The following is a 144179-nucleotide window of genomic DNA, read 5'->3' as shown; positions in this document are numbered from 1 at the left end:
AAAAAGGTCAGCATTATACCTTCGGGAGGCAGCACAGAAAGAGAAGGTAAAGCACCTGCCATCATTATTATTATTGTATTAACAAAATATTCACAAAACAAATAAATCAGTAAGTGAACGTGTGTTTGCTATTTTCTATGTTTTATTTTCTTGATTTATACGAAAAATACTGGACTTATACACTGATTTAAAGCCTAAAGATATATGCACAATTGCTTTTGCTTATTTTCAGTTAACTATTTTATTAAAACAGTATTTAAATGGTGGCATATGAAAAAAGCACATTTTATTCATTTTTCATTCATATGTGATGCAAAATATGAGATTCTGAAGTTTGCAAAATGGCACTATTATTCCCTTTGAGCCTAAAGAAAATGCCTCTAATTCAGCAAAGAACACCATGAACATGATTATTAATATGACCTTCGTTCATCTCATTATCCAGTGCACAGCAGTACTACTGACAGCTGATTGTCCAAGCAAACAGTAGGTTATAGAAAAATATACATGCCAGTTCTAGGGGTCAAAGGTAAATCCAACTATGACATACATGGGAGAGATCATACTAACTAACAACAGCCAATTGTAGACTGTTGGAGACTCCCTAATTGGTGTACTGCTCTTCCTGCAGTGCTCTCTGTTTTGTCTGTCTCACCCATCTTTTGTGGCTCCTTTCCTATTCTGTTAATGTGAATAGTAAACAACAACAGAACATTACATCAGCAAGCAACTTTTTGTTTTTGTTTGGGGGGGGGGTTGCTTGGTAGTCTGCTATTTTGTTTGAGCATACTGCAAAATTTGACTCCACTGTGTTGCTTGATAAAGAGAACTTAGGTCAGGAATATAATCACAAGTCAAGCATTACTTTTGGCATTACCAGGCAAAGTACTTTGTTCACAAAAACATCTCAATATCTCCTCTTCGAAGATATCCTAGAGACATTTACCATTGCCTACAACACAGTGCCACATTGTGTTTATGGTTTTCTAAGGGTTTCCTATCACTAAACTGTATTTTACAGATTTCAGAGGCTTTATTTCTCAAACCCTTTAGCCTAAAAAAAAAAGTAAAAAGGTCACAGACAAACCAATTAGCAAAAACTACAAGAAATACCTAGGCAAACTAGAGTTTCACTATGTGATACCTTAAACCTCCTGGAATAGAGGTCCATGGGATACATGCAAATGACACCTTAAGGACATCAAGTGTTTCAGCTATATGGCTTCTGAATGTCCATGACTTTTTACTTTGTTAAGTCTTTATGGACAGAGTCAGACTACAAAGCTAAATGCCACTAGCTGTAGACATGCACATTTCGGCCTTATGACCTCAGAACAGCATAAGCGGACTGTTTGGCTATACTCCAGAAACACAGGGTCTTTAAACCTAGCTGATGTCCATAACCATTAAGGTGTCTGCAAAATATCCCAACAAGAATTGGTTTGTCTGTGTGAACTTTTTACTTTTTGGTTTTGCTTGTTTGTTGGGATATTCCAGGAGGTTTAAAGTATCTCACAGTGAAAACGCTAACTTTCTTAAAACTTTTAGCCTGTCTACAAGACTCATTTGCTTTTTTTCTAATCCACCATTTCTCACTGGTCTGTTCATGTGGTACAAACCTGGATGTAACTTTCAAACCAACAGCAATTCCTACTCTTAATATACACTTCAGCCAGCAAATCCACTAACACAACATATTTTACTGCCTTACTTATTTTATGGAATTCTCTCTCTCTTCCTGCTCCTTCATCAGAGGCAGTGACTTGACAACAAGGTTCAAAAGGGAGTTAAAAGCATATCTACTCAGTCTGAACCACCATGGCCTAAGCCTAACCACCTTCTCTATCTCTCTCTCCCCTCATTATTCACATCTATGACTTACAAGGAACTTGTCACCATAATTATGCTAAAAAATTGTACTGTATATGGACATGAGACTGTGTCTGCTACCATCTTGCTGTGATTAACTACCTGTTGCAGACATAGTTCATGTATTTGTTACAATGGTGTTTGTAATGGTACATGCTGATTTGTTGTTGAAATTCAAAGAAACATAAATATTTGTTAACATAGCTACTGAATCTTCTAACACTGCAATAATATTACTGGTTCTTAAGACATTTGATTAAAAAGGAATCATAGCCATTTTATAATTCCTGCTGTGAAATATTTAATAAATATGAACAAAATGTCATAGTATTGTCAGTAAGAATACATGCATTAAAAGTACTGCATATCAAAAATCAGTAGATTTCTTCATTTACTTTCAGTTTGTTTACAGCTGTGCAGACATTGCATGGGACAATTAGTTGAAAAACACTAGAAATATGAACCATGAAGAATTAATGAAATAAAAAGTACTGATTGGGGTCATCTACTAGCAACTATATTGTAAAAAAATGAACAAAGGTAGCATTTCTCAGTCCACCTCCATGTCAAGGCTAGATGAAGCCCTAAATGTAACCTAGAAAGTCTGTATTCAGATAGTAGCATGGAAACTGGATGAGATGTGCTGGTGAAGATGGAAGTGAGTGGCCGTTGTTGGTTCACCCATCCTAGGGGTAGGAGTGAGGAATATGTGACTTGCTACTTGTGTGGTACCAAGCAGGGGTGTACACTGCCCTAGGTATATTGCACTAAGTCTTTGGAAAGACATACGTGTGACATGCATGCTTGTCAGCATCACTGTAATCAATGCAAGTAGCACTTGTGGAGCATATTTGAATTGCTATTGGAGTTTTGTGATGTAGAGCCATAAAGACCTTTCTATGGAGCAAGTGACTTAAGTTTGAGTAACATCTTGTAGGAGCGAGCCAAGGATGATGAGAGTCCTTGACCATTGCTGGCTTACCAATCCCGGGGGGAAGGGATCCTGGTTTAAAGGGTGACACCTAGTGGGAGCTCTAGATGTTACCCAATTGAGTTCAAGCTATTTTTCTTATGGTGCTTTTAGCACCAGTAAAGCTGAATGGAATGCAGCATAAGGAGGCATGTTTCCACTGGGGTGTGGAAATAGCAGGCTCTGCGGAGACATTGACTGGGTGGAAGTGCTCTTAATGGAGATAAAGTAGGTTGCCTCCCAAGACCAACAAGAAGGCCTGCTCTCTACCACTTGACTCTGACCATGGACTGGAAGAGCTTATCGGGATTATCTGACTTGAATAGATAGGCTGTAGAGCTGTTGTCTAGCCTTTGAATGTCTGTCTCCCATGTCCCTGCAATGTGTGGACCTAATGGGTGTTAGTAGTGAAGTCATCAAGCGAGGTCCTGGGAGGTTGCAAAAAAAAAAAAAAACTACCACAGAGTTAGGACCTTGGAAAATTAGGAGAGGAGTCTGTTAGGTCCAGTAGATTGGCCTACTCCCTTTTATCCAACTGTTGCCATTCAAGGGAACAAATGGACAAATGATACCCTCCAACCATGGAATGAAAGGTCTACAAGACTCTCAGCTAGGCTGGAGATACTTAGCTTATTCCCTGAATGAGGAACAAAGGTGTCAATGGAGAGAAGGAAGGATAGCCACTGGACGAAGCCCAAAGGATGGGGGAATAAAATGCAGTTTTAGTTATGGAAGTAGCTATGACTAGAGACTATAGTGTACTGTGTACTGAAAGGTATAGGTTCATAGGTGTTCATAGGTGTGTACTAGGCTAATGGCCCTGGGACCTTTACAAGCCTAGCCATAGGATTACCCAGGCATTGTGCCACCCATCCTTAGATCCCAGTGCCTCTATTGAGTAGAGCCACTGGAGTTATCCCTGGAGTGAATTTTCTATTTCCCATCCACTCATCAAGATTTCTCTTGAAGAGGGTTAGTGAGGTGTTCTGTTTGACATGTATGGGAAGTCTATTCCATGGCTTGCGCAGTCTCTGGGTTATGAACCTGTCCCTCCAGGATGTTCTGTTGATTGTGGTAATGAGGTTGAGGTCTCTGGAGCGTGTGGTTAAGAGGGATTGGGATTTCTTTAGATGTAGCATTTCTAACAGAGCTCGGTCAGACATGGCTTTGTAAGTCAAGCAGAGATTGCCTCTAAGTATGCGATATGAGACAGAGAATAGTTGGAGTTTTTTGAGTCTGTCCATATAGGACAAGTGTTTAAGGCCTAGGATCCTCTTTACGAGGTATTTTTGTGACCTCTCCAGTTGTTGCAGGTGTCTAGTAAGGTACATGCCAAATGGGTCATTGTACTCAATGACTGGCCTAATGAGGGAAGAGTAGAGAAAGACAATGACCTCTTTCTTCCTGGATGCAAAACCCTTAGTAATGAGATGTGCCACATAGAAGGACTTTCTGACCACAGTGGCAATGTGGTGATCAAAAGAGAGGTTGCTGTCAATCTGTGTTCCCAGATCTCTTATAATGCCTTCTGTGTTCAGTAGACTACCATCAATGTGGTAATTCATGGGAACCAGGTTTTTTCCAAAGGGGTGACTACACATTTTTTAACATTGAGCTTAAGGCCATGGTTCTGACAACAGTTGTTGGTCTCAGTGAGGCCATTCTGTAGGATGTCAACACCACTTGGGGAGTTAATAATAGCTCCCAACTTGCAATTGTTTGTGAACTTTGTTAGCCAGAGTCCCTTCATGTTGACCTGGACTTCAGAGAAATAGATACCAAACAGGAGAGGCCCCAGGATCAATCCCTGTGGGACTCCACTCATAACTAGTCGGCAGTTTGACTTGGAGTCAACTACTTTCACACTGTGGGGTCTTTCTGTGATCCAGTTTACAACCCACCTAGTGATATTGGGGTTAATGCCTAGCTTAGTGAGTTTTTCTATGATTCCTGAGTGGGGAATGGTATCAAAGGCATTAACCAAATCAAGGTAGGCTGTATGAACCACCTTGCTTTCATCCACAGCTCTGGTGACTGACTCAAAGAAGTTGGCCAAGTTGAGCAAGCATGATCTACTCTTCTCAAAACCAAACTATGTGGGATCAAGAGTTTGGTGATTCCTTATATCCTTGTTTATTAGGTCCATAATGATGCATTCCATAGCTTTACATATCAGAAATGGCATCAGCCAAACAGGATATGATCTTCACCCAAACACACACAGTTGCCTGTACTGAGATTAGAACCCCTACCTATCTAGTTATTTCTACTATAGTGTTATGCAGTTATCAGATGTGCCATGGAGCTTATAACATTATAAAATATCAACATGTAAACATAAACTACAGCAACCAGCTGAATGCATGGTTTCAAAAAAAAATAATAATCTCAGTAATTTTATTTAAAGGAACTTGTTAATTGTAGGATCTTCTTTTTTCTAACATTGTGGACTGCAGCTATTCTTATAAAGAATCACCTTCCTAGAATTTCTTATCCTATATTCCTACCTCATGGTTAATTATTTAAAAAACACATGCTTTATCTAGATTCCATCCTTAATGCAGAAACTCTCAAGTCAGTCATCAAAGTTAAAACTCTGTGTTCAGTCACAAGATCACATCAGTCTGCTAGATGTACTAAATGCAGAATCCCATAACAAGTGATTAGCGTGACTTTATTTAAAACAAACCTTTCAGCTGAAGAAATTCTCCTTCCTAACACTACCTACTGCAGTAAGCATGCAATGAGACACATGAGGCTGTGCATTAGGCATACCTAGCACATTGTCAGAGGCATAATAAGACATAATACCCATGACTGAGTGCCTTTAGCTGTTGGCCATGCATCAGATGCATGGGGCACACATTCTCCAAATGACTTACCACTTGCATAAAAAGTAACAGTTGTGTTTTTGACAGATGATCAGTTCTGTGAATAGACTGATATCAGGTGACACATGGCAATAGTCAGTGGATCAGTTGGTGCATTTTTAACTTTTGCATTGGACACACCTGATGTACAGGCCATTTCCTTTATCTATTTTGTAAGCAGGAACTAAGACATGAATTGAAAAGTTATGTATCATACACATAAGTCAGCATCAGTAGAGCAACAGGTTGCACACTTGCCTTTGAGACTGGAAGATCAGAAGGCTGTGGCTTCTATTCACACCCCAGATGCATTAATTATTTTCCAATATTGACAATGCATGCTGTGCAGCATAAGGGGAGTGCTGCACTCCTGAATGTGCCATCCTTCAGGTGAGACATTAAACTGAGGCTCTATCTGCCTGAGTTGGTGATAGCTCAGGTGGATGTAAAAGATCCCACAAGACCTATCAAAAAGAGTAGGAGAAGTTATCTGGTGAGCCGTCTAATTTTCCCCTAGTAATATAAGTACCATCTCAGGTCTCACCTGAAAAGAGATCACTAGCCTAGTCAACAAAGGATAAACTAATAAAGACATATTATGCTATACATAGTCAGCGGTGTAATAAGACACAAGGACAGCTGATAAGTGTTTCAGGCAGAAGTGTACTGTTTTGTCATAGGCACTATTATTGAATTTTGTTAGGACAGATCAGTTACATTGAAGTAAATTTTTAGTGATTATCTCTTTGTTCAGTAGTTTTACTAAAGGCATAGCATTTGATTGATCTGTTCCATCTTTTTATGGGTCAGTGTAGAAGTTTTGGTGTTTAGAGGGATTCATCTATTTGCGTCAAATGGTTTGAATGTCAAGTGCCACAGCGCTGACAGACAAGACATCAATAATGGACAAAAAAACAGCTTTTTTTTTCCAGGGGACAAGCCCCCTCTGCACCCCAATACCCTCTGCTAATTATATATTCCAACTCTTAAATCACACTATAGCAGTGTAAAGGTGAATTCTTGATCCCTACTGTACCATGGTCTCCTACAGTTGACCTCCATTCTCTAAAATACTGCAGCATTTTCAATTTTAATGTTTTGACTGTCGGTGTTGTGACACCTGACATTCAACACGTTTAATGTAAAGAGATTGCAGACCAATTTAACTTTGTTATATAGCACAGTTGAGGAACAGGAGCCATTTTCAATGTTGGTGGCCTTTTCCTCACCTGTATAGCCAGGAGATTATTATAGGAGTATGAGAGGCCTCACACCTGGAGAAGTGCAGGGTAAAAGCATTGTTTTTTTTTTTAATAAATGTATGTATGTATATATGTATGTCTGATTTTGTGATGTTTCAATGATACTGGCATTCTTCCATCCATTATCTTCTATTTATATTGATGTGATAGTTTCATTAGTTTGGGATTCAGTAGTTCATCCTTAAATGCTTTGACATGAATCTGCATTTAGCCATTGACTACATGTTAAATGTGTCTGACTAATACACATTCCTCAAGTGTCTCATTGCAAAAAAATGAAAACATATATATATATTTTTATTTTAAGTCCAGAACAAGTATCATATCTTCTTTCACTAATTTTTAGATAAAATATGCCATCCACCTAACTGAAAATAGAATAATTATACAAGACACAGTTAAATTGGACTGCAACCTCTTTACATCAAATGTGATGAATATGCTTTCAGCTACACTAGTGTATGTTGGAGTTGTATTTAATCTGCCCTCTAAACTGAAGTCTTTTTCCCCTTTCACTGTACATGTGCACACTACTGCCCTCCCCTCATTTTTCTCTTCCTCTTGTGCTCCAAGTCAATTACTTAACTACTTTCTCTTGGGAAAAGTTTACCTATGTACCTGCAGCCCATACTTCAATTGTTTTTCCCCCTGTAGAAGTGGTGGTCCTTTTCACCACACTGTACTAGATTAGTAGCATAAGATTTATAGTTATTAGGAAGATACTGCACTACACTGACCTGTAATTGACTTAGTTTGGTTTCCTGATTTCTTTATAGCAGCTGGCCTAGTCTAGTTTTTCTGACTCACAACCTTGTATTACTTTGTGTCTACCCACCTCCCCCACCTTGAACCTGCACAACTCCCTCCCACTCCTGCTTAATTACAGAGGTATCTTCCTTTCACTGTTCTGTCCTGACCAGCCCTACAGATAGGTTCTGCAGTCTCAAGGACTGGTGTAGCCCTGCTCCATTCGCCTCGCTACACTCGTCTCACTCCGGTCCCCTACCCTCCCCTCATTTCCCACACACCCCACTACCTCTACATTTATTCTAACCCCAGATCACCTGACCACACCCTCCTCCAATCAACGACCTCTCATACGCACCCCCTATCAAATGTCTACCTTAAAAGGTATATAGTATCTACTTGCCATGCATTCACACTCACACCCATACTTGAACCCCAAAACCATTAAGACCCAACCACTACTCCCTCATAAAATACCATTAATCCTAGGATTTCTCTTCCTAACCCTTACATACCTAACAAGCATCACATCATTATATACAAACACATCTCTAGAAAACACATCATTCCACATAACACTTTCTCAAACAAATATACACTCAGATATTTTCTTTCCTATCTCTTCTACATTATTTAAAGACAGCTTAATCCTACACATTCATAAGTCTCACATAATACCATCTTACAATAGAAAAACATCATTTATCCAACATAGACATAGTGCACACAAACACATACTGTTTATCACTAATAATCTACTTATATCTGGGAGACATACGCCCAAACACTGGACCACAAATCTCTCTACTCTCTTCTAGGCAAATCTCTGACCTATTGATTCTGAATGTCAACATCAGAAGTATTTCTAACAAACTTTCTGACTTACATGCATTTATAGCTCACTACTCCCCTGACATACTAAACATTACTGAGACTTGGCTAAAACCTAGTACTCAAAATGAAGAAATTCTCCCATCAGGATATAATATCCTAAGACTGGATAGAGTGGGCAAAAAGGGAGGTGGAGTTGCTATCCTCTACAAAAATACAATCAACATCAAACCTTTACAAACCCCCATACCTAAATTTCAAAATGCCAAATCATTAGGTTCAACCCTAAGCATAAATGACACAAAAACTATCATCATTCTCTGCTGTTATATTCCCCAAGGTAATTACTCTCCCATCATTGAAGAAATGTTACAATGGGCCACAGATAATCTCCCCCAAAAAAACATCTTACTAGGTGACCTGAACACTGATTGGTCAGCCTGTACCTCTAACAACCCCACTAACCATATTAATCTTTACAGTTTTACCCAACTTATTCAAGAACCCACAAGAATCAACAAAAAAAAAAAAACACAAACAGTCTATTCTAGATTGGACACTAGTTAACTGCCCCAAACAAAACTATCAGACAGGATGCCTTCCTGATGGTCTTAGTGACCATCTCCTCACCTTCCTCCTGTAGAAACGTACCAACATAGCCATTGTTTTTAGACAAGTCAGAGATGATCGTAAACTAAATATACAAGAACGAAAAAGTATTCTAAAATATAGTAACTGGAAACTACTACAAACCCTAAATCTAGACCAAGCCATTGACTATTTCAACAATATTCTCATCAATATCCTTGATAGACTCACACCAATTAGGAAATTAAGAGCCAAGTCAAACTATGCACCATGGCTAACTAAGGAAACTAGAGCCCTTCTAAAGTCAAGGGATAAGGCTTGGAGAATTTGGAAGAAATACAATACTAGCTTAGCCAAAAAAAAAGTTATCTACAATTTAGAAATCAGGCCAAGAGACAAACTAAATTCGATAGACAAAATTACTTCCTCAATATCCAAAACAAACATTCAAAAGATCCTCAAAAGTTTTGGCATGCCATTAATGCTCTCCTAAAACCAGGCAAAACTACCACTCTCACTCCTAACTCCATGAATGACAACAAGGACATTGCTTCCCAATTCAATCACCACTTCACAGAATCCATCTTAACACTGTCCTCCCAACTATCCAAAAATAGCCCTATATATAACCCAACCAAATGCCCTGACAACATCCCATCCTTTACGCTCTCACCCATTCCCAACCCAACAATTAAAAAACACTTCCTAAAACTGAAACCTACCACCCTTGCCACTGACAATCTACCAGCCAACTTCCTAAAAATAGCTGCTGAATCCTTATCCTATCCTATTTCTATTGTTATTAATCACTCCATACAAGAAGCATATGTCCCACAGCTATGGAAGGTATCATACATTATTCCAATACATAAAGGCAGAAACTCTTATGAATACTCAAATTAACCCCCCATTGCCATTCTATCACCCTTATCTAAAATATTATTGAAATGTGTACATTCTCAGGTAACACAGTTCCCAAACTCACACCATCTCCTCTCCCCCACACAGCATGGCTTCTGACAACACCATAGCACAGCCATCACTCTTCTCTCTTTCACCAATCTGATCAACCAACATAGAAATAATTATAACTTTGTGTCTGCAATATTTCTAGACCTCTCCAAAGCATTTGTCATGGTTCTGCATTCCTTACTACTAGACGCCCTAACATCCCTATACTTTGCCCCTTCTTCTATAGCCTGGTTTAAAAGTTGTCAAATAGGCAACAATCTGTCCAATGGCAAAGTGTACTATCCCCCTTACTTCCAACCACCATAGGTGTACCACAAGGTCCATATTAGGCCCACTTCTTTTCTCCATATTTACCAATAATCTCCATACCACCACACAGCATGCTTCACTTATACAATTCGCTGATGATTCAACTCTTATCTGTTCAGCTCTATCACTTCCCACCCTACAATAACGCAGCCAGGAATCCCTTTAGCTCTGTGGAAAGATGGATCACTCAGATCCAACTTATCCTAAACCCTAATAAAACCAAATTACTACTTTTCACCCCCAACAAAATGATTTATACCCCTCTATCCTTCACTATCTCCTCCATAAATGGCACTATTATCACTCCCTCTGACCATACCAAACTCCTAGGTGTTGAAATTGATAAAAAATCTACACTTCAATGCAGTGATGGCTGGTGACTTCAAATCAAAGGAGGGCTGCAGGAGACAGCTGAATGGGTGGGGTCAATGGGAAGGGGTGCGGCCAACTAGAAAGAGGAGGAGCTATGCTCAAAACCACAAAAACTGTAACTTTAATTAAATATGCTGCCCTGGGTGCCAACCCATCATTACAAGAGTCCAATCAAGACAAAATGAAGTGTAGAAGAAAAAAAATATTTCAATGCATTGGCTGCATGACAGCTTACTTAATATCAGATGGAAACAAAAAGGTTGTGAGGCATGAACAAATAAATTACTTTTAAAATACATTACTGGAATGCCATTCAAAATCAAGTATAAGAAAAACAAGCAGCACTCAACTCAAAGCACTTCTCCTTGCACTGCAGTTCTAATTATAATTTATATTCAGCTTTATTAAAGTACCAAGTAACATGCTGAAACTAGCAATCTATGTGATACCTCCACTTATAAAAATGTTTCTTATCCAAAAAAGACCTGCTGCCTGACAACTATCTTCTTGTTTCATGTGGAAAACATGATCAAAGCAAAAAATGAAAAGCAAACAAGAAACAAGCTTAAGATACATTGCTGAAAGGATTACTGCACAGGTTATGGACCACACATGATAGATTGGCATTCTGTTTAGTTTACAGGTAAAGCCTGCAAAGATGATTTCAAGTCTCCAACAAATGTAATGAGTTTCTTAAAATAATGTAATCCTGTCCTTTATTACAAATACTGTCATATGCATTTCAATACCCAAGGCTTATACGTTATCTAGTTATGTATGTATTCTCTGCATGGCAACAACAGAAAGGCTTTCAATGTTGGCAATTCCTTAACAGTATGCTTATTAAAGCTTACTCGCATCTTACAATCTCAGACAAGCTTACCTGATGGTCAATAAAGCATTGCTACTTAAACATAGAGCAACAGGCACTTTCTGAATAATAATAAGCATAAATCAACAGTATAAAAATATGACAGAAACCAGAACATTCTGCAAAATCAAGGACAGATGAAAAGCCACTGTAGTACTTGTGCCTATCTTGGATGGGGGATACTCTGCACATTTACACTGCATAACTGCTCCTTGACTTGCTTGGACACATCCAGCGTCACTACATGGGGGAGTGGGGTGCAACAAATATGTCACAATTTGAAATGTCTCTGGCTGACTGTGATGGCCCTGACACATTTGTGATACCTATCAACCTCATAGCAAGAAATCTGGACAAAGCCATACATAGAAGTGGGACAAAGGCCCAAAAATAAGGCCAATTTTTAAATATTGCTCTTATAAACTTAGAAAGATAATAAAATAGTAGCTCTTGCATTAGTATGAATTTTCTGAAGGGTATGAAATCTGAAACTCAAATGTGTCTCATTATTTTCTAACTTCAGTCTTTAATGATTTGCCACTAATTTGCCAAAAAACACAATTTTATGAAAAATGGACCAAAATTGTGATGCAAAAATATAAAATAGCCACACAATACAGCTGGGAACCTGTTAAAGAAGGGACAAAATAAAATAATCTACATGCATTTCTGAAATAAAAGTAATCTATAACTCTGATTATTACAGATATTTATTAATTGTAAACCCTCCACGTTTTCTTCCAAAATTGCCTTTTTGTGGAGGGATTATTAGAGGAAGAGGAAGATTTTGAGCCAAAATCGGAGACAGTTGAGGGGTTTGGATATGCCTAATTCTATAAAGCAATTTATTTGCACGTACCTCTCAATCTGCTAATGCAGGAAATCTGAGGGAACATATAAACAGTACTAAAAATTGCTCTTGTATAAACTGAGACAGTTTATAGAATAACAGATCTTGCTTTAGCATGCATTTTTATGAAGGTTATGAAATCTGAAACTCAGTGTCTGTCATTTAGTGACTTAATTCCTAAATGATTTGCTAGAAAATTATAAATTTTATGAGGAACAAACCAAAAATAAGAAGCAAAAATCTATCCATTCTGTGAAAATCTAGACAGTTGAGAGGTATAGTTCAGCTGGAGCTGTCTGAGTTTGCTGCCCTTCTCCCTCACAAAATCATGGTCGAATGGAGCCACCCCCTGCAGCCATTCCAATGAACCATTACGTGGCTATTTCACCCCGTTTACCATAAACCCGAATGTGCATACTGCTTTACTTCTATGATGATTTGGATTTCATTTGAAAGTTTTAAGAAACAGGCAAACAACCAGCTGGTAAACATAAACTGTTCCACCAAACAAGTAAAGGTAGCAGCAAAGAAAAAATATTTTAGCAGTTGTACAAAGTATAGCTCCAGACCGCATAAAATAAGCCAAGAAATGTAATATTCGGTAAGCGCTTTCACCACTGTCCATGTCTTCTTCAGACCATATACAAATATAAAAACATACACAAAGAGGTTTTTAAAGCTGTCCCTGTATACCTCATTAACCTGAAAGACCACTCCCAGTCAATCAAGCTACTATAGATACACCCTCTTTTAAAAGCATCAGTACCTTCATCTACATTGCATACTATTACTTTTAAAATACAATTCTTATAGCACATTAAAAGTCTATTTCAGCAGTCAAAGCATTCATAGGCATCTACAAGCATTTAATATTTGGAAACATTTCAGAACATTGCTTCTATCAGCAGCATGTCAAATGTTATATATTATGCTAATCATCATTATTTAAACAAAAATGAAACTGAAAGTCTCTGATCATTATATATTCTTTGCTAGAATTATATTGCCAAAAAAAGACCTCAGAGGACCGGAACACTGAACCCTGTTACCACTCCGAAAACCAGCTTCTGTGAGAGTGGAATACCAGTAATCCTCCGATAATTGTTAGATGAACAAGGTGTAATTACCAAAAAATACTGTGTCCAGAAGCAAAAAATCAGTCCTTAAAAATCCAAGATTGCTTTTAATAATCCACAGAAAATTGCAAACAACAACGAGCGTTTCGCCTGGCGCATCCCAGGCTTTATCAAGTTGTAGTATACTGTGTGGCCGTCCCCTATATTTATACCACAAGATAGGCCATCCAATTGATCGTTAAGAATAAAAATAAACAAATTAATCAATCAGGTAATTATTTTACAATTAAAGCTATACAATAATTTAAAAATAGTCAGATTAAAATGAACAATACACTGCTATATGTCAATTGAGTTTACAAATAATAACCTGATATGTTAAAAATATACACATGAAATTGATCCCTTACATGAATGCCTAAGAATAATTACTGTACAAACATCAAGTGGGCTAAAACTAACCATTTTTAGACAGTTATCAGCCAAACTATTACATGGAAATAATGTCAATAACTAATTTAGAGTTGAAAAAGTAGCCATGACATGACTATACCAGAAGCATATGTGTATTGGGTCACCGTAACCCCTAACCAATTGTCTGTAAATGGACCTAATCTCAAAGGGTGTACTACTTCGAATTCAGCCCATGAAAAGACCACAGTGCATAAAAGAAAAGATACCCAATATATTATAATTTATTACTTCTGATTTTGAGGACAATATTGAGAATTATATTGCGCTATGTTATCTGCTTTGTTTCAGATATATGCTGTTACTTAAAAATTATTACAATAACAAATCTAGGTCTAGCCTTCTATACATTCCTACTACTTCTAACAGTGTAAATAAAGCTGCAGCTTAAAATGTAAGCAAGTTACCCATGCCATATGTTCAAACTCCATTTTAAAACTCAAATTCTTCCCATCACATCGTCAACTGTTAAACTTGTCCAGCGAGTGTGTTCCACTTAAGATATACTTATATTAAACCCTTGTTGTGTTATATTCCATTTCCAAAAGTTAGAAATATTAGAAATGAAAAAAGTGTGTTCGTCGTCATTGCAGCGCCTCTGCGCATGCGCAATGACATCATCACACTCGACAGCTGCTCCGTTTTACTTCTTCCCACTTTCTTCATTTAATTACAATAGACTACCAAGTATTATAAAATATATATCATTGCTAAATGATTTAGAATAAGCCAAGTCACAAATTCATATATGTAAGCAGTTTTAAACAAGGAACATTTATGCTTTTCCCCATAGAAACAAATCATACTGTTGCATTTCTGTCTTTCATATGTCAGTCAAGTATATATACTATAAACACTCAACACATTATATGGATACATCAAGGCTCAACATTAAACACATATAATAGACATAACTTTAACTCTATACCTCTGGGCAACCCATTCAAACCATAAAATATATATTCTATGGATAATAATAGTTCAATACATATATATAGGCAATTTGGTGCAAACATATATGTCACCAGTTTGTATAAAAAAACAGTGTTCTTACTAAGTGGGATTATTTCCTATTGAATATAATATGTATCACTATTTTCTAGGTATCCCTCATGCGCTTAAATCACTTTTAATGGATACTTTACCATTCAGCCCCTTCTCCTTATTTGCTCTAAGTTTGAGTATCCATCTGAGCTCACTTCTTTCTGTTAGATTCTTAATATTACCCAGCCTTTGCCCAATAATAACTTCTTCTAATGCTATAAATTTAAAATCATGGTATATACCACTTCTCTCTATGTATTTAGACAGGGCACATACAGAGTCCCTATTCCTTATGCTACTAATATGTTCCTTTATACGTTCTCTGAACATCCTGTTTGTTTTGCCTACATAAAAGTGTAAGCCGCAGTCACATTGTGCTGCATAAATAATAGTCATACTGCTACAGGTGACTGTTTCATTCAACTATATTTATTACCAGTTACCGGGTGGACAAACTCATCTGTATTTTTAACAAATGGACACATGCTACAACTGGTACATGCTCTGGTACCTTTCCATGTATTTAGATTACTATCAGATAGATTCCTGGTGTAGCATAACATGTGTTTAAGATTTTTCCTGTTTTTAAACATAAAACTAGGATACTCTACAAAGACTTCCCTAATTCTTCTATCTGTCATAAGAAGCGGCCAGTGTTTATTAAAGGCATCTCTTACTTTCCTCACATCATTTGTATATGATATAGAGACATTAACCACATTGTTCCTAGATATTCTATCAGTTCTATTTAGTGCTTGATCTATCTTATTTGAAAAATATGGCTTTGCTCTTCCTCCCCTCAGTGTCTTTACTTCTCCCAACTTATCAATCACTTCCTTGTTTTTATAGCCTCTATCATATAAACTGTTCTCCAGGGTTAGCAATCCTTCTTCGAATGTGGGTTCCTGGTTGCTCAAAAGTGAAACCCTCATTCCTTGTCATTTAACTATATTTGAAAAAGTTTATCTAGGGTGCATGCTTGTCCTATACAATAATGTGTTGCAATAGCACTCTTTTCAGTAGACCTTGGTGTCAAACACACCTTAATTTACTTCCATTACAAATATGTCCAAAAATGGCAACCCTTCAAGTGAATGATTCATTGTAAACTTCAGGAAGCTAGTAGTGACTTCTGGATCACTGACAAATTTCTTCAGTGCTGGAAGAGTACTGTCCCACACAAGAAAAATATCATCCACAAATCTGTGGTAAAACTTCACATGATTCTTATACATTTCTAGGGAGAACAACTGTTCCACTTCCCATTGAGCCATGACTGCGTTGGCATAGCTGTTAGCACAGCATGTTCCCATAGCTACACCTCCGCACTGTAAGCAGTATTTACTCTCAAAAACAAATATATTATTTTCCAGCACAACTTCCATACACATACATATCTATAAGCTGTCCTCCATAGTCACTGTTATGGTGAAGAAATCTATGTAAATATTCAACACTGTCACCATTCGGTATTGATGTAAAAAGGGAGGTTACATCGAGGGTGACTAAATAATGTTCCCCAATCATAGTTGACGTTTCACTATATGTATATAAGCTCTCTAGGAAGTGCTTGGAATATTTTAACACTACTTGAGATTTATCCAAGATAGGTCTAATTTTCTTTTCTATGAAAATGGAAAATGGTTCAGTGATCCAACCTCGGCCTGCAACTATAGGTCTAAAAGGTGGAAACTGAGGGTCCTTATGTATCTTAGGTTGCTCTTGAAATGAGGGTATAACTGGGTGTTCAACTATCAGGAACTGGACCAGTTCCATTGAGATACCATAATTGATCATAAAATCATTAATAATAATCCTAATAACTCTATACCTATCTTGAATATAATCGATAGTAACAGGCTTATGCACTTTGTCATCAGCAAGTATGTTATGTAATGAACTATAATAGTATTCTCTATCCATGATAACAGTCATAACCCCTTTGTCTGCAGGTCTAACTATGATATGTGTATTTTCTATCAGTCCTGATAGAGCCTTCTTCTCCTTCCAACTCAAATTCTTATATTTGTCATTCTTGGAATGTATATTTAATGTATTATACAGCTCATCCTCACACATCCTGCCAAATGCATCTAGAATAGGATGGTTGGGTGGCATATAACTACTAGGTTTCCTAAAGGTTGTTACTCCTGGCTTCATTTCATTAGGAAAGTTCAGTTTTAACATAACATTTCTTAAAAACATTTTTAGATCAATTATAGTGCCCGGAATGATGGCTGCCTGAGCTGGAATAAAGCGGTTATATCACGCTATCGAAAGATGAAAATAGTGAAAGCTATTTCATCAAACCTGAAATATCTAAACCACATAATATCGAACATTCAAAACAGCAAATTATTTCATTGGGAAAAAATTTGCTATTCTGAAACACATACACACAACACAAGCACACCTAAAAAACATCAATCCACACACATACACTTATAATCCTACAACTAACTCTACACTAAACTGTACATACACAACAATCTATCCACTTACCTTAACCCAAACCCTAACCCTAAGGTCCATCGCCAAAAAATGTATAGTCATACCCTTTGGGAAAAACAAGGTACCCACAAATTACCACATAGGTGGTAATCCATTAAGTACGGAAGAGGTAATCAGGGACCTAGGGACCCAGGTTGACAGTAACCTTCATTTGACACTCACATTGCCAAAGTGGTTAGGAAGACCTTCTATATTGCCCACCTTATCATGAAGGGTTTCACATCTAGATCAAGAGAGGTCATTGTGCCGCTGTACTCTTCTCTTATCAGGCCAATGATTGAGTACAATGCCCCACTTGGGATGTATCTTACCCGACACCTGCAGCAGTTGGAAAGACCCCAAAAGTTCCTCACCAAGAGGATAAAGGGTCTTAAACATATGTCGTATGCTGCCCGACTGAAAAAACTCCAGCTCCATTCAGTCACATACCACCTACTCAGAGGTGATCTGTGCCTGACGTACAAGGCCATGTCCAATCCGGAATTAATGGACATGCTCCACCTCAGAAAATCCAAATCCATCAGAGCCACGAGAGCAAGGGACTTAAACCTCAACACAGAAATAAATAGGATGTGCTGGAGGGACAGATTCATGACCCAGAGGCTCCCTACACTCTGGAACAGAATCCCTGTCCATGTCAGGCAGAGCCCCTCGCTGACTCTATTCAAGATAAATCTTGACGAGTGGATGGGAGATCGTAGGTTTACCCCGGGGGTCATCTCTGTGTCACTACTAGACAGAGGTACACTAAACTAAACCCTAAATGGGCATAGTATTCTCATCCTAAGGGGTGGTGAAAGCCACACACACTGTGGCTAGGCTTATAAATGCCCTAGGGCAGATAGCCTAGTACAAACCTATGAACCTATGAATCACTATCGCACATTCACCTAACCCACACCCTAACCCTAACTCACTTAACCCGCCCCTAACCCTAATTCACCTAACCCCTGCTCTAACCCTAACCCGCGCCCTAACCTGAACTCACCAAACCCGCACCCTAATCCTAATGACCACACAATAGCACACTTACCTGAACCCGACCAGTAAATTTCCACCACAGTGCTGAAAATAACGAAGCCACAGAACCGGTCAACTGAATTTTTCCCTAGGAAAGAATTCAGTGTTCTGCAGCTTTGCTATTTTTAGCGTTCACTCAAAATGGGTCGATATTAGAACATTCAAAGTTTTTAAACTTCGATGTTCTGATATAGACCTGGAATAAATGATAGACCTTTTTGTAGCACTAAAGTTTCATCTTTTGTTAGACGTTGTCTCGATGTATTCCATACAATGTTCCGTTTTAAATCTGGTTCCACATTTTCTTCAATGTGGGGTATTCCATCATCTCTGGCTACTCCTTCCTTTTCATCCTGCCTCTGCTGTTGGACCTGTATGGTTGTCTTCCTCTCTCTTGGCGTATAGGTAGGGGAAAAATGGGAAGGTTTGTGTTGTACTTTGTACGCTCTCTTTTCTTCTGACTACTGGTAGGCCCTGGTGGTATTTCATTCTCGGCTTGTGAAATAGCATTATCCAAATTGATTATTTCACAAGCTAGATTTGTAGGGTTCATTGTTGTTTGAGTTAATAGCCCCTCAGATACACAATGTTGTACTTCATTTGGCTTAAGAATCACAGAATTATTCGTTGTTGCTCTAACTGCATCTTGCTCCACATAATTATGACTGGGATCTATTTCTACTTCATGTCTCCTTTCATTAGATGCTCTCATCCCACTAGAATTAGCTGTCATTATTACTGGTCTTTATGGCCTAGGCCAAGAAAAGACATGGCTTTGTTTAAAATTTGCAGTATCCCTTTCTAGTGTTTTATGTTTCTGTTGTATAGTTTTCTGTTCATATACACTAACATTGTCAGTGATTGTACTCATGGCTTTATCAACAACAATTTCAGGAAACTGTTCATACAATGTCTCTTATTTTTGCATAATATTGGTAGCAAGAGTTTTTTCCTGTGGTCTAAAAAAACTCATTCATTAATTTTAAATAGCTGCAGCTTGCTTCTAAATTTATCTTTTGCCATTTATTTAGCAGTTCTGGATACTGGGGCCCATAGGTAAGCATTTTCAATATTCGTAACCCCTAGGAATTACTTTGAACTGAAGACATGCTTCAAAATGAAACCTTTGTAGCTGTAACTTTTTAAGCTTAAATGCATCATTTTCTATACTATTAACCAACTGTCTTGGTTTATAATGATCAATATTAGTACCTTCCTCTTGCAGGGTCCCTTCTTTCGAAGCCGACTTTACTATCAGAGGATTCTCAGTGCTTTACAGCGTCTCCATAAGCTTAGTCTGTGTGTGGTCTTTCAGGTTAATGAGGTATACAGGGACAGCTTTAAAAACCTCTTTGTGTATGTTTTTATATTTGTATATGGTCTGAAGAAGCTATGGACAGTGGTGAAAGCGCTTACCAAATATTAAAGTTCTAGGTTTATTTTATGTGGTCTGGAGCTATACTTCGTACACCTGCTACCATATTTTTCTTTGCTGCTCATTTGAAAGTTTTATTTTGCATTTTACAGCACAAACACTAAGACATCTGCTAAACAAAGCAATGCAGTCTTACAATGAAAACAGACTTAGCATTAAAACTCCTCTGCCCTTGAAACTCACATTCATTGAAACAGCATTGAAACCCACATTCAAAGAAAATACATTTGGCTAGTGGCAGATAAAGATTAACTTTGGGCTATTTTCAAATGATAGGCCCCTTGTACACAATACATACATATGTTCTGTAATGCACCTTCCTGATTGCATTAAATTATATTCCTCATATAATACATTACAGTTGTTAGAGGGTGTTTTAAATTTATTGTTTTGAACATTGTTCCAGTAAACAATGAAACAAAATGCATGCACCAATAATGATAATACTGCCCAACTGAGAAGATTTCCATCATAAAAGTCTACTCAAACTTCTACAATCCACCAGTATCAGTAAATACACACAATCTCTGCAGAAGTAAAAGTCATCTAAATAATTCCACATTAAAAAGATCTGTAACTAATGAAGATGTTGCTGCTAGCAAACAACTTTATATTTCATTGTTTCATCTACAAATAAAGTGCCTGTTGCCCTTGAGGAATAAATTGCCTATATTACATTAAAAAAATGATAAGCTAGTAATATTGCAATAGGGAATGGATGGCAAACTGATAGGTTCATAGTTACTAGGTATATTCACCAAAAAGGACTGCAGCATTCACCCCCTTTACAACACAGTACAGTATCAGTAATGCATCTACCTATTGTGGGAGTAGAACCTACAGCCTTTTGCATCAAAAGCAAGAACACTACATGTTGTGCTATTAACAATGCAAGCGGTCTCAGCATAAGCAGCACTAAACTTTTGTTCCCCTGCACCTCTCAGCTCCTTATAAAATCTACTTGACACTCAGCTTTATCTCTCAACTTTGCAGCACAAGAAATCTGGAAAAAGCCAAAATGTATTGAGGAGGGACAAAAGTTATGGACACATTTTAAACATTGCTTGTATAATCTTGGAAAGTCGCTAGAATAAAATGCTGTATTACCACCATGCATTTCACTGCCATGTCTTGAACCCAGGACCCTGTGCAAAGCAGTCAAAGCAACATACCACTATGCCACATCAGCTGTTTTGTGAAAGAGAGGAAGACTGAAACTTAAATGGCTACCATTTAATGAATTCAGTTCTCACTATAGCTCTCAACCTTAGCACAAAAACCTGAACGAAGCCAGTAATGGGGGAATACAGCCCTCAAACATATTCAGTGAATTCAGTTCTAACCATAGCTCTCAACCTTAGCACAAAAAATCTGGACAAAGCCAATAATGGGGGAATACAGTCCCAAAAATAGGGACAAATTTCAAATATTTATCTAATAATCTTAGAAAATTGCTAGAATAAAAGGCTGTGTGTTACTATGTACTTTCTGAAGAATATGAAGTCTGAAATTCAAATGCCTGTCAATTTTAACATTTGTTAACCAGAAAAGTCTGATTTAGAACAAAAGCCAATTTTCAGCAGAGGCCCAGGGAGAAATATTGCAGACACATGTCTTTGTAACATGGGAGGACATCAGAGCAAACCCACACAAACACAGGGAGGACATGCAGAATCCACACAAAAGGCACCCCAGCTAAGAATCAAATTAGAGAACCTCTAGCTGTGTGGCAACAATGCTGTCACTGCACCATCAACTATTTAAGGAATTAAAAACTCAGAAACCACAGATTTTATGAGGAACAGAACAGAAATAAATATGAGGCAAAATCTACAAAACTTTCACAAATGGTGGTGGATAGTGAATTCAGGCTCTTGTTACCTGCACCCAAGGTACAGGGTTCAAGCCTGAGGTATACTCTAACCACCACCAGCAATCTCTCTAGCCACCAGTATAAACCAACTGGTCATTACACACACGCACACACACACACACACACACACACACACACACACACACACACACACACACACACACACACACACACAGACACACACACACACACACACACACACACACACACACACACACACACACACACACATTCTTCATCCTGAGACTCCCATACCTGCAATCCATCTGTAACAGCTTCAGCTTTCTCCTTCACACCGAAATGCACACGTCCGGTTTCTCAGCTCTTTCCAACGTTCCAAGACTGCTGACTCTGCAGTCTGATGCCCTTCCAGTCCATACGGTTAGCACCGCATAGACTTCTGGGGAATCAGCAGTCTTCTTCCTTCTTCCCGAATCCAGAATGGTAAGGCAGCAGTCCAGATTCACTTTGTATGGAGGATTTGTAGGACTGTAGGATTGTACCATTGTGGCTCACAGATGGGGGGGGGCTGCAGTCCTATATCACGAGCCACCACTGCTTCAACGTCCACATTTCACAAACTATCAAAAAAGTCCATAAAAAAATGGGAACACTATATAGGCACAGGAAATCCCTCTTGAAACAAGCACAGATTACCCTAGCCCAAACTCACCTCTTGTCTACCCTAATGTATGCTGCTCTAATTCTTACCCAGCTTAGAAAACTTGACCTTGCCAGACTCAAATCGTGTTATAATAAAATCACCAAGTTTGCAAACAACTCCACCTTTAGAACCCACAATTACCAGGCTCTAAGGGAACTGCAATGGCTGGAACTTCCCCAGCTACTAACCTATCACCAATTAGTCATTGCCTACAATGTGGTAACACATCCAGAAAAAAAAAACATCACTAGGCCAACTTCTCACCCACTATAATACAAATCATCCTCTCCGATTTTCCGACAAACCCCTCCTCTGTATCTCTAGGGCTAACAATACTGCAGGAAAGGCACTGTTGTCCCACTCCATAGCTAGAACCTGGAATAATATCTCACCTGCTCTGATTTCTGCCCCTACCTCTTCTCACTTTAAAAACTCACTTAGAACACACTTAATGAATATGTGGCTATGCCCATATATTACATAAGTCCTCAAATTATTCCTACTGTAATATATATTACAGCCTAGGTCTTCTCCTAATGCTGATTGAATTTGTATACTTATTCTGTTATTAACCACGTGTAACTATTTTTTCCTGTATATATGGGTCTTGTTATGTCGTCTGCTGTATACTGTATTTTAACATATTGTTTGAAAATTCTCTGTATACTGTATTTTAACATATTGTGTAAAATTTACTTACTGTGGAGCTTTTCTCCACTGAAAATGGTTCTGTGTCCAGTCGGAACATCCCAGTTAACAAATGTAAAATAAAAATAAAATAAATAAATAAAATAAAGATAAAATGAGCCCCAATAAGTGAAAAAGCAGATGTGTGTGTGTGTGTGTGTGTGTGTGTGTGTGTGTGTGTGTGTGTGTGTGTGTGTGTGTGTGTGTGTGTACAGATACATAAAACATATATAATTTGTATATGTGCAAGTGTGTGTATGTGTGTAAACTTTAAGACAATATGCTCATATATTTAAGTAGAGCTGCTAATAAATACTTTAAATGTAATTCAACAGCTTGGCTTTGACTTTGTCTCAATAACTGTTTACTAGCTTTCGTACCTAGGGATGAGATGAGCTGCATTATTTTATCTACATAGCTCTTTATTTTGTTCTGCAGGAAAGGACGAGTATTATCAGTCCATGGATGTGTGATTCAATCTACTTATAAACCCCCCCTTCTGAAACAGATTAAGCTTTGCTCCCCCAACAGAGTTAGAACAACTATTTCTTTAAAAATAATTTTGTTGTGTTATGTTACAGTAAAGTAGTTTCTTTTTGTCAGTGAGTATGATGTCATCACACTTAAAAAAAGGTGCTGGCATGGTATATAAATGAAAGAGGTGATGTATGTTTTTGGGGAACTGTCAGACTTCACATTAAAATCTCCAAGTAAGATTCAGAATCAGATGTACATGTTCTGTTATTGGAAATGAAGTTTCCAAATTCAGAATACAAAAAAATGCATATAAGCATTTTGCATTTGCTTTTATCATAGTTATTTCATTATAGAAAAGCAACAGCTTATGTCCAGGTGTGGAAAGTACAGATTTGCTTACAGCTGAATTTGTTCACCTTCATGATCAAACCACTCTATTTATGGGTTAATCCTGCCTTACCCACACTTCATAGATTCATAGGTTCATACTAGGCTATCTGCCTTAGGGCATTTATAAGCCTAGCCAGAGTGTGTTTGGCTTTCGCCACCCATTTTAAATTAATTTTGCTATGCCCTTTTTCGAGGTTAGTATACTGTGCCTCTGTCTAACAGTGACACAGAAGTGATACCCGGGGTAAACCTATGATCTCCCATCCACTCATCAAGATTCCTCTTGAAGAGAGTCAATGAGGGACTCTGCCTAACCTGGACTGGGATTTTATTCCAGAGTGAAGGGAGCCTCTGGGTTATGAATCTGTCCCTCCAGCATGTCCTATTTATTTCAGTGCTGAGGTTCAATGTGAATTCTTTGTTAATTGTGTATTCTGTCTTGCCATATACTCCAGCCTTTTGGCTAATTATTGAAAAGCTGCCTACTTTATCTAGTTATCTTGCTGACTGCAGGAACCTCTGAAGTCAGTCAGTCATGCTATCATTAACCACGTGTCTCCAATTGCAAGGCCACATCTTACAGCTGACTGCAGTGATTCTTATTAAAAAGCACGTGCTCAGTCGATCTTGACTTATACTCTGCCTTTTGGCTGATTATTTAAAAGCAGTGCACTTTCCATCTGGTTCTCCTGCAAAGTGTAAGAGACATCTAATCCAGTTACCAGTGTCAACCACAACAACGTACCAACTGCAAGATGTCACAAAAGTGACCACCGTAATTTGGTTTTAATATATACTGATTTTAAGACCCCATTTTCTTCATACTGACAGCTAAGATGTTCTTACTCTGTATCTGAAGAAATTCTGAAAGTAGAAAGAAAGCTTGTTTCTTCTGATGCCAGTTTATGTTATTACTTTAGAATGCTTGCTTGTTCCATACATACTCAAACTTTTTGAGTAAATGTATTTTTAATACAAAAATAATGAATTTGTTTGATGACTTGTAGTGAGGTACATACACCAACCACCAAAGGATGTTTATTTCTGTCAATGTCACAGATATGACAGAGGGGCGCTCATAAGGATGTAAGCAAAAATTCTGATTTTGCACTCACACTGTCCATATGCTACCATCCTTTGTTAAAGAAATTCATGTAAACATTCTCACCAGCTGCTATGTCTCATTTCATTTTTAAGGAAATGCAAATAGTTTATCCTCCTGATTTTCCTAAAAGTCTGCTATCCAAATTCTTAAAATTTTCAATGTAAACAAACAGAAAAGCAAGTTTACTAATCTGAAGCATACATTATGCAGTAGGGTTTATTAAATGTTTAATACTGGTAGAATATGATTTTGGAGTAATGTTATAAAAAACTTTACTCAGATGACTATAGTGCGTGCACTACTGCTACCATAGGCACTCTAGCTCACTAGTCGGATCCTATCTGTATATGCTAATAAAACCTAATAATGGTTTATGCATCCAGAGGAAGATGGCAGACTATAGCCCTGCTTGTCCAAATTAGGTAACCTGTATGCTGTCACTGAGTGAAATCTCTAAGGCTCTGGTGTACTTCCCCACTGCACTGACACAGTCCAGCTTTCGGACAGACAGTGTTATTCACTAACAGAAAGCAGCAGTAAGTTACTGAATTACAAGGGTGAAAAGCAATGTAAAAAGAGAAAAAAACAAACCAAAATTAGCACTGATATTAAAACCAAAAGTAGCACTGGTACTAAAACCAAAAGAATCACTGATACTAACCACAGATAAATTAGAAAAAAAATGCCATCAGGATATGCTGTAATGAATCTGAGAACAACTTGCAAATGAAAAATTTCTAAAAATTTGAGGTTTTGGACTACACAAACCATTCATCTAGAGCTGAAATCTTGTTATGAAAGTGAATTGCAAGTATTTATATTGAATTTCTGCATTTAGTTGAATATTTAGTCCTGCATTGCTTGAATTCATATGAACTTGCCAATGGTTATTTTTGCAAGCACCACACCTCTAAAATAGTTTTGTTGAAAAACATATCCAGTGAATCTAAGCAATTTTTTTTCATGGGGTTAGCCTTCTTGCACCCTACGCCTGCCCCCCACCACCACCACCAAGTCAGTTTTGCTGAATGTCGGTTTTCAGCGACACTGTTTTGGAGATTTGAGACTTCACAGAGCTGTCACATTCTTTATTATTTACTGTAACATACATTATTATATTGCTTTGGACACAGAAAGAGAGTGAGAGAGAGAGATATGACATGGCATAGTTTGATGAGTAGTTCTAATATACAAAAGATTCAAGGAAAAAATTCAATACCCACAAGTGAAAGAAAGAAGTATATAGCTTAAAGATTATGTGCCAAAATATGCATTCCATAAATCTGTAGTACAAGATATTTCATACATCACATAGGCAAACCCCAAATATTTTATTTATGAGTCTGTTATAATGGCTTGAGATGCCTTAAAATGCATGAGTTCTAAAAACAATATCTTGTACATTTCAGCATAAAACACGCATTCCCTCAAATACGTATAAGCTCTACATATATGTACTGAAATAGACTGTGAATTCATGGAAATGTATAAACAAACCAAAATAGGCACAAGAGACCAGGGGATCCAACACACTAGTACTTTAATACAAAAAACACAACGAAACGAACACACAGCACATGAAGCATAAACGCAGTTAAAAACTTCCCCTTACGTTTTCATCTCAAAGAACTCACACTTTATAATTCATGGAAATGTGCTGATATTAAAAAATACATATTATTTTTGCAGAGGACAACCTTTCTTCTGTCCCCATACCCCCTTACTTACATATTCGCAATCCAAGGGCACTCAGTCTTGGAGAAATAGTGATTATTATTAAAGTATGCAAATAATTATAGCATTTTTTTTAATCTCCGCATCCACCAAGCAATCAAACAAAATAAAAAAACACATCCGAAGTTAGGTCTACTATACAGAGCCAAACAATATCTGACTGAAAGCAGATGGATAACATTAATATCCTCCAACCTACTGCCTATACTTCTGCATTTCCTACTTTCACCATCCCCCAGTCTACCCTGACAACTAGACTAGAACAATGCTGTAATAAAATAGCCAAATTTGGTTCCAGCAAGCCATAGTCCACACATCACTGTATTGCCAGCAGGCACCTGAATTGGTTTGAGCTACTTCACCTCCTCATCTAATCTCAAGTTCAATTTGCACACAGATTTGTTTTTCCCTCTGAAAAATGTCCTGCCCTAAGCGGTGTACTATAGCTCCACTCCACCAACAGGGCTCTCCTCTCTACTAACAAACATCTCTCAATTCACAAAGCTCACAACAAAACAGGAAATGCTCTTTACTCCAATTGTATCTCAAAATCCTGGAACTCAGTTCCCCTCAAATCAGACTCCTCAACAACACACATATCTTCAAAGATAAATGAAAAATGTTCCTGCTTGGCACCACCTGTGCGGCTGCTATTCTCCAGGCTATATCATTCGTAAACTACCTCTCCTATGTACACACACACATCAGTGACTGTCTTCTCTTTTATTTTTCTATCCTCTTCTCTTCTTATTACAAAGCGTATAGAATTATATCTGACCAATGCTATGTTGCTGCAAAAACTACTTGTTTATTTCACAATTATCTATGCTTTATGTATCCTCACTTTGTATCCAATGCTGTTAATTATTACCTGAGCATTCTGCAGATTGTAATATACTACTGTAAACAGTTTGCATATAACTTTGCATGCAATGTGTCTAAATGTTACCAGAGTATTCTGTATGTTGCATATTATTTCTTGTGGAGCTTTTCTAACTGCTCCTCCATTGACAAAGGGCTTGTATGCCCAGATGGAGGTTCCTGGTAAAAAAAAAAAAAAAATGGAAATAAATATTCCTTCACCATGGAGAACACTTAAAAACATTTCATCAAGCCTTTATAGATTGCTATAATAGGCAGTAGTGAGTGAACACCTGCCAAGTAAAGCACAGCTCAAGAAAATACAGTTTGTGTACAACAAAACTGATCAAATACATCTCAGACATGTCAAAGTAAACCTATATTCATTTTTTATATTGTTTTATTGTAGATTAATATTTCTCATTCATTCAAATGGAGTGTGCACTTGCTTACTTTGACTGTTGAATATGATATATTATTTAGATTGCACAGGTTATTATGAGTGGGCTTTCTTATGGGTGCCTTTCGACTGTAGTATTGAGGTAAACTGTAGCCTTCTTACCTTGTTAGCAATTCTGTGGCATTGTTTTAGCTCTGTAGTGAAGGTTATATTAATATATGCAAGGTCTAAAGTTTAGTTATGATTATGTTTTGAAATGAAAGCAAAATCAACCTTGTTATACTGAGGTTCATACATAACATTGTAATATTATAAGCATTTTATTGCAAGGTTGTTACATGTGAACCTTGCTGTTATAATTAAACAAGCCTCATGCTGCCACAAACACTGCAATCATCATGGATATGATCAAAAATTAATGAACAGCGTTAAAAGCTGAAATTCATCTCATGCTGCCACACAAAAGGTAGACAGAAGTGGAGGACGTGTGCCACTAATCAGCAAACAGCTTTAAAAGCTGTCTGACCACATGGGCAAAAAATGGGAAAGGGGTTATGGATGGATGTATGGAGGCATGTTGTATTGCTGTACTTTTTTAGTGGTAATACACTGAGATAGCTAAAACACTTCATGTGTTACATGTTACAAAGAATTACAACACTAAATCATAACATTAATTGTGTATACTTTGTCCTGAGGTGAATTTCTTGTTCTATTTAGCAAACACCTTAAAACTTGGTTATGACTAGAGATACTATCATACTCCACTATTTTTTTTAACTCATTAAAACTAAGTGCACCTCCAGGCAGTTCTGCAGTTACCTCCTACTGTGCCTCTAAGTTCATATTTGCATCATTAATTCCAAAACCATACTACATACAAGGTATCAGAATATTTCATCTTGAAGCATACGTGATGGCATACCTCCCAAACTCTTATAGCAAGAAATGTGGACAAAGCCATAAATAACAGGGGGACAAAGGCCCAAAAATAAGGACACTTTTTTAAATATTGCTCTTACAAACTTAAAAAGTTCATAGGTTGATACTAGGCTATCTGCCCTAGGGCATTTACAAGCCTAGCCAGAGTGTGTTTGGCTTTCGCCACCCTTATAGATTTGTAGACTGTGCCTATGAATAGTAGGTCACAGAATATAGTCCCTTTACAGTTAGTTTATTGTGCCTCTGTCTAGCAGGGATCTGTCTAGCAGGGACCCAGAAGTGATCCCGAGGGTATACTTACAATCTCCCATCCACTCATCAAGATTTCTCTTGAAGAGGGTCAGTGAGGGGCTCTGCCTAACCTGGACTGGGATTTTGCTCCAGAGTGATGGGAGTCTCTGGGATATGAATCTGTCCCTCCAGCATGTCCTATTTATTTCTGTGCTCAGGTTTAAGTCTCTAGATTGTGTAGCTCTAAGGGATTTGGATTTCTTGAGACAGAGCATGTCCATTAATTCTGGGTTGGACATGGCCCTATATGTCAGGCACAGATCGCCTCTGAATAGGCGGTAAGCAACTGAGTAGAGCTGGAGTTTCTTTAGCCTAATTGCATAAGGCATCTGTTTGAGTCCCTTTATCCTCTTGGTGAGGTACTTTTGGGGTCTTTCCAGTTGCTGCATGTGTTGGGTAAGGTACATCCCAAATGGGGCATTGTATTCAATTATGGGCCTGATGAGTGATGAATAGAGTGGCACAAAGACGTCTCTTGATCTAGATGTGAAACCTTACATGATGAGGTGGGCTATACAGAAGGACTTTCTAACCACTTTGGCAACGTGATTGTCAAAGGAGAGATTACTATCTACTTGGTTGATAGATTAACAGGTTTTGCATTAGCATGAATTTGCTGAATGGTTTGAAGTCTGAAACTCAAATGTCTGGCATTATTTTCCAACTTCAACCCTCAATGATCTGCCAATGATTTGTCAAACACAATTTTATGAGAAACAGATCAAAAATATGAGGCAAAAATCTGTAAAGCTGAGAGGTATGCATGATGGCAAACACAACTGAATTGCTATTTGACTTCTGTGAAAGAGCACTTGTTAGAACTGTAAGGTAATAACTTCATGTTTTTAAAGGTCAAGCCACACCAACTGGGAGTGAAAGGTACACACTCAAAAGAGCTGTACAGGTAGGTATGAATTAACTTGGATTTCTAGATTCAGGTCCATCTTGTCAGTAATGCCATTTTCCAACTAGGCTGATTGTGGGTGAGATTTTCTTTAAATTCCTGGTAGTTTTGTTTAGAAGTAGTTGATTGATGTGTGCATGGCAGTTATTTGTGAAGTCTTTATATGCATTATGTATGTTTGCAGATTGTGAAATTTCATTTTTTTTATCTTTGTTAATGTGAATAGGGCTGAATTGTGGTGATTGTTTATGCAGTTGTAGCTGTAATATTTGTTGATGACACAGGAAAGTGATAATAAACATATAATGATAGCCATATACTGGTGCTAAACAAAAATGTCCATAATGAGCTCATATAACCATTTCATCATACCCCTTTATCAGAGACCACTGTTAAAATAAATATTTTTTGCTGGCCATGTAACTGGTCTGATACAGAGCTAACACTGTTGACCAAGGCCAATAATGTAAGTGGCATGACAGAGTACATTTGGAGAAAGAAGTTAATGGGAATATTATTACTACTGCTGATGGGTATAACAGATAGACAATAGATAGAGAGATAGAGTAGATCTGTGTGTGTATCTGTGTGCCTGTGTATGCCTAAATGCATGTGTGTATGCATGTTTGTATGTACGTAAATAGAAAATTATGTAACAATAAAAGTTATATTAATATTAAGTGGAATAATCAAACCATCAGTAAAATATTTTATTTACAAATACAGTGGGTATGTTGTACACTAAATGCATTTTATATCCAAATATAGTGGAACAATAGGTGTGCAACACAAACACACAGACACACACACACACACACACACACACACACACACACATTCTTCCAACAGTTAAAATCAGTGAAGCACAGAAACCTATATTTTGCCCTGGATATCCTCATGGAAGGCATTGTGCACCCACATTCCCTACTGTTATATTCTGTGCCTCAGACAGGAAAAGGTAGAGCGTGACAATTTATCCAGTAGCATGTTTCCTTCCAGACAATGAATCTTGTATTCAGTAGAATAAAGTGATTTTTTTTTCTTCTGAAATGCATCACTATATTATCCCCCCTCTCTCTCATGCCTACACACACACACACACACACACACACACACACACACACACATATATATATATATATATATATATATATATATATATATATATATATATATATATATATGGGTCTACTTCATAAGATCGACAGACCATTTGATCGACATTCAGTTGGTCGACAGCTCATTTGGTTGACAACCAGTATTCAAGGCACTTAACAGGGATTTGCCCCCCTCCCTAATGTTGTACGACCCTGGAGTTGATATATATAGTTAGGGGGGTGGGGGGTGAAGCCCCCCACCTATTTCTGTTTAAAACATGAAGATACAAGAAAAACTACACATTTTAAACGAAAATAGGTGGGGCGTTCACCCCCCCACACCCCCCAATGTGGGGGGCTGTGCCCCCCATACACCCCGAACTATATATCAACTCCAGGGTCACACAACATTGGGGAGGGGGGCAAATTCCTGTTAAGTGCCTTGAATATTATACCACACATTCACAAATGGTCACTTGGTAGCTTACATCACATGGACAATTTTTCTGCACAAATTGTTAGAGGCAAATACTTCAGATTATTCTATATTTGAGCTATGCCTCATTAACCATAGCATAACTATTGGTTATTTCCATTTGTTCATGGGACTGTAACCTTGCAGTAAGTATATATAAGTTAAGGGATGTGGCAGAAAAGGCCCACATTAGTGGGTGTGTGTTATGTTAATATACGTAAGGTTTATAAAATAGCATTTGAGATATATGCTTACAGTAAGTTTTTGTTTTTGTATTAGATATGCTTGTTTAACTGTAGTGTTGTGATTGCAAATGTAATATATATATATATATATATATATATATATATATATATATATATATCTATAGTAAACTCTCAGTTAACTGGCACCCATGGGGATTGGTAGATGCTGGATAACTGTAGTTTCTGGCTGCTTGAGAGTTACTGTTAAAAATAGGCCTGACTAATACTGTACCCTATACAGTTTGTTTGGTTTGACTTGTTCTCAGGTTGGGGAGAGAGGAAATTTATTCCTATCTTCCTTTTTAAAACTATAAAACTCTAAAAACATAAGGTATGTTTCTGTTGGGGGGACATAAAGTGCAACACATGAAAATTGTGCTGTGTTTCCTCAATATTTTTTTGCCAGTTGCTTGAGAGTGCTGGTTCCTTGTGGTTGACCGGTTAACTGGTCAACAGGTATGTGAGACTGACAATTTTTAGGGCTAGGACTGTGCAGTTTCAAAGTTAGCACATATACTTAATGTTGTGGGGGGGTCCTACAAAAGAAAATGTTTTACTTTTGCATGCTGGGCCTCGTAGTAGCCTGCAGCCTTCTACTTTTTTTCTTTAAATGATAGCCTGTATGCTGATGGGGCTGTTGACTTAAAAATGTGTTAGGGACATAAATGAAAGTGCTGTGTTTGTTTTGCTTTGTACATACATACACTAATCCATCCATACATACATATATTGTGTATATGTGTCTATTAACCTTCTTTCTGTCTCTTTGGCTCTCTATCTCCCTCTCTATCCGTACACACACACACACACACACACACACACACACACACACACACACACGCACATATACACACATTTATATATATATATATATATATACTAAAAGGTAAACCTCAAATGACTAAACATAAAACAGTTAATCTACAAAATGCTGAAACACTACTAAGAGAAAATTATGAAACTTTAAATACTTTTTTCACTAGAAAACCCCTATATCAGTTAATCCCAGCCACAAAACCCATAATAGACACTGTCTGAATAATGGTACTGCTAGGAAAAGAGGTTCGGGTAAAATAATGTGTAGAGTTAGGGTTAGGGGTAAAGGTAAGATTAGGGTTAGCAGTAGCACACACAAGTAAAGGTGGGCAGGGGGAGCTGTTTTATAACCACACATTGGAATTCATTAGTGCTTCTGTCACTGCTTCCTCAAAGAAAGTCATATTCACCTGGTTCAGGAGTTCCTGAAATTCACCAAGCTTCAAAGAAATGCAAATAATAAATATACATTAATAAAAATTACAAGGCAATGCATACCGACAGTGGGGAACATTGGTTATAATGTCACAGGCTGGTATATCATTCCAGTTGCCAAAAAGTTTTGTTTACTGGGAAAATTCAGCTGGGCACAAGACTCCTTTTTCAGTGGCTGTCCAGGGAGTAAAGCACCATACACATAAAGTTAAAAAACAAAACATTCTACAATCACATTTTCACATTCTATGCAAATACTAAGACATCATATGTACATAATAGTAATACATAAGACATTATACGTTTTTACATAATAGCAAGATACAGCAATACAAAATGATGCTTTGCCAGAGATGGCCTGCATCTGTCTCCCTTGGGCTTCAGGCTCCTGGCAAAGGCTGCTGCCTCCCCCATAGTGCCTTTTATAGGCAATGCCATGCGGTCAAAACTGCCAACATAAAAATTTCATCAAAACATAAATTAAAGGTTATGCTGCTAAACATTAGGAGTCTAAACATGAAACTGCATTCATTGCAAGCATTCTTAACCCTGGAAGAAGCTGACATTTCTGTAGTCACAGAAAACTGGTTCAAAGCTGCAGAGAGCACCCCAGCCATACCAGGTTTCTCATCCAATCATTCATTCAGACCCCAAACCGTGGGCAGCAAAACAAAAGGAGGTGGATACACACCTCTAGGCTGATCAAACAGCATGATGCACAGGAAATACTCCGGGTGCAGTTAACAATTGACAAGACCCCTATTCAAATCATAGCTAGCTATAGGCCTCCAACTCTGACTCAAGATGCCCACTACACCTATCTGGACCTCTTCAAATCTATCAAGATTCAACCCTTTACCCTAATCCTGGGTGACTTTAACTATCCAAACATAGGCTGAAAGAAATACTCATGCCAAAACACAAATGGTCAAAGATTCCTTGATTTTGTCAATGCAAATGCCTTGAACCAGTTGGTTGACACCCCCAGAAGAGGTGAAAATATCTTGGACTTGGTATTAACCAACATGAGTAAACACTGCAGCGTCCCTACAGTGTTATCCTCCCTGGTAAGATCCATCCACAAAGCAGTCACTTTCAAAGTCACCATCTCCATGACCCCTCCTAGCTAAGCTCAAACAAAATAAAAAACTTCTCCAGAGCTGATTACAACCTCCTGAGGGAAGGTATAAACAACTTCAAAGCCCCCTCCCCTTCCATAGGAGCTGGCACATATATCCAAACCTAGACCAAAGTACTATATGAGCATTTATATAGCTGCATGGAATCAGGAATACAAGACAGGATGAAATCCTCCTGCTCAAGGAAGAGTAAGCCTGTCTGGTGGACATCTACAATAAATAAACTCTATAAGAAAAGGAAAAAATTGCTGTCCAGGACCAAGAAGGAGCAGGTGCCTAATTGGAAGCAATCGTTCCTTAGCCTGAACAAGCAAATAAGAGCATTACTGAAATCCTCCAAACCTTGAGTCCAAACTGGCCACATCTACTAGAGACAATCATAAGGCCTTCTTCACATATGTCCAGACCTCCAAACCATCCGAATTACTCATTTTTTACCGAGTTTTGGGGTCTCAATAATGGGGTGCCACGAATCCCGAGTGGCACCCCTTCATTTCCGATTTTTTTTCATCTTTTTTAAGTTTTGCGCATTTGGAGCTGACGTCATCACGTGCGCGATGACATCAGCTCCGTCAGCCTGAGGTGCGCGCATCTGTTTGAATACTATGACTGTTTTTATGCCATTATGGATTTCTTATGAGTGCCGTTTACAAGCTTTCACAACTGCAGAGTGCGGTGCCGGTTTTACTGCCGGTGAGCCGTTATGGAGTAAGCACAGCCATGCCATTATGGAGCTATGAATGTTTTAGTGCTGTTTAGATTTACAAAAAGTGTAAGGTTCGTCAGCCAGTTTCAAACAGGGCAGATTTTTTTTTTTTTTTTTTTTTGCAAATATGGGCTGCTCTCCATGTAGTACACTTCTCTTCACCCCAATTAGCTGGAACTGGGTTTGCATATGGAAAGGAGTTTTTGTTTAAGAAGTAAGCTGATGTATTTTACTTTAGTACAAGCTGCAGTGTTGGTTGTGCAGCTACACACACACTCTTAAGATGTTACCCAGCACTATCATTACTAGTGATGAGTTCACACGTTTGTTGATTGTTTACATATGGTGAGGTTTCAAGGCCTATGCATATAAAGTGTATACCAAAGACTGTAAAAGTAGGTTTTCCATAATTAATGAATGTGAAACATGTTTTGTCTGAGAAATTATCTCTTAAGAGTCAAGACATTTATTGTTACCCATACCCAGTGTTACATAAAATACCAATTTTTATATTTAAATATGTCTACATATTTATTTTAGGTACGTTGCTTTGAAAAAAAAATGTAAGTGTAATATTGATAACCCTGGGCTGAAATCTGTATACATGGTTAATTGTATCATGTTTATTCCTCTTGCATTTACTGTTAGTCTGGGTGCCTTTTAATCTGTAGAGTAACTGTAATTCCATGATTGTTGTTTTGTTTGTTGCATAACGTGTTTGGGTTTAACAACTGAACATTTTGTGGTTATTAGTAGTTACTACCTTATAATGTGTGCAGAGAATGTTTGTTGATGTATAGAGTGTATTTAATGTGTGAATGGTATTTAAGCCAAGTCTTGGCATTCAGTAAAATTCATTCAATGGATTTGTTGTGCTGATCATGAATCTATTCACTTCTGTGTACAGCTTTAGAGTGAAAATGGGCTGATCAGCCTGTGGGGTTTTAGAATTTTCATATGTTTTTGTAATGGAGACTTTTATTTGACTGATGTAACTTTGTTAAAAATGTTAAAACTTAATGAATTCATTTTTTTCTTTTTCAATTTCAAACTTTCACATTTATTGCACTTTCATTTCAAATCTCTATAAAATGCACAACTCTTGCACTTGAGACAGGGTATAACCAAAGCCAAATATGAGACTAGTGTACTTCGCTAGTTCACAAATCAAAGTCTCCAAAGGGTGGCCATGGTGGCGCAGCGGTTAGCATTGCCATCTCACAGCAAGAGGTTCTCCAGTTTGATCTTCAGCTGGGGTGCCCTCTGTGTGGAGTCTGCATGTCCTCCCTGTGGTTGTATGGGTTTCCTCTGGGTGCTCTGGTTTCATCCCAAAGACATGCTATAGGTGGACTGCACACTCCAAATTGGCTGTAGGTGTGGGTACATGAGTGTGCCTTTAGTGGAAGGTTGGGCATCAGGCTGGCAGCTCAACATCATAAAACCTCCACTGCCAATTGTGAGCAGACAGGTGATCTGCTGTGGTGACCCCTAACCAGGAAAAAGCCAAAAGAAGAAGTTTGCAAGTCTCCAAACAACTTTTGTATCAAGCAGGTTTGGAAAGAGAAGCATGTAATAGTCTTTGTAATGTCCGACAGTTTTTTTTTAAGTAGTGTTTTATAATGCAAGTAAATTATGTTCTCTCTAACTTCTTTAGTGTAGTAAAACTATAGTATATTTAATATTCAGCTGGGTAAAGGAAGGTGTGCTGTAGAAGAGAAATGTTTAATTACATTATGGTAAATGCTTGGTCAAATGCCTCATTACTTTGCTGGCATCCAGGTATAATTACTTTTCACCTTGAACCTGGTTGACTATAATGTAACTCCTTAAGGACTTTAATAAGAAGAACAGTTAAGTGAAACAGTAGTTATCCTTTTATATGTAAGGCTTCAAGCAAAAAATCTTTTGATTTTAATTTCCCCCAAGTCTTTGTCTTAATTGTGTTTTGAACATGCATTTTGTTACATGTAGCTGTCCAATGCATTTTGTCTGTTTTGTGTTTTTGTGTATTTTTGTTTGTAACATATCCATTATGTTTACTGTTGATGATATTCCTTTTGGGTTGTGGAAGAAAATGGTATATATGGTTATTATACACATGTAGTACAAAGCAAGTAAGTAAACAGTTGGTGAACTTTACTGGTATCTCATTTGAGTAACCAATCAAAATGTAGACAGTAGCATCATGACATTTTATTTCCTTCTAGACAGTTCTCTGAACATTATAGTTTTATACAGGTAGTCCTTCCAGTTCTGGGGGCTCATTTATGAATGACCAGTTAAAATGTGTATTGAAGCATTCTGATGCTTTATTTTCTTCTTGGCAATCCTCTGAACATTGTTACAGTCTTATACAGTTTTGCAGAAAATGTAAACCTAAAAAGACAAATAGTTTCTGTCAGGTGAAGGGAGTTGGGAGGTTGACATAATGGTTAAAGTGTTTACCTTAAAAACACAAAGTGCAGGTTTTGATTCTCACATGAGATAATTGACTAGGCTTAAAATGGCCCATAACTAAATTATGAACCTGAACTATGAATTCACTAAATAATGATAGGCATTTGAATTTCAGACTTCATATTCTTCAGAAAATAAACGGTAACACAAAACCTTTTATTCTAGCAATTTTCTAAGCTGATAAGATCAGTTAAGTATTTGAAATGTGTCCCTATTTTGGGGCTGTATTCCCCCATTATTGGCTTCATCCAGGTTTTTTGTGCTAAGAGGTTGAGAGCTATGGTGGGAAGTAAGAACTGAATTCACTAAATGATAGCCATTTAAATTTTAGTCTGTCTTTCAACAAGCTGATGATTTGGCATAGGGGTATGTTGTTCTGACTGTAGTGCACAGGGTCCTGGGTTCAAACCTTGGCAGTGAAATACATGGTGGTAACATGTTTTAGTCTAGCAACTTTCCAAAATTATACAAGCAACAATTAAAATGTGTCTCTGGTTTTTGCCCACCCCCCCAAAAAAATGAAATTGAAAATAAGTGCAAGAAGCTGTGCAAGATGCCTATGGCAGAAAAGTTTTAATTCTAAGTCTGCTTTCATTGTGAGATGGTATTATTTTGTTTAGCAGATGTCTATTAGTGTTTGTGCATTATGCTATAAAATGTAAAAATAAAATCCAAATAATTATTGCAGAAGAAAGCAGTATGCATATTAGTGTTTATGGTAAATGGGGTGAGGGACATTAGAATGGCTGCAGGGGCCGCTGGTGCCATATTTTGGTTGTCTGTTCTTCAGTTTGCATTTGAAAGTTTGTATCCCACAATTCCAATGGAGTGGGCGGGGTTGCATAATTATGTATTCAAATTTTATGTTAATCAGCATACAGATTTGTACCTATTTTTCATTGGCCTTGTCCAGATTTTTGATGTTTCCAGGTTGAGAGGTATGCATATGTCTGCAATCTCAAGGGAAGCAACCAGATCTGCTCAGAACTGGTGGGCAAGGACACCACATACATAAGGCTGTATATATAGCCAACCTGCTGGCAGACAGGTTCAGTGAAAACTTCAATTCTCTGTCCCCCCATCAGTAAAATAGGACATCCTAGTACCTCCACCCCCTTATCTCTAGGGAGTATGTCATCACTGCTCTCTCAAAGGCAAAAAAATACAGCCTGCATGGGACCCGATAACATCCCAGGCTGCATCCTACATGAACTCAGGCAGGAAAGTGTAGAATCATTAAGCACCCTATTCAACCAAAGCCTGAGGACCAGCTTTATCCCAGCCAATTGGAGGACAGCTACTCTCATCCCTTTGCACAAAGATGGAGCATCTGCCAGACCAGGAAATTATAGACCCATCAGCCTAACTAGCCTGATCTGCAAGGCCATAGATCAGATTATCATGGACCTCATTAACAAGTACATTGGCAACTTCCAGACACTTGATCCCACACAGTTTGGTTTTGTCAAGGCAAGGTCATGCCTGTTAAATTTGGCTGACTTCTTTGAGACAGTCACCAAGGCCATAGACGAGGGGAAGATGGTGCACACCACCTACCTTGACCTGGCCAAAGCCTACGATACTATTCCCCACTCAAGTATAATACTTAAATTCTCTCAACTAGGCATCAATCCATATGTTACCAGATGGGTAGCAAACTGGCTGACTGATAGAACCCACCTAGATAAAATAGGGGAAGCCACCTCAAGTAGTAGACCCATAACAAGCGGTGTACTCCAGAGATCAGTCTTGGGGCCTCTGCTGTTTGGGATATGCTTCTCGGAGCTGCAGGCCAAATCTAGTGGGCTATGGCTGACCAAGTTTGCAGATGACTGAAAGCTGGGTGCTGTCATCAATTCTCCTAGTGTTGTGGGCATCCTCCAAGAGGGTCTCATCCAAACAAATGACTGGTGCCAGAAACATGGCCTTAAACTGAATGCCAAAAAATGCATCATCATCCCTTTTGGGGAGAGTGATGTCCCCACAAATTATCACATTGATAATAAGGTACTAAGCATGCAATCAGTTGTGAGGGACTTGGGCACCCAGGTTGATAGCAAACTGACTTTTGACCACAATATTGCTTCCATTGTACAGAAAGCTTTCTACATGGCCCACCTCATTAGTGAGGTTATCTCATCCAGGGACAAGGTGGTCATAACATCCCTGTATTCTTCCCTTATAAGACCCATTACTGAGAACAATGACTCTTTCGACATTTACCTCACAAAGCACATGCAGCAGCTGGACAGACCACAGAGGTTCCTCACTCAGAGAATCCAGGGCCTCAGACATTTACCCTATATAGATAGGCTAAAAGCCCTGTCCCTCTACTCAGTCTCCTATGGACTACTCATTGGTGACCTCTGTCTGGCATACAAAGTAATCTCAGACCGCACCCTGATGGGACTGCTGCATATCTGCAAGTCAAGCTGCACTCAAGTAACATGCACTCACAACCTCAACCTGCTCTGTGACATCAATAGGACTTGTTGGTGGGACAGGTTTGTGTCCTAGAGACTCTCCCTTTTGTGGAATAGACTCCCTCACCACATAAAGCAAAGTACCTCATTAAACCTTTTTAAGCACAACCTAGATAACTGGATGGGGAACAGAAACTACACCCCCCTGGGATTCCACCTGTGTCCCTGCTGGACAGTGGCATAGGGTGCTGACTTGTTGGAACATGGGCTAAATTCTTGGCAAGCCTTGTAAGGGCCTTAAAGACAATAGCCTAGTAACTTCCTATGATCCTTTAAAAAATCTCCCAAATACACTCAATACATGTTAGGGATAGTACACTGTAGGAGTGTTTAAACAATTCTACAGTTTCAGTTGTTCAACAGAATTTTAAGCAGAGCCCTTGTCATGGTGTTAGTACTAGTTGGTAATCATATCCTGGATTGTGACAATGACATAGTCAAGACTTAAGGGGGAGTAATTTTAGTTTAGTTTAGTTTGAAGATGTGTTGGTTTTCAGTGAGTTTAATAGAGACTGGAATAGAGTTTCAAGCCTTGGAGACATGGCTGTAATGCATAGCATCTCCAGCTATGCTGCTGGAATTTTGAACTATGAGAAGACGTTTATCACTACAGCAGAGTTGCCAGTCGAAGGTATAATTTTGTAGCAAACAGTCTAGAGCAGAGCACCTTACAGGATGCCACTTGTAGTTGAAATGCTTAAGGGCAATGCAGTGATGAGAATAAGCTTTATTAGATGCAAGTTTGGCTATTTTATTGTATCAGTGCCCAAGTTTGTTCTTCTGTATGGCCTGGAGGTTGGTGAAAACTGGTGAGATATACAAGAGTGTGGATCTTCTTAGTTAGAAACCTCTGGAATCTTTCTAGTTGTTTGATATATTTAGGGAGGTACATCTCAAATGAGACATTGCATTCGACAACTGGCCACATCAATGCTGAATATAATGAGACATGATCTCTTTGGAACTGGAGGATATCCTCTTGATGATCAGCTGTCCTAGTAAAAGGACTTCCCAACTACAGTCATTACATGATGAGCAAAAGAGAGATAATTATCAACCCATTTACCAAGGTCTCTAACAACATTCTCATTTTGGAGTGGGATATTGTCTATGTCATATACTGAGGGGGTATCAAATATGACAATATTATACTTTTTAACATTTAATTTAAACATATTGTTAACACACCAGATGTTCATAAGTGTAAATTCTTGTTGCAGGGTTAGGGTGTCACTACTTGACAATGACTCCCAGTTTGCAGTCATCTGCAAACTTGGTTAGCAAGAGGCACCAGTTTGTGTTCTGGAACCTGTAAAAATAAACACCAAACAAAGGTGGTCCTAGCACAGAGCTCTGTGGAACACTATTGGTTACCTTCATACTCCTTGATGAGGCACTTGCTGCTGCCTGCACAGCACGGGTTCTGCCCCTTAGCCAGTTTGCTATTCCTCTTATTACATCCAAATCTATTTGTAATGCATTTAACTCGCTAACTATGCTAGCTGTGGTTATAATGTCAAAGGCATTGGCCAATTGAAGGTATACCATGTGCACATCATGGCCACTGTCAACAGCTTGTGTTACTTTTTCAAAAGATGTTAAACATATTCATTAGACAGGATCTACCCTTAGCAAAGAAAAACTGTTGTGGGTTTAGCCTGATGAGATTATAAATGTCATAGTTAATGAGATCAGTCATAATGTGCTCCATGGTTTTGTATATGATTCTCATCAGGCTGATTGATGGGCCTGTAACTCTTGCGGTCAGTAGTGGGGACATTGAGTGGCATTACCACTGCTGTGCGCCAGACTTCAGGGACAAAGCCTGTGGATAAACTCAGGTTGAACAACTTAAGGAGTGGAGCCACCAGGGCCTGCTTTGTACTCTTTATTAAACAGCCTGGTATATTATCAGATCTGAATGAGGAAGTATTTTTAGTCTTGGAGACATGATCCCTGATGATAACAATGGGGATCTGAAGGCCTCAGTGATAAGTGGATTTTAAATAGTTATTTCCAGTGTGAAGTTGGTGTAGATTTTGTTAGCTAGTATGTTGGCAGTACTTACTAAGTCAGAAAAGATGGTACCATCTTGATTAAGTTCTGAGCAATGTTGGATATTATTTCTTAAGTTTCCTAAAGTAGCTAAAGGAGAAGTTGTAGCCATCCTTATATTCAGATACTAACCTCAGTTCATGGGCTGCCTTTCTAAGTTTGTATTCAGTTTTAAAATGACATCCTTGATTTGAGGGTTCTAAGTTACTGAATATTTAAGGTGTTTCTTTTTTCTTTTTTTGAAGAGTTTATTTATGCTGGTGGAACAGCATGGTGGGTTGCTTTTAAACTTCTCATTATTTTTATATCTGGGGACACTGTCAATTTTATACATGTAGCTAAGTGATCACAGAATTACTTTGTTTAGTTTCCTGTTGAGATGATGTCTGGGGTTATGTTGAATTAAGTGAAACTTGAAACGTCATCATGGAATTTATGAGATTTGTATATTTGACATCCTTAAATTCAGAGATATTAGTACCATCTGGTTTAGATGTTCTAATAGTGAAGGTCACTAGTTTATGATCCAACTGTTAGATTAGGGATTTCCATTTATTAGACATTAGAACGGCTAAAGGGTAAAATAAATTGTTTCATTTATGCATAAAAGACAGTTAAGCTGAAAGGAAAATAATCTTGTTGGCCAAGCATGGAAGACAGTTTATTAAAAAGAAAAGATAAGCATAAAGTGTTCAGACAGAATGTTCCTTGCTGAAGGGAAAGATCTAATCTTGTCAGCTACAGAATGTTCTTTAATGGAATGTTGCACCTACAAGACAAAGCCTGAGACCAAGGTTAGAAAAAGTAAATAAAATACTGGACTGAAGCAATATAATATGTTGTGTTCAGAACAGCAGTTCAGTTAAGGTTAGTAAGTTCATTTGACCTGTTACTTCAGAGATGTCAAACACTCGAGCCTGAGTACAGAAAACAGGTAATCTAGAGACTATGTCAGTTTATGTTGTTTAGGACAATCAGAATATGATGTGTAGCAACTTGAATTGTTTGTCAGTACTGTTAATGAAAACAGCATTCAGATATTGTGAGCATCTAATAAAACCTTATTAAATGAACTACAGTGTTTGGAAAATTCATTCTAAAAAGTGCACAAGACTTAGTCCATAAAGGAAAGACTGGTACCTGTTCAGCACTATCTGGGGTAATTATGACTTTCAGTTCTCAGTTTCATTGCATACAGTGTTTCCAACTAATTGCGGTACAGTACAGTATTATCAGTTCTTACACTGGCACCTACACAAGCCTGCTGTCTGAGGAGAGACATATTGCAACTAAGCAGCTGAACCCTTTTACATCCAGTTTCCACTACAGCATCTTTTCTTAAGTTCTCACTGAGTGTTTATACAACAGAAGTACTACAGCAGCACTCCGGAGAGCAGAACATCCTTTCAGTAAAGGTACCATTCTAACTTTTTCACATCCAGTTTCCAGTACAGCATATTTTTTTTCAGTTCACAGTGACCGTTTATACAACAGAAGTACTACAGTACTCCGGAAGCTTTTCAACTGAAAAGGCCCCAGTAAAGGTAATTACGGTACTGCAGACCACAAATTCAGAAAAACTATCTTCATTTTCAGACTTGGTCACACTATCAGTGTTTTCATTTAAGAGCAACACTCCATGTTTTGTTTAACTACATGTGTTCTACAAAGTAAATCAACAAAATACAGCTGCAGGAAGTAATTTTTTCAAGTACAGTTTTACTGCAATAGCCAGCTTAACTTCAATGTTTCATTAACAGTTTATACTGACAGCAAATGTTTAATAACAGACTTTTCAGCAGCATACCAGTGTTTTTTCCATAAATAAAGCTGTGAACTTTATACAGAATAAGCTGAAAATTATGGCATGACAGTTTCTCATTAAAACAGAATTAGTTTGTGCAGAAAATGGACAACCAAAGGGCACACCACCAGTGTTTACTTCAGAAAAGCCTCACACAACTTCAGCAAACCAGTATTAAATCAAAACAGTGTTCCTTCAGAACATAAAAACATTATCCAGTTAACAGCTATCTCCACAAACTTTCATGTTCCCAGTGTGACATCACACAGTCAAGAAGTAAGGAAAATGTTAATAAGCTGCAGGCGATGGCTCACATTTCTTCCAAGACCATAAAGTTATGTAAGACTTTATATGCATCTTTTAGTGAACAGTTCAAAAAAGTTTGAATTAATCAATTAAAGTTATTTGAATGTAAACATGTCAAGTAATACTGCTGCAGTTAAAACATCAGTTAATTTTTGGTTTAAGTTTTAAAAAGTTCTCTTAAAGTTAAAGGTTATTAGTTCAAAATGTTAAATATGTCTAAATGTAAAAGGTTTAAATCACAGAAGCAAGCTAATGACTCAGAAGTAAGGTTTCCAGCTTGAACATGCATGGTTCAGCACATGTAATTCAATATAATAATTTCAATTGTGGTATAGTTTCATGTATAAATGTTCAGAATATAATACATACAATTCAGAATACAGAAGTATGTTGCAGTATTACAAATGTCAACACATTCTACATACATAACATGCAAGCAGTGTTTCAGGTTCACATTACTTCATCTAGTTTCTTATTTTTAAAATCAAGTACAATGTTTACACTAAAGGAAAATAAGAGAAATCAAACTGCAGATTTTGTAACTGAAGAACAGGCTTCAGTGCTAAGTAAAATAATATATTCCATAACTATCTGTAAAAATCAGAGCATTAATCTGTCATTGTTTAAGGTTATTTCATTGTTTACAGACAAATCAGTTTCAGTTGCACATAAAAAAGATACAAGTGTGGTCTTGTCAGAATTTAAAAGGTCAAAGATTATGGCAGCTAACAGTTCAAAGTGTAACAGCTCTATATATACTGGTTTAGATTTCAGTAAAGAGATATGTGCAAATGTACAGATTTTAAAGAATTGTTTACGATAGAAACATGCAGATTTATGGGTTAAAGATAGAATAAATTCCAGTTCAGCTGACACAGCTGAAGTACTCAGAAAGACATATTGGGTGTGGTCAGTTAGAAAAAAAGGGTAACCTTATGCCTCTATGTTTCGAGGTATATCAGAACTAACAGTCAAATTAATTAGCAGAATAAAGGGTTTGCAGTTACAGGTGGCAAATTAATGTTTTGTATTGTTTTGTTTAGCAGTCATTAGTTAACAGCTTGATATTAAAGCGTTGCAATGCATAAACAATATTGTAATATAGACAGAGGCAAAATAATGTTTGCTAGTTTACAAAATGTAAAATTTAAAGTCAATGCTACATTGTAAAAGTGACAACACAGTTAAAAATTCAGATCCTATATATAAAACAGTACATTATGTCATCAGTTTCAGACTGTATATGCTTCATGTGAAAATGGCACATCAGCTCAGATTACAGTCAGCCTAGCAAGCTGAATTAATGACAGCACTATATGTCATAGAACTATATGGCAAACATTTTTTAATGCATTTACAGTTTCACTATTTATCCAAGAAAATTGTAGACAGTAATAATAAATTGTTGCAGCATTCAGAACTACTGAAAAGTTAAATTATGTCAGCTAAAGAAACAGTTATGGTAAAAAAGTGGGTGGAGTTTCACTCACAGATCAATATGTTAAACTCTAAGGGTCACGAGACAAAATGTTAAAAGTTCAGCAGTTAAAACTGATTTTATATAGGTGCAAAAATGCACAGTGTTGCATTACTACTTTGAGTTTCATTTAAAATAAGTTCAGAAACTTGATACAACTTTCAAGTTAAATGCAATTGCTACAGCCAAGACCTTAGAAAAGCTGTCCATTCAGTGATGAGACAGAAACAGATTTTGCAAGCATTAGATGCCAGTAATAAGATTTTTCCTGTAAATACTAATATTGTAGCAGTAAAATAGACTTCACCAGTCCCAGCATTTAAATATTTTCTTTTGTAAAAACTTGGGCATGTAATAAAACAGTTACAAAGTTCAAGCCCAAGAGATAATCAAAAGTATGCTGTAGCTCTGGTTAATGTTGCCAGTGACATACCAGATTTTCAGAATAAGTATAAAGGCTATAATAGTCCAGCACCAAATCAGTTGGTGTATTTGATTTTATTCCAGCTTGAAAAAGATGGCAGGCCATACCTTTCATTAAATTGTGGCACAATGTGTTACTTGATACAGGGACTTTAGTTTCAGTTACAAACAGACCTCTGCCATAGGAATCGAGTACAGTTTTCATGCTATCAGGGTTTAAATGGTCAAAAGTAGATGCAGTCAGCAGCAAGTCTTTAAAAATCAGACTTTTTAAATAAAGCCAATTAGCCTGAAAAGAAAATAACAGCAAAATTCTGATTACATTCCTGGTGTGACAGTACCATTTTTTAAATGAACATTATGCCAAAATTAGGTGTTGTGTTAAATTTTAATAACAAGATATTGTAAAAAATCAGTTTGCCTACAGACTCGCAAGAGTTTATTAGTAGCAAATGTTTATTTCATGCAGAAAAAGATATGTTTATTTTCATGCAAAAAAATATAAAAGTCAGCACAGCAAGCAATGCTGCCAGTTTATAGCTGTTAAAGCTGCATTTCATGCAGTAAAATGTAAATAAGGTCAGAGCAATAAGTAATGCTATCAGTTTATAATTATTAAAGATGCAAATGTTTTTGTGAGGACCTGATACTAAATACAATCAAGTACTTTAGCTACCTAGCCTTGCACAAGAAATAAAAAAAGAGATTTAAACGGCCTAACTACAAAGAAGACACTTTAACATTAAAGCAAACTTTCCTTTATCTCATCAGTGACTGGAACAATGCAGAGCAAAATTTGGCAAAGAACCGTGGGGCAGAAATTGACTGCATATGTGTTTCAGTTATTTCTTCAATGTTTGTTTAAAGTTAAAATGTATAAGTTACAGCAAGCATGTATGTTTTCAGACAATGTTCTCATGTTTTCAGGTTCATGGTAACAATTGTACAGCAGTAGTAGTTTTCAGTCTGTGTTCAGATAGATTCCAGTTTATTTGTGTTCAGGTAACACTGTCAAAATGTACTCATGTTTTCAGCCAATTGTACAATATTATTAGTTTCAATATATCTATGTTCAAATAATAATGGTTTGTTTCTCAGGATATAACATGTACCAGTTTCAGTTATGCTTTTATCTGTGTTTAGTTAACACTGGCAAAATATATTATTTTAGTTTAGTTAGTTTCCAGAATATACACAGCTATTTTTAAATGTTCAGTATATGCTAATTTAAATATCAGTCAAGTTTCAGAATATAACATCCATATTCAGTTATGTGTTCAGTATAATACATTTTAGTCAAATCTCAAAATACTTCACATTATTTAGTCATTAGTTAAGGGTAAAGTAACAGAATTATTTTTTTACAGGCTTATTATTTAAATAATAGGTAGTGATAGTTATTCAAGGCACTCAAGGCATACCAGGTCAGGCTTAATTTAATTAGTTTACAGATTACGGTGCACATTTACAGATTGCAGTGCACTTTACATTAGTCAGAAATTAAGGACACTAACAGACAATGCAAAGGTATAGACTTAAAATACAGAAAGTATAGGTTTTAGTAAACTATTATAGCTCATAAATATTCATAAAAGTTAAAAAGGTAAGTAGCATTATATAGCAAATTTAAATAAAAAATTATAGACACAAGTTAACACAGAATATGGTAATTATGTTTCAAGGCCACTTATAAAGTTATCTTTTTAGTGCAGATTTCAATTAGTGTTCAGAAAATAGCCATCATGTTTGATAGGCTATACAATATGTGGCAAAAAACTGCCAAGGAGGGGATTCCTCTATATCCAATGCAGTAAAAGATATAACAGGTGAGCCAAGTAGGCTCAATGGTTGAGGCAAATATGGGAAAATCCAAGACATATAAGCTCTGTGGTGCATCTAAAAACTGCATAACACTGTAGCAGAAATAACTACATAGGTAGGAGTTCTAATCTCAATACTGGCAACTGTGTGTTTGGATGAGAATCATATCCTGTGTGGGCTATACCATTTACATCTAAAGAAATCCCAATCCCTCCACACCACATGCTCCAGAGACCTCAACCTCACTACCACAATCAACAGAATGTGCTAGAGGGACAGGTTCATAACCCAGAGACTGCCCATGCTATGGAATAGACTTCCCATACATGTCAAACAGAGCACCTCAGATGGCAGACCATACCTTTCATTAAATTGTGGCAAAATGTGTTACTTGATACAGGGACTTCAGTTTCAGTTACAAACAGACCTCTGCCATAGGACTCAAGTACAGTTTTCATGCTATCAGTGTTTAAATGTTCAAAAGTAGATGCAGTCAAGACAAATCTTGATGAGTGGATGGGAAATAGAAAATTCACCCTGGGGATCACTCCAGTGGCTCTACTCAAGAGAGGCACTAGGAACTAAGGTTGGGTGGCATGATGCCAGGGTAATCCTATGGGCTAGGCTTGTAAAGGCTCCAGGGTAATTAGCCTAGTACACACATATGGACCTATGAACATGCAGGGGGATGCTGATAAAGGGCACAATGCAAAGTTGTCAGTCCAGTCCCGGGAGTAAGGTTGTAAGCAGCTAATAAAGTGCAACCATCAGCTACTAGGTTATGTAGGTTTTCAGAAAATTTGGCCTATAATAAGATATAAGTTTTAAAATCCTCAGCTAAAAAAACTATGTAAAGAAATTCATGAGGAGTGTATAATATGTCTGCAGACTGACCCTACATTAAAAAAACCTCAGTTAGTCAAATCATAAAATTAAGAAATTTCAATCCAAACAGACCATAAATGCTCAAGTGATACCTAGTGGTCAAATTTAAAATTGCAACTTTATTCAAATCATAAAGTTAAAAGACTTCAATCCAAACAGGGCATACATGCTCAAGTGACACCTTGTGGTCAAAATTAAAAAAACAAATACATTTTTTTTATTTTCAGATTATAAATCAAGTAGCATAAAGTGAAATACAGTAGTTAGCAATATAAATGTAAGGTAACTACAGAAGTAGGTCCCAGTAGACTTTCACCAAGGACCTCAGGGGCAACTGTTAGATTAGGGATTTCCATTTATTAGACATTAGAGTGGCTAAAGGGTAAAATAAATTGTGTTTCATTTATGCATAAAAGACAGTTAAGCAGAAAGGAAAATAACCTTGTTGGCCAAGCATGGAAGACAGTTTATTAAAAAGAAAAGATAAGCATAAAGTGTTCAGACAGAATGTTCTTTGCTGAAGGGAAAGATCTAATCTTGTCAGCTACAGAATGTTCTTTAACGGAATGTTGCACATACAAGACAAAGCCTGAGACCAAGGTTAGAAAAAGTAAATAAAATACTGGACTGAAGCAATATAATATGTTGTGTTCAGAACAGCAGTTCAGTAGGTTAGTAAGTTCATTTGACCTGTTACTTCAGAGATGTCAAACACTCGAGCCTGAGTACAGAAAACAGCACATCTAGAGGCTATGTCAGTTTACATTGTTCAGGACAATCAAAATATGATGTGCAGCAACTTGAATTGTTTGTCAACACTGTTAATGAAGACAGTGTTCAAATACTGTGAACATCTAATAAAACCTTATTAAATGAACTACAGTATTTGGAAAATTAATTCTAAAAAATGCACAAGACTTGTTGCATAAAGGAAAGACTGGCACCTGTTCAGCATGCTCCTGGGTAATTAAGACTTTCATTTCTCAGTTTAATTGCATACAGTGTTTCCAGCTAATTATGGTACAGTACAGTATTATCAATTCTTACACCAACTTAACCAAGGAAGAATATAATCAGGGAATGGTACATGAAGAAGCTCTATTCATAAGGACCAAGTCAAGAATATTTTGTCTTTAGTAGGGTTATTAACAATCTGTTTCATGGAGCTCTTGGTTATTCATAGGTTGGTACTAGGCTATTGGCCCTAGGGCCTATACAAGCCTAGCCATAACAATTCCCTGGCTATTTCTTCCCACAATATTTACTTCCCTGGACCCCTGTCTAGCAGGGTGACTGATGTGATTCCTGGGGTGAATTTCCTATCTCCCATCCATTTGTCAATGTTCCTTTTGAAGAGTGCCAAGGAGGTGCTCTGCTTGACATGTGTGGGCTGTCTATTCTAGAGTATGGGGAGTCTCTGGGTCAGGAACCTATCCCTCCAGCATGTTTTTATTTCATTGCGATGACAAGGTTTAGATCCCTGGAGTGTGTGGCTCTGAGGGATTGGGATTTTTTTAAGTGGAGTTTGTCCAACATCTCAGGATTTGACATGGCCTTGTATGTTAAGCAGAGATCACCTCTGAGTAGACGATATGCCACAGAGTATAGCTGGAGTTTTTTTAGACAGTCAGCATAGGGCATCTGCTTTAGGCCAGTGAGTCTTTTAGTGAGGTATTTCTGTGGCCTTTCCAGCTGTTGCAGATGTCTTGTGAGGTACATACTAAACGGGGCATTGGACTCTATAATGGGTCTAATGAGGGATGAGTACAGTGGGACAATGACCTCCTTTTTTCTGGATGAAAAGCCCTTAGTGATGAGGTGTGCCACATAGAAGGATTTCCTGACTGTTGTGACAATGTGGTTATCGAAGGTGGGACCACTGTCTACCTGTGTCCCTAAGTCTCTCATCACACTTTTCATGTTTAGTGTACTACCACTTATGTGGTAATTCATGGGTACATAGTTTTTCCCAAAGGGGATAACTATACATTTCTTGGCATTAAGCTTGAGCCCATGGCTCTGGCACCAAGCATCTGTTTCAGTAAGGTCCTTTTGTAGAATATCCACATCATTTGGATATTCAGTAATGGCTCCCAGTTTGCAGTCATCTGCAAACTTTATTAGCCAGAGTCCCTTAGTACTGGCCTGTACTTCAGAGAAGAAGATGCCAAACAAGAGCAGTCCCAGGACTGAACCCTGCGGTACTCCACTTGTCACTTGTCTGGAGCTGGATTTGCAGTCGGCTACTTTTGCAATCTGGGTTCTGTCAGTAAGCCAGTTGGCAATCCATCGAGTGACGTAGGGATTTATGCCCAGTTTAGTAAGTTTATCTATGATTCCAGAGTGTGGGATGGTGTTGAAGGCCTTGGCAAGGTCCAGATAGGTTGTGTGGGCCTCCTTACCCTCATCCGCAGCTCAGGAGACTGATTCAAAGAAGTCAATCAGGTTCAGGAGACAAGATCGGCCCTCCACGAACCCAAACTTGGTGGGGTCCTGTGTTTGAAGGTTGCCAATGTCTTTGTTTATAAGTTCCATCATAATGTGTTCCATGCCCTTGCAGATCAGGCTTGTCAGACTGATGGGACGGTAGTTCCTGGGATCCAAGGTGGATGCCCCCTTGTGGAGTGGGATAACTGTAGCTGTGCGCCACTCAGTGGGCACAAAGCCAGAGGTGAGGCTATGATTAAACATGACATTTAGGAGAGGTGCCAGTTCATGTAACACACAGCCCAGGATGTTATCTGGTCCCATGGATGCTGTATTCTTAGCTTTGAAGAGTGCGGTTTCTACCTGTATGGCTATGATTACTGTAATTTGACAATATTTTGGTATTGAGATGGGCTCTTTAGGGGGTGAGGGGGGGGTGAAGTTGGCACCAAATCGTTCTGCCCGGATATTCTCAGTATCCTTGGGATCAGTATATTTAATGCCATTCTGTTGTAGCTCAGAGCAGATCTGAGCATTGCCATTTTGATTCTTGACATAACTATAGAATGCCTTGTGGTTGTCTTTGGAATCTTTGGCAATTTTATTTTCGTAACTAACTTTGGAGGATTTTATGAGGGATCTCAGCTTCTTACTGAGGCTGGTAAGGGAGGTTTTGCATCCTGGTATTTTCCTCTTTTAGGTTCATAGGTTCATAGGTTCATACTAGGCTATCTGCCCTACGGTATTTAACTCATTCACTCCAGAGCAGCTCAGGAAGAGCTGCCTGCTGAATTCCACCATAGGAACAACAGAGCAGCCTGAGCTCATTTTCAGAAAATCCATTTGTAATACTATACAGAAAACAAATGCTCATAACTCTTTAACTATAAGAGCTAGACTAAAAATGTAAACGCGAAAGTTGTTCAGCAGACACTGACCTTTCCAACAGTGTAAATGTTGATAGTGCATATCAAAGTCATAATGAAATATTTGGCAAGGAATGCTGATATTGTTCAATTTTTTTAATTTTTTGGAAAAGCAAAGCACAATATCTTGGTCTATGTACCATGCAGACCCATACAATTTGAATTTAATTTGTTAGTATGAATGTCAGCTTTAAAATGATACTTTAACCATAACTGTGTGACACTCCTTTCATGAGATATTCACAGAAATATGATTAGTATATTATTTCTCATAATTGATAAATAAACAAAGCATAATATCTCATCACCTGTAACAGACAGAGCCTACATATCAGTGTAGAAGTTGTGCATCTGAATGTCAGCTTCAAAATGACGCATCATTTGTGTGATTACCATGCTCCCTCGCAAAGATATGGGCATAATAATGAGAAGTATTGTAAATGTATAATTTTCATATTTGTACAAGACTAAACAAACTGTGATATCTGTACGTGTGTACAGTGCACAGACACAGTTCTCTTACCATGTTGTAAGGAGTAACACTGTCTTCAAAATGAGGTATTACTTCACACAATGCGGTGCTCCCTTGCAAAATTATTTACCAAAATATGAAAGAAATCATAATTTCCATAACCTTAGTCCAAAACAAACTTTGATATCTGCCTATGAGTACAACATACAGGCACCATTCTTTACCATGTTAGAACTATAAATAATCTTTTCAAAATGAGGTATTACTTACCACATTCAGATGCTCCCTTGCAAAGTTATTTACCAAAATATGAAAAAAATCATAATTTCCATAACCTAAGTCCGAAACAAACTTTGATATCTGCACATGTGTCAAACATACAGGCACAATTCTTTTACCATGTTAGAACCAGCAATACTGTCTTCAAAATGAGATATTACTTGGCACATTCAGATGCTCCCTTGCAAAGTTATTTACCAAAATATGAAAAAAATCATAATTTCCATAACCTAAGTCAGAAACAAACTTTGATATCTGCCTATGAGTACAACATACAGGTACCATTCTTTTACCATGTTAGAACTATAAATAATCTTTTCAAAATGAGGTATTACTTAGCACATTCATATGCTCCCTTGCAAAGTTATTTACCAAAATATGAAAAAAATATAATTTACATAACCATAAGTCTCAAACAAACTTTGATATCTGCACATGTGTCAAACATACTGGCACAATTCTTTTACCATATTAGAACCAGCAATACTGTCTTCAAAATGAGATATTGCTTGGCACATTCAGATGCTCCCTTGCAAAGTTATTTACCAAAATATGACAAAAAATCATAATTTCCATAACCATAAGTCTCAAACAAACTTTGATTTCTCCACATGTGTCAAACATACTGGCACAATTCTTTTACCATATTAGAACCAGCAATACTGTCTTCAAAATGAGATATTGCTTGGCACATTCAGATGCTCCCTTGCAAAGTTATTTACCAAAATATGACAAAAAAATCATAATTTCCATAACCATAAGTCTCAAACAAACTTTGATTTCTCCACATCTGTCAAACATACTGGCACAATTCTTTTACCATATTAGAACCAGCAATACTGTCTTCAAAATGAGATATTGCTTGGCACATTCAGATGCTCCCTTGCAAAGTTATTTACCAAAATATGACAAAAAATCACAATTTCCATAACTATAAGTCTCAAACAAACTTTGATTTCTCCACATGTGTCAAACATACTGGCACAATTCTTTTACCATATTAGAACCAGCAATACTGTCTTCAAAATGAGATATTGCTTGGCACATTCAGATGCTCCCTTGCAAAGTTATTTACCAAAATATGACAAAAAATCATAATTTCCATAACCTAAGTCAGAAACAAACTCTGTTATCTGCCTATGAGTACAACATACAGGTACCATTCTTTTACAATGTTAGAACTATAAATAATCTTTTCAAAATGAGGTATTACTTAGCACATTCATATGCTCCCTTGCAAAGTTATTTACCAAAATATGAAAAAAATTATAATTTCCATAACCATAAGTCTCAAACAAACTTTGATATCTGCACATGTGTCAAACATACTGGCACAATTCTTTTACCATATTAGAACCAGCAATACCGTCTTCAAAATGAGATATTGCTTGGCACATTCAGATGCTCCCTTGCAAAGTTATTTACCAAAATGACAAAAAATCATAATTTCCATAACCATAAGTCTCAAACAAACTTTGATTTCTCCACATGTGTCAAACATACTGTCACAATTATTTTACCATATTAGAACCAGCAATACTGTCTTCAAAATGAGATATTACTTGGCACATTCAGATGCTCCCTTGCAAAGTTATTTACAAAAATATGAAAAAAAAATCATAATTTCCATAACAGTTATTTGCCAAGCTCAGAGAAATAAATTTTACATAACACATTTCATAATAGTGTTTTACTTACTATACTGGTCCAGCTTGGTCATGGGTGTTTTCCATTCTTCTCACAATCATGCAGGGCTCTCCTCACGCCATTGTGGAGGTTGGTCAAGAAGAATGCAATGCCCTCCTCAGTTAGGTGAATGCCATCCCATCTGAACCACTGAACATCTTCCCTTCCAGTCTTACCTCATCTGAAATAAAGCATGGGTGGACACTGACAAGGGTGCACAGCCAGGGCACATGTAAAGAGAAAAAGCAGGGTAAGGACCGCCGCTCCACTAATATGCCAAGGACAGGCATGGGGCTCCAGATGTTGGTTATCTGTAGTGTCCCATAGCTGTGCCGGCTGCCCACTCAGACTGCTGATACCACTATGGTCTCATGACCTCCTTCAGTGGCAGCAGTCTGCCTTACCTCTGCCTTTTCTCTTTACATGTACCCATCCAGCAATGGACCTAAGGGATGAGGGACTGAAGTAACTCACTAATTGCTGTCCTGACCTTCATACATTTACTACTCTCACCTACATACGCTGACTACACTGGGGAAGGGAGGGAGACTGAGGGGAGAGCTACATCGAGGCAACATGTCAAAAGACCAAGACTGACCCAGGCTGTGTCTTTTTGCATGTTTTTGCAGTACATCACAGAGGCACACCCAAGCCCATGCTTACCGAGGACAGCAGCACTATGGGACTGTGCTGTAGAGTCTCCAGGTTCCCAAGTGCGATCCCGGTGGATCACAAGATCCATGCTGGCTGGGTATGCCCCCTGTGATGCACTAAGCAACACAATATTCGGCGATGGGACAGCGTAAGGTTTTTGGCTGCTCCCTTTCCAGTGACTCCCAGAACAGCAGAAGACAGTCTTAAGTTATCTGAAATAAAGCATGGGTGGACACTGACAAGGGTGCACAGCCAGGGCACATGTAAAGAGAAAAAGCAGGGTAAGGACTGCCGCTCCACTAATATGCCAAGGACAGGCATGGGGCTCAAGATGTTGGTAATCTGTAGTGTCCCATAGCTGTGCCGGCTGCCCACTCAGACTGCTGATACCACTATGGTCTCATGACCTCCTTCAGTGGCAGCAGTCTGCCTTACCTCTGCCTTTTCTCTTTACATGTGCCCATCCAGCAATGGACCTAAGGGATGAGGGACTGAAGTAACTCACTAATTGCTGTCCTGACCTTCATACATTTACTACTCTCACCTACATACGCTGACTACACTGGGGAAGGGAGGGAGACTGAGGGGAGAGCTACATCGAGGCAACATGTCAAAAGACCAAGACTGACCCAGGCTGTGTCTTTTTGCATGTTTTTGCAGTACATCACAGTGGCACACCCAAGCCCATGCTTACCGAGGACAGCAGCACTATGGGACTGTGCTGTAGAGTCTCCAGGTTCCCAAGTGCAATCCCGGTGGATCACAAGATCCATGCTGGCTGGGTATGCCCCCTGTGATGCACCAAGCAACACAATATTCGGCGATGGGACAGCGTAAGGTTTTTGGCTGCTCCCTTTCCGGTGACTCCCAGAACAGCAGAAGACAGTCTTACCTTATCTGAAATAAAGCATGGGTGGACACTGACAAGGGTGCACAGCCAGGGCACATGTAAAGAGAAAAAGCAGGGTAAGGACCGCTCCACTAATATGCCAAGGACAGGCATGGGGCTCCAGATGTTGGTCATCTGTAGTGTCCCATAGCTGTGCCGGCTGCCCACTCAGACTGCTGATACCACTATGGTCTCATGACCTCCTTCAGTGGCAGCAGTCTGCCTTACCTCTGCCTTTTCTCTTTACATGTGCCCATCCAGCAATGGACCTAAGGGATGAGGGACTGAAGTAACTCACTAATTGCTGTCCTGACCTTCATACATTTACTACTCTCACCTACATACGCTGACTACACTGGGGAAGGGAGGGAGACTGAGGGGAGAGCTACATCGAGGCAACATGTCAAAAGACCAAGACTGACCCAGGCTGTGTCTTTTTGCATGTTTTTGCAGTACATCACAGTGGCACACCCAAGCCCATGCTTACCGAGGACAGCAGCACTATGGGACTGTGCTGTAGAGTCTCCAGGTTCCCAAGTGCGATCCCGGTGGATCACAAGATCCATGCTGGCTGGGTATGCCCCCTGTGATGCACCCAGCAACCTAAGACCAGTTAGCAAAACAAAAGTGAAGAGGGACCTTCCTGGCATTCGTGCTGAAGGGCTTGGCTGCTAACTGACATGGGGGCACAGAAAGAGCACATGTACACTGCAAAGGCAGGTGAGGCACTCTGCTTTACCTCTGCCTGTTCTATTTACATGTGTCCTTTCTGCAATGGGCAGAAGGGAGGAGCTAATGTAAACCCTGTTGCCCTGACCTACATACACTGACTACACCTGAAGGGAGGGAGACTGAGTGGAGAACTACATCAAGGCAACATGTCAAAAGGCTTAGACTGACCCAGGCTGTTTTTTTTGCATGTGTCCTTTGCCGGAGGGAACCATTACATCACAGTGGCACACCCAAGGCCCACAGCACTATGGGAGAAATTTATGGCCATGGTACTCTCCAAAGCATTCAACACACAGGTTGACCTTGCAAGTTGGGCACCCCCATGATGGCTCAGCACGTTTACCCTTGCTGGCACAGTTTTTACATCTTGATTTATGCCACTTCACTGGAAAGTGAGAGCCATGCTCAAATCGGCTCACAGCCTCTGGGACAGTAATCTCAGTGCATCTTTTCCTCTTTGTGTAACTGGCAAGTAGATGCAAGCCTAGGTTCCTTCGGAACTGTAACTGTGTTGCGGAATAATACGTCCAGAACGTGATAGTTGCTGATGTCTGATACTTTCACGGAATATAATGAAAGCATTGACAATGGCCACATCCCATAAGAACCAGAACAAGTACAGCCACCATTTGCGGGCCTTTCTGGCACTAGGATACTGTGTCCTCAGCTGATCTGCTCTGTCCACCCCATTCATGTAACTGTTGTACATGTTTACAACTGGTGGACATGGCACTGATGTCTTTCTTCCATCACGCTTTTTTTTTTCTGGGTAAAAAAGTTGGGGCTTTTTTTTTTGGAGACTGGGCAAAAAAAAAAAAAAAAAAAAAAAAAAAAAAAGGGGGGGGGGGGGGGGGGGGGGGGGGGGGGGCCACAAGTTAGGTTGACCCCCCGGAAGGAAAAAAACCCTTTTTTTGGTTTGCCTATCCCTTCCCAAAAATTTTAAAGTTAAAAAAGGGGCCCCCCCCCCGGCAAGTGGTCCCCCCTTTTGCAATTGTTTTGGGAGGTAGGGGCCTTCGGGGGCTGAACATAACAATGTTCAACACCGGAAGTATACCCCTCACTGGTGAGATCAGATCACAAACTAATCTCGCTGGAGGTCCTCATCCCACCCCCACCTGAAATAAAAAAGACCACAGTAAAGAAATTCTCGCAAGCCTACTTCACACTTCTAAAGACTAGTGTGGTCTCCTTTAAAAGGCCCCGAGCCAGCGGAAAACAGTACTCGCCGCTGAATCACTTACAAATGCCTTCTACCAGCACCTGCAGGACCGCATGGATAAGGCAACCCCAAGCAAAACAAAGACTCTTTGTACCAAAGGCAAGCATCCAGTCTGGTGGACCTCATCCATAAACAAACTCTACAACAAAAGGAGGAAGCTACTACAAGATAGAGCAAAATCCTTAAAAGGTAAGACACCCTTGATCACTATACGTAAAAACTAAGAGCTCTCATAAAATCATCCAAAGCAAATTTTGAGAGAAAAATAGCTAAAGACTCAAAAGATAATCATAAGGCCTTCTTTAGCTATGTTAGAAACCTGGGAGGTAACTCCCAGATATGCTCAGAACTAGTTCAAAATGATGTGAAGATTACTGATCCTACAGACATTGCCAACATACTGGCTGACAGGTTCAGTGCAAACTTTTCCCTCCCTGCCAAAAGGAGAGATATCTATACCAAGCGATTGCAGCCCCGCAAACATCTCCAAGCAAGTGAGAACTGCTCTCTCCAAAGCAAAAACACAGCATCCATGGGACCTGATGGTGTCCCCCGGCTGTGTGCTCCACGAAACTTAACGAGGAATTAAACCCACAGCTAGGACAGCTGTTTAATCATAGTCTTACCTCTGGATACGCACCCAGGGAGTGGCGCACAACTGTGGTCCCACTTCACAAAGGCGGTGCCTCCACCGACCCTGAAATTACCGCCCATTAGCTTGACAAGCCTTATCTGCAAAGCCATGGAAAGGATCATAATGGACCTCATAAATAAAGACATAGGGAATTTGCAGACTTTGGATCCATCCCAGTTTGGCTTTGTCAAAGGCAGATCATGCCTTCTAAACTTGGTTGACTTTTTGAAACAGTCACCAAAGCCATTGATGAGGGAAAGGCAGTCCATACAGCCTACCTCGATCTGGCCGAGGCCTTGATACAATACCCCACTCGGGTATCATTGAAAAACTCATCAGCTTAAATTTTAACCCATACATCACAAGATGGGTTGCAAACTGGCTGGTGACAGAACCCACAGGGTCAGAGTTGCTACCATGTCAGACTCAAAGCCTGTCACAAGTGGTGTACCACAGGGCTCAGTCCTGGGCCCACTTTCTTGTTTGGCATCTACTTTTCCTAAGTACAAGCAAACACAGGAGGGTTATGGCTGACAAAGTTTGCAGATGACTGCAAACTGGGCGCCATAGTAGAAAACACATCTGACACAGATATCCTTCAGAAGGGTCTCACAGAAACGGATAACTGGTGCCAGAGCCATGGCCTAAAGTTAAATGCCAAAAAATGCATAGTCATACCCTTCGGGAAAAACAAGGTTACCCCTAGCTACCAAATAGGTGGCAATCCACTGAGCACAGAAGAAGTTATCAGGGACCTGGGGACCCAGGTTGATAGTAGTCTGTCATTCGACACCCATGTAGCTAAAGTAGTTAGGAAGACCTTCTACATTGCCCACCTTATCATGAAGGATTCTCATCTAGATCAAGGGAGGTCATAGTCTCCCTATACTCATCACTCATCAGACCAATGATTGAGTACAATGCCCCATTCGGAATGTATCTGACCCGACACTTGCAGCAGCTGGAGAGGCCACAAAAGTTCCTCACCAAAAGGATAAAGGGTCTCAAACATCTGTCCTATGCTGCCCGACTGAAAGAACTCCAGCTCTATTCAGTCGCCACCGCTTGCTCAGAGGGGTGACCTTTGCCTAACATACAAGGCCATGTCAAACCCAGATTTGATGAATATGCTGCACCTCAAAAATCTAGATCCGTCAAGAGCCACAAGGCGGAGACTTAAACCTCGACATGGCTATTAATAGGACGTGCTGGAGGGATAGATTCATCACCCAAAGACTCCCTATGCTGTGGAATAAAATCCCGGTATATGTGAGGCAGAGCACCTCGCTGGCCTTGTTCAAGAGAAATCTTGACCAATGGATGGGAGATCGCAGATATACCCCAGGGATTACCTCAGTGTCACTGCTCGACAGAGGCACAGCAAAATAATGGGTATAGTTCCCCATACTAAAGGGGTGGCGTAAGCCACAAAACTATGGGCTAGGCTTGTAAATGCCCTCGGGCAGATAGCCTAGTATGAACCTATGAACCTATGAACCTATGGATAGTCTCTGATGCTTCGTGCTGTGCCACCAACCCTCCTTTTGTGGTTCGGTCCAAGTTTTGGGGCCGAAAAGCATGGTATGAGGTATAACCTAGTAGTGCTGGGATGCTCTTGGGAGCCTTGAACCAGGTTTCTGTTACTGCACAGATATCGATGTTCTCCATGCTAAGGAGAGTTTCGAGTGCATGCATCTTGAGGTTTAGACTTCTGGCGTTGAGTAGCATTACTCTTAGTTTCTTATCCCTTGTGATACCTATGGAGGTGGGTTTGTCTTTTGAGCCTTGCCTAAAAAGGCACTATGGGGGTAGCAAGAGCCTTTGCCAATATCCGAAAGCCCAGGGGTGACAGGTGCAAGCCATCCCTAGTGAAGCATCGTGGCTTGTCGAGCATGTCATCCCAGGCTGACAGGCATTGGATCCCCTTTGAATGACACCAATACTTAAGCCAATTGTTGAAATTGATCATCTTGTCTTCATATTGTGGCATCATTCTTGGTGAGGGTAAGATGCTACTCAAGGTCAGGGTCATACCGGCCTGGGCTACATGCTCAGAGAGCTCCTCTATGTCTCTTTTCAAGTAGTCGAGGGAGGTACGTCTCAGGTCATTCACACCAGCATGGACAATGACTGAGTCATATTTGTACTTGCCTTGGAGTGACCTGATTGCTTGTGTTATGTGGCGGATCCTAGCGCCCAACAGGCAGCTCACCGTGACCTTCTCCTTGTTCAGCCTGGTGAGCGGAACGTCAGTGTGCCTGACGATAGAGTCACCTATTACAAGTGTATCAGGTGTGTTGTTTAGCCTTAAGGGCTGTGACTGTTCGGCACACTGGCTTTGTGAGCTATGTGTTTGACGTGTTTTGTTTTGGGGTAGCGGTTGCTTGGGTGTCTGCTTTGGAGGTCTCTGCTGCTTAGGCAGATTTTTATTTAGAGCCTCCGAGTATGTTTTTGTGTGTTTATGTGTTTGGTTTGCTGTCGTGGTAGGTCTATGTGACCTATAACCTGTACAATTCAATTGAAAAACAAAAAATCTGTTAGAGGAAAAATATAAAAATTAAAAAAATGTACATTAAGCTGGTTGCATAAGTGTGCACACCCTTAAACTAATACGTTGTTGTACCCACTAGTTATTAGTGCTGATAAAGTCTTTCTCATAATAAATGTTTTCTTTCTAGGTAGTCACCCTCAAACTACCCAGGTATAAGACACTCCTGACTGAAAGGACGTTACCCTGAAAAATTTTACCTGCTACAAGTCTTTGAAGTCCAACCTGCAATTTGAATAAGGTTAATACCATAACATGTACTAGTACCTTAACACTATACCTATGTACTGTTTCATTCTGCTCTGGGTCTAAAGGTACCTCTAGGCTCCCTCCATATTGTGTAACCTAGCTAGATTTTCCCCAAGGATCTTACCTTTTTAACCTACAAATCTACCTTGCACACAGTAATTTCATCCGGCTCCCCTGCACATAGTCCATAAAATATACGCTGCAGCTCTTAATTAATCTCTGCAAGGGGGCAATCTATAGCTTAAAAATAGCCTATAAATTTGGTGTAAAACTAAACCAGTAAAATACAACCAAAAAGGTACACATGGAGTGAAATTAAGCTAGTACAATACAGCCAAAAAGATACATTTGGTGAAAACAAACAAGTGAAAAGATACATTTGATGTACAAAGAAAAGAAACAAGTAAGCCCAGGGATATAATTGGAGTTAGTATTAGCCCCTCTGTGCTAGAGCTCACTCTGCTCCTCCCTGCTTCCTATTCCCACCCGCCTCCACTAGTGCTATATTTCAATTAAACTTAGCCACTCCCCTCATGCTAACCACCACTCACTGAATCTGCCCCACCCCTGTACCCATTTCCTTCTCTTCCACTTTTCCACATCCTGTAAAGCACAGTCTTCCATCTAACTACCTTACAATCACAAACAACACCTCTCATCATCCACCACACCCACCCCATCCCAAGCAGCTCTCTCACTCATGACCAAACCCAACCAAACCATGCCCAGACTACCCAAACCCACATACATACACCTCTTACTATTGCTCCTAGGTGTATTCACCCTCCCACTGCTAACTTCTATCACCAACCACCAAATACAACTTAATTTTATCCATATACCAAGGAAAACTACTTCCACTAACATTATTACAGCACACCCTTTTACTCAACTAGTCCCATATCACTACCAAACCTTCTTTATTCACCACTATGCACACAGATTACAACCGTCACACTACTGGTCCCAAACAACTATAAAGAACTTTAAGACCCTAAAAAAACTACTCAAACTCTATTTTTTACCTCAGAACCCAACTCATTAGCTGTGGTGATATATACCCAAACCCAGCCCACAAAATCTAGGAGCCCCAACCCTCAAACAGAATGATACCCTACTCCAACGAGACAAATCCACACTTCTCATTTTAAATTTAAATGTCAGATGTATACTAAACAAAGTCCATGACCTTCATGCACTACTCTCCTTTTATCAACCTGAGATAGTCATACTAACAGAGACTTGGCTTAAACCAGGCAACCACAACAATGAAATCACTCTACCAGGTTATAATATAATTCGTAGTGATAGAATAGGTAAAAAAGGGGTGTGGGTGTTGCTATAGTGTATAAATTTCACTTCATCCTTGAGAAAAGTAGACATAACAACCCCAGACCTCGATAAAGTTGAACTCACTCTAACAAAACTAAAACTTAATGATAGTAAACACATCAACATCTTAGGATGCTACATCCCTCCAGGCAACAATATCTCCATTACAGAAAAACTTCTAGAATGGATATCTAACTCCCTCCCCCAGGAAAGCATAGTATTAGGAGACCTTAATACTGACTGGCAAAACTGTTCCAGTTATAACCCACTCTCCCATATTAACCTACATGGCCTAACCCAACTCATCACTTCCCCCACAAGAACAGAAAAGAGAACCAAACACCAATCCACTCTAGACTGAATATTCGTATCCCACCCATCACTGATATCCCTAGCAGGGTGTCTACCAAGCCACATTCTTACTCAGATCAAAATCACCACAACTGACCCAAATATCTATGTGCCTAATTAGAAACAAAAAAAAACAGTTTAACCGCTCCAGTTTATAAACGACCTAAAAATGTGCAACTGGCCCCCCCTAAAAAAACCACCTCTTGATGAAGCTGTACTATATTTCAATAATACCTTCTTAAACACTTTTAACCATCACACCCCCTCCAGAACAACAATAATTAAAACTTAATATGCCCCCTGGTTAACCCCAGACACAAAATCCCTCCTCAAAAAAAGAAACAAGGCCTGGACCAACTACCTCAACAGTAAATCCCAATTGAACAAACAAATATACATTGAACTATGTAACTAAGCCAAAAAACTCACCAAAACAGACAAAACATCTTACTACCACAGGTTACAGGATAAGCACAGGAACAACCCATAAAAAGTTTGGGCAGCAATTAACTCTATTCTACAACAAGGTAAAACAACTACCCCAACCCCAAAAATAGATAACAACCAAGAAGACATCCCCATTCAATTTAATAAATACTTTACAGAAACTATCCAGACCCTTGCAAACAACCAACCCTATGACAACATCCCAACCCCTGCAAAATCCACCCGCACCCCAACTAACAATTGCCCCAGGTTCATCTTCCACCCAGAACCAACCAAATCCATTGAAAAACTACTCCGCAAGCTCAAACCAACATCTCTAGCCACAGATAAATTACCCGCTGAATATCTCCACCTGGCTGCAGAAGCCATATCATATCCTGTCTCCATCCTAATTAACAGATCCATTTCCGAGTGTATAGTACCCAAGCTATGGAAAATATCACATATCATCCCTCTACATAAAGGGGGAACCTCCCTGGAACTCAATAACTACCACCCTATAGCCATACTACCCCCTTTATCTAAAATTTTAGAGAGGGTAATACACAAGCAACTAATTAAATATCTCCTAGAAAATAATCTAATAGCAACACAACAACATGGCTTTAGACCCTTCCATAGCACCACCAGCACACCAACAGAATTCACCAACATTGTCAATACTCACAGAAACAATGGACTCCTTGTATCTGCCACCTTCCTTGACTTGTCCAAAGCATTTGATATGGTTAACCACAATAAACTCCTTCTTTCACTAGCAACTCTAAAACTTACCATCCCTGCCATCTCCTGGTTCAAAAACTACCTAGAGGGAAGGAAACAAGCTGTTATGTGGCAAAACCAACTCTCCCCCTCCCTACCAGTCTCCCTAGGAGTACCCCAAGGCTCCATCCTGGGGACACTTCTTTTTACCCTCTTCACCAATCAGCTCCCAAACAGTATTCCTAAAGCCTCAATAGTGCAGTATGCAGATGATGCCACCATAATATGCGCAGCCAAATCAATTGACATCCTTCACTCCCTAACACAAGAATGCTTTTCCCAAGCAGAAACTTGGATTACAAACCAAAGGCTCATTCTGAACCCAAGTAAAACAAAGCTAGTACTCTTTAGCTCTCATAGACCCACACCTCCCACTGATTCTTTCTTCATCTCCTCCTTTAACAAGACCACAATCACCCCGACAAATCATACCAAACTCTTAGGGGTTGAAATAGATAATCACCGTAGATTTGGCCTACATATTTCTATAACCATAAAAAAAGTACATAAAAAACTTGGCCTACTGTATCGCAATAAAAAATTCCTCACTAACCACTCCAAAACTACAATAGCGAGAACTCAACTACTATCCACCCTACTTTATGGCTCCCCCGTGCTTACAAATCTCCGCAAATCTGACCTAAACAAACTTGACAGTTGCTATAATAAGATAGCCAAATTCTCTACAACCTCTCCCATCAGAATGTATCACTGTGAATACTTAAAAAAACTCAATTGGCTAGAACTACCACTACTACTTCAACTCAACCAACTATCATTAGCCCACAAAATAATACATAACTCTGATAACACCCCAGCCCTACAGAATCTTTTGTAACCCTATACAACCACCAGGCCCTTGAGGTGTAGCACACAAAACCTCCTCAAAGTAACCAAATATAACAATGAAGCTGGTAAGTCTGTCTACTGCCACTGTATAGCAAAAACCTGGAACTCCCTTCCTGCCCACATAACTGACAACAAATCCCCATCACAGTTCAAGAAACTTGTTAAAAACTCACTTTTTAATAATCAGCTGTGCTCCTGTATCCCTCCTGGCTAATGTCTCATTAGAACACTTCACCTAACTTAAGTAACTCTGCTAAGCCAACCAATCATAGTACTGTACCCACTTAGGACTGTTAATCTACTGCTCATCCCATCTCTCCAGGAGTTAGGGAAAACTACCCCAACAATGTTGTGCTTTCCATAAGCATCTAAAATAAGGAGAAGACGTATTGTAAATCAATTTGTTATCCTTCTCAACTAAAACCAGGCGAAGACATATAGTAAATCAATTTGTTATCCTTCTCAGCTATAGCGAGCATCATCTGCTCTCTCGGAGCCTTATTCTACGTCTCTCTGCTTTTACTCTGATAGTAAATCTATCACAGGAATCCTAAACTTAGGAATATCTTCTAAAATGTAATATTATATTGTAGAGAATGAATGTATCCTATCTGTTAGTTAATATGTATGTCAACGTTTCTTCTATGGAAATTGTATATCAAAAGTCTGTCCTTAAAACTATGTTTTGTAAAAAATTGTTCTCTTGGAGCTTTTGTCCCCAGGCCTCCACTGAAAATTGACTTGTAATCCAGTTGGACTCTCCCGGTCAACAAATATAAAATAACATAAAATAAATAAAATAAGTACCTTTTGATTTAATTACAGCATTCAGTCTTCTTGGGTACACACCTGCCATGAATTAAACAGACTCTGATTAACCCCAAATAAACTTTAGCTGTCCTAGTAGGATTTTCCTGACATTTACTCAGTTGCCTGCTACAGCAAAAGTCATGGTTTGCAGAGAGCTTACAAAGCATCAAAGGGATTTCATTGTTCTTCCTAGCATTGTCCTTTCAGGGCTCAGCATCTCATTCTCTGTTGGCAGGAAAGCTCTGAAGGGCCTTGCATCCAAACTTATCTTTTAGTCAGCACAGCTGAAGCTGCCTGACAGTTTGGGCACGTGGAAGGTGCCCTGAAGATTTAGAAGATTACTGATTGTTATATGCTTTGCAGGATATAACCCATATATCTAAGGCTACTGCAACAGGAATGAATATGGTGAATATCATACAGTGAACTGATAAAATAAGAAACTGCAATGAAATATTACTAGCTGTCAGATCAAAACAGAAAACCTATAGTGTGGTAACATGGGGAATAAAACTGTGTTTGCATGACGTGCCTGGCATGCGGTACAAGTTTTAAATAATTGGCAAGAAGATCCCAGGACTATTTACTGTGTGCAAGTGTGACGGACAAGAGAATTCAACAGAGGAAAGAAAACAAAATCTATTTTTGTGCCAGTTCCATAAAGGGTCTAGCTGTGGTAAAAAGTGCAGTGATGAGGGTCCAAAACCTGATACGTAGATGTGACTAAGCTTGGTAGAGGAAATTCAAAAGTGTATCTCTGGAGAGTGACAGTTTGAAATACTCTAGGTGCCATTTGTATATAGGCCATTTCAGGTAGATAAAGCTTAGCAGTGATGATGTTTTTAGCTAAAAGTGTATTTCTGGAGAGTGACAGTGTAAAACATTGTATGTGTCAGGCATACAGACGATCCCTTCGGGTGTGTGTGTTTGTGTGTGCTAGCAAATTTTGTCAGGCAGTAATTAAGTCTTCTTAGAACAGAAGGGAGATGACAACAGATAAACAGAGTTAGAGAGATGGGAGGAGGCGGTCACTAGCCAACTTTGTACATGGGTAGAAGTACAACAGAGTAACTTGAAAATATATATGCCTGTTAGGTAGAAAACTTGAAGAATTATTCTGGCTGATGACCTGGTAATGTGGTAACAGGACTATGTGATACCTAAACAAACATTTTACTGTGAAAGAGTCAGATTTCTGATAAGGCAGTAGCAGTGATGTTTGTTCTTGATGTGCCCAAGCAGAAATAAAATTCCTAAATAACCTGCTATAGAGCTGAATTAAACCCCCTAAACGCACTAGTCCCTCCTCAATTTTAACAAGAAAATAAAGTAATATAAAAGGAACAGGTAGGTGTAAAAGGGATGGAGAAATGAACACAGTAGGAGTCTTGCAAACTATTTAATGGAAGACTAACTCTCAGATTTTGTCTTATAATTAATCTTATGACAGCATATTTGCAGTGAGGAAGGAAAGTCAGCTTTCTCGGGCTTGCTGTCCTACACCTGTGTAACTGAATGTGAATTTAAGAAAGGTTACTTTTAAAACAGTGTTTTCCTAAACCACTCCTTCTCAAATATTGACATCCTTGCAAACATCCTTCATCTTATTAGAAGGGATGGAAACCTCTGCCTCCCTGCTGCACAACTCTGATCTGGGCTTGTTCACAACTCATTGTGAGTGGATTAGAAAGACCATGGGTTAGCACTCAGATGACGTATGCAAATTCCTGTCCTTTCTTCTTTCTGAGATCAGACTGAATAAGTAGACTGCCTGGAGGCAGCATGTGAACTGCAGACACCTTAATTAGCACAGGTGTCAGCTGACGCACACTTTAGTGTATACCAGCTCAAGAAAAAGCAGGTAAAGTGGAAAGAAAGCAGAACTCTATGTATTATTCCGACTACTGGTACATGAAGTAAGATCAGATGGTTTTCTTCCAGTAGTAGAAGCTCAAATTTCCTGATCATTTTTATTGTTTTTGCAGTATCTTTAGACTTGTCACTTAATTGCTTACAGCAAATGGAAATGCTTATCACATCTTGTTTCAGAAATTCACATGGGATGACTGAGATTCCATATACCTAAACTTGGAATTCACAGACATTATATAGTTTCTCTTTGATGGTCAATGATGCTAATCACCCATGGGCTCCTTTTATCCACATGAAATTTGTACTACCATCATAAAAAAACTCCTGCTTGGTCGCTTGAATAGTAATTGCTTCATTTGATTACTAACTTCCACAAGTTACTGAGATACAGTATTCTTAGCATAATTTGGGTCTGACCATTTATCTAGATTAGCTTTAATACCATCAAACTGCTGATACTTTATTATCTGAATAGTAAGTGATTTTATTTGTGACATTCACACATGGGTCCTGTTTCAGCTACACAAAGTATAGCAAACATCATTTGTACTGAACTAAAGAAGTTGTCTGGAGTTGGTGTACTTCATAAACATGATACAATCGTTTATAAGACATGACAATTTGTGAAGAGTAAATGTTTGTATTTAAATAGCCCGGGCATTTTCATGACCATGAAAGGTTTCTGCTGACTGTCTTTTTTATCTTTTAAGCTTTGTTGATATTGTCCATTTTTACCATTTGACATTTCTCTGACCTTCTGCAAAGCAAACTATTCCGATTTAATTGAAAAGTTACATTTTACAGGAAAATTATTTCACAGTAATAATAATGTGCTTTTGCAGTTATGTTTCTACCAGTTCAACATTCCCTGCATATCCATATATTCAATATTTGCCCAGGCTTTTACTAAAACCATGTTGCAGGAAAATTTTAAGCCAGTGAAATTTTCCTGTTGCTGAGTAAAAAAATCTCTTCCAAACACTTCTGTTTAGTAACCATTGTCTGCTGATAAACAGCTTCTTGTTGCCTTCCCCTTACGTATTTTTCTAATATCACACTCACATCCCCCAACTCACTTCATACTATGCCTGACACTGCTGCTTTCTGGTGTAATCCTTTTGTAATTAATTCACCCATTCCTTACATTGTCTGTTTCAACTGATGTTAGGCTTTCTCTTAGTTCAGAGTATGGCAAGTGTGTTTATACTGAATAATGGCTGAGGTAACCTTTCCACAAACATTTCATGTGTTTTACAAGAGTTGTGTAGGAAAATCATACAGTGGATATAAAACGTTTACACACCCCTGTAAAAATGCCAGGTTTTTGTGATATGAAAAAATTAGACCACAATAAATAATTTCAAAACTTTTCCCACCTTTAATGTCACCTATAACCTGTACAATTCAATTGAAAAACAAACAAATCTGTTAGGGGAAAAATAAAAAACATACAATAAGCCGGTTGCATAAGTGTGCACACCCTTAAACTAATACTTTGTTGAAGCACCTTTTGATTTAATTACAGCGTTCAGTCTTCTTGGGTAGGAGTCTATCAGCATGCCACATCTTCATTTGGCAATATTTGCCCACTCCTCCTTGCAAAAGTGCTCCAAATCTGTCAGAATGCAAGGGCATCTCTTGTGCACAGCCCTCTTCAGGTCACCCCACAGATTTTCTATTGGATTTAGATCTGGGCTCTGGCTGGGCCATTCCAAAACTTTAATTTTCTTCTGGTGAAGCCACTCTTTTGTTGATTTGGATGTATGCTTGGGGTCATTGTCGTGTTGAAAGGTGAAATTCCTCTTCATCTTCAGCTTTCTAGCAGACGCCTGAAGGTTTTGGGCTAAAAATGACTGGTATTTGGAACTGTGCATAATTCCCTCCACCTTGAGTAAAGCCCCAATTCTGGCTGAAGAAAAGCAATCCCAAAGCATGATACGCCCACCACCATGCTTCACAGTGGGGATGGTGTTCTTTTGTTGATGCAAAGTGTTGTTTTTGCGCCATACGTATCTTTTGAAATTGTGGCCAAAAAGTTCAACCTTGGCCTCATCAGACCATAACACATTTTCCCACATGCTTCTCGGAGACTTGATGTATTGTTTTGCAAATTTTAGCCAGGCCTGGATGTTTTTCTGTGTAAGAAAAGGCTTCCGTGTTGCAACTCTACCCCATAGCCTAGACATATGGAGAATATAGGAGATTGTTGTCACATGTAGTACACAGCCAGTACTTGTCAGAAATTCCTGCAGCTCCTTCAATGTTGCTGTAGGTCTCTTGGCAGCCTCTCTGACCAGTTTTCATCTTGTTTTTTCATCAGTTTTGGAGGGATGTCCAGTTCTTTGCAATATCACTCTTGTCCCATATTTTGTCCCCTTTTTGATGACTGTCTTCAGTGTGTTCCATGGTATATCCAATGCTGTGGAAATTTTTTTGTACCATTCTCCTGACTGATACCTTTTAAATAAACACATCCTGGCATAAACAACATACCAAAAACACAAGGGGGGTGTAGGAGGAGAGCAGCTGCTGCAGCAGTGATCATTTGAGCATCTACTCGTAAGTTTACTTACAGATCTGTGTCAGAACATTGACTTTTCATAAAGTCAAACTCAAGGTCATATGATCGACTTGCCAAAAAGTAGAATGACACAAAGCAAAAAAAATATATGTATTATATATACCAACTCCAAAATTTCACTACAGTTGGGTAAAGGGTAAATTCCCTAATTCTCACTGCACTGCGATCTCCATACAAAGCTCCAGCTTCTCAGACAGTCAATCATATGGTCTCGACCATATGAAATTTGACTTTCTGATGTCAATCTTCTGAATGGGACCAGTTTACTTACATAACTGTGCTATGTTCATCATATTGATCACTACTACAGTAGCCTTAGCTATATGGGTAAATAACCATAGCTTACTACATTTGGATGGTGGAAGGAGAAAATTCCAGGAGTCCCTGGAGAATGGTCCATGCAAAGCCTAATCTGGATCTAGAGAATTAATCAAGCTTATAGTGCTTTATAAAAGTATGTACACAGGACCAAGTTAATGCTTCTAGAATCCAACCTTTTCCAAAAACCAATAGACAAAATCAAGGTCCTGGTAGAGTGGGCCTTGACCATGCCTGGAAAAGTTTTATTGTGATGGAGTTGGGGTTGGCATAATGGTTAAAGTGTTTACCTCATAGACAGTAGGTACAAGGTTTGATTCTTACCTTTTGTTTGGGACATTTGGCTAGGCTTAAAATGGCCTTCAAGGGCAACTAACCTATGAACTTATGAGTATAACAAAAGGTAAGAGCCTTAGACAACAATTTTGAAATAGTCTGTTTTGACACAGGTTGTCCCTTCTTCGTACCTTCCCAAGAAATGAACAATTGATCCAAAGATCTGAAAGCTTTAGTTCTGTCAAGATACTGCTTGAGCTGTCTGTGGACATCTAACACAAGGAGTATCCTTTCTCCCTCATTTTTGAGTTCAGGAAAGAAAACGGGGAGATGGATTGTTCGGCTTTAAGTAAACTCTGATACCACTTTATGCATAAAAGAAGGATTTGTTCTCAAAGAAACCTTGTCCCTGTGGAAAATAAGAAAGGGTTGACTCACCATAAGAGCTTGCAACTCAGATACTCTTTTTGCAGAGGTCAGAGCAATCAGTAAATCCATTTTCCATGTTAAGAACTTCAAGTCAGCCAAGTTAGCTGGTTCAAATGGAGCACATATTAGCTTCTCTAACACAAAATTAAGATCCCACGGAGGGGCCACCAGTTTCTTGGAGGCATCTAATACAAAACTCCTTTCAAAAATATTTTGACATGAAACTGCATTGAAAGAGGAGTATCTTGCTTCAACATTATGACATCTCAGGGATAGTATATATAATTAGTAGAGGGTGTTTAGGGTGCTGGGGGGTTTGCCTCCCTGCAAGAACAATGTTTTATTGTATATTTTTAATTTAACTTTTGTATGCGCCAAGGTAATTTTCAAAGAGAATATTTTCTGGTCAACTTTGTGAACGTCGATGTTTAGGTATTTAAATAAAATGTAATACACACATCTATACATATATATATATATATATATATATATATATATATATATATATATATATATATAGAAAGATAGATATAGACAGATATATCTAGATATAAAGAGATAATTACAGGAAGCTAACATTTATTTCCAATCAGTTGCTGACCATATAAGCCTGCTGTTCTCAACCTATGGCCTCTTTATGAACTAGAAATGGGGGGGGGGGGTGTCCAAGGATCATCCTCCACATATGTCTTAAGGGACACACAGAGATGTGCGTGTCCTGCCAATGGGCAACCTACCAGGTCTACTGCCTTACTTTAAACCAGAAAACGTGTCTCTCCTAACTAGTCAAATGTGCTCCATCCATATATGATACAAAGTCCTGTGCCTCCTGGTAGACCATCCTACCTACCTTAAAAATCTAGCCTTCTACCATAGCCAGGTGACCTTACTCCCACGATTCAAGAACATCAGTGGACTATGGCCTTGTTTCTTTACTTTAAACAAGAAACATCTTTCTTAACTACTCAAATGTCCTCCATCCCTTCATTAATTGCTTAGTCTCCCTAGTCTCCCAAGGAGAGCTATGTACAAATCCACCCTTCATGTCCCTTACCTTAGCCTTTAGATAATTCAAATGGCCTCATTATTTATCACAGCTAGATAGTTTCTGCATCTCTCTCATGCAGCAAAACCACATTGTTTTTGACAGGTTCTTCATACTGTGGCCACCAGATATTGTAGTTCTGCAAATTCCACTGAAGAGTTTACTGATATTTTCTATTGCTTAGGTCACATGGACATCTAGACAAAGTGCCAAAGGATTCCGCCCTTTGATCTCTTTACTTTGGCCTTTATAGCCATACAAAAGCCTCCTAATTTTGCATGGTATCATAGCAGATACATGTCTGCAATGCATCCTTCTTAAACCAATCATAGCTATAGTTCTACCAGGACCAAGTAGCTCTGTTTTAAATCTCCTTGGGTCCATTGCACTGGCCCCTGTCCAAGGCTACAGCATTAGGAAGGCTCCTCGTGCAGTTTATTTGTTTAGTTTTTTGTTTTGTTTTTGGAACAGGATCCTGTTTTACCTGTCAGTACACTGGCAGTCTATCTCTGTTGAAACAAACTCTGTCCCATTCAATACCTGTGACTGTCACTTTTGACTGGCAGCACTACAAATGGCTTTCCTATAAAGAAACCAAATGCAGCCACTATATGCTCTACGCTGAGCATAGATAAAGTTAATTTAGTAATGGATAATAATGAAACATGTAATTTAGTCACCTTTTATTTATGCTAACAAGAGTTCAAAATCAATCAATAAAAGGTTTCCTATGTCAGTAAATAACACAGTTTATCTCACATCTCTTTTCATTGTGTTTCTATGAGCTTTTATAAATCCAAGTTGCTCCACAATATGGTACTGTAATGCATGTTATACCATAGCTGTGTGTTCAACAGCATTCTTCTAAAACTTCTCTTTAGTTATTCCAAAGTGCATTGCCCTGTAGGCACGATTAACTAAATATAGAGCAATTGTTTGTTGTACAGTGTGTTCATTCCATTTACAAATGTCACCATTCTTTATCAGAACAGATATATGGATCTTACAGCTGTAGAATTTAAAACAACATCTCCTATTAGATTAAATTTCCTAAGTATGCGATTTTTTAAGAGTGACAATATATTTGATGGCCCTTCATTTAAAAGAATATTGTTGAGTTTTCAGGAAATATTTGTTAAATGTACTCGTTTATTTATCTGTTACTTATTTAAGACCCACTAGACAAAAGTATCCCTTTGCAGAGGCATCTCCGAAGCACTGGTTTGTTAAGTGACTTGTCCAGAGTCGCACATTCATTCATTCATTCATTCATTCAGTTTTGTTTTCTGGATTTGTGCCACTGAGCTGAAGGCCATTTCACAGTGGAGACCCAGGAGTAACTTCCACTAATTAAAGACACACTACCCTCCTTGTACGGGACTAATACACAGATAGTATAGTGACAGGTTAATTATGTTCAGCCATGATGATGTTCTACAGTCCATTTGATGTGTACAGTCTCACTCTCTTGTGAGGCTTAATTCTTTTTTTGATCAAATATTTTTATTGAAGTAAGAAAGTGATAATTTTAACAATAAAATGAACATTATGGATACAATTTTTGAACATAAAAGAACAATGAAAAAGACACACTACTATATACACTATTTACAGAGGCCAAAATCATATGATAAAATTATTAAACAATAGCAAAAAGTTTGCATAATAAACATCAGATAATTCAGAAAGAGTTAGAGTCTTTACGAAAAGTTTCAATGAGAAAAGAAACCTTTATCAAAGAATTATTAACATAATTTCTCGGATTTAATATCACTTCTTTCATTTTGGTTTCTCTGGAAATCACTTCTTCAAGGAGGGTCAGAAAATCTTCCATAGCTGGAGAGGTGATGGACTTCAATTTTCTTGTTATATACTTTCTAGCAATCACTAGTATTTTCCATAAGACGTATGAGTTGGCTTTGCTCATTACAAAAGCTTAATTTACATTAAAGAATATTATTGATTTGGTTAGAGAAAAATTATCTGCAAATAATGCTTAAAAAAAAACTTCAATATAATCCCAAAACTGTTTCAAACAGGCACATTCATAAAAAATGTGGATCCAATCTGCTTTACGTGGGGAACAACATCTCAAACAAATAATGTCAGTTTTATTAAATGTTGCAACCTTTGTGAGGGTTAATTCTGTTAACACAGCAACATAGGTAGCCAAATAGTTCACCAACATGGGTTCAAGTTACTGACCCCTGTTCCTCATCTGAACGTAAAGGATTGTTCACTACAACATTTACACCAAGCTAATAAGATGAAAGAGAACTTCTTGTAGAAGTCTACTTAAAGTTTAAAAATTGGCTTGTTTGTTATCCTTATGTTAAGTGGATAGGAAGCTGAAAGAAAGTGGATTTATTTCAGTCTCAGTATGAACGTATTCAGTATAACAGATACAGCAGAAAATCCATACAAATGAATAACACAGAATATTCAAAATACAGTTTTCCAAAATAGAGTTTGCTGAGCCAGCCACCGTGGTGCAGCTGTTAGCGTTGTTGCCTCTCAGCAAGAGGTTCTCTGGTTTAATTCTCGACTAGAGCACCTTTTGTGAGGAGTCTGCATGTCCTCTCTGTGGTCAAGTGAATTTTAAAGACATGCAGGTGTGTGTGTGTGTGTGTGTGTGTGTGTGTGTGTGTGTGTGTGTGTGTGTGTGTGTGTGTGTGTGTGTGTGTGTGTGTGTATGTGTGTGCCTTCAGTGACGGTTGGGTGCCAGGCTGGCAACTAGACACTGTAAAAACTCCACTGCCAATCAATCTGTGGAACGGTGATCCACTGTGGTGAGCCCTAAAAAGCCGAAAGACTTACCATTATGTGTACATTTGTGTGTGTGTGTGTGTGTGTGTGTGTGTGTGTGTGTGTGTGTGTGTGTGTGTGTGTGTGTGGCATTAGTAGATAACATTCCATTACATCAATAATTCCAGAATGACAACTATATCAAAAATAAAAAATTAAAAAAAAAACTAAGTGAAACTAAACTGACTGCAAAAGGAATACATAACCTCCTTTTGCAATTGGTAATACAAAAACAAAAAAGTAAAAAAAAAAAAAATTTTTACAAGGGGGGCTTTGCCCCTGTCACTCTCTAACATAGAGGCTCTGCCTCACACATTCTTATATTTGTTTAATTCACAGTCGCACAACTATGACTACAAGGGAAACACTATACAGAGGCACAGTCGCTATTACATGGCTCGCTCAATCCTGCAGTCAATAATGAGTGCATTCAACAGCTTGTGACATTGTGAGGGAAAAAACAGCTTTTGACAAGCTGTGCATTTAATAGACACAGCTATCCCACAGAATTGTGTTGGTGTGATTTGTTTTCATTTATATAAATGCATGATTCCCTATGTAGTAAGTGTAATAAAGATGTTTCTTGTTTAAAAAAAAAAGGTAGGAATTGAATAATTTATGTAATATGGCTTAGGTTATATGATATATAGCAATATATGTGAAGTGCAATGTTTATGTTAATATAGTTTGATTACTTTTATATGAATGTAAATTTGCCGATGTCACAAGTGATAATTTATTAAAGGTTTTTGAAAAAATGTGTCTCTGAAGCTGAATTGCAATCCAGCCATGTGTCGCCAACCAACTATCCCTATAAAACATGTCCCACGATTTACAAGTCCAAATGAATGTGCCATAAAATGAACTACATGCTCCTTGTATTTTATGTATAAATTCTGGGGGCCACTGGATATCCCATCCATGCCAATGCCTCCTTCTCTCCGTAGCTCCCAAACTCACTTAAAGGCTGCCCTCCTTCTATATAAAGTTCTGCCTAGGCGGCCTAGAGTATTTTTACTGTTGATCTAACTACCAGCTCTTGACTCACTTCTAGGCTCCCTTTCAATATCCACATTTTGGTACAGAAAGACTATAAAGAGTGCAAAATATAGTATGGCTTCCACCCTGCCTAGTTATATTCACTCACATGAAGAATCCTCTCTACAGTCAGTTTCCTTGTAATGGACCTAGCCACTCTATAACATATTGTCTAAGGTAATATATCAGTACACTTTCTTTAACAATCTTAGGCACCACCACCAACTGCAGGTCAAAAGGCTAATAGTGGTTTTCTGTAATGTCTGATTTGTACTTCATATTTTCAGCTATTTTCATAACGCCTCACTTCTTGTGCTATGTTTACATTTTACATATCATTGTTGAGCCCCCTATTATAATTTTAATTTGTGATGAGGTAAGCCAGTGCTGCTGGTCATTAGTTTCTGCAGCTCACTTCAGCATGTTTAAGACAGCATTCATTTTATATCCCATACTTTCCATCTCCATTTTCTTTGTTATTGTTAACTTTTTTTTGTTTTCAGTAAATTTTACCATCCCTTCTCTTTCTTTGTGCAGAATAATTGATTTTCTTCTGTTTTCCTGAGCTCATGAATCAGGCAGTCATCTAAAAGGGGCTTGAAATCACACCTCTTAATCACATTAGAAGTTTAGTTTCAACCCTAGCTGCTGCTACAGTTTTTCTCCTAGCAAGTCAACTGCTACATAGTTCTGCTTAATCAGTGTAGATATTGACAAGTGCATTTGGCATGGAACCTTGGTGGTTTTAGTTTTAGATGTGCCACTTACCTTTACTTAACTGCTCTCTCCAGTTTCTGCCTGTGTGTCTCAGCTGTCGCACTTCAGGGTTCTCTGCAGTTAGACAGCCAAATAACGCACAGCCAGTTTCACACAAATAGCATAATGGTAATGCAGAAGAATGGAATGGGACACTTGCTACAGCTGCTAGGTCAAAACTATAAAAAAATGAAGGCCAAGACAGATCTCACTTGGAAGAACATAGTTTAGTCAATTGATGTCATACAGGTATTTTAATAGACAGCCTATTTCCCTTTCAGTTACGTCTTTACATTTGGAACACTTAGATCTCCACACAGACTGAAAACACTCCAAACTTCTAATATCAAGCTTTTCTGTGAATGGCCAATAAGAATTCAACACTAAGTTTAGCTTGTGCATAGATCATGAGGCAATGCATGTTTATTTCCTGTTCCCGGACTGCGAACCATTTGGATTACTCGAATGCTTTTTAATGGGAAGTAGGAGACCTACAGCAGTGGATTGGTAAAAGGGTTTTTCGTTTTCTTGATGTAGGTTCATAGGAGTATGGATTATTTCTGAGCTTACTAACAGAATTCCATTAGGAAGCTTAGCAATTCACTCAAGTTGCAACATCAGTATGCTAGTTTCCCCTTTTTAGAACATCATTACCACAAAACCCTAGCATAAAATTTACTGTTACCTATCCAATCATCTGTTCTGTTTTTGAAGACAGCTAATTAGTTCCTTTGTTTGATGTGTAAAGAGAATCTTTTCCAAAGACAGAGGATGTTCTGGGTCAGGAACCCATCACACCAGCAAATATTGTTAATCGTATGATGGAAATTAATTTTATATGGAATGTATATTTGTAAAATTGCTGATTTTATGAAGGAGGAAAAGGATGGAAAAGCAGGGTATTTCTTTCCACAATACGTTACACAGAGAGCATCCCTCATTAGTCTTTATGAAAAGTTGTAGAAGGAAAAGACTTTTAACATAGCTGGCTAGTTTGTGCTGACTACATTAGGTGTTTTTTTGGTTAAGAATCTATTCAGTTTTTCTACCTGTACTTAAATGGGTGCATCCCAAATGAGGCACTGTATTCCAAGATATGTATAATCAGGAAAGAATACAATGGGATCAAAACTTCCATAGATCTGGATGAGATTCCCTGAGAGATAAGCTATATAACATAGGTATCCAAGTGTCTGATGACTGCATCTGTGAGGGTGGTAAGAGGAAGGAGGGGGTTGCTTTGCCTCACATCTCTGTAGATCAAGTGTTAAAGGCTGTATCCAAGGCAAAGGACACAGCTTACTTGGGACCTGATGGTATCTCAGGCTGTATTCTGCACCATCTCCAGCAAGAAGTAGCTTTGTTATTGAGCACCCTATTCAACCACAGCCAAAGTACAGGCTTCATTCCAGCAGAGTGGAGAACTGCCATTGTCATCCCCTTGCACAAAGGTGGTGCCACTACTGATCCTAGAAATTATCATCCCATTAGCTTGACAAGTCTGATCTGTAAAGCCATGGAGTGGATTATTATGGACCTCATAATCAAGGATATAGGCAATCTCCAAGCACTTGACCCCACCCAGTTCAGATTCATCAAGGGCAGATCTTGCCAGTTGACTTTTATGAGACTGTCATCAAGGCCCTGGATGAGGGAAAGTCGGTACATACAGCTTACCTTGACTTGGCCAAAGCCTTTGACACAATCCACCACTCAGACATCAGCGAAAAGCTAACACAACTTGATGTAAATCCCTGCCTAATCAGGTGGGTGGCTAACTGGTTCACAGATAGGACCCACAAGGTCAAAATAGGTGCCTCCATCTGTGACAGCAGACCTATCATTAGTTGTGTTCCCCAGGGATCTGTCCTTGGACCCTTACTGTTTTGCATCTACTTCTTAGAGGTCCAGGCAAAGACAAAAGGCCTATGGCTGACCAAGTTTGCAGATGATTCTAAGTTGAGTGCTGTCATTGACTCCCCAAATGATGTTAACATACTACAAGAGGGTCTCACAGCAACAAATGACTAGTGCCAAAGTCATGGCCTTAAGTTAAATGCAAAAAAATGTATTATCATACCTTTCAGCAAAAAACACAGCCCCTACTGATTACCGCATCAATGGCAACCCCTTAAGCACACATGTGAAAGAAAACAAAAGCTGGATAAACGCCTGGTATACACCTCAAGCAAAAAAAAAAAAAAATGAAAAGACCAATGGTTAGACCACTGCTGAAGATAAAAATGGAATAATCCACGTCAGGAAATAAATCACTTGCAGCTTCACAGTAGTGCCCTTTATAAAACCAAAAGTTGTAACTGAGATGTAGTAGTCAAGGTAGGAAACGGTTCACTTGCAGTTTCACACCACTTTATTAAACAAGAGTAAGCGCGTTCACGATCTAAGTCAGCTGATCGCTTCTTCAGACTCATAAAAACAGTTAAAACATTGGTATTTAAAATATGGTTCAACCAATGAAAACACATATAGAACTATGACATAGACTAATTAAAATTGCATACATCAGTACATTAATTTGCCTTATATTCTGCATAAGATGAAATAAAATATACATATAACAGACACATTTTATGTAATAATCCATATTACTTAATGTTTTAGTGGTCTGGATTTTAAAAAAGGTTTCAAGGAAACAGCATTGTTCAATCCAGGAGACCTATCTGCCTGAAGTAGTAAAATCCATCTTTGTTAGGCTTCCTCTACCTTATTCCTTATATCACCTCCCCTCTTACTTTTATTTATTATTTCTAAAACCATGAAATTAAAAATATGTTTCCTATCTTCTTCTTCCACATGTTTTGCTAAAGCACTTGTGTCTTTTTTATTTCTTATATCTCTAAGGTGTTCAAGGATACGTTCCTTTAGACACCTATTGGTTTTGCCTATACAAAAGGCATGACAGACAGTGCAGAAGCTGAAATAGACCAAAGTTTGTGTTCTGCAGTCAGCATAAAAATCTATATCAATTATAAATCCTAGTGTAGGATGTTTATATGTAGATTTATTAGACTTGAGAGAATTGTTAGAAGATAGACCCAGCTTTTCTTTTAGAAATAAGAGGTCCTTAAAAAGGCAACTCTGTTACAAATCCAGAAACAATGAAAAATGATCCTATCTGATAGGCAGGGGACTTTTCCTTGCAGAAATTGTACAACATGTGACTATTTAAATAATAAATCTACATATAAACATCCTACACTAGGATTTATAATTGATATAGATTTTTAACCAATAGGTGTCTAAAGGAACATATCCTTGAACACCTTAGAGATATAAGAAATAAAAAAGACACAAGTGCTTTAGCAAAACATGTGGAAGAAGAAGATAGGAAACATATTTTTAATTTCATGGTTTTAGAAATAATAAATAAAAGAAAGAGGGGAGGTGATATAAGGAATAAGGTAGAGGAAGCCGAACAAAGATGGATTTTACTTCTTCAGGCAGTTAGATCTCCTGGATTGAACAATGCTGTTTCCTTGAAACCTTTTTTAAAATCCAGACCACTAAAACATTAAGTAATATGGATTATTACATAAAATGTGTCTGTTATATGTATATTTTATTTCATCTTATGCAGAATATAAGGCATATATATATATATATATATAATGTACTGATGTATGCAATTTTAATTAGTCTATGTCATAGTTCTATATGTGTTTTCATTGGTTGAACCATATTTTAAATACCAATGTTTTAACTGTTTTTATGAGTCTGAAGAAGTGATCAGCTGACTTAGATCACGAAAGCGCTTACTCTTGTTTAATAAAGTGGTGTGAAACTGCAAGTGAACCGTTTCCTACCTTGACTACTACATCTCAGTTACAACTTTTGGTTTTATAAAGGGCACTACTGTGAAGCTGCAAGTGATTTATTTCCTGATGTGGATTATTCCATTTTTATCTTCAGCTGTGGTCTAACCATTGGTCTTTTCATTTTTTTTTTCCCCTAAGCACACAACCTGTGGTGAGAGACCTGGGTACACAGGTTGACAACAATCTCACATTCGACCATCATGTAGTGGCAGTGGTCAGAAAAGCTTTTTACTTGTTCATTTCATAAGTAAAGGGATTACATCCAGAAAAAAGGAGATTATTTCCTCTCTGTACTCCTCCCTCATTAGGCCAATAATTGAGTACAATGCCCAGTTTAGTATGCACCTCTCCAAACACCTACACCAGCTGGAGAGGCTACATAAATACATCACAAAGAGAATTCATGGCCTCCAGCACCTGTCCTATGTGGACAGGCTCAAATCACTATCACTCTACTCGGTATCATACAGATTGCTTAGAGGTGATCTGTGTCTCGCCAATACCTCTCAACCATACCAAATTCCTCAGCATTTACCGGTTTTGAGGTCCAAATAATGGGGTGCCATGAATTTCCGATTGGCCCCCTTTATTCCTGATTCTTTTCCACTGCAATTTTCCACTGACGTCATCGCGTGCAGAGGCATGCACAATGACATCAGCATCGTGAGCTGCCTGCCAGCCTGTTGGAATTCGATTGAGGGCTCGAGGGGTGTAAGTGACTTTGACTGACTGTTTGTTTATATGAATGAACATGAATGGCAATGTGTAACGTGTTGCTGTTGAATCGCATCTCACACTGCAGTAACTTTCCTTCCAGTTTAATTCAGTTCAGAGAGAGAGATGGACTGGACCGAGAGAGCAGTTGAAGCCTGAGAGCAATGTTTTTTTTGTTTTAATTTATCTGTTCAAGGCTTTAGTTTTTAGATTCAGGCTGTCAGCAAGACAGGCAACCCCATCCCTAAGCCATTTGTTTTAATGTGTGGACTAGGGCAACTACAGCAGCAGTCTCATCAGACTCAGAGAGTTGTGACTAGTGTGGTCATGACAAGAAAATATGTCCCTGCTTTGCTGAAGAAGATGATTTTACTGTATCAGGTACGCTGGGACATGGAGTCTTTTCAGAAGCAGAGCAGACTGATAGTTGGGGGTGGAGGTGTTATAGGTAATTGGGGCAGTTGGTACTTGTTACACGTCATGCAGGTTGATGTGATACCACTTCTGGGACTACAGAAAATGCACGTTTCTGAAAAAAAAATGTACAACAGCAATTAGCTGCTTAGGTAGAGGTTTGCATCATTTCTCTTTCATCATTCACAAATCAGATGTTTTGAGATATTTTGCCGAACATGCTTTGCAAACTAATATTTTGCAAAGGATGTTCTTGCAGAGTTGTTATGTTAGTTTTTCTCCATTGCTGAAGACCAGGAGAAATCTGCAAACTTTCTACCAGTAATTTATAAGAAAGATGCAAATCTGCTTGGACCAGAAGCTTTTCAACAGTACTTCTTTAACATTAGACAAAGAGTGCGCTCTAGATTTAACAGCACCGGCCCGGCACCACTGCTTTCCCAATTAATGTTCATAGGCTCAGTGACAGTGGTGGATTGTTTGTTGGGGTGGGGTGTGGGGCATTGGCAACAATGCCACTTTAAAATATCAGTTCATTTGTATATTTTTTGCATGTTTTAAAATTCTCACGTTGTAGTCTCGTATAGTATCTTAATTGGCACACCTCATATCCTTAGTATGACATACTTGTAATTACATGATCAACATATGCTAGTGTCTTAGAAAGTAACATTACAACCAGGTTCATAGGTTCATAAGTAAGTACCACACTATCTGCCCAAGGGCATTTATAAGCCTAGCCAGAATGTGTTGGCTTTCGCCACCCCTATAGATTAGTTCCCTGTGCCTCTGTCCAGCAGAGCCATTAGTCCCCTGCACCATTGTCCAGCAGAGCCACTGCAGTGATCCCCGGGGTAAATTTTCTGTTTCCCATCCACCCGTCAAGGTTTCTCTTGAAGAGTATTAGTGAGGGGCTCTGCCTGATGTATATTGGAATCCTGTTCCAAAGCATGGGGAGTCTCTGGAACAGGAATCTATCCCTCCAGCATGTCCTATTTATTATTGTGGTGAAGTTTATATCTCTAGCTCTCCGGGATTTGTTTTTTTTTAGGTGGAGCATGTCCATCAATTCTGGGTTGGACATGGCCTTGTATGTCAGGCAGAGATCACCTCTGAGTAAGCGGTATGCAACTGAGTACAGCTGGAGTTTCTTGAGTTGGGCTGCATAGGGCATCTGTTTGAGGCCAGTAATCCTCTTGGTGAGGTACTTTTGTGGTCTTTCCAGCTGTTGCAGGTGTCTTGTAAGGTACATCCCAAATGGGGCATTGTATTCTATGATGGGTCTAGTGAGTGATGAGTAGAGGGACACAATAACCTCTTTTGTTCTAGATGCAAACCCTTTTGTGATTAGGTGGGCCACATAGAAGGATTTTCTAACCACCTTGGCAATATGATTATCAAAGGAGAGATTACTATCTACTTGGGTCCCCAGATTCCATATGACATTTTCTGTATTTAGGGGACTACCACCTATGTGGCAGTTCAGGGTACTGTTTTTCCAAAGGGGATGACTATGCACTTTTTGGCATTTAGCTTGAGGCCATGATTTTGATACCAGGTATCTGTCTCAGTGAGACCCATCTGAAGGGTGTCTGTATCAGATGGAGAATCAGTTATGGCCCCTAGTTTACAGTCGTCTGCGAACTTGGTCAGCCATAGTCCTCCTATGCTTGCCTGTACCTCTGAGAAGTATATACTGAACAGGAGGGGTCCCAGGAATGAGCCCTGGGGGACACCACTTGTAACCGGTTTAGAGTCGGACGTAAAGCCTGCAACTCTCACCATGTGGGTTCTATCCATGAGCCAGTTGGTAACCCATCTTGTGAAGTAGGGGTTTATGTTCAAGCTGATGAGCTTGTCTATAATACTAGAATGGGGAATGGTGTTGAAAGCCTTTGCGAGGAGTAGGTAGGCTGTGTGGACCTCCTTTCCCTCGTCTAATGAATTGGTAACCGTCTCAAAGAAGTCCACCAGGTTTAGGAGGCATGATCTGCCCTTAACAAAGCCAAACTGGGTAGGGTCCAAGGTTTGGAGGTTCCCAATGTCTCTGTTAATGAGTTCCATGATTATGTGTTCCATAGCCTTGCAGACCAGGCTAGTCAGGCTTATAGGGCAGTAGTTTCCGGGGTCCATTGTGGCTTCACCTTTGTGGATCAGGATAACTGTTGCTGTGCGCCACTCTGTGGGTATGTAGCTTGTAGAGAGGCTGAGTTTGAACAATGTGTTTAGGTGAGGGGATAGTTCATTTTGGAGCTCTTGTAAGACACAGCCTGGGACACCGTCCGGTCCCATTGAAGCTGTGTTTTTGGATTTGGATAGGGTTGTTTTAACCTGTGTGTCAGTGACTGACGGGGCTCTTCACTCTTCTGGTATGGTTATGGGCCCTTTTGGGGGTGAGAGGGGGGTGAAGTTTGCACTAAACCTGTCTGCCAGAATGTTGGCAATTTCAGTTGGTTCAGTGTATTTTGTGCCATTCTGCACTAAATCAGAGCAGATCTGAGAGTTTCCACTTAGGTTCTTGACATAGCTAAAGAACGGTTTGTAGTTATCTTTGGAGTCATTGGCAATTTTTCTTTCGAAACTAGCCTTTGATGATTTAATGAGGGATCGTAGTTTCTTGCTGATACTGATCAGGGATGTCTTTCCTTCTTGGGATTTTACTCTTTTCTGTACTAGTTTCCTCCTTCCATTGTATACCTTGTTTATGGCAGGGGTTCACCAGACTGGTTTCCTTTTCTTGGAGGAGTGAGTCTTGGTTTTACTTAGGATACCATGATCCATGCATTCCTGCAGATGCTCATAGAGTGCCTTTGTAAAGGTTTCAGCAGCTTGGACAGCATTGTCCTTTAGCATGGGGGCTGTGAACCTTTCCACCTCAATCTTAAGTAATGTGAAGTTTGCTTTTGAAAAGTTTTTCATGGTGGTTTCCTTGATAGGGGGTGGGGGCGGAATGTGGATATACAGAATGATTAGTCTATGTTCTGCTCTAACCAGCGAGGGGTTGACCTCTGGTGTGGAACACCAGTCGCCCATGTTGGCCATGACCAGGTCCAATATGTTGTTCCCTCTGGTAGGAGTGTTGACCAGTTCATCCAGGGTGTTCAAGTTTATAAATTCTAGGAAGCGTTGGGCAAGGGAGTTAGTACTTGAGTAGTTCTCCCAGTTTATGTTTGGGTAATTGAAATCACCCAGTATTAGGGTGTTTGGTAGGACCTTCATATTTCCCAGTGTCTCCAGAAATGCGGAATGGGGGTCCTGGGCCATGGTGGGTGATCTGTAGCAAGCTACAATTTGGATTGCAGTTTTGCCTATTGTTAGTTGCACATGGATGATCTCTGATAAATTGTGCTGCACCACTAACCTGGAGGTGTGGGTATCCTTGATGAATATGGATACACCCCCACCTTTTGTGTTTCGGTCCTGGTTCTGTGGCCGAAAGGTATGGTATGAGTTATAGCCTAGTAGTGCTGGGGTGCTCTCAGGAGCCTTAGACCAGGTTTCTCTTACTGCACAGATGTCGATGTTCTCCATACTGAGGAGTGCCTCGAATGCATGCATTTTGAGGTTTAGACTTCTGGCATTGAGTAGCATTACCCTCTGTTTTTGGTTACTTGTGCTATTTATGGTGGTAGGTTTGTCTTTTGAGCCTTGCCTAAAAGTGGCACTGTGGGGGCAGCAAGAGCCTTGGCCAGTATTCAAATGCCTAAAAGTGACAGGTGCAAGCCATCTCTTGTGAAGCAACGTGGCTTGTCGAGCATATCATCCCAGGCAGACATATACTGGATCCCCTTTGAATGACACCAGAAACTTAGCCAATTGTTGAAACTGATCATTTTTTCTTTATACTGTGGCATCATTCTTGGTGAGGGCAGGAGGCTACTCAGGGTCAGGGTCATACCGACCTGGGCTACATGATCAGAGAGCTCTTCCATGTCTCTTTTCATGTAGTCCAGGGAGGTACATCTTAGGTCATTCACACCAACATGGACAATAACAGAGTTGAATTTGTACTTGTTCTGGTGTGACCTGAGTGCTTGTGTTATGTGGCAGATCCTGGCACCCAACAGGTAGCTAACTGTAGCCTTCTCCTTGTCCAGCTTAGTTAGTGGGACACCAGTGTGCCTGACTATAGAGTCGCCTATTACTAGTGTGTTGGGTATGTTATTTTGCGTTATGGGCTGTGATTGCATGGCACACTGATTATGTGAAGTATGTGTTTCATTTTTGGTGATGGGGTGTGGAGGTTGCTTGGATGTCTGCTTTGGAGGTCTCTGTTGCTTTTGCTTATTTTTATTTAGAGCCTCCGAGTATGTTTTCATGTATTCACGTGTGTTATTTGGTTTATTAGGTCTATGTGAGACTGGTAGTGTGTTGCAAGTGTTACCCTTCTCCTCTTGACTGTCAGTTCCAGTCTTGGGTTGAGAGAGCTTTGCCTCCAGTTTAGCTGTATAATTGCATCTCTCTCATATATTAGTGTTTGGTGATAGGAGGAGAGGGTTGTCTGTGTACATGAGGCAGTTGTAACATTGCCTCAAAATGCCCAGATTCACCAGTTGGACTGGAGAGTACACCAGAAACTGCCCTTTGGACATGCCTGAATAGGTAGAGTAAGCTGTTTTTCTGATTGGCTGGTGGGGAAGAATAGAGAGCCTTGTCCTTCTGTACAGTATAGGGGGGTCTAGTGCTAGGGTTAATTAGTGCTTGCTATGAGTTTTAAGCAAGTGCTTGACTGTGAAATGAATGGTTTGAGTGCTAAAGTTGAAGATTTGTCTAGTTCCAAGGGAAAAATTGAAGAGTAGACTTTGTGGAGCTGAGAATAGTTTAACTCTAGCTAAATGGCACTGCACGGTGCGCAAAACCGCACAAATGTGTTTTTTCTAGCAGGGAAGTGAAAGAGATAGAAATTACTCCAAAATGGCTGATAAACTACTAACTTCTGGGCTGAAACCACTCCTCCAGGGACAGATAGGCTGCTCAAAGCTCCCCTCTCTCACAGGTGAACAGAGAAACTTCCTTCTATCCAAGTAAGGTATGGGCAACACAGAAACTTGTAACACAGCTCTGGATTCAGCAATAACCTGAAAACTGGACTATACTAGTTCAGAAAGGTGTGAAAAAGTATATATATATATATATATATATATATATATATATATATATATATATATATTTATATATATTTTTTTTTTTTAGAAAATAGAGCAGATACAATCAAAATTAGCCCAAAATGGCCAATAATCTACTAACTTCTGGGCTGAAACCACTCCACCAGGGACAGATAGGTTGCTCAAATCTCCCTTCTCTCACAGGTGAACAGAGAAATTTCCTTCTATCCAAGTAAGGTTTGGACAACACAGAAACTTGTAACTCAGCCTGGATTCAGCAATAACCTGAAAACTGGACTATACTAGTTCAGAAAGGTGGGAAACAAGTATATATATATATATATATATATATATATATATATATATATATATATATATATATATATATATATATTTTTTTTTTTTTTTTTTTTTCCCTTCTTTCAGAGCTGCAGAAATGTAACTTAGAGGAAAACACACAAGTGCATTGCAAAGACTAATTTGATTTATGCTCATTTGTTCACAGGAAAAGAAACAAGCTGACTGGGTTTATTGAAGAAGTCGTGTTGGAGTTTTCTGGAAGTAAGATATCAATATATCATCATACTTATATGTAATTTCCAGAAAACAGATATGCTCTACAGAAAAACATGCAGTCAAACTTAAGGGCCTTTATCATTTTTATTCAGGTGATATCACTTATCGGATTAACAAAGAAACAGTATACTAAATCCAAATTTTTATTTCAAGGTAAGTGAATTGGTGTGGTTTAGGCATGTTTTAACAACAACTGGGAGCCCCATCATCAATGGCAATTATAATAAAGATGTTTTATTTAGTACTAGTTCTTTACTGGGAATTTAGTGCCTGTTAGCTTTTGTTATTTGCTGGTGTGCATGCATACTAGATATTTGTGGTCCAGTGATAAATAGTTAATTGGGCTTTCTAATGTTCTTCAGTAAAGGTCTGAGTGCCAGTGGAAACCAAAGGTTTCCTTACTAATTTAGTAGCTTACACCTATGTCCCTGACATACACAATGACCAGCAAATTAAAAAATGCCACACAGAGTGGAATCCCCAAATAAAATCCAAGGCTTTTATTCAACATAAAATGGTGAGCATTTTCATTTGGCAAATGCAGCCCTATTTGTACTACACACCCTACCTGAAAATCAGTTAACACCAATTAGTATTAAACACTGAAAGTCACAGCAAACATAAAAGCTATATACATTAATAAATATCTAACTATATGTGATACATATGTAAATATATATATTATTTAAAAAAAATCTCTAAATCCCAACCTATTCTGTACAAAAACTATATATATATAGAATGAATTGTGTATGCTTATGAAACTAACAAACAAATAAAAAAGGTAAAATATATAATAATCAATTCTTTCTTTACATCTAAATAAAAAAAATTAGGTAGGATAGATTTTTTTTAATAATATATATATATTTAGATATGTATCACATATAGTTAGATATTTATTAATGTATATAGCTTTTATGTTTGCTGTGACTTTCAGTGTTTAATACTAATTGGTGTTAACTGATTTTCAGGTAGGGTGTGTAGTACAAGTAAGGTTGCATTTGCTTTTTTTACTTTTCTGAAGAAGTTTGGTGATATCTACCAAATGAAAGCGCTCACCATTTTATGTTGAATACATTCGTTTGGAGATTCCAGTCTGTGGCATTTTTTAATTTGTATGTCCCTAACATCTTGAATCCCCACAGGTCAGCCACATGAGCTGCTTTAACCCTACTGGATGGGACTGTTTTACAGGGTTGAGTAAATTAACACTTGTGACATTAGTCACCCACCTGCTACCTAATCTCACAATGTCTGGGCAAGTCCGCAGAAGCACTCGTCTTCTATGGCCAGGTAATAAGTAATGATTTGAGATACCTTAACTAAGGTATGCAACCACCTGATAATATGTATGCGAAAAAAAAAAAAGTTTATGCAGCACTAAGGGTATGTACCCTGGAGCAACAGCCTAAATTCTCTACACATATCACCACCATTTGTGATTGTCTTGAATGTACAGTTTGGCTCATACTTTTGGTCTGTTCCCCTTAAAATTTGTGTTTTTTTGGGAAATCAGTGAGAACTGAATTCACTAAATAATGATAGTCATTTAAGTTTCAGATTTTATTCTAACAGCAAGTTTTCTAAGATTATACTAACAATGTTTAAAATGTGTCCCTGGTTTTGGGCCTTTTGTTCCCCCACCCCCAATAAATTTTGACTTTTTCCAGATTTGTTTTGCTGCATAGTTCTTCAGGGGGAGAGAAGTTTAGTATGGCTTATGCTAAGTCTGTTTGTATTCTTAGTAGAACAACAAGTAGAATACTTGCCTTTGATGCAGAAGGCTGTGGTTTCTACTCAGAGAGTATGTAGATGGAGTGCTGATATTGCACTGTGTTGTACTTTTAAAGGGGGTGGATGCTGCAGTCCTGACTCTTTGGTGGAGATACCTAGTAACAATGAACCTGTTATCAGTTTGCCATCCATTCCCTATTGCAAAATTACTAGCTTATCATTTTTTAATGTAACATAGGCAGTTCATTCCTCAAGGGGAACAGGCACTTTATTTGTAGATGAAAGAATGACATAGTTACAGATCTCAATGTGGTATTATTTAGATGACTTTCACTTCTGAGATGTGCATATTTACTGATACTGGTGGATTGCAGAAGTTTGAGTAGACTTTTATGATGGAAATATTCTGAATTGGGCAGTTTTGTCATTATTGGTTCATGTGTTTCACTACTTACTGGAAAAATGTTCAAAACAATAAATTTGACATGCGTGCTAATAAGTGTTCTGTATTACACAAGGAATACAATTTAATACAATCAGGACTGTGTATCAAAGAACATGTGTATGTTTCATGTGCAAGGGGCCTATGATTTGAAAACAGCCCACAGGTTATCTTTATCTGCCACCGGTGCTTTTTTTTTTATGGTGGGTTTCAATGAATGTGAGTTTAAAAAGCAGAGAGGTTTTAATGCTAAGTCTAGTTTCATTGTGAGACTGTATTGCTTTGTTTAGCAAATGTCTATTAATGTTTGTCCTATAAAATGTAAAATAAAAGTATTAAATGAAATCCAAATACTCAATTTAGAAGTAAAGCAGTATGCACATTGTGTTTATAGTAAATTGGGTGAATTTGCCAAGTAATGGGACATTAGAATGTCTGCAGGGGAGGGCTGTATATGGGGGGGCATTCGACCATGATTTTGTGAGGGGGAAGGATAGCAAACTCAACATCATCCCCAGGGGGCACAAATGCTAGCTACACCACTGATCAGTAGGCCATGGAGAATGATCTTTGGAGGTCCTAGCAAACTATAATATTCTTTTGCTAAGATTAGAATATTGCCTACCATTAAATGGTCTACTTTTGCAATGACACTCACATACTGCAAGTCACCAAAACAAAATCCTAAGGTTCATCATGATCATCTTCTCCCTTCCCAATGAACATCATTGCTACACATTCCAAAAAAATGGTTACCATTTATTACAGGGTCTGGGCTCTGGGGCCATGTTTTAGTTGTCTGTTCTTCAGTTTGCGTTTGAAAGTTGGTATCCCACAATTCCATGGGAATGGGTGGGGTCACATAATTATGTATGTAGATTTTATGTTAATCAGTGTACAGATTTGAACCTTTTTTCCATGGGCCTTTGTCCAGATTTTTGATGTTTCCAGGTTGAGAGGTATGGTGTCGCCTACAACACAATCTCAGAGCCTGCCCTACCAGAGATGCTCCATATCCGTAAGTCTAACTCCTTGCACATTACCCGCTTGAAAGGCCTAAATCTAATATGTGACATTAACAAAACCTGCTGGAGAGACAAGTTTGTCTCCCAGAGGCTGCCCCATCTCTGGAATAGACTTCCCATACACATCAAACAGAGCACGTCACTGACCCTCATGACTGGATGGGAAACCAAAAATTTGTTCCAGGGGTTCCACCTGTGTCCCTCATTGACAGGGATGACAGGTGCTGACTGAGGTTTCTTTTTTGGGGATAAACTCCTGGCTAGGCTTGTAAGGGCCCCAGGGCCATTAGTCTAGTAACCTCATATGATCCTATGTTGATCCTATGAGTAACTATACTAGCTTTTTGGCACTCAGGGGTTCCTGTGACTTACATGCCATTCACTGGTCTGAGCCAGACATTTGACAGCTGCACTCACTTTGCAATCATCTTCAGACTTAGTGAGACAGAGTCCCTCAACATTAGATTTCAAAGAAGTGGATGCCAAGGAGGAGGGAGATAGGATGGAGCCCTGTGGAGCACTGGTAGTCATATTCCCTTCATTAGAAGAGGTATTTACATTTACAAAAATGTATTTACATTTACAGTGTTGTTTATGTCCAGCTGAGTTTATCTATGATGTCTACATGGAGGATGGTGTTGAAGACCTTAGCCATCTCAAGGTAAGTGATATAGATGGAGATGCCCTCATCTACTGCTTCAAACCCTGTCAAAGAAATTGACCGGTCTGACTAGTTTAGACTTGCCTTTATACATAAAACAGAGCCCCTCCCCCTGACATATTTCATATGCAACGTAGATCAATGAATGGGTGACCACAAATTCACTCCTGGAGTGGCACCCATGTTCCACCTGGACAGAGGAACTCTGTATTAAACACCATAGTCCATAACCTCTATGAACTTCACTCACCTAACCTCTGACGATTAAGGCAACTCAGGATAAATATGGCTAGGGTTGTAAGGGCTTAAGGGTTAGCCTTGTAACCTTCTATGAATCTATTAACCTATAAATCCAGATTGGTTAGGATCAAGTTATTTGAAGATCACCTTTGTTGATATTTATTAGTTCAATAGTTATGCATTCCATAACCCTGTAGACTAATATATTTATAATAACGGGGGTCAGTTTTCGGGTCTCCCTTGTATAGTAACACAAGTTATAGCTGTTCTCCACACTTCCAGGGCATAAATTGTGTACAGACTTGAAGAGGTTAAGGAGCACTTAAGACAGCCTGGGATGTTACTAAGCCCCACATAGCTAGTGTTGTTGGTTTTGGAGAAAGCTGATACAACCTGATCTAGAGTGATTTGGGGAGACAGTATGGGAGACAATAAGGAAGATGTTTATGTCTGGAGGTGTGAAGTTAGAGCTGCATTTGTCTGCAAGGATATTAGCAATGGTTTGGGGGCTGGATTAGGATGCTCCATTAGAAATACATTTTGTGCATATCTATGCATTTTTTCTCAGTTTCTCTAGCTAACTGAATAAAACTGTGTTGTTATCCTTAGTATCGGTGGTGAATCAGAATTTATACCTGGTCTTATATTCTGTGATGGTTAATTTAAAGGCCTTTATAACCATTGTTAAATCTACACTATAATGTGGTTGTCATTTATTGTAGAGACCTAAAAGCATATTTTTATTGCAAAATATATTGATATGGGAGTTCTACGCCACAGTCTTATTTTTGAATTTATAACTATTTTTATGGGAGATGGTTTCATCTCTTCAATATGTCTCTATATATGAGTGGAATTCTGTGGATTGTATTAACACATCAGTTATTTGAAAGCCTGGAGGAATGAGTATTTTATGTTTGTCAAGAATTTCAGTGAATAATAAGAGTTGGTTTTGGAGGAGTTCTATGATTCAGTAGGATAATTTGGGAGTCAAGGCTTAATTAAGGAGTGAACATTACTGCTAGAAAGTCAGATTAACCAAAGAAGTAGTGACACTGGGTGGTACAAGAAGAGGAACAGTTGGTCAATGGAATTTGTATTAAAATCAAGACATCTCTGAGGTATATGTTACTAGATGTATAGCTTTACAGCTGACTGATGACTGATTGAAGTCTAGTATAACTGTATTTAGTATAATGGATATTTTTTTAAACTGGCATAGATAATTCTGCATGCCCCAATGGGGAGCATAGAAGGCAATCTATAACTGGCAATAATGTGAAATGTGTCTTTATTGACACTCACTAGGACATCAACAAGTTATAGACTGATGTCATGGGAAATTTGGTATGAAATTATGGTGTTCTTTATACAGACATGTCCCACAGTTCCATAAGGATCTGAACACATGGTAGGTTTTGCACCCAGATTCAGCATGAATGCTGCCATTGCTATAGAGCCAAGTTTATGTCACTATACAAGTGTGGATCCCTTTCAAAGTAAGATAGTGTTCAGCTCAAACATTTTGTTGCTTTAGCTTCTAGCATTGATCAAGACTGCAAAGGCAAAGTTCGAATCACATTTTTCTGTGTGGGTATGTCCATGAGTTGAACTATGCCTTAAAAAGCACCACTAAGCATGCAAACATTTTAGACAGCATATGAAAATGATGAGTCAAGAGGTGCCATCCATCTTCCCACAAAGCAAGATGGCCAATCTGGTCCTAAGTGGACACACACACACACACACACACACACACACACACACACACACACACACACACACACACACACACACACACACTCTAGATCCAAATGGAATGACACAGTACAGTTGTGTAAGTTAACTTACCATAATAGCAGATGTTTGAATGGATCACTGTTGCAGTAGCATATAAGGACTGGTATTGATAAGACATTGATGATTGCATGACTAATTAATATGAAACTCCTATAAGCTATATGGGATGTATCCTGCCAAGGATATCAAACATCCCCCCAGTCTAGTAAAGCTTTGGGTGTCTTCCTCATGCATCATAAGTCCACCCCAGCATGTAAGCATGCTAGTATAAGGATGCATGGATGCCATAATTTAGAGCTTTCTTTCTCTAAAGAGGAAGGCTGAAGCCCAATACTCTAGAAAAAAAATGTACAGTAGTAAAATGTCATGTTAGAAAAAAGGAACAAAAGTGACAACAATCCCATCCCTAGCCAGGACAGTATAAAGGTGAAGAATGGAGGGTCTTACTACTGCAACAGTTATCTGTTTGAACAGTTGCTGTTATGGTAAGTTAATCTACAGAACTGTATTATGTTTACTATTAGATCACTGTTAACAAGCTGGCCTTGTTCAAGAGAAATCTTGACCAATGGATTATGAACCTATGAACCTATGAACAATAGTATATAGTGATATGAGATGACTTCAAAACCTTAGGAAGTAAGGGTGGAGGAAACAAGCCAGAGTCCAGAAGACCCTGGAGAACAGATCTAGCAAATCCTGTTCTAGCTCTGAAAAAACAATTTTATAGTGTGTAGTAAAAGTATGTACAGATGACCAAGTTGTTACCTCTAGAATAGCTCAAGAATCCACCCCTTTACAAAAGGCCTCAGAACATATGACAGCTCTGTTAGAGTGAGCCTTAATATTCGGAGTGGTACTTTTTCAATGATAGGAATGACAGAACTGAATCCTCAGGCAGCCACCTGGAAGATTATAAAGATTCAAAAGATTCAAAAGAAACGCTATTGCCATTTAGGAAACACAAGTGCTACCTAAATGAAATTTTGAATGTCAGCTCTTTTACAGGAAAAAAAAACAAACACAAAAAGACAAGGCATGAAAGGTATTAAAGAATAAACAATAACTATATAAAAATAAATATCTAGGTAGCTGATGCACATGCTTGCACACTATTTATATATACTGGACAATACTGACTACTAGATGATTAACACATGAAAAGAAAAGTACACTAGACCCAGAGGTGAGATTGGGTGATATTGCACATAAGGAAGTGATTGGAATTACACTTGAATGAGAATATATTAATTTTAATATGCAATAATAAATAGAAATACTGTACAAAAAAAGGAAAAGAATGAGGGTGTAACAGTCTATTATAGTTTTGATACATCCAGATTTATGTCTGCATTAATGAGCCTTATTGCAGTTGGATAAAAACTTTTCATAAATCTGGAAGTCCTGCAGTGGATACTCTGTAACCTTCTACCAGATGCAAGCTTAGTGAACCAACCATATGCTGAATGAGAAGTGTCCCTCAGTATTTTGTGGGACCTCTTTTTAAATTTCATTTCAAAGAGCTATTGTAAGGTAGGGAGACTAGCGTCGTGATCTTTCCTGCTGTTTTTATTATTTTTTGCAGCTTGTTCCTTTCGTCCATTGTGCTGTTACCAAATCATACAGTGCAGTTGCTGGTGATAATGCTCTCAATGGCTCCTCTGTAGAAGGTATTTAGAGCATTCATAGAGAGCTTTGCTTTTCTAAACCTTCTTAGGAAGTATAGTCACTGGTGGGCTTTTTTAATTAGCTGGCCTGTGTTTGTACTCCAAGAAAGATCCTCTGATATATGTACCCCCAGGAACTTTGTATTTTGGACTCTCTCCACTTCTTCACCATTGATCTTGAGGGGCAGGTGCATGGCAGAGCTTTTTCTGAAGTCAATAATGATTTATTTTGTGTTATTGATGTTCAGGTCCAAATTGTTGTTCTTGCACCATTCAATCGAGGAGTTGACCTCATTCCTATACCCACTCTCGTCATCACCACTTAAGAGTCTTACCACTGTGGTGTCATCTGCAAATTTGATGATGTGGTTGTTGCTAGCTTTCACAAAGCAGTCATGGGTAAGGATTGTGAACAGTAGAGGACTCAGCACACAACCCTGGGGTATTCAGGTGTTGATTGTAATACTCCCTAAAGTGTTGTTGCCAGCACAGGTCCTTTGTGGTCTTTCAGTCAGGAAATCGAGGATCCAGTTGCACAGCTCTTTATTTATGCCAAGGCTGATTAGCTTTTCTATAAGTTGAATTAGAATCACTGTACTGAATGCCGAGCTGAAATCTGTGAACAACAGCCTGGTACAGTTGTTGTTCTTCTCTTCAGGATGCTCCGATGTGAGGTGAAATGCCACCACAATGGCATCACCAGTTGATCTGTTTGCCCAGTAGGCAAACTGCAACAGGTCAAAGGATTGGGATAGTACTGTAGTCAAAAGACTTTCAGTCTTTTCAGTGGCGGCTAGTGACGTCAAATCAAAGGGGGGCTGCAGGAGACAGCTGAATGGGTTGGGTCAATGAAAGTGGTGCAGCCAACTAGAAAGGGGAGGAGCTATGCTCAAAACTACAAAAACTGTAACTTTAATTAAATACACTGCCCTGGGTGCCAAACTGACATTATGAGAGTCCAATCAAGACAAAATGAAGTGTAAAAGAAAAAAATATTTCAATGCATTGGTTGCATGACAGCTTACTTAATATCTATATGGAAACAAAAAGGTTGTAAGGCATGAAAAAAAATAAATTACTTTTAAATACATTACTGGAATGCCAGTCAAAATCAAGTATAAGAAAAACAAGCAGTACTCAACTCAAACCACTTCTCCTTGCACTGCAGTTCTAATTATAATTTATATTCAGCTTTATTAAAGTACCAAGTAACATGCTGAAAGTAGCAATCTCTGTGATACCCCCACTTGTAAAAACATTCCTTATCCAAAAAAGACCTGCTGCCTGAGAACAACTATCTACTTGTTTCACGGGGAAAACATGATCAAAGTAAAAAATGAAAAGCAAACAAGAAACAAGCTCAAGATACATTGCTTAAAGGATTACTGCACAGGTTATGGACCACACATGATAGATTGGCATTCTGTTTAGTTTACAGGTAAAGCCTGCAAAGATGACTGCAAATCTCCAACAACTGTAACAAGCTTCTTAAAATAATGTAATCATAGGTTCATAGATTAGTACTGTAATCCTGTCCTTTATTATAAATACTGTCATATGCATTGCAATAATAAAGGCGTATACGTTATCTAGTTATGTAAGTATTCTCTGCATGGCAATATATTTATAGACACACACACACACACACACACACACACACACACACACACACACACACACACACACACACACACACATATCAAGAGAATAACTGCTGCAAAGTATCACAGCAGTGATTACTGACGACAAAGCATCAAAATCCGAAATTCCACAGTAAAAGAAGCATGTCCCTTGACATAAACTTGTAGAATGCAAATCATAAAAATACTGTTTTTTGTGGTGGACCAAGTCTGCTTCCTCCCCCATATGGGGGGCTGTACCTGCCATACTGCCTGCTACATAAATATATCAACTCCAAGACTGCACACTAGTGGGAAAGGGCATATTTCACAATCCTGCTATTACACTGATCTCACACCAGCAATGTTGACTGGTTGATATGTGCACAAAATGAATGTTCAACACATATACAGGGGCATATTTATATTTGAATACTCTCAAATATATGATTTTTTCTGCTAATTAATGATGACTATTGAATTTTAAAGAAGAAAAAAATAAAACTACTTAGATGACGTACTCGAAGAATCTTCTTTAGTGGAACAGCAGCAGCACCTAGTGTTCTTGTTGCCTTATTTTGGTCTGTAAATGTTTCAGGTATTGGAGCCCAGAATATTTTATATTATAAAGTTAATATGACACAGACTGGCTTGTGGTTGTGTATCTCAAACAAAGTTCAGAAAAAGCAAAAACTTAGGGCCCGATTCTAAAAGACATGCTCTCAGTGTAAGTGACCACTTACACTGAGAGCATGCCTTTTGGAATCTGGCCCAGGTATAAGCTTGTTTATAAATAGGCCTTTCACTGAGAGGAACGCTTTTCAAATATGGCCCATAAAGAGTAAACTCTGAGTGAAGATAAGCATTAAAGTCATTGTATAAACCAGCACAGATATCCCAGTATAAATACAGGTACACCATTTTAATTTAAAAAAATATTTAACTTTACTAATGGACCCTACATTTAGTTTACCACAAAAAAAAAGAGTGAAATACTGTCTTCTTGATGTATTAATGTAAAACACAAATAAAATCAATAAATAAACAGACTAAGCGCTTTTGCCCTTCTCGTCCTGGGCTTCATCAGAGTAATTAATAACACAATTAACAATCCTTAAATACTCAGTGCAGCTATCATGTGATCACTCAATTCACCCTTTTTTTAAAAAAACTTTTGATCTATATGTTTTAACAACACCACAAGGCAAAACACAATCATTAATAAACTTAACTTGCTTTAAAACTAAACTTCATTATTTGAAAATGTACATAGTTTTGTGTGTTTGTTTTAAGTTAATAGGTTATGGAGGTATTTTGTGTGGATTTTCAATAAACAAACAGTCTTGTAAAATGTGGCATAGGTTCAGATTGAGATGACAAGAAATAACTGTATAAAATATGAACCTGCCAAACATTGGTGGCTGCATGTAACACAAAAGCTGGAAACAGTTTAAAAAGCTGTCATATTATAATAGGTGAAAATAACTTCCTTCATAATGTCTACTCTATCCATAATATTTTGGAACATGAATGACCTTATAGGTATAGACAAAAAGAAAAGAATTATATTAAGAAATGCAGATTGCTTGTAGGAAACATTTGAAAAGAAGTGAGCATGTGAATTTGATTAAGAAAGGATTACAGAATGGATATTCAGCACAGTATCAGGGACAAAAGAAAAGAGGATCTCTCATACTAATTGCAAGAAGAGCTTCAATAGTGATAGAAGAGGAAAAAAAAGGTAATTATGGTAGATTTGTGGTAGTAAAGGAAAAGAGAGGATTATGCTGGCATGTGATCGTATTATACCTAAAGCTGCTATCTTTAGTAGAAATAATTAGCTTTTGACAGCATTATTAATTATATGTGGGGACTGAAATTTGATTTGCAACATTAAGGATGTATCTGCGAGACCTAGAAGGGAAAATATAACAAAAGAGGGCAGATTTCTAGAAAACAGTTATGTAAATATTGGTACAGAAGATGTGAATTCAGTAGCTGAAACTTGGAAAGAATTTCCACATTATTTCCCAAGGTACAATAACTGTGCTAGACTAGACAGCAATTATATTTTACAGGAACATATGCATTTAATTTACAGCTTTGACATACATCCAATAACTATTTCAGATCATGCACCATTAACACCTATGATAAAAATGCAGGATAATGAAGCAAAATTGAGACATTGGTGCTTCCCTACCTACTTGTTAAAACAGGAATTTAAGGAAAAGGTAATAGAAATTAGTTGAGAGTCATTAGAGAAGAAAGAGATTATTTCAGAAGTTATAGCTACCGAGTGGGATAAAATGAAGGTAGAGTTTAAAAATAAGGTAGAAATAAAAGAAAATAGATATATGGTTAAGAAGTAACAAGAATTATTTAGAAGGGCTGAATATCTTGAGACTGTTTCAAGTCTTTTAAGGATATAAAATTAATGAAGATAAAACAAAGGCTACAGATGTAAACTACATACCCAAGCATGAATTGGTACAGCAATACCCATATTTATGGGGACATGATAAAATGAAATATTTACTAGCCTGGATTAAAAATGATTCTGTTATGACAGCTAAGGATATGCGAGAAGAGACTAAACAAAAGATAGTACAAAATCTGAGAAATTGGAAGCTCTTCTTTATGGATATGGATACCAAAATACTAGCTGTGAAAATGTTTAATCCCTTTAGTGTACTATACAGGTCAGTTATATTTTTATCAACCAGACAAGAAGTTATGGACAATAATTAATGAAGAGTTGAAGGAATTTATCTAGGAGGGGAAGGGGGCAGAGTCAAGTGGGATAAGTTGATCCTCAACAGAACAGGGTTCATAGATTAGTACTAGGCTAACTACCCTTGTGGGCCATTTCAAGCCTAGCCAATTACCCGATGTGAGAATCAAACCCTGCACCTTGTGTTTGTAAGGTAAACACCTTAACCATTATGCCATCCTCCCACTAATTTTGATTTAGGATTACCTGATTTGAAGGGATATTTTACAGCTATACAATTAATTCTCTTATGCATAACACAAGCAGAAAGCTATTATTCAAAGTAGAAATGGGATGATGATAAAACAGGGTGGAAATTCAAGGAATAAGCACAAAAGTGAGATTTTGGTGCAATAAAAACAGTCATACAGAATATTATATTCATAAAGAAGCAGAACATATTCTAAGAACTAAGCCAACACAAGAATGGAGAATGGTGATTTTTGCCAGTAGGGATGATTGCAATTAGGGGTATAGAGAACAGGCAAGAGAGGCTGGAATTTATTGAAGAAAAATGGCAAAGAAACCAAGGTATTGGGAACAAGGTAATAGAATGGGAAAAGGCCAAGAAGGCATTTAGACTGCAGGCTACAGACTGCCTTCCCTATCAGGGACTGATATCAGAATATAGGCAAAGAGATAAGGACCGGGGAATCCTAAGTGAAAGACCTGCTCTGGCATAGTTTTTGCTTGAATCTAAAACAGTTGTTGTGTTAAAATGGATAATTAGTAGAGCATATAAAATATTGCATGATACATATAGGAATCAATCAGAGGAGGCTAGAAAAGATTGGGAAGGGAGACTGCATAAGCAATTCATAAGAAAGCAATGGGGGACATATGCATGGCTCCCAGGTATGCAAGAAAGTCTAGGAGATTTAGGATTTTTGCTTGGAAGTGTTTACATAGATATTTTTATACCCCAAGCAGATTCCAGGGAAGTTTTTTCTCAGGTAGATTGCAAATGTTGGAGGTGTGATGGGAAAGAAGGAGGTAACTGGGAACATATGTTTTGTGAATGTAATGAATTGGCAAAATTCAAAAAATTTCCTATATAGTACTCTGTCAGAAATACTGGGTGAACAAATGGGTGTAACTAAGGAAATGATTTTTAGAGAGGATACAACATATCAACTGTCTAGACATAGCAAGGCCTTGCTAAATTTAATTCTCATGTCTGCCAAAAAAGCAGTTACTAGAAAATGGAAACCAAAGTCTAAACAAATTGCATGTGAAGTACTGAGTACTGTTTGCAATATTTACAAAAGTGTAGGAGCAAATTACATAGAAAAGATGGAAATTGTGAGAACAATACATGCAGAATAACATTTTGGAGGAGTGAGATTTATGGGAAGGCAGGAATTGAGTAACATATGTAATGTCAGACTGAAAATAATTTTACAAAAAATATGTGCTGTATAATGTTTAGTTGGAACATGATAATAAGGGCTGTTTTTTTCACATAAATATATGTTTGCCTATGTCTTAAGTGATAATTCAATAAAGGTGTTATAAAAACAGTGGTCCTGGTGTCCAGAGATGATTCAGTGCTTTGATAGTCTTTATTGGGGCCATCATTTCTTTTAGGTTTGTGTTTCAACCTGAAAAATAGGCTCCCGCATGTCCTAGTCCTTGATACCTTGGAAACAGTCTCCCATGTAAAATCCGAAGTGTCATTCATGACTGACTGACTAGGAATGGGGGAAGAAGAGGAGAGACCCGAATTCTGTTGAACTTGATTGACACACCAAAGGAGTTCCTTCTTGATAAATTCTATGCACGGGATAGGGAAGGATAGGGGATATTGGTGATGGGTCTAGATGGATTTGAGAAACCATTGAATTCTTCTCATGTTGACTCTGGCTAAAGGAATCATAAGGATGAAAGAACCCATATAAATGAGAATTCTGAGGAATTCCCTTGCTGTGGCACTTATCTGGTTAGCCATATTTAGGAAATGATGTGGTAGAGAGTTAGGTTACTATCAGTGATGCATCTAGAAGACATCCTAGAAAGACTAACCTGTGAGAAGGGGCATGAATGTCTCTTCTAAGCTGAAACAGCTAAATTTCACTAGAATAATCTTGGAAGAACTCCCCACAGTCTTTTCTTATTTTGGATTTAGTTTCTGATAGTTGAATAGCCATGTCATTTTTCTTTTGTGAGTTTTTATTATTGCTGATATGTCTTCCTTGTGTTCTTTGGTCACTTGTGCTCCATTAAGATTTACTGGGAGATCTAACATTACTTATACAACTGGCCAAACATGCCACACTATTGGTAGCAACTGATGATCTCAATGATAGAAAGGACGCTGACAAAATATGATGATTTCAGCTGAGTTGCTACACAACTGCAATGACCGACAGGTGAAAACATTAATTATACAACAGATTTGGATATATGGTTAAAAGCAACTAATTTTAGATTTCACATGGATGATGTTGGACATAAAAGTTCTTTGCAGCTGTAGCTGAAAATATTTGAAGCAAAACTGCTCAAATTCTATAATTTACAGATGGATAATTTATACTTATCTGAATGCATTTGGTTGAAACAGGTCCCAGACTGAAAGGTTTACAGCTTTGGAAATTTCCTTTGGGGTTGGAAGGCAATTCCATCCTATATTGTTAACTGCTTGAATTAATTGACCTTAATGGGTGTGAAATGATGAGATTAATAATTAAAGATTATGAGCATAAAGTAACAGAATTAGATCAAGACATAAACTTTGGCATAATAGTATTAAAAATATTTATTATTTGACACATTTAAACAGGAATATTACACGTTTAAAAAACTGACAAATTAGTTTTAGCTAATAAAGAACATAAAGAGAAGAAATTGAACCAGGATAGGATTGAATACACAGAGAAATGGGCATGTTCCAAGTCATCCCTCCTCAAAATGTCTGAGTGATAAGCCCCCGGTTTCATATGAAAATGCTTTGAAGGTAGAAGAAGGGAGTTGTGATAGTCAACACATTTTTTACCTACACCCACAACTCAGAAATTGGAAAGGATAGCATACAGGTCTGCACAAGCCTCCAGCAGTTTGCTAAACAATGCCAGGAACAGCAAGAACAGGCAGACAACATTGTGGCAACAGCAAATGGAGACGAACAACACATTTCAATTACTTTCTGTTTTGCTAAATGAAGGTAAATTTAAGATTTTTAATTTCAGTAACATTCAACTCAGGGATAACCATGTGAGTTGTTCAAAAAAGGATTCACCTTCTTTCCTCAGTTTAAAGCTGATTTAGCCAACACTCTGCTGGAACTTAAGATATTTACTTGTCAGCTTAAGCTAAGACTTTATTTTGGGTCAAACACAGAAAACACTCTGCATTCCAACTTAAAAAAAGAGCATTTTAATTCTCCTTCCAATACCATTACTTCTATATTTGAGGCCCATTGCGAAGACTCTCGTTTTTTTAAAAGAAAGCAACAGTGTATTCAGAACTTAACAGTTTGAAGAGAAATCTGCACTTAATGGCCTTATTCACAATAAAAACATTAGGGCCATGAAACCAGACAAAGGGGAAGTAGTGGTGTTAATGGATAGTGTGGTTTACTCTGGTAAAATGTTGAATTTGTTAAGTGATGAGAAACACTATGAAAGGGTATCCTGAGATTAATATTGTATATTCAAAAATAAGCCTATACCTATGGGGCTTAATAACACAAGGAACAATCACCCAGGATTTGTATTATTTTTTAACTATTAAAAAACTGTGATTCCCTCCATTTTTAGTATCCCAAAGTTACACAAGAACACTGAAGACCCTCTCATGAGACCCCTTGTGTTAGCAGATGTTTCAAAAACTCAACCTCTTCCCGTATACATTGATTACAAACTAAAGAACTGTTTTTTACTAACAGTGTTCACATTTTAAGGGACTCTTGGCAATTTTTTAAATCTTAGTCTGGTATTTAAAGACAGTTTATTATTTGGTACTGTTGATGTAGTAAACTTATTTACAGTTATATCACACCAAATGTGTTTACACCAGTTTATGGATTTATGGTGTTAAGACAGCCTTTTATCTAACATCTGTTGCAATCTTTGTTGAACATAGTGTTGAGTAATAATAACATGTATTTTGATGGTGAATTTGCCACCAAATGTTAGATTTTCCTATGGGCACAGCTTGTGCACCTATTTATGAGAACATGCTACTGACATTTTGGGAGAAGAACTTTGTGTTCAAGTTCTATTTTTCCAAACATTTTTCCAAACATTTATATGTATATTATTTCTTGTTAAGGGAAGATGGAACATAACTTTTTCTTGATTTCTTGGAATATTTAAATAATACTACCATGTTTTTAAAATTCACTGCACAGTATAATGTCAATTCAATTAATTTTTTAGACATGACCATCAGTAAAGATTGCATTGAAAAATGTTTTCGTTCTACAGTTTATTGAAAGGCAACTTTCTCTATCATTTGCATTATTTCAGTTGAGACCCTTTGCATCAGAAAAAGAGTATTATAAAGGTGCAGATGATACAATTGTCAGGATTAATCAGTAATGACAGTGTACTAATAGATGAACTAGAATATGCAACACAGATGTTTTTAAATAGAGGGTAACTTGTAAGTTTGGCCCATCAAATCAATGATGAAATTTGTACTCTTTTATTGAGTAATTTCAAGCACTGCCTTATATGATCTTATGTTTAACCCTAATTGTTTTTCTAGCACTGCAATACATATGTCTTGAAGTTTTCACTTTCCTGTATTTGATAGCATGTAACTAATGTTAGTTGAAAGCCAATTTTATAGCTGTATCTGTATTGTATATTGGAAATTGTAATAAAAATTATATTGGAAAAAAATCAATTATGAAATTATTAAAGGCAGACAAATTATATTTTGTGCAGTATTGAGTAATGATAATTTTTTCATTACCACTTAAGAATTCTAAAAATTGCCACACTGAGACGAATATGGCATTATCCTTTGTAATACTACATACCAATGAGGCTCATTGTATCAAATCAATAATTAAAAGTACATAGGATTTAACATTCACGAAATAATTTAAACAAAAATGTAGTGTGAAGCTCTGTATAGTTTATAGCATTGGCAAAAATATTAAGAACCCTTTGGAGAATAAAATTAGAAGGAAAATTATTAGCAGATGAATGTGAAAATGTGGAAAGTGTTCCTATTTTAGATTTATTCATGACAATACATATGTTAAGGTAGAGGGTTACAAAAAAACATTGGAAGTCGAGTTTTTTTTTTTTTAACTGTGACACCCCAGGGGCGGTTTATTTAGCATCCTGTGTCTCCTGTTCCATATATTATGCAGGAAAAACTGACAGCAGCCTCCATGATATACTAACATCAACATTTTAAGGCTAGTAATGCCCTTTTTTAGGCATACTACTTCTTGTATAATTTTTTTAAAAATTACATTTTTTATTATAGATAAGTCCATCAATACACGTAGGGGTAGCAATGGGGAGAATCTTTTAGAATAAAAAGAGCTGCTATAGCAATTGTGTTTAAATGCCACTAATGTACCAGGACTTAATAATAGCATTTCTATGTCCAGTGTACTCAAAATGAAAGCAGCCAGATTACAAAAAGTATTTTTATTGTTTTCCACACTTGGTTTAACACATTATGTGGCTGGCTTATATTGTAATTGTTTTTACATCTATATCTATTTACATTATTTACATTTCTATGATAGTCTATTTATAGTGTGGATTATTCATATTAGTGACATTTTGGACAAAGTATTTGTGGATAATTTTAATATATTAATATATTTAATATTCATATGTTTTTATGAAACACTTGGTATTTCAAGCTATGCAGCTGGTTAATTAATTGATCGCTACATGTCTCCAGCTGATTTGTTGTCTGTACAATGGTGTGTATATATAGGTATTACTGAATAGCTATAATTTAAATCCTGAGGAAGTCGCCATTGAGACAAAAGCATTAACTTTCAATAAAACAATCTTGGTGGAACTACACACAGTCTTTTTATTTTTGATGCTAAAGTGTCTTGGACAGAAGCGGCCAAAATGAGTTAATGGTCCAAGTAAAGGTAAATGTGAAATCTCTGGAGTCAACAGAAGCCAATGACTTAGGCTAGACAATTTATTAACATCCTTGGAGTGGGAAACAGATCAAATGGCAAAGATGTAAATTGAAAGTGCAACCCCAAAACAAAGAATTTCAGATAACACCTTTGGTCTTTGTGAATAGTGACATGAAGATAGGTATTCTTAAGGTCTACAGAGTGATTAAGTAAGCCTTGAGTGCAAGATGAAGGAAAAGAGACCACAAGGTTAACATTTTTGAACTTTGCAACTATGAAAAAGATAATAACCAGTATATCCAAAACTGGTCTTCAGGAGACTTCCTTCTTGGATACTAGAAAAATCATTGAATTGAAACATGTTCCTTGTTGCAAAGGAGGAACAGGCTCTATTACAATGTGTGACATAATTCACTTTCATTTTCTTGTTATATAAGAAATTCTCACATTTTTTCACAGTATCCATTTTGTTACAACTATACTTCATCCCATTGATCAATACTACATTAATTTATCATACTTCCCATATAATATCATATTCATATACATTTTAACCTTTTCCAACTATATTCATTTTTTTTAATTTTTCCCAAAATTCTTTATTCTTTTTATTTTTTTCACAATCCAAAAACAATGCTTTGTTATTTTTTCTTCACTACAGTCAATACATTTTCTTTCTTCCATCACCTTATATTTCAAATTCCTCTTCATCAATAACTTGTCTAATAAAATTTTCCACAAAAAATCCACTACTTCATAAAATTTTCAAACCTTTTCCTGATGTCTTTTATTGCCTTTTCCATATTCTTTTATTTCCTTTCATGGGTACTCCACAACAAATTTTCTATCATATTATACCATCTTCTTTTCCCATCAACCTCACTTATCTTTAACTTCAGTAATTTAAATTTTTGTCATATCCTTTTACTTCCATCCATTCTCTTTTTCCTTTAACATGTTTTTTCTTCCCATACATTTTAGATTTTTCATATAGCAACTTAACTATTATTTCCGTTTGTCTTACTTTTACCTTTCTCATTACCCAAAATAAATGCATATATAATAAACACACCACTGCTTTTTTTTTATTCAAATTGCGTTATTTTTATTATAAATTATACTTCTTTTCACCGGGCTCATCCTTGAGCCCTGAATGAAGATAAAAAAACTCTAATAACTCTTTTTATATTTGAGTGGGAATATTATTCCCTAAATATGCTATTTTTTTCCTAGTACACATGTATTTAGTATGTATATATGGTTCCCTATGAAACCATCGAAGTTACACTACATCGAAAATGAGAAGATCGGGACTTCTATATTGAAATTGCAAACCATCGAAAACGGAAATCGTCGACTTCCAAAGCGTCGAAATGGAATGTCACATCACTGGTGTATGTTTAACGCGACCCGGTATGTGTGCGACAGTGACGGAGGTAGGAGTGGTCAGGTAAGTGAGTTAGGGTTAGGGTGCAGGTAGGTGAAGTGTGCGATAGTGTCGGAGCTTGGGCTAGGGGTGGGTAAGTGAGTTAGGGTTAGGGTGCAGGTAGGTGAAGTGTGCGATAGTGTCGGAGCTTGGGCTAGGGGTGGGTAAGTGAGTTAGGGTTAGGGTGCAGGTAGGTGAAGTGTGCGATAGTGTCGGACCTTAGGGTTAGGGTTTGGGTCAGGGCTAGTGTGTATTCTATGTAGTGTAGTGTGTTGTTTACGTTCCGTGTGTCGGTGTTCTGGTGTTCGGTGTTTTAAATGTCGACGATTTCTGTTTTCGCTGTTATGTACATTCGATGGTCTAGTCTCGATGTAGTCATTCTCGATGTAGTGTAACTTCGATGGTTTCATAGGGAACCGTATATATATATATATATATATATATATATATATATATATATATATATATATATATATATACATACACACACACACATTCACACACACGTGTGTGTGTGTGTCTGTTTTATGTTTTTTAAATGATAAATAAAAAATTTCCACCAAGCTAACATGTTTTATTTGTTCCAAATAGCTCCCTAAATTGACTTATCATACTTTCATACTCACAAAATGTCACTCCCAAAAACTTTACTTCTTTTCTTGTAAAATATATTCTATTTTTATGTCACCAAATCCCTTACACTTAATTTTAACAGCAGACCAACTTTATAACAGCTTTTTTATTCTTATTACAACCTCAGTTATCCATCACTTGTTTATTGCTATTAAAACTAAATCATCTGCATATGTCATACATATAGGTAATATATTTCCTTCCATCTCACATTGTACCTCCCTCAGTTCATAGATACATGTCTGTACTATTACATTCATTACTAATACAAAAAGCACATACTCATCAGACATTCCTATTCTACTCCTCTCTTAAATGTTAAATTTCTTTATTACATTGGTATTTGTTTCTCCTATGCCATAGGCCTCTAAAATCTGCCACATTGCTTCATGGCTCACTATTAAAGGCTTTAGCTAAATATATACTATCAGTCTAACTTCTTTATTTTCTTTCTATATCATCTCTACTACTACTTTCACTATAATTAACATTTCTTTCACCTCTCTTCCTTTCAAACCATACATTCCTTCTCCATCCTTTTTGCAGACTTTTTGTAAATATTTTATATTCAGTATTCCGTAGTTATATAGGCCTCCAATTTCTTATTTATTTCCTTTCACTTTTTCCATATAAAATTTACCACTCCGCTACATCATCTTCCATTATACCTTCCTTCAGCCATTCATTTAATATTTAAAAAAAATGTCTTTCATCTTCATTCATTTCCTTATAACACTCATAATTTATACAATGTAATCCTGGTGCTGATTCATTACCTTCTTTTATCTTCTGTTATATCATTTTGTAAAAAAATTTACCTTTTCAGATATTTTTTCACTTTCCATTCTTCTTGCCCACCCATTTCCACTTTTTTCATAGATTTACTCTATAGTGGTGCAGCGGCAGTGTTGTTGCCTCACAGCAAGAGGTTCTCCTGTTCATTTCTCAGCTGGGGTGCGGGGAGTGCCTTCTGTGTGGCGTCTGCATGTCCTCCCCACAGTTGGGTGGGCGTTCGAAAGACATGTAAATGGGCGTGCCTTTGCTGAAGGTTGAACGTCGAGCTGGCACCTCGGCATTCATGAAAATCTACTGTCAATCATTAGTGGACTGGAGTTCCGCTGTGGCGACCCCTAACCAGGAAAAGCCGAAAGACAACAACTCTACAAAATGTTCTACTACCTCCATAATATCTTCCTGTGTGTATTTAATATATCATTTGCCATCTAATATATTATCCACCTTTCCTTCTCTCATTTTAACTTCTTTTCCTAAATAAGGGAAAACTTCCTCTTTCTTTCCTTTCAGAAAAAAATCTTGCTTATGTAGCATCATTTGTACTTATTTTTCTATTATTGTCATATATCTGTTTTTTCTGTTTCCCATATTTTGTCACTTCCTTTTTCTCTGTCTTTCTCATAATGTCATAAAATGTCTTTATATTTCATCTTATTTCTGTTTTATTCCTCTCTCCATTTCTAAGCATATTTTTATACTCTCCACTCTGTCCAAATTTTATAAAATGTTCATATGCTCTTTCCATAATATTCTTTCTCTCCTTTTTAAACTCTGCAGTTAATCTCTTTATTCTCCCCCCCCCTTTATTATTTTGTCACCTACTTCTGTTCTAGCCCATACTGTTTTATGATCTGAAAATTCTGCCATCAGTACTCCCCTGTTATTTTTTCATGTCTTTAGAATAAACTATATAATCAGTTTCAGTCTTAGAAATTCCCTTTATTTGTCTATTTTCTACTCTTTCCAACTTTTAAATCTCCACATTTTATTAATTCCCTTAACATCTTTATATTCTGTGTTATTTTCCCTTTTCAGCTAAAATACTAGAAAAATCCCAAAAGATTCTGGCAAACAATCAACCTCCTTCTCAACCCAGGAAAACCCACTACCCCAGACCAACTCTAACCAACCCATTGCATAGCCACTCAATTGAACTCCCATTTTATTAACTCAATAACATCTCTACTAAACAGAACCCCTAATATGCCTCTATCCATACCTCAAACCTCCAACAACAATTCTACCCTCCTCTATCTCAAACCTATCCAAACAATTTATGTTAAAAATCTCCTTTCTAAACTAAAACCTTGCACACTAGCTGCAGACCAGCTACCTGGTGACCTTCTACAACTGGCTGCTACTTCAATCGCTTACCCTATATCTATTCTCATTAATTGTTCTATCTCTGAACAATACATACCACTCCTCTGGAAAATATCTCACGTCATACCCATACATAAAGGTGGCCCCTCTAGTGATATAGCCAGCTACAAAACCTTAACCATTTTGTCACCACTTGCCAAAATCTTAGAAAAATGTGTACACAAACAGATCTTAGACCACTTTCTGTCAAATAATCTATTATCTAATAAACAGCATGCCTTTCAACCTAGGCATAGCATCAGTACAGCTCTAATTAGCTTTATTAACACTGTAAATCAACTCAAAAACAAAAAACAACTAGTCTCTGCTACCTTCCTAGATATGTCAAAAGCATTTGACACTGTATCTCATCAAATACCTCTCAATAAGCTGACTTTCAACCACTGCAGCTCTGAATCCCTAAGCTGGTTTCATAGCTATCTGTCATGGGACAATAAACTCTCACCCCAGCTCCCTATATATGAAGGAGTCCCACAAGGATCTATCCTTGGCCCACTTTTATTCACAATTTTTACCAATGACCTTAACTCCTCAGCAAATCTACCTTCAATCATGCAATATACTGACGATGCTTTCCTAATCTGCCCTGCCTCCTCTATCAAGGAACTCCAAAACAACTCAGGCAGCCCTCCACAATATTGAAAACTGCCTAACAGTCCATCAACTTCTAGTTAATCCCAATAAAACCAAGCTATAATACCTCAGCAAAAACCAATCAACCACCTATCTCTATTTCCTCCTCCAATGGCACAAAAATAGAACCAGTTGAACATACAAAACTTCTTGGTGTCACAATTGATAGTGGACTTGTGTTTGACAAATACCTTGCACTACCAATTAAAAAGGTTCATGTCAAACTGGGTTCTCTCTATAGGGGTAAATTGTATCTTACTGACCATGCCAGACTCACAACAGCCAGAACCCATCTCTTATCTTCCTTGCTTTACTGTTCACAAATATTAACCAATCTTCACAAATCTGAACTGAATAGCCTTGAATCTTGCTATAACATAATAGCCAGATTTGCCACTAATCAGTCTCAAAGATCTCACCATTGCACTGCCCTTCTCCAGCTGAACTGGTTAGAGCTCTCTCACCTGCTTACTCTGACTCAGCTACTAACTGCCCATGCAGTCTTATACAAACCTGACAACTGATAAGCTCTGTCTGATCTTGTCCAACCCTACACTAACTTAAAATCTCTTAAGTCTGCTGATAAAGTATTGCTGAAGGTTAACAAAGTCCAAAACTCTCATGGCATCTCCTTATACTCATATATGATTGCCAAACACTAGAATTCTCTATCTCAGCATATTCTGTCCATCAATGATACACATTAATTTAAGCAGTCCCTAAACAGTATTTCACCACACATAGGCTTTGCTCTTGTTCTCCACCAGGCTAACAAATTTAACCCCCTTACTGTCTAACTTCCTTCTCTCCACCATCCATTGTCAATATTTCTTGGCAATTGAGCCTTCTTAGCTTCAGTATGGGATATTTTTATCATAAAAAAAAAAAAAATATATATATATATATATATATATATATATATATATATATATATGGATCTACCTGACAACATCGACAATTCACAACACCGACAAAGCGCCAGAAGATCGACAAGTCAGAAGACCGACGGAGGAAAACACCGACGCTGAGAACACTGAGATGGGTAAAGGATGTGTAAGTATGCGGTAGTGATGGCTGTTAGGGTGCGAGTAAGGTAAGTGTGCGATGTTGACGGTCTGTAGGGATAGGGGTGGGATAAGTGAGTTAGGGTTAGGGCGCGGGTTAGGTAAGGGTGCGAGTAAGGTAAGTGTGCGATGTTGACGGTCTGTAGGGATAGGGGTGGGATAAGTGAGTTAGGGTTAGGGCGCGGGTTAGGTAAGGGTGCAGTAATGATATTTTTTGGGTTAGGGGCGGGTTAAGTGAGTTAGGGTTAGGGTGTGGGTTAGGTGAGTGTGCGATAGTGACGGACCTTAGGGTTAGGGTTTCGGTTAGGGTTGTAGATAGTTGTGTATGTAAGGGTTAGTGTTGGTTTGTAAGGATTTTGGTGTGCTTGTGTTGTGTGTGTGGGTTTTGGGCAGGGGATTTGTTTTGTTTGTTGTTATGATGTATCGAGTGTATGAGGTGTCGTGTTTGTGAACTGTCGATTATGTGGTGTCGGTGAAGTCGCTGTCGGTGTTATGAATTGTCGATGTTGTCAGGTAGATCCATATATATATATATATATATATATATATATATATATATATATATATATATATATATACATACATATATATATTTTTTTTTTTTGTCTGTATGAATGGTATAAGCTTATTGTACTACCATTGTTATATGCTTTTAGATACAATGTCAAGGAACTTGTGTTTGAACTCCTATTGTAATTGTCATATGTACAAATGTATAATTATGTAATCTTCCTTGTAGCTTTTCTGCTGAAAACAGGCTTCTGGCCCAGTCAGATACTACCTGGTTATCAAATATAAATAAATAAATAATTTTCTTTCCTCAGGTTACAGTTAAAGTATCCTTCTATCACCACTGACAGAATTACTAACACAATTTTTTTTTATTTCTTCAAACAACTGTTTTCTCTCATTCATATTAATATATGTATAAATCACTATTAAACTTATATCTCTTTGTTTCATTCTCATATCACACATCACTACCCTTCCTCACACTATTGTTACAAATAACATTCTTATTTCTTCATTTTTGTACACATTCCTATTCCAAGACATATCTCATTTCCTACCAACCAGTTAGCCTTACCCCCATACTGTCTGTATTGTTTTCCCTTTTTTCTTCTTTGTTACTAGTGTCTGCCATGCAAAAAATATCCATTTTTATTTTTACAGAATTCTACCAAACCAAACCGTTTACACGATTTCTAATGCTATTCATATTTAATGCTAAAATTTCTATGTTATCCTTTTCACATTTTGAAAATGTTTACCTCCATGTTATTTTTTTCCTTTTCCTAAGTTTCCCACCAACTGATGTTTCACTGTCTTGTTCTTGTTTTTCTCCTGTCTCCATTTCTACTTCTTCTTCCTTTACATTTGTTTAAATCAAAGATCTGTTCTCTTCCTGTATGTTATTTTCACTTTGATCTGCTATTCCTTCTGTAACTACCTCTTCATTGTTTAACCTTTATGCAGTATCTCCTTTCCATACTATCTTTTCTTTCAACATCTTCTATAGTAATATTTTCTACTGTTTGTCTTTCTTTTGAACTTTCCTCTTCATCTATTCTTTCCTTTTCTAATGTGGAATGTAGGACACAAACCAGAAGTGTCCAAATTCTTTGCATTTTCTACAAACAGGCTTTCGTTTTTTTCTGTATGTCCCCTCTCTCCACACTGGCCACAACTTTGTTTGTTATAGTCTTGTACTAAATAATTTTTATCCCCACAGAAATAACATGCTTTGGGTTGGCCCCAGTACCTAACAAATCTTCTATTACCATTCACTATTACTGTATTTGAAACATGTTGAATTTTCCCATCCTTAACATCTATTATAACCCACACTTCCCAGCCCCCAGTCCATACATTTTTCATCACATTTTTTTTAATTTCATGTACTTTACAACATAGTGAAAGAAAAACAGTTTTAACTCAAGTTCATCCATATCTGCAATCATAAATTGCATATTTATTTTCTTTTTCATTGTAGTCCCAAGCTCTGAAATAAATTGCCTTTCCATGGTGCTACTACATTTCTTTTTTCAGTCTCATTCATAAGTTTTTCCAGCAAGTTAAAGCTTTCAAATGTCACTTCACAAACATTTTCAGCTCCCAAATGAAACAATGTTCTTATGCCTTTACAGTTATACCCTAGTGACAAAATAATACTACCCATAGTGTCATACCTGTTCACTCTGGCATCACTTTTACTTTTTATTCTTACCACTGGTCTTCTTCTCTGTGGTTACTGAGAAACTCCAGATATCTGTCCCCTTTCAGTTGCTTCTTCCTGTCTTCCTTGCCTTGCTACATCTGTATAACTTCTTTTATTCTTGTAATGAAAAACCCTATTAGAGAGGCAAACTCTGAATACTGGCTACTCCACCAGCCAATACATCTATTGTTTTCCCTTCACCAGTTTTTGCTTGTGTTTACAACCTTTCAGTTTCTTCCTCCTGTAATATTTTCTCCATCATGTCACTCCATGATGATCCCTCTCCTGCCTTTGGCTCTGCCTGGCTCATCAAATCTATCAGCACTTGTGTCTCCAGTCCTCTATTGTCAAACTTTGTAACAGTTATTTCATCTCCTTTTCTTTCCTTCAGTGAGTTTTCTCCTGCTCCTCTCTTCAGCTCTGATGTACTCTCCTCCAAATTGAAATTCCTAAAACTGCAGAAGCAGTCTTGTCACATAGCAGCTCCAGAAAGTGGTTTACTTCCCCCTTCATCAAAGAATAGGGGATGTTTCCTGGTACCTGGCCACATTTCCCCTAGTCAGTATGAATACCACATCGGGTCTCCCCTGACAAGATACCATTGGCCTAGTGGGACTAACATCCCTCATTGGACTTATTAGTAAAGCTGAACTCATTGGATTGACACATCATTCGGTTTCTGAAAACAGTCTCTATTATGTAATGCATTTCAGGAAAACACATCATCTCCCTCACAATAGCTTTTATTTTAACTATGTCATGATGTGTTTCATGATCTATGTCAGTTGCCTTCTTTGGAATGAACTTGGAATAATCAGTCTGTACCCTTTGGGAAATGTTTACCACTCCTTATACAGATGATTCAACAAGACAGCTCTCATACTAAAATATCAGCCTGTGGATCATCATCTGATTTTTTTGTACCATTTCTTTCCCTACACAGTTCTTTCACCTTTTGTAACATCATGTCGCTTTCTGTTTATTTTTTTCTGTATTTCAGTTAAAATGAATGCTTTATGGACAGCACACTAAGCAAGGAAACTGATATATTATTTTGTTAGCAATTCATGTTTATTTTCTTTCACTTTTTGAAATGAGTGGTTACCTTGAAAGGTAGTCTGCAATGTTGCCCTTACCTTTCTTGTAGACTACATTGAAATTTCAGAACTTTAATGTGATGGCTCGCCTCTCTCTATGCATACTGGTAGCTTGGATTTAGTGTTTTTGAAAATAGTCTCTAAATGGTCACGATCTGCCAGCAAAAACATCATTTCAAAACAAACAAATGCAAAAGCGTTTTCATAAATTCCACTGATTTCAGTTTGGCTGTCAACATTCTATACTTAGATTTTCCACATGCAGCTTTTATTGGCATCATTTGTAAGACCAATATGAACCCATATGTGATTAGATGGATTACCAACTAGTTGCTATAAGGGAAGTATAGAATTAGAATTAAAATTGTTATTTGAACTATAAGTGTGTTGATAAAGGTATTCCTTAAAGATCTGTTTTGGGTCCGTTTCTTTTTAGCTTGTTTTTTTTTAGTACCTTTATTGAATTATCACTTGTGACATAGGCAGATTTACATTTATATAAAAGAAATCAAACTGTATTAACAAGTTCACATATATTGCTATATATCATACAACCTAAGTAACATTACTATTCAATGCCTGCCTTTTTTTAAACAAGAAGCATCTTTATTAAACCATCAGTTACATTTCATACATTTATATAAATGAAAACAAACCACACCGACACAAAACTAGTTGCAAGCATTTTACTTCACAAAACCTACTGACACACTCCCAGCTGCAAACATTATACATCACTTATAATCTACCCAATCATTTTCAGTCAAACATTACATAGGTCCCACAATTTCCATTTTTTTCCTATGCTCCTACCCTTTTCTAAAGCTCTTGATTGCAGTTGTTTTATCTCTTTTACTATATTTACTACTTCTAGTATAGTTGGTTTAGATTTTGATTTCCATTTTCTAGTAATTGCTTTTTTTGGCAGCCACCACAATTAGACACAGAAAGGCCTTACCATGTCTAGGCAATTCCACTTCTGTATCATAGCTCAGAAAAATCCTCCCCTCATCACACCAATCTGACCACCCAGCATCTCTGACAGTACATCCCGCAGGGAATCCTTAAAGTCTGCCAGCTCACAGCACTCACATAAAATATGTTCCCAGTTATCTCTTTCTTCCCCTTCACACCTCCAACATTTACTGTCTGCCTGAAGCAAAATTCTCTGGAGTGTACTTGGGGTATAAAATATCTATGTAAAAACTTCCAGACAAAAATCCTAAGTCTTCTAGATTTTGTTGCACATTTGGGAGACATACACATATCCCCCATACTTTATTTGTGAACTGTTTATCCAGTCTCTCTTCCCAATCCTTTCTAACCTCCTCTGATTTATTCTTATAGTTATTATGCAATATTTTATATGTTCTACTAATTATTCCTTTTTTAATGGTAGCTTCTCTTATAGATTCTACTAAAAAACTCTATCAGTGCTGGTCTTTCATTTAGGACCCCCATATTTCTCTTTGCCTATACTCTATCAACCCTTGATAGGGAAGGCAATCTCTAACATGCAGTCCAAATAAATTATTGGGGTATTCCCATTCTATCATTTTTCCTTCTCTAGTTATTTGGTCCCAATAGCAGGGTTCTTTTGCCAGTTTTCTCCAATAAATTCCAGCCCCCTCTTCCTTATTGTCTATATCCCTAATTGCAGTCATCTCTATAAGCAGAATCGCCTTCTTCCATTCCTGTGTTGGCTTAGTTCTTAGGATATTTTCTGCTACTTTATAATATTCTGTATGATTAATGTTATTCTCCTTAAAGGCCTGAATCCAAAATCCCAGTCTCTCCTTGTTTCTTAAGCTTTCCCCCATGTTTCATCATCATCCCTTTCTACTTTGAATTATAGTTTTCTGCTTGTGCTATGTATAGGGGCCTTAACTGTGTAGCTCTGAAATATCCCTTCAAATCAGGTAATCCCAATCCTCTCTGCTCTACTGGAAGAATTAGCTTATCACACTTGACTCTTGCTGTTTTCCCCTCCCAGATAAAGTCCTTCAGCTCTTTATTAATTGGTATCCACAACTTCTCTGGTTGACAAAAAAATATGCCTGACTTGCGTTTGTATAAGACTAGTGGGACTAAAAACATTTTAACTGCTTGTATCTTACTATCCATATCCATATAACAAAGCTTCCATTTTTTCAGTTTTTGTATTATCTTTTGTTTAGTATCATCCCACATATCCCTAGCTGCCATGCCAGAATAATTTTTAATTCATATTCCTAAATACTTCATTTTAATATGTCCCCATAAATATGGATATTGCTGAACCAATTTACCACTATTGCTTTTGTTTTAGCTTCATTAATTTAGTATCCTGAAGAGATTTGAAACTGTCTCAAAATGTTCCACAACACTGTGGAATCTTTCTGAACTCAGGTATATTATAGAGGTAATCCCTTCTTTTCTGCTTAGCATTCTGCAGTTGAACATCTTCTTGTTCTGTGAGATTCCCCCTAATCTGTAATACTTTAACATTTCTCAGTGCTTCTAAATAATTCTTGTTACTTCTTAACCAAATCTCCATTTCTTTTATTTCCACCTTATTTTTAACTCCACCTTAATTTTATTCTACGCCCTAGGTATAAATAGTATCATCTGCAAATACAGCCAGCTTTTCTTGACTACCATACCAATTATATCCTTGAATTTCTGAGTCCCTTGTTTCATTTGCCAGTGGTTCTAAATATAATGCAAACAAAGGGAAATAGGATGCCCCTGCCTGGTTCCTCTGCTCAAGCAGAAATTATCAGAGAGGACCACACCCACTTTAATTTTCATCTCTGATCCCTGATATATCCTCCTAATCAACTTATATTTTTTTCTGGAAATGCAAATGCTTCCATTGCCCTGGTCATAAAGTCCCAGCTTACTCTGTCAAATATTTTCTCTGCATCAAGACCCACCAACAACAATGGTATTTTCTTGCATTCTGCTTCCCTCTGGATCATCAATGTTCTGTTAATGTTGTCAAATGTTTGCTTCCCCTCCACAAAATCACACAGATCTATATCTATCAGTTTTGGCATTACTTTTGCCATTCTTTTAGCCATTATAGACCTAAACATTTTATAATTATGATTTGGTATTGAAACGGGCCTGTATGAAGCTGGATCTGATGTATCTTTACCCTCTTTAAGTATTACAGCTACCAATGCTTTCTTCCAGGATGGCGGTACTTCTCTACCTCTTAAAATACTGTTCAACAAAACCTTCCAGATCTTTATAATTTTTTCCCTCCTAGCTTCCAAACTTCCACAGGAATACCATCTATTCCTGAGGACTTTCCTGTAGATTAGTTATACACCACCATATTTATCTCATCTCATCCTATCCTAACTGTTAGTAATTAAGCTTCATCTACGTCTAACCTTGGCATATTTAATTCTTCCATAAACATTTCCATTTGTATATTTTCTTGATTTCTATATTTCACTGTTTTATACAAACTTTCGTAGCATTTCCTAAATATATATAATACCTCTATAGGATCTTGTAAACTTCCTTGTTATAGGCTCCCTAAGCTTGTCAACAGCCCTTTCTATTTTCTGTTGCCTGAGTCATTTTGCTAAAAGTTTTTGTGCTGTACGGTTATTATCAAAAACAGTTGCTTTACAGCAATCTTTCTGAACTCAGGTATATTATAGAGGTAATCCCTTCTTTTCTGCTTAGCATTCTGCAGTTGAACATCTTCTTGTTCTGTGAGATTCCCCCTAATCTGTAATACTTTAACATTTCTCAGTGCTTCTAAATAATTCTTGTTACTTCTTAACCAAATCTCCATTTCTTTTATTTCCACCTTATTTTTAAACTCCACCTTAATTTTATTCTACGCCCTAGCTATATTTTCAGAAGTAATTTATATCCTCTCGAATAGCTCCTGAATAATCTCCACAGACTGCCCAGTATCAGAAAATGGTGTAGTTCAGCAAATTTGCTGATGACATTAAAATAGGTTGCATAATCACCTGCACTGAGGATCATCATTCTCTTAGTAGTTTGGTTAGTTTAACTACATGAGAAAGAAACAAGGCCATGAGGTTTAACATCAATAGGTGTATGCTGATTCACTATGGCTCAAAGAACCTCCTATACCCATATTCACTGGATAACTACATCCTCTGATCTACCAGCATGGTTAAGGACTTGGGTATACTGGTGAACTCTATACTGAATTTTGGTAAGAATATCAAACTGATAATTAGGAAATGCTACAAACCTATTAAAAATATCTTACCAGAAGCATAGCTGGTTCAGCCAGTGCCCTGGGCCAGTACTATGAACCAGCACCCTACCCCCTCAGCTCTTTAAGTGAAGGGCAAAGGCAAAAAAATTAAAAATAAAAAAATTAAAAAAAAAGCACTTCACTGCACACTGTAATAAGCCAATCACAAACATCAGTTTATTACAGTTAGAGCTAAACCCCTCCTTCCAACTCTTCCATTAAAGTGGGAAAAAAACTAGATGTTCCTTCTACTGGCACACCAACCAGGTGGCGAGATGCATGACATATCCTCCCTTCCTCCCTTTTGCCCCAGCCATTCAGTTCCAGTTTCTGTGCCCTGCCCCCAACCCTCCTTCAACTTATTTCATTAAAAAAAAAAAAATCTTCTTTTAAACTGTAGCAAACTGCTAAAAATATAGCAAGAGTTGCTACAGTTTTTACCCTGCCTACATAAAGCAGTATGCCACACTTTTTTATTTAAAAAAATATATATTTTTAAAGTGTAGGTAACTGCTTGCTAGAAATGTAGCAAACAGTTGATATCCAATTTATAGAGCGCTACCGTGCTCAGGTTTTAATTTAAAAAAAAAAATTGTAGCAAGCAGGACCACAAGCTAAGTGCTACAGCACTCAGGTTGACACCAAAGGCCTGACTGATCACTCCCCCAACACTTTGCACTTGAGGCAGGTACCCGTCTCACCCTGCCCTAGCTATACTTCTGCATCTTACAATGATTTTCCAGTTGAGCCAAAGATGCTTTGATTAGGCTTTGTATATCTAACATTTGCCCAATAATTATTATTATATCAATATTGTGTCTCTTCTTGAGCAAAGATAATCTCTCATTTGTATATTCAGTATACCATCATGAGACAGGCAGGGGGTCTTTTATCCTACTCTAAGAGACTCAAACATCTTTCCCTCTTTTTTGATAGGTTACAGATTACTCAAAGGTGGTTTAATTTTAGTTCACAAATGTCTATATAATGAAGCTCAGGCAGCAAGACTGTGAACTGAGATTGTAATTCATAGTGCCAATACTCATTAAATGTCCACACTATAACTAAAGACTTTGAATATCTCAATTATTTTCTATGGGGTCTACTAAGAAATTATTCTTGTCTGTACATTCTGTTTCTGACTAAGTACTGTAGAAAATCACTACAATGCTTGCATCTACCTCTCTACTGCTTTATGTTCATGGTTAGCATATGCTGCAGGTGGGTCTATATTATTTAGTCGAACTTCTATTCGGCGAATAACCATTTATCGAACACCTATTTAGCGAAGCTGCTCTTCATCGAATGGTGAATTTTTTTTTTTTTTTTTTGCAATCGCTCAGTTGGCCAGCCGATTATTTGCCCTACTTAAAATCTGCTGTAAAATGAAGAGCAGCGTCGCTAAAATGTGTGTTCAATGAATGGTATTCACTGAATAGCCATTTGATGATGTGATATAGACCCACTGTGGGTGGTGCAGTGGTGCAGCAGTTAGTGTTGGCACCTCACAGCAAGAGGTTCTCCTGTTCGATTCTCGGCTGGGGTGCCTTCTGTGAGGAGTCTGCATGTCCTCCCTGCATTCATGTGGGATACCTCTGGGTGCTCCTGTTTCCTCCCACATTCCAAAGACATGCATCTGGAGCATTTTTCATTGGGCCTCTGTTGAAAATGGGCTCTGTCCCAGTGGAACTTTCCTGGTAAATGAATGTTAAATAAATAAAAATAAATACTACTGTATCTCAGCTCAGAATCTTTTTCAGTTCATCTAAACATTTTTAATCTCTCTGTACATTCAAATGCATAATCTTTCTTAGTGAGTTCCTGCAGTGGAGTACATGTGTCTTTCAGCTTTTCCCGGTTAGGGGTCGCCATAGCGGAACTCCGGTCCACTAATGATTGGCAGTAGAATTTTACATGCCGACTTGCCGGCCCTGACGCACAACCTTCAACGAAGGTACGCCAATTCAGCATGTCTCCACACAGAAGACGCTCTAGCTGAGAATTGAACAGGACAACGTCTTACTGTGAGGTGACAATGCTACCGCAGCACCACCACCGCAGTACAGTGGAGTACATAATGTGCTAAATCATTTTTAGGATCTACATTATAATTTACTATGCCCAATAAACTATCACCACCTTTAACATTGTTTGGAGAAGCTAAGTCGGGTGGCACTTCATCTTTGTTTGGGTTTAAATTTGTACCCTTTTTTCACCTTTTTGTGAGCGGCAGAAAGCACAGAATTCTAGTTTATATTTGTCAAACTCATACTTGCTTCTGTTCAGTGCTAGACCACATAATTTCAGTCTTGTTAAAAAAAAACATCTGTAAGGTTGCATCAGCATACTCTGATTTATTTTTGCAAAAAAACATTATGTCATGCATGAAGTGTTTAGCACAAGGTATCTTTTGTATTTCCTGTTAGATGACTGGATCAAAATTACACTGATTGTGAGTCCTCTGTACCTTGTAAGATCAAAATGTGTGGAAAAAGTAGTCATAGGACTGCTGAAAAGGTGAAGCATATGCTGACAGTAGGCTGACTTGTGGTTTGGTTTACTGAATGCAGTTGTTTTATTTAGCTCAAACATTATGTCTTCCACTGTTGGTGTAAGATGTATCCCCTCCTAAATGGCCTTATTAGCTGCTTTCATATTTTTACCTCAGATGGGGGTTGGGAGATTTGATTGTGTCGTTATCAAGGAAACCCAAGGTATTGGTCTTGACCATTTTGGAGTTATATAATCCACTTCCAAATTATAACTCATTTTCAACTTTTTGTCTCTTGTGGCTGCGCAACACATGTAACCTAATGATTTCTCAATTTGCTAGTGCCTTCAAAGAGTTCAGTATACTTATTAAATAGTAGTTCTAACCTTGTTTGCGTCTCACATACACTGTTTATTTGATATTTTATCTCTATCATTTCTAATGTTTGTAATATATAGTGGCTTAGCAAGGCTGAACTTTTCCAAATCAGTACAAGGAAAATAACTATAGTCTGTCTACCATTCATATTTGTAACTGTCTAATAACAGCTGCAGTGCAACTTCACCTATCCTATTCATGCTGTTTATGTGCTTTTATGCATGCATGGTCTTTGCTTTTTGTTATCTTTTCTCCAATACCCAGCATGCAACCTTGCTTGCATCACCAATCCCTATCACTTGCCAAGCTCTATGTATGTGTGTATAGCTACTTATATGTGCGTACACATATGTGTAAGTCTGAAAAGATGCAGGAGGCACAAATACATAAAAAAAGAAGCTATGTTCTTACCATAACGTTCCATGTGTGTTCTCCATCTCGAACTTTATTCTCACTGATGGGTCGGATCAGCCTTTCCAATAGCTCAAATTCTTCAGCAAAGCTTGTGGACCTCCTTCCCTACCCATAATGCAGTTCCCCAGATACCTCAGATCTTGTTTGCCCACCCAGAAAGTAAACAATGAATATACCAACTATGGTCTATTTTTTAGACAATGTCAATATCTCTGAGGCTGTGGAGATCCCTAAAAAACAATGTCCGCTCGGTGTTCCAGGAGTTCTAGAAGGGGGCAGGAGGGTCGGTTGTGAGAATAAAGGTTGAGATAGAGAACACACATGGAACGTTATGGTAAGAACATAACTTCTTTATGTGTTGTTGTGAATCTCGCCTTTATTCTCATTGATGTGACCCCGTCCCAAGTAATGTAATTCCTGGGGGGGTTCATGGAAGAATATTCCTCAGAAACATAGAACCAAAGGAAGCCCTACTACTGCAGGACAAATCCACTTTGTAATTAGTAATAAAGGTAAGCGGCTTAGCCCATGTTTCTACAGCACAGACACTGTCCCATGAAAGTCTTGTGTAAAAGGCTGCAGAAGTCACAACTGATCTAGTGGAGTGTGCTTTGACAGGAAAGGGAAGAGGTTTGCTTTTAAGGAGTAGATGTACGATATACAAAGGGTGAGACATCTAGACAATGTAACTTTTGAAACTGGTAACCCTTTTCTGGTCTCAGAGTAAGATACAAAAAGTTGATCTGATTTCCTAAATTGTGAAGTCCTGTGCAAGTAGAAGCGCAATTGTCTATGAACATCCAAAAGATGTAGAGAGCGTTTGCCTTTGTTTTGGTAATTAGAAAAGAAAACAGGTAACTCAATAGATTGGTTTAGATTGCTCTCTGACATAACCTTGGGAAGAAATGAAGGGGTAGTACATAATGACACTCTATCCTTATGAAAAATTAAATATGGGTGTTTTTGGACAAAAGAGCCTGTAATTCTGATACTTTTCTAGCTGAGGTGAAGGCCATCAAGAAAAGTGTTTTCAAAGATAATAATTTTAAATTGCATGTTGTTGAAGGTTCAAAAGGAGAGTGAATGATATTTTTTAAAATGAAGTTAAGATCCCAGGGTGGAGTTGGGTTCTTATATAGAGGTCTGATCATTGCTGTTCCTTTAAGAAAGCTCTGCAGAGTCTGTGTGACATAAAAGAAGAACCATTTTCTCCTACATGATAATTTGAAATTGCATATAATTGGACTTTAATAGTAGATGCAGCCACACCTTCATGAAATAGCTTTGCTAGGAATTCCAATATAAAATGAATGGGTGCAGAAAAGGGATCTACTTGGTTATCAGTCACCCAGATAATAAATCTATTCCATTTACTCTTGTACATCTTACGTGTGGAAGTTTTATGGGAAGACAGCAGGATATGCTTTACCAGAGACAACAGACAGGGAAACCTGGCAATCAAGGGAAATTGAGGAGGCAAGCTGTCAACTTGAAGTTGTGAAGCTTGGGCTGTACCATTCCCGATGGATGTGTCAGCAAATCTGGAACTGGATCCAAAATCCATGGTTTGTCCTGAAGATGAGGCTATAGAAAGGGAAACCAGATTTGATGAGGCCAATAGAGTCCAATGAGGATTATTGTGATCTCCAACAGACCTGCTTTCTGCAGTAGTTTGGGAATTGGAGAGAAAGCATATAGGAGTCCCGGGGGCCAATCATGAACAAGTGCATCCCTCGGTGACTCCCCCTCTGGAGGGATTAGGGTAAAGTAGTTGCTGCATTTGGCATTGGTGAATGATGCAAAAAGGTCACAGCAAGGCTGGCCCCATTTCCAAAAAATTTTTTTTGCTACTACTTGATTGAGGGACCACTCATGTGGCCATAATTTGGCCCTGTTCAGCTTGTCCGCAATCATATTGGAATTCTCCAAGATATGCACTGCAGTTAGAAAATGACTAGAGAACGTTGTCTACTGCCAAACCCTTAGAGCTTTTCGACAAAGGGGATAAGATCTGGTTTCCCCTGCTTGTTTATGTACCAGACCACCAACATATTGTCTGATTGGATTGCTTTAGTTCCTAGAGGGAGAGAGTCTTGAAATGCCTGCAACACTAGAAGCACTGCTCTCATCTCTAAGATGTTCATATGCAAGTGAGCCTCATGTTCTTGTCAGGCTCCTAGGACAGTCTTTCCCAGATAATGCCCCCCCACCCTATCTGGGAAGCATCTGTGGTAACCATGGCTTGGGATTGAGGGAAAGTATAGGAACAGCCCTGAGACACTGATGGAGAGTGAATCCACCACTCGAGAGCCTTCTTGCAAGACCTGGTTATAAGAATTTTGTGAGACATTGGAAGGTCAAGAATCGACCACTGTGTGGAAAGCAACCATTGCAGAATCCTCATGGGTAGGCGTGCTAAAGGGATGAGTACAATAGATGCTGCCATCTTTCCCAAAGTCTGTAGTATTTGCTTCGCCGTGCTCGCTTTTTCTTGATAAGTTGCCTGACATGTAGGCGAATGTCGAGTACTCTGTCTAGTGGTAGTCTCAGTACAAGATTAACTGTATTTATTTCTGCACCCATAAAGGTTACATTTTGAGATGGCTCTAAGGATGATTTGTCATAATTTATGGTAACACCTAGTTTGGAGCAAAGCTGAAGTACATAATCCCTGGCTTGCAGCAGCAGAAGCCTGGTCACGGTGGTTATGAGCCAGTCATCCAAATATGGGAACATCTGGATTTCCTGGTATCTGAGGTGAACCAGTACTACTGCCATGCATTTGGTGAACACTCTGGGGGCTGTTGGAAGTGACTGACTCCCAGCCAGAAGCACAGGTACCTTCTGGATTGTCTTTCCATCTTGATATGGTATTACTCATCCTAAAGGTCTACAGAGCACATCCAGTTGCCTTTTCCCAAAAATGGAATTATAGACTGCAGTGTTACCATCCAGAACTTGGTTTTCTTCACTGATTTGTTCAGTTCGCTGAGATCCAATATTGGTCTCCAGTCCACTGTTTTCTTTGGAACTAAAAAGAAACTTGAGTAAGTTCTGGATCCTCTCTGGCCTGTGGGGACTTCTTGGATGACACTTTTCTTTAACAATTTTTGAAATTCTAATGTTGTTTGTTCCTGTTGACTGGGTGGTATGTCTGGAATAGACCTGTTTGCAGGAACAGGGCAAGAAAAGGGAATTATATAACCCCTGGATATTATGTCTTGCACCCATTTGTCATTGGTGATAATCTGCCAGGTTTCAATGTGCAAAGACAACCGACCTCTGACTGCCTCCAAATGGGAACAGTGGGGTATGCCTTCAGGAGCGCTGAAAGGGTCTACTAGAGAAAGATTCTCTAGACCCCTGATTCTGCGGACTCCTTCTGCCATGAGGATGGCATCTTCCATTATTGTTCCCCCCTCTGCCTCTGGGGGAACTACCATCCTGTGTGTCCTGGTAAAACCGCTCAGATTTCCCAAACCACATTTTCCCACTACCCCTCTGAATTTTTGGATATGGTCTAGTGGGTGGAAAAACATACTCCAATGGCAGATAGGGTCTTACCCTCTTGCTCACACCCAATTAGCAATTCCTTAACTTTTGGCCCAAAAAGAGATGAGCCATTGAAGGGAACATTAACAAAGGAAGACTTAAAAGGCTCCGTGAAATTGCAAAGGTGCATCCAAGCCTGCCTCCTTACAGAGATGCCTGATCCTGCTGCCCTACTCACTCCATCTACTGCATAAGAAATGAGCCTCATGGATGATTTAAGAAATGAATTGAGGGTAGCGAGCTATGCATTGATCTTATCCGCCGTTGTGTTAGCTAAAGCTCCTTGGAGAGAGTCTGATAACTCTTTGAACAGGTCTCTCTGTAATCTGGTGAAGTGTGTAAGATAATTCAGCGATCTAAATGTGAAAGCCGCTGAAGAAAAGACGTGCTCCAGTATCTCTCCATAGTCCTAGAATCCTTATTAAGAGGATGGATAGCAGAACTAGTTTCTGAAAGTTCCTTCTTTGTGGCTGCCGCCACGACCATGGCATCCACTGCTACACCTTTTGTGAGGAAAGCTTGATCCCTGGGGGTTGAGATGTACTTATCTGGCCTCCTAGGAGTGAGTTCTCCTAAGCCTTTCAATATATTAATTGCACAAGCTTGTCGAACAGCGGAATCACCCAGGACGTTGAAGGGTGGGATCCAAAGGCCTTCAGGTATACCAGCTCCTCAGTAGAAGGGGATGAGGACTGCCAACTGTCTCTCTATTTCAGGATTTCCAGAATGTCTTCAAAGGAAATATTTTCAAGAGGTAATCATGGGGACTCTTCTGCTTCGAGTTTAGTATCCGAAGTGAGCGACTCCTATGGTGAGTCCAGATGCTTCCTCTTCCATGTCTTCTTCTGAGGAACTTCTTCAGTGGGGTATTCTGAAGAAGTTTCGGAAGAGAGGGAAGTCCTCTGGGGGGCATCCTGAGGCCTTGTATCCCTGCAGTCCTGTGGACAAGAGTGAGGAGGAAAAGACACCTGTGCTGAAGAGGGAGGAAGCTCTGATGGAAACTGTCTGAGACTGAGGGGCAAACATTACCCTCCTCATAACCTCAAAAGCAGACTGTCCCTGCTCCAGGAACTCCCCAGACCTGAAAACAAAAATGTCAGACCTGAGAGAGGTCTAGGAGCCTGCAATGGAAGCTCTGAGGAAGAGGTAGGGGCTTAACCCACCAGAGCCAAGACCCCCAGAGACAGAGTCGGATCCAAAGTGGCGCAAATCGGCTCCGTGGACCCAGACGGTGAACATTGGCTCCCAGAGGTTTCCTGCTCCAGCTGGGCAGAAACACTCTGGGTAGACATCAGATCTGATGTACCAATAGGTGGTCTCAGATCTGATACAGACACTAGCTGGATATCAGAGTCTTCCAGCTCTGAGGCCTAGGGACGGGTCAGAGAAGGAGAGGCGGCTGGGGTAACATGAGTCTGATCTGACTCCTTTAGGTTTGGATCCAAAAGAAGCTTGGTCAAAGCAGGTGTCTTGAGAAGCCTCTGCACCAGTCTATCCACATCTTCATCTAAGTGGTTCCTCATAGACCTTGAGGACAGTGTTGGGGATCTAGACCTAGCAAGAAAGGAAGATAGGAGCTGAGTTGAAATCAGCTCCAATTCTGGAGATCGGCTCCAATAACAAAACTCAGAAGCCATTGGAGACTTTGGAGCCAACTCCATGAAGGACTTAGAATCCAAATGTTTGGAGCAATCTGAGGAGGTCCCTGGCTCAGTAGTGGTTGTTTGCTCCATAAGAACTGACTGAGCAGACAACTTTGGTTGTTCAGCAATCAGCTCCGATGAAGTTTTCGGTGTGGGAGATGACCGCTCTGATTTATCAGATTCAGGAGAGAAGGGATCAGATGCAATAGCCTCAAAGAAGGGGGTTTTAATCAACCCCTTCGGTATCAACCTATTTTTCCATTCTAACAACGCCCTTGAATTAAAGGAGTGACAAATAGCACATGACTCTTGTAAATGAAGTGGCCCCAAACAATAAATGCACAAAGTGTGCAAATCGCTGAGGGGCATCTTCTTGCTGCATTTCTCACATTTTTTAAAGCCCAAAGGCTTACCTTAGTATTGCGACATAATAGAAGGCAGCCTATCAAAACACTAAGTAATAAAGAACAATTATCTAATATCAAAAATTCAACTGTTTAAACTAGTTAAACTATTTAGACAATTCAAACTAACAACAACAATAATAACAAGGCTAGAAAAAGAAAAGGGAGTCCTCTAATTTAAATGGAGTTCAAGATCAAGAAGAGTGGGAGGAAGGGGATGGGGTGGGAGGGGAAATCCTCTAACTTAAAGGGACTTGAAACTAATGAAAATCCTCTAACTTAAATAGATTTTGAGTAAGGAATGGTATACCTTTCTCTAACTAAAACGAACATATCTAATAAAGGAAAAACTCAAAATAATGTGTTACAGATTCCAACCAAAGGGAAAGTGGGAACGCTTTGTAGGTAAAAGCAGTACTATGGCCAGGAAAGGGCATTACTAAATGGAAAAACACTAGTGAAAGATTAGCACTAACTGTAACTATAGAAATATATGGAAAAATACAGCTAAAGACAAAAAAATTGCAAAAGACTTAGCCCCAAGCTTGCTTGAAGAACCTTCTCGCAGCACGTCAAACAAGATCTGGGGTAGTTGGGGAACTGCATTATAGGTAGGAAAGGAAGCCTACGAGCTTTGCAGAAAACTTTGAGCTATTGGAAAGGCCTAGACAGATCTAATGACCCATTGGTGAGAATAAAAGTGAGGATGACAATAACACATCTCAGAGGTTTGTTACTCTAAATAAAATGAAAAATCCAAACTGAGTGAAAATTACCACCTTCATAGAATTTTGAAGAATTTTTATGTACTATATATAATATTGCTCTCTGTACCCTGAAAGAAGGTTTGAGACTCTCACATCCCATTCAGTCAGAAGGCTGCATTTAGTAGTCCATTCCAGGTATGTACGAAGAATAACTCCGACAAGTTAGGGCTACAAAAGCTGCAACTGGGCTACAGAATTCCATGAATTCTGGATCTTTGGAGAATTTTGGAGAACCTCTTGCTTGTCTCTCACTGAGACTCAAATAAGGAGCTGCCTTGCTGGTTTCCTGCCTTTAGGCCTTATCCTTTTATACAAGCAATACTTGGAAAAGCAGCTATCTAAATACATTAAATTTATTAATGAAGTGATGTGAAAATTTCACATAAACACATTTTTAAATGTTTATGCCACCATTTACATGCACATGTTACTCTGTGTGTATGTATTTGTGTATATGCTTAGAAAGATTGTATGTAAATAGACTAAGGGAGGGGGCTGCTGTGTGTATTTCAGATTGAGGAAATGATTCACAATCACATTTTCTCAGTCCTGCAGTACAAAATATTTCATTCATCATACCCCCACAGATTCTGTTTATCTATTTTTTTTAATTTCCCTGTACTGTTTTTGTTTTAATTGAATTTGATGATTGTGTAAGTTGTCTAATAAATGTAACTTAATGCAGCTTCCATAGCTTTTTATGAATGGTATGCCAAAGGGTAGTTTACATATATTTATATATGTGTGTGTGTGTGTGTAATTGTGGGTATGGGTATTTGTATGTGTGCAAAACCACTTTACCCATATCAACAGCACTTTATCAACACTCTGTTTGCATCATCATTAACCAAACATAATTCAAACTAGCCAGCTAAGACCTATAATACAGAGATGATCCCAACTAGAAGCACAAAACTACAAGTCATAGAAAAGCTACACCTAAAAAGAAAAATAGATAAGTGGTAAAGCAATAAAAACAATAAAGTATTAAATAAAAATGCAAAAAGTACAAATAAACTGCAATAAGAATCAACATGTAACAAACCTGCTTACCTACACATTACTCAATATAAAGTATGGAACTGCAGTAGAAATATCCCACCCAAATCATCAGGAATGTATCGCCATTCTATCTGAAATATCATATACCTACGCAGTCACAATTACACTAGCAACAAAAAAAGAATGGTACACATAACACACAAATAATTACAACCCCTACAAACATCTCAACCTGTCTACAACCTTCTAAAGGAAATCTAAATGAAAAGGGGTTATAAATAGCACAAACATAAATAAAATAAAATGAGAGTTATACTCAGCCAATCTGAAAATGGCATGCCCAGCAAATCAAACCAGAAACTAACAAAGTACACTAACTAATTTTATACTCCCTAAACTCAAAGGTTCATAGGTTCATAGGTAAGTACTCAGCTAGCTACCCTTGTGGTTAGTTTTAAGCCTAACCAATTTCCCTTTTCATGCTTGTTAGACTAGCCTTACCCATCCCTTGGTCAATAATTATATATTACCCCTAAAGAAAATAATTGGCATCATACCATAGGTAATTTGAGGGAACCCATGCATGAGATAAACCATTTAAGAGCTGCCTGTGTCCATTAGTAGTACAGGGGGCAGTCCTGGAGCAATTATTTTTGTTTCCTGTACATAGATTCAAGTTACTGTTGAATATGAACAGGGATGAGTTTTGTTTTCTGTGGCTGGGGAGTCTATTCCAGACCAGTGGTATCCTCTGTGAGATTTACCTATCCTTCCAAACAATTCTGTTGATGTTGTTGTAGAAAACATTTAGATCCCTGAGTATTTCTCATGCTGTATGACTTGCTGATATGCAGTAAATCCATCAGTTTTGAGTCAAAGGATGCCTTGTATTCTAGACACACGTCACTTCTTAGCAGTCTGCAGGATACTGAGCAACAGAGCTTTGAGTCAGTCCATGAAGGACATATTGTTTAGGCCTTGTATCCTTTTAGTAAGGTATCTCTGTGGGCATTCCAGTTGTTGCTTGTGAATGAACAGATAATTGCCAATGGGGGCATTATACTCAGTGACTGGCCTAATGAGGGCTGGTTAAAGGGGGACAATGACATCCCTAGGTCTAGTCACAGTCCCTTTGTTTATAAGACTTTCTTAAAACAATGGACACATGGTGGTCAAAAGTTAGGTCACTTTTCACATAAGTTCCCAAATCAGAAACAAATGAGTGAACTCTTAGGGATAGACTGTCAATGTGGAAGTCCCTCAGGGTAGATGAATTCCTAAAGGATACAATAAAGAAAGAGACCAGGGCTATGTCTCTTGTGAGTCGCACAGAAAATAAATTTTCCCCACTCTCCCACCCCAGTACTGTTGTGTTTTCAAACTCAACTGTCTTTCTAGTTGCATGCTCCATATCTTAATTTGACCACAAATTTCCTTCCCTCTCATCTTTCATTGGCTATTGTCAATAAGCACATAATTATAATTTTGTGAAATAACACCCCTTCGGCTATTTAAATTTATTGTCCATCCCACTGTATCCAGAATAGTAAGTGCCCCCCTCTTCCAATCTATCCTGCACTTTTAAAATTAGTGTATCTCCCATTACATTGCTAAAGCTAGAGTTACCTCCTCTTTCATATCTAACTGCTTAGTGTACACTGCAACTCTTAGGATATTACATTTTTTTCCATCTTACCCTTAATATCTGCAACATCTGGTCAAATACCAAGCATTGTCATCTTGGGTTAGTGCTTCTGTTTTGCTCGTAGTGAGAGAAGGAGCACAGAGCCATTATTTCCTGGAGATTACTAATAAACAGAAAGACCGACAATGGCTTCATAGGTGCCAGTCCAGAATTTATGCCTCTATTTTGCTCCTGGTGAGAGAAAAAGTGGAGGGTATTTATTCCTGACTGTCTCTGATTAGGCAGTGAGTGTCTGTGTGGGACTTTCCTTATTGGTCTGGTTACTATTCAAAACATCTACAGGAAAAGAAAACAACAAGCCTGCAGACCCTTGCATCATCTGGGGCAAGACTTGATCATCAAAGAGCCTGCAGCCTGCTTTTCTTCTTGGGAGTGGTGCTACTTTCTCATTTCTGGTGAAAGAAGAAGTAAAGGAGCATTGCATCCCAGCAGCTTGAAGCTGTGGTGAGACCAGCAATAGTAGTAGCCAGATAGCAGCCAACTAGGTGAATCCCCACTATTCATCTTTTTTGACAAAGCTAATTCTTTTTTCTTTTCAGTAAGTACTGCTTGATTAGCTACTGTCTTACCTAGCATCAAAATATCTCCCTAAATATTCCATCTATAAATCATCAAGGTCTATTTTTCCAACTTATCCTGAAGTTTTTATCAGTGTCCTGTATAGATGCAGACACTTTGAGCTGACATTTTTCTTTGTAAAACCACCCTTGAAATTTCACCAGTACCTAGTTGCACATAAGGCAACTAGTTTGCAGTAACAAGCACTGCCCCCAGAGTTGCAAATTAGATACTCCAGATTTTATATTCTCACTGCAACCATCTAATCAATAAATCCTGTTGCCATGGATATGAACTTTTTCATAAAGTCCTATCCCTGTATTCTCTTTCCTACAGACTGTTGAGGGGAGATCTATGCCTGGCATACAAGGCATTGTTTAGACCCTACCCTGATGGACCTCCTGCATATCTCCAAACAAACAGCACAAGAATTACCCATTCTAAAGAATTAAACATTGCCTTTGATATAAATATAACCTGCTGGACAGACAGCTATGTATCCCAGAAACTACCCCTTCCATGAACAGGTGCCTTGTTCATGTTAAGCAGAGTTCCTCCATAACCCGTTTCAAGTGCCATTTGGACAATTGGATGGAGAACAGGAAATTCATCCCTGGTTTGGCACCTGTGTCTCTAAAGGACACAGGCAACCTGTAAATAATTCATTTCTCAGGCCCCTGCTTATAAATGTTTTTATCTCCCAAGCCCCTGCTTACACTTATCAAGGGAACCAGAACTTGTCAGAGATTTGGGATACATGATTAGGCTTAAAAGACCCCAGTGGTCATTAATCTAGTACACATCTATGAAGCTATAATGCATTTTGGGTGTTTAGTTTTAGTCCATGATTTTGATACCAGTTATTTATATGCGAAACATTTTCCAGCAGGATGGCAAAGTCATTTGGAGATTTGATGACTGCTCCTAGCTTGCGGTCATCCGCAAACTTAGTCAGCCAGAGCTCTTTGGTATTGGCTTTTACTTCAGAGAAGTACACCCCAAATCCCCAGCACAAAACCCTGTAATGTACTCAAATATAAAGCAAAATTAAAATGCATTATCCTTTCCCTAACTACACAAAAGCAACAAAATAAATATCTACCTAAAACTGTTAAAAATAGAAAAGAAAGCTACCTCAGATCCACAGTAGAAAACCACACTGAGACAGAGACAGCCCATTAATAAAAAGCTATGGATGATGCATAAACCTAAGAAATGCTTGAATGCAGACACAGACAATGTCAAATCACAAAAAACTGAATGTTGAAATCCAATATAATCGGATACTTTAAACAGTGAATACAAAACAGCAATAGATGCACAGCTGGAACTTTTCCTGTATTACTCATACTTATACTGAGAATAAATATAGAAAGAATGCTGTTCTGAAGACAATTAGCTGCCTGCATCCATCAACCTGGGCAGCTATGCCTCTCATACCCCAGCTAACTAAGCATACTAACTCTGAGGTCACAATAACCTGCAGTAAAGAAAAAGCTTGACTTATTAAGAAAAACTCCTAACATAATTATTTCCATGGGGATATGGGGAAAAACATTTATCAGAAGTAAATGATCACAACATCTCAGTATAAGCATATATATTACTTTGAGTTTAAATATATATATATAGATAGATATATACAATGCATATACATATATACATCTTCTCATCATTTGTTGTACTTTTCAAATGTAAGTAAAAGGTGTAAGACAGCTGTCATGTTGAAAATTAACAGATTATATTCCATTCTATATTTCACAATTTGTGTATATCTATACTTTGGTTTGGTCAACAGGGAATTTGGTTGAAATTTGTTTAATCTACCACATTTGATCAACTATATAGACAGTTGACAGGTGTGCAAGATCGACAATCCCTGAATACGGAAATATTCCCTTTCCCCAGTGATTCTGCAGTCTTAAAATTAATATAAATAATTAGTGGGGGGCACAAAAAACAATATTTTAAAGTTACATGCACTGTGGTTCTTCCTCATCACATGCATACTAGGAAGTCAACATTTCCATTTTTGATGTAGAGTGGCTTACCTTCAGGATGTCGACATCTGTGTTAGCTGACCAACTAAAGGTATATCATGTGTGTGTGTGTGTGTGTGTGTGTGTGTGTGTATATATATATATATATATATATATATATATCTATATATATTTGTATATATATATATATATATATATATATATATATATATATATATATATATATATATATATATATATATATATATATATATATATATATATATATATTTGTGTGTGTGTATATACATATATATATATATATATATATATATATATATATATATATATTATATAGTTCCCCTTTATAATCTCAAAATACTGAAATCTCGAATTTCAGTATCCCAAGACCATAAAGTTGAATTTTTAGAATAGCGATAGTGCATAATTGTGAATTCGAATATCTCAGATTCGTGGTTATGGCTTTACGCTTTGTTACATCTGGTGTTTTCTGTGGATGGTGTACAGTGTTGTGTGTGGATTTAGGTATAATTTAAGGTAAGTGATTGTTTTGTAAGGATTTTGGGTGGGAGCTTGAATGTATGTGAGTGTGTTTGTAACTTGTACGTATGGGTTAGGGTAAACAGGTGAAAGTATGAGTGAGTAACTGTTGGATGTGTTGGTGTTTGTATATGTGTGATGTGTGTGTCTGTGTGTGAGGGACTGTGGAATGTCTGGGTGTGAGTTTGCTGTCTTTTCCAGTTTGTGCAATCTCGGAGTTAGTATATATATAAGTAGAGGGGTGCAGGGGGCTTGCCACCCTGCTTATATGTAGTGTAGGTGTGTTGATTTGTGTTGTTGTGCTTGTGTATGTAGTTTGGGTAGGATAGTTATATGTTGTGTGGTGTGTATATGTTCGCGGTTTTGGGGTTTCGGGATTTTAAACGTTCACCTTTATGGTTTTGAGATACTGAAATTTGAGATTTCAGTATTTTGAGAGCATAAAGGGGAACCACACGCACACACACACACACACACACATATATATATATATATATATATATATATATATATATATATACATACATATACACACGCATATATATATATATATATATATATATATATATATATATATATATATATATCAAGGTTTCAAGAGCATAGTAGGGGAGTACAATTACAGCTGAATTTATTAGTCAGTTTCTTAGCTATGGATTATGGAGTACCATTTACAATGAGTTCATAGCATGGTAAGATATTAATGTAAATTTTAAGCACATAGGTAAAAAGAAACAAAATATATATAGATATAGATTTATAACTATACATATATATACTGACCCTTGGTCCCCTAGTACCAGTTCAGGCTAAACCCCCATCATCAGTATTGATCAAGTCTCAACTGCCATCTCCAGAACAAAAGAACAGCATCTCAATGGGACTGCACAGTATACTCAGATACTTCCTGGTAAGCTTAAAGCACCACCTAGACAAATCCTTCCAAAACATCATCAGTTAAAGCCTATCCACAGGATATGTACTTGAAGAATGGAGAAATGTCATAGTTGTTCCTTTTTATGAGTACAGTCCCTTTGCAGACTCAGATAACAGTACACTAAACTGAGCTAATACAAAATATCTTTGCATTGCTTTACTTCACAGAAGCAAATGAACTGCTCACCCTAACAAAAATCCATCCTGCAGAACCAGTATGCAATATATGTTTTCTGCAGCAAGAAGTAAAAGCAAACCACCTTCTCATAGTGGTTTCCTCATTGCAATACCACTCACCTACTCAGGCTGAAGTAATCCTTCTACCTAATCACGTGACACATGATTTAAATTATAAAAAATAATATCTACATTTCAGTACCAAAATAAATCAATAAACAAATTCTAGAAACCAAACCAAAACGGAAAGTACAGAGTGGCATCAAAATAAATTATATTGTATTAAACATCTGTACCTGCTGCAGGATAATGTCATAGGGTTCCATCTAGTGTGAAACATGTAATAGCACACAGATATACATTAAAAAAGCAATATATATGCTGGAAACTGACTTACATGGAGCTCTGTCCAGTGTTAATAATCGCCCTACCAAAGATGTAGTAACAATCAATATTTTCAGATATTATGCAGGAAAATATAATTTTCATTTAATGTGTGTTGTTCATGCATGGTTTAAATAGACATCCAAAATACAAAGCAATGTTGTATAGTCATCTGTGTAAAACTCATACTGTTGTGGTTGGCATAATGGTTAAAGTGTTTTCCTCACAGACAAGAGGTATAGATTTTGATTATCAGTAAGGGAAATTGGCTAGATTTAAAATGCTTTGTAAGTACAGCTAGCCTAGTACTTACCTATGAACTCTTGCAAAGTATTTCATAAATGGAATTCACCTTAAGACTGACACTGTAGTCAGGGATTTAAAACTTTACATGGGCAATGAGCTGTCACATATCTGCAGTATTGTCAGAAAATCCTTCAGTTTTTTTTTTGCATGTCTTCTGTTGTGGGTTCTTCAGATCCAGATTTGACCTAATTCCCTTTTTCTTTGCCTTCATTTGCCCAGTCACAAAAATACAGTGCTCCATTTGGCATGTATGGCTCCAAAGAACTTTCCCAACTTAAAAGACCTTAGCATTTTATAATCAAAACAAACTCAGGTTTATAGAACCACTTATTCCAAAAGACTAAAAAGCCAGCCTTTATTTTCTGTGGCCTACATCTTCCTGCAAGGTAATCTGTACCCTGCCTTCCAAGTTTTATCAAACCCTGTTCCCTTTGACTTGTGTTTCCTCCAAAAGGAAAACTCTTCAGTTAAGACTCATTCCAAAGACCTTGTTCTATGCCAAAATATCAGCAAGTCCTGATTCATGGATAAATGTATCATTCAACACATCCCTCACGTATAGAACATATGGAATTCAATAAAGCCTACACTAAGTGTACACTGTTCTGAGTGAACAGACAACACAGACATAACTCACATCTTCTACCGCCTAATTTTAGTTTTCCTACTGATATTCTTACAGCTTTAAATATTGACAGGGATTCATAAAGGTTACCACAAAGTGTAGACTACATGTACACTTACTGTAATCTTTCTGATTGACTAGAAGGCACAAAAAATGTGATAACAATGTTCTTGAATGCATTTCGTGTATACTAAATATACATACAACAGTAACAATTGGCCACAGTTATTTATTTTAACCTCTCTCCTAACACACACACACACACACACACACACACACACACACACACACACACACAAATGCCTCCGCTAATTACACTAAATGTTATGCCTGTTTACACTTTAGATGCCTGACTGGGATCAAATGTTGTTGTGTCTTTCGGCTTTTCCCGGTTAGGGGTCGCCACAGCGGAACTCCTATCTGCTAATGATTGGCAGTAGATTTTTACATGCTGGCTTGCTGGGCCTAACGCACAACTTTCAATGAAGGAATGCCCATTCACACATGTCGCCACACAGAAGATGCTCTAACTGAGAATCGAACGGGCAACGTCTAACTGTGAGGCGACAACACTACCGCAGCACCACTACCGCGGGTCCCCACCACCACCACGGGTCCCCCTGACTGGGATTAAATAAATTAACAAATTAATAAATGTCATATGTATTTTAGTTTGCTGCTGTCAGAACCATATTATGTGTAGCAAAATGCAAACCCCCAAAACATCTATACACATGCAGAGAAACACACACAAATGTGACCATCACTTACAGCCACTTGTATGACTGTGACTGTACACCTCAGATGTTTGTGACTGAGTCAATTAATAAATACATAACTAACTTCCATGCATGAATGTATCTTCTCAGCTCACTGCTGTCAGAATACAGTATACAAACCACTGCAATTTCTCCATATACCTCTCAACATCTTAGCTCAAGAATCTAGGAGAAAGCAAATAATCAAAAATCAGGGGTATTGCTCTTATATACTAAGAAAGTTAGTAGAATAATAGGCTTCGCATTCGCATGATTTTTCCAAATGCTATTAAGTCTGAAACTGAAATGTTTCATGACTTAGTGACTACACACACACACACACACACACACACACACACACACACACACACACACACACCTCTCAAAAGCCCAGATCTTTGCAGAATGTCCAGAGTTTTGGCTCAAATTTTGGATCTGTTCCCCATAAAATCTATGATTTTCTGGCAAATCATTGAGGATTGAAGTCACTAAAGAATGACATAGATTTGAATTTCAGACTTCATATCCTTCAGAGAATGCATGCCAGTACAAAATCTGTTATTCTAGCAATGGTCTTAGTTTATAAGATGAATATTTAAAATCTGTCTCTGATTTTCAGCTTTTATCCCACCATTTGTCAAAAATTCTTGCACTTAGAGGCTGAGATGTATGACAAACACACACACACACACACACACACACACACACACACACACACACACACACACACACACACACACACACACACACACACACTCACACATACACACACAGTTGTGACCACAGAAATTTGACTGCAATCAAATGAATGAATAAATACAAAAATAACTAACATAGATTAATGTATATTTTCAGCTTATTGCTGTTGGAATACAGTGTGTAAATCATTGCAGTATCTCCCCCTTCGACATACCTCTCAGCATCTTAGCTTGAGTCAAGAATAAAATACTGGGGGATAAAGGACCAAAATCAGATTCTATCATTTAATGACTGCAGTCCTCAGTGAATTTCCAGAATGGTTTACAAGAAGCAGAGCAAAACATGAGCAAAATCAGTAAATCAGGGACAATTGAGAACATTTATGCCCCCCCACACATTCACACTGTTGTTGTTGTCTTTCGGCTTTTCCCGGTTAGGGGTCGCCACAGCGGAACTCCGGTCTGCTAATGATTGGCAGTAGATTTTCACAAAAGTCAAGGTGCCAGCTCGATGTTCAACCTTCAACGAAGGCACATCCATTTACGCATATCTTTCGAACGCCCACCCAACCGTGGGGAAGACATGCAGACTCCACACAGAAGGCACTCCCCGCACTCCAGCCGAGAATCAAACGGAGAACCTAACAGACTTAAATAAAATAAAGAAGTACTTACTTTTCTACATACCATATAAGTGGTACACATATAACAATACTTACAGATTCTTAAACAATTCTCCTATGCTGGTATCTCTGTAGATGTCTATTACTTCCATCCTTCACTTTCAGATAGGTTGACTTAGACACCTGAGGCAGCCTGAGATTGTGGAATTGGCTCCTTGCTACATCATACAACAGTCCAGTGAGCTGCTTATTAAGTGAAGTTTCTGCCTTCTACAAAAGTGTGTAATCCTGCTAGTCACCTTATATTCCCTTTAGAGTTGATGTAATGCCAGGCTATTTTGAAAAACAACACTGTAGTCACATCTTTCTTGTAAAGACATAGTTTTAAGAAATGACCAGTAGTTCAGTTCTTACCTTAACTGAACATACTGCGAATAATAATGCATCACTAGTATTTATAACTGTAAATAAATAAATGAATTGAATCTTTGTTACTGTACTATGTACAACTATGTGTCTTCTTTAATCTGTATATAATTTGTTGTTTGTGTCTTGCACCATGGTGCCCAGGGCATGTCCAAAAAGGGTCTGTCAACCAGTCTAATTACATGATTATCAAAATGAAATAAGTAAAAAAATAAAAATAAATATAAAAACAGCCAGATGAGTGGAGTAAGGAAATGTATTTATTTATGTAGTTTGTTAGTTAGTTCTGAACTTGGATGTCCTTGGAACCCAGCACAAATACAGTAGCCTGCGAGTTGTTCTAAGCTACAGAAGGGGAATAGAAAATAGAAAGTAAGTTAATTTTAGGGTAAAAAGTAAAAATAAAAATATTCTATATATTCTTTTTTATTTCACTGTGCAGCATTGTCAGAAGCCTGCTACCTTGATCATCAGCACCGTGCAGCATTTAGGACTGGCAGCTGTAAAAGCTCAAATTAGCAGCTCTGCATTTAATTCCAGTAATATTATCTGCATGCTGAAATAATTTTGAGCAAGTGACTTACAAAACATATAAAAAGACATTTTAGTAAATGAAAAGCGTTTAACATTATACTACATCAGCCTCGGTTCTTTGAACTGCTATTTTTGTGTTTCTTACTGATTTACAAAACATAAAATTCCCTAAGTCCTCTACCAAACAAAAATCATGTATTTGTTTCTTATGTTTTATAGATACATTTATTAATTTTGGTAACTAGAACCTGAGCGGAGCTAGTTTTTGACTTTGTGAAACAAAAAGACCACAAACCAGTAAGATAAATAAAAGCAAACAGGATAAAGACCAGTTGTATAAAAAATGAAGACTCATTCTCTCAACTGAAATTAACCCACATTCCCCACAATCCATTCAGACTACATAGTCTGATTTATTTGCCATGAGACTCTTATTACATTAATTTATTGGTCCTTTTTTATCACAACCCAATGAGTTCAAACTACTTTGGCAGGCTTTCTGTAAAAAAGTGGCAGTTACATTAACTTCAGTACCACAGAGTCACAATCACTGGCTTATAGTTTCCCTTATCTGTCAGCACTGCTTCTCATATTTAGAAGGACAGACTCTGCTGTTTTCTAGCCTGAGAATTTAAGTTTAATTCTAGTATAAGCTGCTGAACAGTCTGGACTTCCATACTCCTGTGACGCTCTGAGTGGAATCTGTCTGGGCACATACCTTTGTCTATATTCATATTATTTTTTATCACTATTTTGCTATATATCTATCCTGAGTCCAATTATCCTTCCCTGATGCATTGAGTTATATTAGACATAATTATTGAAGTGTGACAGACAATTACTATTTCTGCCACATACTCCTAAGGTCCGAAGTTCTATCCTGACCTCTGATTACTACCCGAGTTAAGTTTGCATGTTCCCCATACGTTTGTGTAAGTCTTCTCTGGGCACACTAATTTCTTCCTACAAACATGCTGGCCGATGAAAAGAAAAACAGATAAAAATGGATTTCTTGGTAAGCCCTGTGAAACCATACAATGAACAAAAGCAGTAAGTCCAGTGAAACCATACAACTAACAAAACACAAATAAGAAAATGTGCAAGTATGAAAACTAAAGTTTCAGACAGATTGAGGTTTTCCAGAAACATATGTATCAAACTTGTTTCCATGACAGTTATGTGCACATGTATTACATAGTCTGACATTTCTTGGTGACACTGATCTGGAATTATCAACCAACACCTCAGTTTTGCTTTTATAAGTATTTTCTTGATTTTTTCAAAGTAAAATTTTGTAAGACTTGGGGTTCATAATATATACTATAAAGGGTGGTGTGGGGGATTCACCTTGGCAATCCCTTCCCCAATGTATAATGAACTGGTAAATTTACATTTAGGAAAAGCTAGGAATTGTAATCAAGGAGCATTTTGACTGATAAATGGTGGAATGGTCTATTACCAAACCTGCAAATAATTTATTCAGGGAATCATTGCCAGCTGATTAATTTATAGCAGCATGCTGATTGTAAAAGCTGATTTTTAAGCAGTCATAATCATGAAGCAGAGCTCACCTGAAATTATAACTATCTGTCATAAAAAGGACAATGTATATAATAAAATATATTGGTGTCATTTTAGAGCAACTTAAAGTTTCCCCAACAGGTATTTCCTGTACATCAGGGTTGTGGAATAAAATGCAGGAAGTTAATATATTGTTATTTATTACATTATAACCCAGTCATTAGACCTCCTGCAGCTTTAACTTTCCCAGACAGTAACATATGAAGTAACTATTTTTAAATCTACCCATTGCAGCTTCAGTTTCTCATGAAACATCTCCCCAGGCAATGTGACTGTTGGCAAGCAGGGAGTGCATTGGTGTGTCTGCATCACTGCACTAACACATAAATCTAGCTACATGCAATGACTTCAGGTATAATTCTGTTTGTATGCAGAACGCTTTTAAACTAACTGGCCACTTCAGACACAAAGAGAATAGTCCACAAACAATTTTTAGAAGCCAGTTTTAAAAGTCTTCCATTTTATCTTCATCACAGTATCTTTTTCCAGACAGATGAATTATTTCAAGCATTAAGGTTGCATTTTACAAAGCCTTTTACGCCTTTGGTTTTATATGTTGAAAACTTAAAGTATTCAGTCCCTCAAACAAAGCTGTAAACAAAAATGGTTATCCTTTTCAGTACCAGAATTCAGTAACTGAGTACAAAGGCTTTTTCCTACTAGCATTATTCTGATAACACAGACTAAAATCAGTGCAGCAGAAAAGGTATGTTTTACTGCCAAAGGACAATGACTACACCTTTTTACACAGTAGCCTTGGGAATATTTTATTAGTAGGAAGGTAATGCATTTGTGCTTCCTATGCAGCAGTAATTATAGGCATAATACAGTTCTCAAATCTCAGCTAATTCTCTATTTTGTTCTTTTACTGTCCAAATTTCACTTTTCAGATTGTGACACAGAAATTACTGATCCATTATAATTTGGACCTAGGGCCAATCGTATTTCTAGCAGTATCTTACAATCATTGATCTATTAATGGTTAAGTAAAGTATGGGACACACTAAACAGTGGTTTCTGTCCCCTTAACTCATTATGGCCTAGTGACGTCTCCAGGTGAATCTGCAGTTGCATCCTACTGATGCCTCTAGGCATCTAATATAGTCTGTTCACATTTGCATTAATAATTTCAAAACCATACTACATACAAACTATTGAAAGATTTCGTCTCAAAGCTTACGCGATATGCAACACAAAACTGCACTAATATTTGACCTCTGTCTTGTGCTGCTTAAGAGATACTAATTATTCATGTACTATTTATTTAGATTGTCATGAGCTTGATATTTTTTCTAAATATCTTAACAACCAAGTAATACAAACTTTACTGTTTAGCATGCTATGAAAGCTTATATATGGATGAACACAATGCTGCTGACAGTATCTGTTTAGCTTGAGTGGTTACTGAGATATTCCAAGTTCTTTACAAAATATTACAAAATTGATATTTACTGTGTTTCTTATGACTTACAAAATCCAGTTTAAGACCTAGAACCTAATGAATACTACCATTATAAACTTTTAGTTATGTACTCACCATAACTTCAGATGTTTGGGATCCATCTCGCCTACATTCTGACTGATGGGTTCGGAGCCAATCCCTCGGCACGCTTATGCCAAAGAGCGAAGTCTCTTATTGGCTGAGCTTACTATATCCCAGGATGCACCACTACCAGTCCCCCAGATCTAGTTTGTCCGCATACATGCACACATGCACGCACTGCTTATATAACATCGTCAGATGAAACAAGATAAAAACAGTAGAACTCAAAACCGTTCAATCTCTTCTGATCTCCAAGGCAGGGGGAAGGAGGGTGGGTATTAGGAATGTAGGCGAGATGAATCCCAAACATCTGAAGTTATGGTGAGTACATAACTAAAAGATGTTATGTGATCCTATCTCGCCTACATTCTGACTGATGGGACAGCATCCCTAGCACCTGAATCCTGGGTGGCTCACTGGAAAACACTCCTGAGTACCGTGGAACCAAATGATGCTCGCCCTTTAGATGCCACATCCAATTTATAGTGGGAAATGAAAGTGTGCGGGTTGGACCAAGTAGCCGCAGCACAAATCTCAGAAATAGCGAGCTTGGAATGAAATGCAATAGA

Source organism: Protopterus annectens, chromosome 6.part1, assembly GCF_019279795.1.
Source record: "Protopterus annectens isolate FY-2018-M chromosome 6.part1, PAN1.0, whole genome shotgun sequence".
In the NCBI taxonomy this organism is placed as follows: domain Eukaryota; kingdom Metazoa; phylum Chordata; order Ceratodontiformes; family Protopteridae; genus Protopterus; species Protopterus annectens.
This window is presented reverse-complemented; position numbering follows the sequence as displayed.